The sequence below is a fragment of the Ahaetulla prasina genome, chromosome 3 (genome assembly GCF_028640845.1).
Source record: "Ahaetulla prasina isolate Xishuangbanna chromosome 3, ASM2864084v1, whole genome shotgun sequence".
In the NCBI taxonomy this organism is placed as follows: Eukaryota; Metazoa; Chordata; class Lepidosauria; order Squamata; family Colubridae; genus Ahaetulla; species Ahaetulla prasina.
Window position 1 is genome coordinate 97,727,628 of NC_080541.1, and position 144,179 is coordinate 97,871,806.

A 144,179-nucleotide genomic window follows, 5' to 3' on the forward strand; every position below is an offset into this window, starting at 1 on the left:
ATAAGCCTTTAAAATTCAGGAGCTGTAGCACTGGATCTATTCTTGCCCATATACTAAATTTCCGGATTCCTCTCTTTTCTTTTAACCATTTTTAAAATGACACTTTACGATCCTGAAATAGAAGCTTTTCAAGTAAGGGAAACTGAATGTTGTACCCAAGGTTTGTCCTAGCCTACAGTCTGATTTGTGCAAACCCTAGAGAATGGTTGTGTTGGCTTCAAATAATGCACTAAACCTCAAAACTGCAGTTACGACAGTGATTGATGGCAGCGGAGTTTGGAGCATGTGTACCATGCTTGGCAGATATAACCCAGAAGAATAGAAATTAAATTAAAATAAACATTTGTATTTTAGCTTAAGCATAAGCACCATTTTATTAACCATCCTGAAACAGCTTTTCTGTCTAGAGATTTTGAAAATGAAAAAGGAAACCTTAACACACACAAAGTCCAATTTTAGTGCGGTGCTTAAAATATTTATTATAACAATTCAATCAATAAACTAAAATGTCAGGTTGACAAGCACCTGGAGGTACATTTGCCACACGTAGAGGCTGGTTTATTATTTAGAAGGTTTTCAACATGTCTAGTTTTAATAACTGACGTTTGAAGACATTTATTCTACTTGGAGGCAAAAAAAATTTTTATAGCAGCTTCACATTCACTATTACAAAGAGTCTTTGTCAAAAGGCATTGCAATCTTCTTTAGAATTCATACTCTTTTTGTAACGCTTCTCCAAGAGATGTGCTGGATATCAGCATCTCCATTCCCTAGCCACTGAAACATGGTGGGAAATCGATATTAGACTGAAGGTGACCTCAACCAACTCAAACTAAATGCCTGTTCTTGAAGCATGCGCAGAAACTAAGGCCCATGTTTAGAAATGGCTTTAACATAGTCCATAGCAATAGCACTTAGACTTATATACCTCTTCATAGTGCTTTACAGCACACTCTAAGCGGTTTACAGTCAGCATATTGCCCCCAACAATCTGGATCCTCATTTTACTGACTTGGAAGGATGGGAGGCTGAATCCACCTTGAACAATGAGGATCAAACTCCTGGCAGTGCGCTGAATTAGCCTGCAATACTGCATTCTAACCATGGCACCACCACAACTCCATAATGTTCTTACTATTAAAAATGGTGGCCAAATGTGTGTCTCTGCTTAACTTCATGAATAATTCCTTAGCGATTCTCAGATTGGTAGGCTAGACGATAGTTGGTCAATTGGTGGATCAGGATTTTGTACAAATTCAGACCATTCAACCAGTATGGATAGTTTATAATTCTGTGTACAGCACAAACATAGGAAGTTGGGGTAATTCAATAAGCCATGAAATAACCATGGCTCAGACTATTATGCAGTCATGGCCATTCCACATTTATTAATCCTGCCCTTATTTTTATTAGTGACTCAAGGTGGCCAATACACCGTATATACTCCCTCTTCCTTTCCCCCCACATGAACAGCCCTGTGAGATGAGCTGGGCTGAGATAAAATGACTGGTCCATGGTCATTTTGATCACTTGACCACGGGGATGCCAACTGGCTTTCAGGCCTAAGGTAGGACTAGAACTCACAATGTCCTAGTTTCTAGGCCTCCACCTGAACAGCTGCTCCAAACTACAGATAGTCCTTGACGTACAACAGTTCATTTAGTGACCATCTGAAGTTACACTGGCACTGAAAAATGGGACTCATGACCGTTTTTCACACGTATGACCGTTGCGGCACCCCTATGGTCAAGTGATCAAAATTCAAAAGCTTAGCAACTGACTCATGACTGTTGTACTGTCCTGGGGTCATATGACCACCTTTAGCGACCTTCTGACAAGCAAAATCTTAACAACTGTGTTTAACAACTGCAGTGATTCACTTAATAGCTGTGGCAAGGTCATAAAATGGAGCAAAACTCATTGAACCACAGAAATTCTGGGCTCAATTGTGGTCGTAAGGTGAGAACTACCTGTACTTTAAGACTAATTTCTAACAACTATGTTGTGCTCTGGTATAGGAGTGGCACATTTTTCTAAAGATTACTCTGCTCCGTGCATCATTTACACTGTGCTATGTGTAGAGATAGCCTCGGCCCCTTTAGGAAGACAGTGAAGACTCTTTTTTCTCTTTCTTTTCTATGATCTGTTAAGGAGGGGTAATATTTTTATGTGTTTTTTTAAGCTATGCAATACAGGTAGTCCTCAATTTACAACAGTTTGTTTAGTGACGGTTCAAAGTTACAACAGCACTGAAAAAAGTCACTTATGACAATTTTTCATGCTTACAATTTTTGTAGCATTCCCATGATCATGTGATCAAAATTCAGATGTTTGGCAACTGGTTCATACTTATCACCATTACTGTTTTCCAAGGTCATATGATCACCTTTTGCAAACTTTTGACAAGCAAAATCAACGGGGAAACTAGATTTATTTAACAACTGTGTTACTAACTTATCAACCACACTGAGTCACTTAACAACTGTGACAAGTCATAAAATGGGGTAAAACCCATTTAACAAATGTCTCACTTAACAACAGAAATTTTGGGCTCAAATGTGGCTGTAAGTCGAAGACTGCCTGTATTTTTACTGTATTAACTCTATTAATACTTGTTTTATTAGTGCAGTTTGGAGATTATTGTGAACCACTTTTGATTTGGTCCAATACAATTTATATACTAAATAAATAAAACATCTAGCTAAACATTAAATCATATCTGCAGGGAACCCGTCTTGCGAATGTTTCCCATATTTAAGTTCAATAGTCATAATGCAGAAAAATGGAAACATTTTGGGTGTGCATAAACAAATAAATATAATACTGCACATATATTCACATATGGTACAGATATGGTATAATTTATGTAAAATGGATTATATTAACAAAATAAATTCTTAACAAAGACTCTGTTGAACAGATCTGAAAGTTTTTATTTCACTGGAGGTATTTTGCATTATCTGTTATTAATCACAAAACCATTTCAATTGACCACACTTTCAATAAGAGATTGGATTGATCACTCAGGACCCTCTGGGCTTTTTGCCATTCACTATTATAACAAATAGTCTCCTCCACCTATTTTTCTTGTTTTTTGGGTTGGCACTGACAGGTGGGGTAATATTTTAGCTCTGAAGTTTCAGAGGCTGATCCTAAACTGAACCTGTTCACCACTTTGTCTTATTCTTATTTCCTTGTGTGCTGGACTCAGTATTGATTTGCAAAGATAATGTGGTGGAAAGTAGTACAGAAGTGGTCCCAATGGTTTGTGGCTTGGCGTTCTGGCAGGGGGGAGAGTGGGCCGCTTGAACAACCACCCAGATGCACGAGTGTGGCTTATCTTGTATGAGTGGTGGGCTGGCGCACAGGCAGCCCCCCCACTGGTGCAAGTTGTGCAAGTTTGAGATTATTGTGAACCACTTTTGATTTGGTCCAATACAATTTATATACTAAATAAATAAAACATCTAGCTAAACATTAAATCATATCTGCAGGAACCCGTCTTGCGAATGTTTCCCATATTTAAGTTCAATAGTCATAATGCAGAAAAATGGAAACATTTTGGGTGTGCATAAACAAATAAATATAATACTGCACATATATTCACATATGGTACAGATATGGTATAATTTATGTAAAATGGATTATATTAACAAAATAAATTCTTAACAAAGACTCTGTTGAACAGATCTGAAAGTTTTTATTTCACTGGAGGTATTTTGCATTATCTGTTATTAATCACAAAACCATTTCAATTGACCACACTTTCAATAAGAGATTGGATTGATCACTCAGGACCCTCTGGGCTTTTTGCCATTCACTATTATAACAAATAGTCTCCTCCACCTATTTTTCTTGTTTTTTGGGTTGGCACTGACAGGTGGGGTAATATTTTAGCTCTGAAGTTTCAGAGGCTGATCCTAAACTGAACCTGTTCACCACTTTGTCTTATTCTTATTTCCTTGTGTGCTGGACTCAGTATTGATTTGCAAAGATAATGTGGTGGAAAGTAGTACAGAAGTGGTCCCAATGGTTTGTGGCTTGGCGTTCTGGCAGGGGGGAGAGTGGGCCGCTTGAACAACAACCCAGATGCACGAGTGTGGCTTATCTTGTATGAGTGGTGGGCTGGCGCACAGGCAGCCCCCCCACTGGTGCAAGTTGTGCAAGTTGAGCTGCATGTGCATATGTGTTCACCCACTGCTCATGCAAGTAAAGCTGTGCATGTGTGTGTGTGTGCGTGCCAACCCGCCACTCATGCAAGTCAAGTTGTGTGTCTGTATGCGCACCAGCTTGCTACACGCATGGCCTGGTTCCACCTCTCCTCCCCGGCCAAGCTTGCACACGTTGAGCTGTGTGTGCTGGCCATTGCTTATGCAAGTCAAGCTGTGCATGTGTGCGCAGTGGCCCGCCATTCACTTGGCCCAGGTGTTGGGGACCCCTGTAGTATAGACTTGCAGGAGGGAGGGGGTCTTTCCCAAAGAGCAGAGGCAGCTCAATGTGGAATCTTTGATCTATAGGAAGCAAGTAACAGTTTTGCAGATTGGCACTTTAATCTAGCAAATTCTTTTCTATAGGTGAGCTGCAATAATAATAAAAAACCTTGATCTGGTTTCTTGCGCTTGACGGTTACAATAATTTACCAAAAATAATATATATCTTTAGTTTTAAATTTCACCACACAAACAGGCTCTGTTTTGCATCTTTTTTTCTTTTTACTGAGCTTTGGGAAAAAAAGACATTGCAACCTAAAATAAATTACATATAATGTTATAAATATATATATATATATATATATATATATATATATATATATATATATATATATATATATATATATATATATATATATATATATATATATATATATATATATATATATATATAATTTATACACATTCAGTATGTATATACACACATATATTGATATAGGATTGACATATTATCTTTAAAGATGTCTTCTGATCAAAACTATCCACTTCCAAAATCTAGAAAACAGCTTTGTGCAAAATTAAATAAAATCATTTCACTGTTGTAAAGCTTATAGAAAAATATAATTTATCCAAAGAAACCTTGAAATGTTTCAGTATGTTTTGTCTTGTGTTAAGAATGTCATGTGAAGTTACCAAATTAATCATGCGCACTGAGGGTCCCACTTAGCTCCCTTCATAGTGCACAGCTGCATGACAAGAACAGGAAGTTCCCGAGCAAATAGGGGGTATCACTTTCACTTTCCACATCAATAGCTGGAAGCTGGTGTTGTCCCATGTTAAAGCTGCGCTTGGACTGCAATAACCCATGTTAGCTATGTAACAGGCAATCCATAAAAGCCGATGGCCTGGCCAAAGACAAGCTCTGTAGCGCATTCAAGTCACCAAAGCGTAAGTAGTCCGGTCAGGTTAATGAGTGACAAATGAAAACACTGATTCCACTGACAGAGACCCTCTTCCACAGCACTGCAAGATTTCTGTTTGGACCATTGTCCCAATGTAGACTTTGATTTACTTAACACCATTCCATTTTGGCAAGTTCCTCCTAAAGTAATATAGTCCTATCCAAAGTTTTCTAAAGGAAAAAGATATATTATTATATTTGTTGTACAAGTTAGCACATACAGCAGTTTGTACAAATAGCCTTATTTTTCCCCTACCCCACAAGAGATTACTACTTTGGTTTAAATATTGGTGTGTGTCTGGCCACCTTTCTTTTCAGAGAGACCCCTATTAACAAATGCTTGTCCCTCATCTTAACTACAGTATCCTGCATAGCATCAAATATGAGAACAACACTATCAAATATAAAGTTTTAGATAGGACACCAATATTGTAATAAAGCTTCTGATTTAAAGGTCCACAATTGTTTTTAGAAAACAGTTACAAGGTTAGTGTAATACAGATGGTTCACAGTTGACTACCAAAGGGAAAACTCTCTTTTGTATCATAGATAACAATTAATCTTAAACAGAAGTGTTACCCTGTATTTAGTTTTATTCTGTATTTATCAAAGTCTCTAAGATATTTCGTCTCTCGCTCTTTTTTGACTTAGGATCTTGTTTGGTAGTCTTAGCAGTATACAATATATTACACTGAATAATACGAAAGCCAATCTCAGGGCTCCACCATGATGCAGATCAAAGGAGTCAGGAAGGTCATGTTTCAGCAAGCAAAATAAAGCTAATGTTCCCCCCTCCCCACAAACCCCAGTTGTATTTTTATATTTCATTAACAATAATAAAAAGAAATGGGGCAGGTATTAGAAGATGATGCAGGATGGCAACACAATCCATGATTCAACAGAGAGACTTTGGTTGACCAAAGAAAGATAAGGTCCCAAAAACATAAGTTTCCTCTACTGAATAGCCGCCATGTCTTTTGCTATTGCATGAAATGAGAAAAAAGAATCAGTGGAAGGGGAAGAAGAAAAATAGAGACTGTTCCTTTAAGTTCCTCATCCATGCCAGCATACTTGGTATGCTATGAATTCATTATCTGAAACCTTCAGAAGCAAGGCCTCATTATTAAAAGTAAAGTGTGGGAGAAGAAGTAAACTTCCAGTTTTCCCTGCAGAGTTTTCCATTTATTATTCATTGTCTTCTCTCATTTCTACGATGTCCGTCATTTCTTCTGTTGGAGGCATGTCAGTCATTGCTGAGTCTTCACCTTCTGTTGCAGTCTCATTATCATTCCTCTTCTTTTTCTAGGTGGGAAAAAAAACCAAACAGTTTTGTAGAAGATGACCTGCAGGCAGGTTGCTTGCTTATCTTCCTGCCTTCCTGTGTTCCAGCCATTCGTAGATCTCTGGATGGCTTAGATAAACACACATGTAACGCATAAAATTATAAAGTGCTAAAAGTAAATGCCAAATCATTAAACTCTAAAGAGATTTAATCTCCTTCCTATTTAAGAGGAAGTCAGCCTCATCTGCAAGGGCAATTTATTCCACAATGATTGCCCTGCTTTAGATGAAGCAGAATTTAGTTGCTAAAGTTGGACATATTGGCGGTGAGTTCTGCACAAAGCATGGTCTTGAGGAGGGAAAGGCAGACTTTACAGGGGATCCTCCAGGTAACTTGGCCATGTACACCTTTATACTAAAGTGAGCAACCTCAACTGGGTTTGGAAAGCAAATGTCAACCTGTGTAGATTTTCCAACACAGGGGTGAAATGGTATCACCTAGAAAAGAGGTCCCCAATTCCCAAATTGCTACCAGTTTGTGGCCTGTTGGGAACTGGGCCGCACAAGTGACAGGCAAGTAGGCAAAGCTTCATTTGTGCATGCGCGGTAACTAGGTTATGCACATGCAACCATCTTCCCTGCTGCCATAATAATAATGAAACTAATAAGAGAGGCTAATAGAGAAGATAAGAAGAATACTAATAATACTACAGTTCATACACCATGGGTAAATATACTAAGACATAAGACAGTACTATGGGAATTAAGTGTTTAGCAGAGGGATGGCGTGAGGGAAAAAACTGTCCCTGTGTCTAGTTGTTTTGGCCTGCAATGGCCTGTAGTGGCATCCCAAGGAAAGGAGCTGAAACAGTTGATGTCCAGGATGCGAGGGCAGAATGTGGCAGCTTGAGTAACAATGAGTATATCTTAAAACACCCATATTATATCCTCACTGTGAGTTTCACGGGCATCCAGTATGCTTATGGATACAATTCAAGGCAAAGATTAGTCACATCTAATGCCCTTCATGTGGTCAGGAAATTTGAGGAATTGCCTTCCTCCAACTGTTTCTACTACCCATGTCATCAGGATTGGCAGGAGGAACATGATCTGGGGCTTTGCCTGTTAAGGAATATCATCTAGCAGAACTCTGCAAGTGTTATAGCACCTGCCCATTGGAACACCACACCACCCAGGATTAAGATGGCCGTGACCCTGCTGGTCTTTCATAAAGCTTTTAAGACCAGCCTGCTTTCCCCGGCATGGGGATCAGGATTGAGTCTTTGAAGATGGTTCATTCATTGCTGTTTTGTTTATCCTCAATTGCCATTTTCTCTGTCTGTGTGTCTGTCTTTATTTGTAATCTGCCCAGAATCATTGACTGAGATGGTTGGCTATAGAAAACAATGAATGAATGAATGTCATTCTTGTTTTTATTGAAGTTTGTAACTATGTTAGATGAGTGGACATATGAACTTAATAAGTTAAATAAGGAAAATTGATTTTGAATTAAAAAAAACTCCAAAGCAGATCTCCTATTGTAGAATTGGCACAGAAAAAACTTTTGAAATTATTCCAGGCTTCCACAAACTGGGCTCCCTTCCGAATGGCTATTACTGAGAATTCTCAAAGGTGAAGTCCACTCATCTGAAGGGCACCATCAAATTACTTTTAAAGCCACAGGTAAGTTTGGATTCAGCATCTGATAGACCACATCCTTCTATACCATTAATCATTGCCAATCTCCAAAAATAAATAAAAAAATGAATTTATAATCAAGGGCATCTCATCTTCTAAGGGAGGGAGGTTTTCAACTGCTGCACTCATTTATGGGATGCTTTTCTCGATGGAGACATATCTGAAAGGTTATAAGTTATCTCTTTATTAGAATCAGATGAGCAAAGCTTCTCAAGGACTCAAGTAAGAATAAAATAGAAGCTGTGCTTTACTGTACACAGCAATAAATTCAGTAACATGCCTATAACAAACATACTTCAATTCAAAAGACCATTTCTGGTCTTCAGAAATCATAACCATTACTGTAGGCTGAAGGTACAAGCAGATAAACAAGAGGTCTGTTTCTTGAGAGAATGTTTTACCTGTTTTTGATAGACGTAACAAGCTGCTATTGCAACCATAGTTGATTCTCCTACAAAGCCAGCAAGAAGTGATCCTACACCTAGAGTAGCTCCATGGACCCTAAGAATATCAGAAAGAGATACATTCTATTTTCTCATACTTAATCACTGTAGTTCAACAATGATGATTACTAGAATGATTAAAGTTTGGTTACATTAATACTTTAAATAATGTTCTTTCTGTATAATGTTACAGACTAAAACAATTGCCTTGATATCAGTCCCCAAAATTTTCCCTGGTCCAGTCATTGACTGTAATGTTAAAGTTTGATTACTACCAGCACAATAACATGCAGAAAGATTGTCTTGGTTATGAGGGGAAAAAATGCAGGACTGGGGAAACCATATCTTCATGATGGAAGAGAGGCTCCAAGTGGGAAGGTCCTCCTAAAGAGAAGGGGGTCAAAATGATGACTGGTAATATAGATAATGTAAGGGATGGGGATGTTACAGGAAAGAATAAGCTCTTAGAAAAAAACCCAAGAATTTCAAATATTGAAACAAAAACGGCATGGCCAAAGAATGTGTATATACAACACAGGACTAGGTAGCCAAAAAAGATCATGTGCTAGTCTCATAAGCAACAATATAGAAGTGCTCTACACAGGTAACATCCCATTTTGTTTGCAAGTCCAAACAAGTATATGTATGTGATGTGCTGTAAACTAATCTTCTTCCAATTTCTGGGACCTCCTAGGTTGAAGTTGCAGACAGATCTGTTCATATCATTGAAAGTTTGTAACTCAAAAATTCAGAAATAGACTAATGTCTGATTAGTTATTCCTCTCAGATGCCATGAGTGAAAATGAGCAGTGGGTACTACTCTGTATGTATGCCTGATTCTTAGCCTGCTACACAACCTAATCACAAAACCTAGGCTTTAGAGACATCTTCCAACATCTTGCAATAATAGTTTTCCTGGCAGAAAGAAAGAGAACTATGCACACTCTTAACATTCTGAAATGTGTATATGGTCTCTTCCATGCAGGAAGATCCCTGCCCCTCCATCATATCACTACTGTACCTAGGTTGTGATTTCCATTTGAAAATTGAACATATATATTCTAAAAATCAGAGTCCCAAAGTCATCATCTAATAATCAATCATTTTAGTGTGGTCAAAATACAGCAAAGTCAAACATTCGGGAAATAATGCACAGAAATGAGTTTCTTTATCAAAGCTTTTTGCAGATAAATAATGTATATATCAGCCAAAATTAAATGGGGGGGATAACTGAGGCAAGCAACAGTTTCAATCAACTTTTAGGAACACTTCATCAACTCTAAACGTCACTTGAAAGTAATTCTATATCCAAACCAAGTCTGTTTGGCATGCATCTAGACTGAACTAATTCCAATTCTTTGCAATTCTTTGGAATGTTCCTTACGGCTTTACAAAGCTCCATCCCCATTAAAAATATTGGCTCTGTCCAGTGGTGGGATTCAGCCAGTTTGCACCACTTTGGGAGAACCGGTTGTTAACTTTCTGAGTAGTTTGGCAAACTGGTTGCTGGAAGAAATCATTAGGGCAGAGAACCGGTTGTTAAATTACTTGAATCCCACCACTGGTTCTGTCCCAGTAGAAATGCAGAGCAGTCTTTCCATTAATGAAAGAAATAGAGAAAAACATAAAGGTGGCCCATGCTCACAAAAAGTTTGTCTGCCCTAGCAAACAGCTGAAGCAAACCCCGATTTAAATTATCACCACATATACAAAGCATTTAATATAGAAAGCTATCACTATGGGTAATGATTGTTGGGCAGAGTTTCCCCATAAATCTTTTCTGAAATGATAGCATTCTTCCAGTGGTGGGTTTTCAAATATTTTTACTACTGGTTCTGTGGGTGTTGCTTGGTGGGTATGGCATGGCTTGGAGGGTGTGGCTTGGTGGACATGGCAGGGGAAGGATACTATAAAATCTCCATCCCCACCCCATTCCATGGGAAGGTTACTGCAAAATCCCCATGTCCTCCAGATCAGCTGGGACTCGGGAGGCAGAGAATACATGGGGGCGGGGCCAGTCAGAATTTTTACTACCAGTTCTCCAAACTACTCAAAATTTCCACTACTGGTTCTCCAGAACTAGTCAGAAGCTGCTGAAACCCATCTCTGCATTCTTCCCTCTCTTTATGTCCTTCCTTTTAACCAATAAGCAATTCCATGTGCAGTTGAACTGTGACCCAGCCAAGTAGCAATTGGATGTGGATGGAGAATATTGTGGTTTAATGCAATGGAGAGTATGACTTTGTGTTACAGACATCATGGCATCATTGACAAAAATACAAAAGGCTAATAGTATAACTTACCCTAAATAAGGCAGCACAATCAAACTGGTGATGAGAACAATGATGCGCAGTACTGAGCTAGGAGCCAGGACAAAAGTCTTTTTCAAGGTCATCAACCATCCTGTCAAATGTGCTCTTACTGTGACTAAAGAAGAAGATCACAGAAAGAACGATTACTGGTAGCAAAACCTCAGATACACGTTCAACTTCTAAAAGACAATTCTGGTTCCCACCAAGAAAAAAAAAACCAGATTGCCTTTCTTTCTCAGGTATCACATGAAGGTATGAGCATAAGAAAATGAGCATTATTCATGATTAAAGAAGCTGCAAACACATAAATACATAGCTGGAGTTACAATACACTACCAGTAGCAAAATCAGATTTCTCCTGTTGCTTAAAAAATAGGATTTGCCAATAAAAAAAAATCCTTTGGCTAATATACTACTAAACTAAGATCCTTGTGATATAGTTTGTTGCCCTCTCAAAATAGCACATTTCTACTAAAGGTTTGATCCACCTTCTTCAACCTAAAAGATGAGGCATTAACACAACTGACTCCAGACTTGGTCCTGCTCAGACTGGGTAATGTGAAAGGAGCCTGCCCGAAAATTGCATTGCTTTTGGCAACTGGGAGTCCCTTGAGCAATGGAATTGTCACCGGCAAATTCTTTCAATCCAGACACACCCTTCGGTTAACTTTGCAGCAGTGGTGACATCCAAATTTTTTTACTGCCGGTTCTGTGGGCATGGCTTGGTGGGCATGGCAGGGAAAGGATACTGCAAAATCTCCATTCCCCCCCTCTCTGGGGCAGCCAGAGGTGGTATTTGTTGGTTCTCCAAGCTACTCAAAATTTCCACTACTGGTTCTCCGAACTGTTCAAAATCTCCGCTACCAATTCTCCAGAACCTGTCAGAACCTGCTGGATTTCACCCCTGCTTTGCAGGTGCTTCTGACATGACTATAGACTTGCTCAAACTGAGAACGTTTATTTTAGCTGGAATTAATCTGTATTGCCTCATAGTTTACATTTTAATTTAAAGTAGTTGGAATTATCCTGTATACACAGCATTCAACCATGGGCAGTTCCATTATTTGGTGTTTTATTCTGCTATGATTCCCATTCTGTGTTCACACCCAGATTAAAATGCTAGTTTTAATCTTGGATGTGAACGCAGAATGGGAGTCATGGTAGAATACTAGCTTTAGTCTTCAAAATCTTAACCAGTAGTCAATAGCTGAAGTCCCTTCCAGAGGTTCTGTACAGTAAGTGTCCTCCCAAGTACAACCAAACAGCTGGGAAACCAGGAAAATATTTTCTTGGTGAGCTACTTGTGAAACATTGTCTTCAGAGATATGCCTTGTTATGGTGTGTTTTTTATATTCCAGGTGAAGACTTTTCTTAACTTTACTTTAGTTTAAACTGTGATTTTAAAATGTGGGCTCTCAATATATTTGAAAATCTTGGTATGCTTATTTTTGCTTTATTTTTGTTCCCTTCTGAGTAAACATATTTTTATTTGATCATTATTTGCCTTTAATGTTAAGTATGGTCAAATCAGTAATGCCCTGGACTAGAAGGCAGGAGTTGAGTTTTAGTCTTGCCTTATGCATAAAAGCCATCTGGGTGACTGTCTCTAGCCTAGGAACATGATATTGACAAGACACTTCTGCAAAGGTTGCCAAGAAAACTGGAAGAATTTGTGTCCGTAGTAATAACTTCCTCTAAATCTAAAATCCCTGTGAATAGTAAATTAAATATTGTGTTAAGAGTTATAGACGAGCCTTGTTTAGATGTGTGGCTTTTGTGTGTGTACAGAGCTTTTCTTTACCCCGAATCGACCGACACATTCTCTAACTGGAAGCTCTGAACAAGTCATAAAGGTTGATTGTTCTAACTGGGAGCTTTTATTTCTACAAGTGTTGCTTTTTGGTGGATTGTTATGCAAGCTTTGGGTTAATGTAAATATTGTTTTCTACGTACCTGGAACGGGAAAGAAGGAGAAGATGCGAAGAGGAATGACACAGAGCTCTGCAAAAGCAAAATCAACTCCAATGATGTCGATCAAGATCTTCTCAGATACATTAGGCGTCCAAAACATTACAAAGCAGAGCTGGAAGAGTCAGAAAATAATAGTTCACGATTAGATATTGTCTCTTAATTAGCTAAATGTGCCATTGGTTTTTAAAATATAGAACTTCAGCTTTCAAAGCACCTCCAATTTACAGTATGTTTAGTGACTGCTAGGATCACTGGAGGTTACCAGTCACTAGATTTATAAGCCTATTGTTTTATTTAAAACAAAATTAATATTTTATTTAAAATAATATTCTTGCTTCATATTGCCAATATTTCTACCTACATGAAAAATTCCAGGTTTAACTTCCCTTTCCAGATTCCCAAAACAACTCCATTTTGCCTATTGACCTAAACTTCCCTGTTAAAATGTAGTGAAAATATACTTTTAAAGCCAGATTAACATTTCCTTATTATATTTCTGACTTAATATGTTGCTAATGTTCTTTTATTTTAATGTCTTCAGTCATTCATTTTCAAGCACAAATGAGAGATTTGCACATTTAATAAAAAATAAAAGACTTCTAGAAGTCTTAAAATGAAGTCTTCCAAGACATTGCACAACCCTTCTAAATATGTTTTTAAATTTACATAAGTATAACCAAACATACATTTATAATAATATATGAATCTTTCTAAAATATTGTGTACTTTATACATTTCTTGCAACCGTTTACTTATTGGTTTTAATTTTTAGGCTACCCATCACTACCTAAATCTGTAACAGTCAGAATCTAGTAACCATTTAAAACATTAAAAACGTCAAATTATAAATTCTCATACTAAGATAGGATTAACTTTTTTTTTAGAAAGAACTATTTTCCTCATGTTTGCGGTTTATGTTACTTCACTTTTTAAGCTTAACTTAAAACTTTAAAACTGTAACTTGGTAACTAAAACAGTTTTATAAATTAAGAACTAAAATACGATTAAGAAATTGCCTTTCTCTTTTGGAAGTTAAGTATATTTCCTTTTCTAACTGAACATGAAAATGAATCTAGTTTTCAATGACTGAAAATGAAGAAACTGTTCAACTTAGATAGCAAACTGTGGGTTACTCATCATCCCTCGTATGGTATTTTTTCATTTTTTCCATAATCTCCTTAAATCCTTTCTCCATGATGTCCTTTGTGCTTTGGAAAATCAACACTACCTCCTTCAAAGTTCCACTCATTTCTTCCCTATGAAGCATCTTATTTTGTTTTTAAAAAAATCCCACTATTGTCCAGTAGTCTAAAAACCATTTATTCAGACCTAAAATTGCCGTTCAAGATGTACATTAATCACAGTTCTTTGTATCCCAAAGGTAATCAATCAGTTCCATTTAAATAGTCCCAGAAGTTATCAAAAACTTCTTTATGTCACCTTTACAGGTTCAATCTTCTAGCATAACATTCAGGGATCACTTTAATTAAAAAAACTTCTTTGTTCTCATATTTGAGTCTCCAGTAGTCATGGGGTAGTTAGATATAACCCAGTAAATATTTTCACAATCCTTCATGTAAGTATTCCCAGTAGGTGACAGTCTCAACTTAAATTTCAGTGTTACTACTAGTCTGTCTAATTTTAGTTATTTTGATTGTAATTTTAATTGTAATTCAATTATAGAAGCAGGATAAGTTTTTAAAGTAAATAATTCCAGCATTTTAAAATGCCTTCCCATTACCATGTCTTCCCAGTTTAAGAGTCCAATTTTCTATATTTTTAAAGATTTATTTTTTCCCTCTCTGAATCTTTTCCTCCCGGTCTGGTATTTTTCTCAGAGTGCTTAATCGCTGCTTTAATGAATAATTCTGGGCAAGTAGTTCTAAATTATTCCTTGAGGTTAGGTTTTACGTGAAAAGGAATCCTCTCTCCCAGTTCCATTCACTGTTCACCTACTTCACTCCAGCATTAATCTTAGTTGTTCCTCAATTGTCCCAGCTTCGTGGCAGCCATCTTTAGGCTGCCTCTTCTCCTCACTGTGGCTGAGAGGGGAAAAAAAAACCCTGGGTCAGACAGGAGAGTTGCAACTCTCCATGACCTCACAGGGAGCCTCTCTTCACTTCTACAAACTCCTACAGGGTGGCTTTGGCTCCTTTCGGAGCCCACCAATGGGGAAAACTTGGCACAGGAGCGCAGAGACCCGGTCCTCATGTCCGATCTTGCCGCAATGTCAACTGGAAGCCTGAGTTCTTTGATTTTAAGGATTTATTGCAGATCACAAATTCAGAGATTTGTTTTAAGGATCTGACTAATTCGCATCTGAGCCACTGTATTGAGAAAATATTTGGAGAGACTTTTACCCCAAACCAATCAGAAAATATTTTAACATAGAATATATATAGTGTATCATTTCATTTCATTAGGCTACAGCTCTTCTCATGTGAAGAAATGTACGTGGCAGAGTTCACACACCTACTTCAATATAGCATGTATTAATTCTTTCAGCATAAAAAGATAAACAAGTGCTAAGAAATGAACAAGTAACTTAAAAAAAAAAAAGCACCCACATCTTGCACAAAGAACACAACATATACAACCAGGACTGCTTCAACTTGATGAGAGAGGCCTAAGCACAAAGCAAACTGTTCAGCATACAAAATTTGTTATGTCAACTTGTACACATCTATCTCATAAATCAATCCACCGTCCAACAAATATTCTCTCATTACCTAATGCAGTTTGTTCCATCTGTTTCTCTCTACGAAGAAAAAAAACAGAGGCTTCTGTCTGATCATATCAAGTCAGCCTATTCTCCTGTCTACCTCAGTAGCTTCTGTTCAACAGTTCTCTAAAGCTTCAGTCTTTTCCAACTATCTGCAAACGTTTGGGACCTCATAGTACTTGCACTATGGTGAAAATATTGTACGTTTCAAAAGGGAAGTGACTACTGCTGCAGCTTACACAGCTTACAGGAAAAGCTCTTCAAAAAATAGAAAAGGATCTTGCTTATGCTTCTCTGAAGTTGATGAGATTGACTGAAGGACACCTCCTCTCCTGGCTACTTAGAGACTCCATGACATATGTCACTGCCTAATTAGTTTTCTTTCCAGACAAAAATTTGATCTTTAGTCCAATAAGAAGGGAAAGAAGCTCACTGGTGAAACTGTATTACTTCCCATGTCTTTAAACTGGATATCCTGGCCTTTGATCATATGAGCAAAAACCAGATGCTTGGCAATTGGTTCATACCTATGACCATTGCTGTGTCCCAAGGTCATCTTTTACAACCTTCTGACAAGCAAATCAATGAGCAAGCAAGATTCATTTAATAATCAAGCTACTAACTTATCAGCGGCAGTTATTCACTTAACAACTGTGTCAAGGGAGGTTGTAGAATGGGGAAAAACTCACTTAACAATGGAAATTTTAGGCTCAATTGTGGTTGTGAGTCGAGGACTCCTAACCCTAACCCTAACCCTGTACATTTAGAATTTATTTTGAAATTTTACTTTTCAAGATACAACTGCTACCCGAGTGGCTTACAAATGTCATTTACATTTTAAAAATAGAGAAAAATCTGATTTCCTTCCTCCAAAATTATGTGTCCCGGGGAGAAGAAAAGGTAGAGTCCACTTAGTCCTAGAACAAGGCTCTGGGTTAGTCTCTGTCTATCTTTCTCCTTCTTTTCTGCAATGCTTTTGGCAATTGCTCTGTGCAAACAGTATTAAGAAGCAAGCCACAAGAAGGAAAACAGTATGATCAAAATAAAAAAAAAATCCTCCTTTTCTTCTCAACATTAGGTATGGGGTCAGAACAGAACATTTTTATTGGAAGAGTCAGTTTGATCTAACAGAATAACAAAGCTGGAAGGGATCTTAGAGGTCTTCTAGTCCAACCATCTCCTGTTCAAGCAGGAAATTCTATACAAGACCCTAGATTGAGCAGGAAAGCCTAGAGGACACCTTGGAAATTCAGGGGCAGGGGGGAGGGAAGAGTCACATTCTGTGCACGGGGCTCTGTTGTAACTTTGAATGGTTGCTAAGCGACCAGTCATAAGTTGAGGACTAGTTGTAGAGAGAGAAGAATGTGTCCAAAAATGGGCGGCGGGGGGGGGGGGAAATGGGGAAGTAATGTGCTAAACAATCTTTTTTTCTTAAAAGTGCTGTTGAAAAGAAAAGTGTTAAAATTTCTTTTTGTTTTAAAAAAATGTTTAATAAAAATATCTTTTTTTTAAAAAAAAGTACACCTGAAAGATGCTGAGAACTATCCAAGCTGTTTGATTATTAGTCCAAAATGGATTAAAAACCTGTTTGACTAGAATTTAGGCGCTGTATGTTTATATAAGGGTAAAAACCAGACCTCTCTTAGTCTAATAACATAAAGTACTTTGCTGTTAATATATTGAAGGTAGCATTTTATTTAGTTCACCAAACTTCCCAAGATAGCTCAGGATTCCACACATATTGATAAAGAAGAACATTTATAGCTCTGGGATGGAATGAGGGGTCCTTGATGCTCTAAAGGAGGACAAAATGACTAAAACACCTCCCCGAAACACCTCCTCATTAGCAATTAACACCCAGGTAACATCGATTAATCAAGAAACTGCCAAACAAGCTAATAATAAACAGCTCACTAGAATATAAATTGAGAGCAAATCCTACTCCCTTACTAGCACTGATGATATTACCTAGTTTGGGTAATGAAATGTCTGCAACGAAAACACCAAAGACCCGTCATTCCACATACTGTTCAGGATTTATTTATCAAATTTATATAGCTGCCCATCTCATAAAAGTGATTCTGGGTGGTGTGCAGTAAAACCGACAATTAAAACAGTCTTAAATAAAAATTAGGAAGCATTAATCAGTAATAATATTTAGTAGAAGTCAACGCATTTGTATGTGACTTATTCAAGGTTTTCTTACACAAGCATTTTAATTTATAAACATAAAAGACTTCAAGCAGATAATGAACAGCTGGGAGACTCAAGGATAAATGAAGGACCTGTCTAATTAAGAAGATTAATGAGATTTTTGATTAAGAATAAGCACTAACTCACAATGAACATCTATTTTTAGAAGCCAATCCCCAATATTGCTGAAAAGGAAAGAGAAGGTAATGAAAAGATTAGTGATGGAGTTCAACTGATAACTTTTTCATAAAAGGTTTGAGGGTAATGTTGTGCCCTCTTGTGCTATAATATAACAATGATAGACTCTAAAAAAGCAAGTATTTATTAGCAGGAATACCACATAATTATGACGTTCCTTTTCATTTTTTTTTAATTTACTCAAGAGGGATGCATTGCAATTCCTGTATGGAAGATTTCAGAGATATTTAATATTTAAGTTCATCTGAATTCTTTAAAGTTAAATTAGTGAGACATAAAAATGTGCAAATTATATTCCAAGACGGTTACAGGTCTCTTTTATTCAGATTCTGTTTGCTTTTGTCTGATATTTGTTTCTTTTCTCAGTAAAATTGCCTTGTGACTTATTTGAAGGAGAAAAGACAAACTCAGAAGTATTTTAACACCAAATTCCTAATGTCTACACCTATAATTTAAAAATAATATTCTAAGGAACAACATCCTAAGAAAGCACCTGCTTTGCAAACAAGGACAGTTCCTAGAAACTCCAAGTCAGGATGAAAAAAATCCTCATGTTTTGCTAATCAATAATAAACTCCCCTCTCACTACTCTTTTATTTACTTTTCATTTTTGCATTTTATATTACTTTATAACCTAATAAAAATGTGTTATGGTGAAAAATAATAAACTCAAATAGCTTGACTTTGAATAAACCTCTTGATTTTTAGGTCTTTCTAATATACGGAAAAGGATAAATGATTCATTTTGTAACCAGTTCTTTGAAATCTGAATGCTGAATGTGGCAACCAAAAGAGAATCTAGCAGTCTGAAAACATAGAATAGCACAAACAATATTTCAGAACATCACTTTCACCATATTCAATAATTGAGTTTGCTAGAAATAAAGAGAAAAGTAAACATTCTAAAACTGATTTTTATTCTTCATATGTGAGGCTTCATCTATTTAAAGAGAAAATTGTATCTGAAATCTAATGCAATTGGATTAAAAAAAAGTATTTTCAACAATTTTGTTATATCTTGTATATATTTACTGTGTTTTGCTTTCTCAAATATACTAAACAGATCAAATTCGTAATCTCAGTGGCAGCATTCTTTTCTGCAGACTGTCTAAAATGAAGAACCACAACAGTCGTGGCCAAATGTAGGGAGTGCAATCAAACAAATATTTGTTGCTGACCTATTCAGTAACCAGAAGAGGACAGATCACATGTGGTACTTATGCTCCAAAATGTAGTGTTTACAGCCAATGGAGACACTGACAGTGGTTCTGGAAAAATGGTTATAGAATTTCCAGCCAGGAAGACTATCAGCCAGTCTCCAAGAATTCTTCTAGTAGTAGTTCTGGAAGATTAGGATAAAATATTGCATGGCTAACAGAGGTGGAGGAGGGGGTAGATAACCCTGCCATATCTCGGTAAAGAATGTGGAAGGAGAGTGGTTAAAATAGGATTTATTTTAAAAGCAGTAATAAGACAGTTGATACCTTACCGTTAAAGAGAGAGCCATGCAGACAAAAGTGAACTTTTTGATGTGGGTTCCTGTGACAGTACTGCTGGAATTCACCATTTTATTGCTGGGATTGTTCTAAGGTGAAAGGGAGAAAAACCAGTGCCATTAGCCTTAGTAGAGCAATGGCTTAGTAGATTTGCCCCTTAGTTCAGGGGCAAATCAACTGATTTTGCCAACCTAATCTCTACTTATGCATTCCTTTAGATGAATTTAATGCTGAGTAGATCTGAACTGAGAAACTTTAGAAAGTAAATTCTTTACTGGCTAGAATACAATGAAAGAGTGTCCAAGAAAATAGATTTTGCTTCTGGAAGTAACGCCATAGTTTTACTACCCATACTGCAGCTCTTGCATGACGAAGAAGCAAAATTGGCTATAATTTTGCTTATTGCAGATCGCAGCCACAAACTTGTGAAGCTGCTTTCTATAGACCCACATCATTTCTTTCTAATCAGAATCAAAACGAACCGCATCCCACAGGCTTACTGAAGTACATTTGCAGTATTTCATAATTAGGATCCTACATGTAGACAGGCCTCTGATTCTGAGCTGAAACTCTTCCATTCAATAAATTAAAGCTTTTCACATAGCCACAGAACAGTAGCTTCGAACATCTTGCAGTGTAAGTAATAACACTGATTTAGTGGGACTTATTCTATAGATTGGTTAACGCCACTGAGTGCAACTTCTAAATCGAACACATATAAGAAATGGGAGATTGTTTTTCTATGCCAGTCAGTGCTGTATGAATTGGTTAAGGATCATTAACCTTCTCTGTTTGTCCATCTTCTGTCCAATTCCCTACACTTTAATGGGAATTTATCCAAACCCAGCCCTGCAGATTGATGCAGCAAGATGCTATTTAAGATGCTGAACACACAACATAGCAAGCTCTTATTTATTTATTATGGTAGGGGTATCCGCCTTTTTATAATGTACCTACTGAATTTTCAGGCAAAATTTTCCAGATTCCTAGAAATCTATTAATTCCAATCTGATCCATATAACAGGAATTGTTTTCATAGAGAAACATTCTTTCATCTCTCCCCGATGATCTAAATCACTGTATCCTGATTTATCCTATCTCTAATTATCAATAAAAGTATCCTACAGAAACTGAACACCTGAACATCTGGTTTTTATTCACTCTTATGATTTGTACACATACTAAGTGACTTGATGTTCTGTTCTGCACAAAGAAATTCCAGATATCACTATACAAATATTTAAAAAAAACAACCTATCTTTCTCTCCCTGAATTCACCCTCGTATCTAGCTAGACAGATGGAGCTTCTGAAACAGAAGGAAGTGTTCATCCTAGAACAGCTGAAGCAGTGATGTCATTCTTAAAGGGAGCTATGGATAAAAGGAAGCTGAGGAACACGCACATACTTTTAGCGTGCATGTGTATACCCATCTTTGTGCATCATTTTGTTAGTTTATTAGTTGTGAGTCAGAGACTCAAGGGGAAAAAACCCTCAATAGTTCTCTTCAGGGTACAGTGTAAGAGAAAGTTTCCTGCGCAACATAGATTGCTGAGGCTCTTTTTATGTTCTATTGTATCTTTGTGCTCCATCCTTTGTTGACACGTAGGGACACCACAGAGAAACAATTACCTTACAATTCCTTAAGCAAACAAAGGATTAACCTTTTGGCATGGAGGTCATTGTTCCAATCACTTCATAAGGAATAAAAGAGGTGGAGCTGTCGAGCAGGACGGAGCGAGATCGATGCATATGTGACAGTATCAGGAAAAGCAATTTTCTAGTTTGCTCTCCTTTTTCTCTTTTTTTTTGCAAATTCACTCCTCACAAAGCCTATTTCTTACAGAGTATTCTTGGCAAAACTGCATTTGAAAGGAAAACTAAGGATTTGCTTTCATCACAGAAAACAAGCTCACCTTGTCAAAAGCAGGGTAAACCGCTCGGATCTCTGTCAGCCAGCCATATGGCATGTGTCCCACTGGATACGTAGCTGTCAAAATTGCAACTGCCTAAAGTGCGAAGGAAAGACAGCAGCAGATTACAGATCAAATCTTCAGAGGCAACTTGCTTTTTACCTAATATTCAAAACTTCTATCACTGTTAGCTCAGCAGTATTTTAAGACTGTCAAGCGTGCACCTGTTTCATGACGACAGTAGATGCAAACAACTGGCACTAAGCAAATGAATACCTGGATTCACATATTATATTAAGTCATAATATTACTTTAATGTTGACTTAATATCTGTGAATCCCATAATTATGGTTTGTAAAACTGTGATTTATGGCTTAGTACACTATGGCTTATTTAATAAAAAGCAGTTAAAGCAGACCACAACACCGTATAGTGTATGAACTCAGTTTATGATCTGCAGCTGCAGAAAAATTCTAAGTTGCAACAATTCTAAATCAACTGCAACTGCTTCAAAATATATATACTCACATCCAGCAGACTTTTTTGATTTAATGACCATTTTCTAGTGAAATGTGGCAAAATTGTTAATGGAGAATTATTGTTCAGAATTGTGGTGAAAATAAACCAAACTATAATTTATGGAGTGTTCTGTTTCTACAACAGTTTAGTTATTTGTGATACGCTAGCATATGATTAACTGAAAATGGCAACAGGAACATCTGAACTTCTCACAACTATCCTGGAACATGAGAGAACATAAAACTGAAACTCATTACTAAACTTAATTTTAATTAAATCTAATTATTTTCCCTTAAGCCCCTCTTGATAGTTTATTGGAACATGGCTTCCAAACATGAATAAATGGGGCACATTCAGCTCATTCCATGCATTTGATCCAGATATCTGCCTGCTTTTGACATCTTTTTGTGGTGCTATTCCAATGCAATGCAAGACTCCCCCCCCCCACAATTCTGTAATCTTGTATTTTCATGGAATTTCTCAAAACACATACCACAAAAACATGCTAATCTCCATCTGTACAATGAAAGATCCAGCCGAGTGAACTGTATTAAACACTGAGAATGTTGTACTCAGTAATGAAATGATATTCAGTGATTGGAAAATATTTATATATCTTACCTAACTACTTGAGACTGTCTATGGAATTATGTTTTGGAAAACAGGACTAGAAACACAAGCAAATATGGCTGCATTGTAGATTATATCTAAACTACATCAATCTAGAAATGTTAGTAGTAAAGGAGCATGCACACAATTACTAGGATTGTATCAAGATTCTTTAAAGAAAATGGACAGGCCTTTTGGTTTAAGTGTCAAGAACCAATATCTTGTGTGGTCAGAAACTTGAATAGGTTTTTCTTAATCATATTTGAACTGTTTTGAAAAACGTTCTCTATTGTCCATTCCAGAGTGGAAGTTCAAAATCTTATTCTTCCATTTCAAATTCACTGGGCAAATTTTATCTCAAGTCTATTAATCTCTTCAATTTTGTTCTAAAGGAAATCACTTAAAAAAACAATAACAATATAATTTTATGGCTTAGAAATAATTTCTAAGGTAGGGTTGCCAATTAAACTATTCTATGCAAAGTAAGCAGCACACTTCTCTAGGAAGCAGATTCATTCATTGAGTGCAAATAAATTTTGTGACACACAGCATGGTTATTTAAGCAATTACAGTGTTGCGTTTGAAAAAGGGAAATAGATTTCACAGAATTGCAAAGAATGGTTTAGCCCATCAAATTGAACTCTCTGCTCAGTACAGGAATCTAAGTAAAAAAATCTCTGATAGCTGTCAACTCTGCTTGAATACAGCCAGTGAAGAGAAGTCCATCACCTCCCTGGCTAAACCAGTGCACACTCAACTCGCTTTTTGCCATTATGAAATGGGAGCTTTTTCTGATATTCAGTCATAATTTGTGGGACCTAAATGTACTCTGAATTAATAGATCATTTTATTTTTTCCAAATATTTGAAAGGTGTTTTGCATGCAAGAAAGAAGAAGTAATATCTGAACCAACAACATGTGTCTCATAGTCTAACTGTGGTTACAAATTCAGAAGCATTAAAACTGAATTGGGCCCAAAACACCCGGTAAGTAGATCCAGCAGCATTCATAAGCTGAAATTTGCAGTACACTCTGCTTGTGTGCCAGGATTTTCCAAACTGTTAGTGCTACCAGTGCTTTCTCTTTTAGCAATGATGTTTTCAGAAACAGAAAGCAACAGAACACATGAACAATAGACACCAATGAAGTCAGTTATCAGCTGACAAGATGAGACACATTTCAACAAGAGAAAGTTGAAAGGCATTCTTTGCCTTCACAACGGAAAATATGTCCAAATGGGTGGTTTAAAATATTAATTACACAACTTGTGCTCAGTAAAAGTTAATTGTTCAATTAAGTACATGCTGAATATCTCAATTCTATATATTTCACTTCTTTACATTACTTTGATATACAAGTATATTAGGTAAAACCTCAAAGGGTCCTTGAATGGCTCAGACTGCTAAGACAGTCTGTTATAAACAGCAGCTGCTTGCAATTACTGCAAGTTCAAGTCCCACCAGGCCCAAGGTTGACTCAGCCTTCCATCCTTTATAAGGTAGGTAAAATGAGGACCCAGATTGTTGGGGGCAATAAGTTGACTTTGTATATAATATACAAATGGATGAAGACTATTGCTTGACATAGTGTAAGCCGCCCTGAGTCTTTGGAGAAGGGCGGGATATAAATGCAAATAAAAAAAAAAGGTCTTCATTTCCATGAAACAGAATTATGTTAAATATCATGCTAGAATAAAGGTTGTACCTTTATACTGATCCTATAAATGTGAGTGACTTCATAGTGGGGCAGAATTTTAAGCATCTGATCAGGTACCCGTATTTGCAATTGTGGCAAATATCTGTAGCTCGGGTATAGGATAAGAGTGAAGGTTTGTGGGTTGGTTTCAGAATGTTTCATTAGAAGATTAGGTAATGTCTTCAGTAAGGTTTAGGGCGGGGGATATCAGTGTTCTGTTTATAAAGGCTTCAGGTATGGGTGTGTCAAGTGATGGTCTTGTGATGGGTCAGGTGTGAGTCATCCATGAGGGTCTTGTGATGGGGAGGTTACATCAGGTGAGGGTCATTAGAAGGTAAACTGCTGATGGGGGCGGCAGTTCCACTCATAGGAAACAGGCTCAGAATTTGGCAGCTAAGGAAACAAGGTTGATTCAGAGCATTGTATAATTTCTTGTTAGTCGGTATAACTAGCAGAGTCACATACTGGATTTAATTCTTCACTGGAAATATAAGCATTGTACTTCTTCCCCCAGTGTGTGATATATACAGATTTGTCTTGTGAAAGCTCATTACCATTAGAGGAAAAGTACATTTTACTTAATTGAGTACATTTTACATACAAAGACCAGAAGCCATCTGGTTAAATATGTTCAAGCTGTCATTAATTTGTACAGCAGACGTGATTACAACTATTAGTCTTCTCTTAGATGGTGTTCCTTAATCTGCAGAATATGTGTTGCAACACTGAGCGATCTGGTTCTTTAAAAGCAGTTATTCTCTACAGGTAGTTGTCAAATTACAACAGCAATGGAGAGTGGGATTGCTGTCACTAAACGATATGGCCATAAAGCACGATGTCACAAGACTGCATTTTTAGAAACGGCAATCTTTGTGGTCCCCGCTGCTGTTGTTAAATGAGCACCTCCTTACAATTTCATGCCCATTTCCAACAATCAAAAGTGGGAGGCAAATAGCAAATTGTAAGTCCCAGGTGTCTCAAAAGCAGGCCAGTAGGCAGGTAAATGGCTGCTGTTGGGTGGGAAAGGGAGGGGCTGTGCAGATAGTTGGGGTGGCGTAGGGTGAGTGTGGCAGGGCTTGGGGTGGCTGCTGCAGGGTGGAGGATATATGCACAAGTAGTTAGGGGGGTATGTGAGTGGCTAGGATGGTGCCACACAAGTTCAGTGCTGCTCAGAGAATGTGTGGGTGGCATGGGGAGGCACAACATGAGTGTAGTGTGGCTTGGGATGGCTGCTGCCAGGTGGGAAAGGATGTGTGAATGGCCAGGGAAGGTGTTTATGGTCAATGAATAGAATAGAATAACAAGAGTTGGAAGGGACCTTGGAGGTCTTCTAGTCCAACCCCCTGCCCAGGCAGGAAACCCTACACCACTTCAGACAAATGGTTAGCTAAACTCTTCTTAAAAACTTCCAGTGTTGGAGGCAAGTTGTTCCACTGATTAATTGTTCTGTCAGGAAATTTCTCCTTAGTTCTAGGTTGCTTCTCTCCTTGATTAGTTTCCACCCGTTGCTTCTTGTCCTACCCTCAGGTGCTTTGGAGAATAGTTTGACTCCCTCTTCTTTGTGGCAGCCCCTGAGATATCAGAACACTGCTATCATGTCACCCCTAGTCCTTCTTTTCATAAGGTGAATGACATGTGACGTGAGTGCAGAGGGGCTGGGGGAGGATGCATGAGAGGGGTAGACTTATATGACCAACTTGCAACCTTCCCTTCCAGGTTCCTATTAATTTTGCTTGTGGAAAGCCAGCAGGGAAAGTAACAAATTGTGATCGCAGGACCACTGGATGCTTACAACTGTTGTAAGTGCAAGCCTATTTTCAAGCACCCAGATTGCAATTGCAATCATGTAACTATAGGGTTGACTGGAACTTCAAGGACTGGTCATAACCACCACTTATTCAGCACCACTGTAACATTGAACAGTTGCTGAATAAATGGTCATTAACCAAGAACTACCTGTACTACAATTTAGATGAAAACTTCAAAGATTGGAATTAGGAATATTACAGGATGCCCTGCCTGAAAAGCCTTGGACATGACCCCCACAGCTCCCTGAAACCTGGTAACCAATTGCAATTTTTAATGACAAAAGGAGAACATTATTATTGTATTTTCTAAAAAATGTAACAAAATGTGTGTTTCAGCAGTCCCAAAGGTTGCCTTTTTTTCAAAAGGCAACTGAACTTCCTTTGTTTTTCTTTGAACTGAAGAAGCTTCTTGGATGAGAAGTGAAACATCTCCAAGGAAAAACAAAGGAAGTCCAGTTCCCTTTTGAAAAAGCACCTTTGGGACAAACATGACCTGGATGACTGAGAATCTCCATAAACATCCATTTCATAAATTTAAATAATTTTACATTTCAATATATTTATATATAAATTTATTTAATTTACATTGAATACATGTAAATTACTGTATTCACTTCTAAGGAAGAAGATTCTTAATTTAATATCTATTCTGAAAAAGGAAGAATAGGCAGAAAAAGTGCAGCTCCTATACTGCAACAAGTCAAGGTACTGAAATTATTTGGGAAAATACATAAAGTTTCTTTCACGTATACACAATAAATCCATTGTTGTTTTTTAATCTCCATCTATTTCTTTGGTCACAAACTTTTGGGAAAATAGCCCACCTGCAAAGATCAAGTGTAACCTTCAATTTGAAAAAAAAAATGATGTGCATCCCTCTTCATTAAGTGAAAAGGAAGTCAACTGAATTTTTCCTGAGTCAAAATTACCCAGAAAATCTAGAGAGAGCAAAAAAGAAGACTTGATGACAATTTTGATTGGAAAGTCTTTCAGGGATCCTAGCAATATCAAAAATGAGAAAAGCAAGTCAAGCCATGGTGGCTAGGAACTGCAGGAAATAAATCCAATACAGCTCAGAGCCAGTAGCATGGGTAAGTTACCAATAGAAAGTTAATATATCTTCAACAGCTTGATGTGATGAATTTTTACAGGACTGGGAGGAAACATAGTTCTTTTGTGAAGAACAGATCTAAGTTCTCTGCATAAACATAGATCTGCTATTAGGAACAAATATTAGAAAATTAAAGCAAATTGGACTCATACCTCTGTGGCTGCCGAACTGCCACCAAGATCGCGGGATACAAAGAGGTTCACAATGGGTCTACTGATTCTCTGAGTAGCCAAAATCAATGCCAAAGGCCACCAGAAACTTAGCATCTTTTTTATTGTGGCATCTCCCTGCAGATAAAATGAGAAAAGTCAGTGTTGTTAAATCACAAAGCCAGAGCACAGCCATTAGAGAGCTAAAGAAATTATTTTACAAATGCTCAGACTGTTTCAAAAAAGAGATGAGAAATAGTATTAAAAAGCTCCTAAGCGTATAAATAAAAAAGGAACTACAGATTCTTAAAAATATTGCCTATGGAAATACAGGAATATAAATGAACTAGGGCAATCCAACCATATTTAAGAATTTGCTAAAATTATTGTACTTTAGCTACAATTATGCAATGTGATATTTTAAAAAACAGTTCTTCTCATACATTTTTCTGCAAAGAAGAATCTTGGAAGATATATTTTCATTGCCTCACTATTGGTTCTGTATTTCTTTTAGTTCTATTCTTATTTCCTTGGCTTGATGCTGATTTATCTATGATGCTTATTTATTTCATATGGCTGGACTAGCCTGATTTTTATCTTTAAATTTTAATTGAATTTGATGGGTTTTTAAAGTTTTATAATTTTATGGGGGAGTATGTTATTTTAACATCTGGGCAAATTTAAATTAGTTTTTTAAGGGATGTTTTTAACTATTGTTGTGTATCTGTATTTTATCTGCCTGTTCACCGCCCTGAGTCCTTCGGGAGGGCGGTATACAAATTAAAATAATATTATTATTATTATTATTATTATTATTATTATTATTATTATTATTATTATTATTATTATTATTATTATTATTATTATTATTATTTGTTTCTTAGTGTCGACACAAATAAGAATGAGAGAAAAACTATCGGAAACAGGACCACAAGAAATACTTTGGTTTTAGAGCTATTTAGGAGAAGAAGCAACATTGAACGATCAAGTGGTATTGTATACACTAAGCCTGACATAGGCTGCTGAAACTAAAAAAGAATAAGTTACAGTACATTGAAGCCAGTATATTTTATTGCCTAGCTATGAGTATGTAACTGTATTAGTCTTGTACTCAACAAAAAACCACAGGCATCTTTATAGGAACTTTCCAAAATACCATTGCTCTCTTAGTATTATTATATATTTTTTACACTGGATTATTTTTCTCACTACATTTTTCAAACCTATCAAATAACAAAATACCAATTAATTTTAAGGAACATCTTTTAAAAAGCATCCTTTAGTAGCTAGCAGGAAATACTAGAAAGAGTTTTCTCTTTTTAAAAAAATCAACATTATACAACGATCTCTGTAGTATAATATTTTTAAAAAAAAATCTAAAGCACAATTACCAAAGTTTGAACTATAATTCTATAATACAAATGGATGTATTGGATGGAATTATATAGGTAACATATTAATGTATCCAAACTTACTCCCATCTCTGGCCCGCTATGGTCAGGAATAATATCATGAATGTTTCTGTAGTAACCCAGGCATAACGTGGTACATCGGACGAGTGCTCCCATGTACAAAGACAGAATTGGGATGAGGAGCGGCTCTCGGCATTCCAAGTGACTGTGTAGTAAAATAGCCACAAAAACCACCTATCCAGGAAAAAAAAAGAGGACGAAGACTAGTTAGGACCAGCTAAAACAATCAGAAGGCTAAGTCACTTGGGGCATCATTTTCCAAACATGAGATATGTCTTCATTATTGTTCAGAAATATATCCTCCAAAATTGCTAAATGCAGATGGTATATATTGGTTTTTCACCTTTACAAGAAATAACAAAGAATAAATCTTAATGACTGATTTCTATTACATGCATTGAGAAATTTTAATTAAAGAAGATATGATCAACTTTTTCATCAAGAAGCTGTAGGCATAGACGCACTTAGAGAAATGAATTTGAAATTACAGGTAATGGTGCTGAAAAAAATAGCAAAAAGAATGATTTTTGGGCTTACAACTGTTGCAGCATCCCCACAATTATGTGATCAAAATTCAAGTGCTTGACAACTGGAATATATTTATGACAATTGTAGTGTCCCGGGATTATGTGATCACCATTTGTGACCTTTCAATGGCTTCTGCCAAGCAAAGTCAATGTGGGAGGCTGGGTTTGCTTAATGACTGTGTGATTCACTCAACTGCAGTGATTTGTTTAACAACAATGGGGAAAAAAAAGATTGTTAAATTGGGGACACAACTAACTTAACAACTGCCTTGCTTAGCAAAGAAGATTCGGGCCCCAACTGTAGACATAAGTGAAGGATTACCTACATTTTAAATAATTGATGTTTTTTTAAAAAATACCTGACCATATGTGGTGGAAAAAAATATGGTGCTGGTGAAATAAGAATAACCAATAATTGGAGGTGGGGCAAGAGGGTCATCACGGAAACAGTTGCACTGATGTAGATCTCATCGACTTCATTGCATCAATTTATAATGTTATACTTAAGGATACTTGAAAAAACATAATGTGAGATAAATGGCAAGAGCAGCAAAGTTTTAAATAACAATGTAATTTGATTGAAAGTTTAGCTCAACAATCTTTTCAACATTTCTGCAAGACAGGTTATAGCAATATTGCTGATGAATGGCTGAACCGAGAGAGTTCTGCTTAATTAAATGAATTAACGATATACTGCAATATACAATATACTGATATTTAAAAGGCATATTGGGTTTTATATGATCCGTAGAGAAACCAGAATACATGCAGTACATTATGCAACAGAGCACATATTTTTATACAAAGAGTTAGTTTAAACCCGAATTTTTGGTTCATTTTGTAATAGTCTGCTTTTCTGTGTGAGTCAAGATAATTCTGATTATTTTGTCCCTATTTCACAAAATTTTCAGGGAAGTAAAAATACAACATATTATACAAATAATCATAACACAGATGAAAACTGGAGTTAATTGTTTCCCCAATAGTTTTAGCAACTGTGTTTAAAAGCTAAAGAATGGAATTAGAATAATCAATGTCCCTTTCCTTTCCATCTGATGGCATACTCTTTATATTTAGTATAATTATTTTAATTGCAAAGAACAGCTCTTCAAATAAATATAACCAATAAAGTAAGTTTGGATTATTCTCTTGGGAAAACTTTACAATTCACAGCTAATGCATGTGAATCTTGATACATTCCGCATATCTCCAAAGAAAGAAAGAAAAATAACATCCATGTTGGCTAATTAGTGAATTACTGAATTAATGTCTTTAATGAGAGTGATTACAATTTAGTGGAATATTTAAGCAAATATACTCCAGTCTGTTACATTGCTATCCACTTAGTTTTATATATTGTTTAGTATGCATTGAAAGCATTAACTGAGCTGAAAGATCATGCTAAGATCTTTCTTAACTTGTTAAGAAAACCTGTTAAATTGGAGTGTTGGGCAAAGAAACAAAAATGAAGCGCACTAAAGATCAATTGTGAAAACAGAGATTTTGAGGTAATCATATTCAGGATGTGGTAACTTGTAGGTTTTTGCCGCAAAACTGTGGTGTGATTGAAAACTAACAGAGAAAATCTCTCTGGGTTGCCTTTCCGATCCAAAAATTATTGTGTGATTAGTCTGAGAGAATAGTGGGGGGGGGGAATTAAAGGTTGAATTATAATATTAGTTTAAATACAGTCAAAAGTATATTTAACAGCCTCCATTTTAGCACCATCTAACAGTTAGATGAGTCATTAATGGCTATTATGACACAAACAAAAAAGAGCTAGGCAACAACACTGTAATTATAACATTATAGTATAATAGCACATGCTGATGATAAACATAGAGATCAATAATATGTATATTTGTGTATGTATGTATGAATGTGTGTGGGTGTGTAGCTAGTATTCGATAGATGTAGCAACATCAGGAAGAAGGATTATGAGAAACTGGAGAAGTATCAAGTCCCGGAGGAGGAACTGGAGAAGTAAAGGCCAAAATGGTCCCATTCATGATAGGAGCACTCCGGTCTGTGACTCCTAAGCTGTGAAAGTGGCTCCAATAAATCTCAGGAAGACATTTGAACTCTCTGCCCAGAAGAGTGCAGTGCAAGGAACAGCTGAGATCCTATGCAGAACCTTTGAACCTCAGGCCTCCGTAGAGGACCTGAGAATGAGGAAGACACAAACCACTCTTAAGGGTGAGAAGTGATTTTGTTTCAACATTAGCTTCTTATTGCCAATGTTCAGGAACTGTCAGCCCAGAATCTTCAGTATCAATTCATGCATGTTCAAACATATAAATTAACAAAGACTTTTTCAAACATGGAAATGGCATTCATTTAACTGGACACTTTCTAAAGCAGAACTAGTTGTAAGTTGAACAAATTCTTACCTGAGCAATGACATCTGAAATGGAGGCACATCCAACCAGAAAGCTGTATTTATGTTTCAGAAGAATGCCTGCATGTGTCCAAGCCTGACAAAAAGGAAGAAAAATAGATCATCAACTGGGATGATTTTTACTTCTGGGAATACCAGTAAAATGAATACAGATTGCGCAACCACAACATTTGGTGGAATGGTCCTGGAACAACAACTAAAAGCCATCACTTCTTTCTCTGCTCACGAAGGTATGAATCTTATTCTATTGTGCATGAAGACGGGAAAATGTTTTCTCGCAGGTTAACATTGTTTAGCCTTGAACTCCAGGTGTTTGATTACAATTTCTATCCTTCTTAGCAAGGTCATTAGTCAGGAATTACAAAGGTTACACACCATCATTATTTGGGAAAGATTATGACAGTTTCCACAAGCATACAAATAAGTCAATTGCAAAATGAACTATGGATATAGGCATATTTTAAACATTAGTATCAAGTTAAGTATAATTATTTGATAATTATTTGGGACATAAGCTAACTCTTTAAACTGACTGGGAGAGTGGACATTTGCTGAATTACAGTCAAGGAATGTGACCAGAGTAACTGAAGAGAGTTAACTTCTGAAAATTACAATAAGCCCTCAACTGACTGGACTGTGAATGTAAACAATGCCTGTTAAAGCAAAATATCCATTAAAATCAGACAGAATTTTACATATGCAGACACCTACAGTGAACAGACAGATTTTGACCACAGTATCTGAAGCCCACTCAAGTAAGGTCCATTAAAACAAGGGTTTATGTAATAATTACTTGTGAAATAAATGAGAGATAGTGAGACAGTTATCTTTGTTAAAAAAAAAAAGGCCTTTATGGAAGTCTTTGAAGAAGCTGAGCTTGTACTAAAAAAGAAGAGAGAACAAATTTAATTTCATGGAACAAACTATAGAAGCTAAATAAACCAAAGCTGTAAAAAAAACAAAACCCCACTATCTATATTAAAAGATCTCCAAGAACAAGGACAGCAATCTCTTTCGCAGACTCACCATGGCATCCATGAAAGGAAAAGCTGCAAGATAAAGGAAGGCCTTGCGTGTTTTACTTCCCACAGAATCGTCAACATGATGCAACTTGTTAATGATGTAGTATCCCAGATCACTGTATGCTGCAAAATAATAATAACAGTAGTAATGGGAATGCTACTGAGTAACAATAATAAGTAGCAGTAGCAACAGTTCAGTATTTTAAGACAAAGACAAAACCTAAAAACAGGAGTACTTTTTAACCGGAGATACTGATAGTTTCTATGGACAAAATCTCATTGCTTAATAGGTCGCCAAAGTCTATTATAACAGATTTCCCCCCCCCCCCAAAAAAAATAAGGGAGCACCAGTTTTTCTTCAAAGAATTGCAAATGATTGAAGGAAAATGAGAGTTGTTGAATGAAGTAGTTTTATGCTCCTTTCTTTGGTACAATCGTGTATTATACTATAAAGGCTCTTGATTAAAAGTAGATAAAATATTATTTATTTATTTATTTTATTTATTTATTTAATTTTGTCATAACAATATACACAAGCATAACACAAAAGATTATATAATATATAAACATATATATGAGGAGAAAACAAGGTAGTATAAGCATATATATATGTGTGTGTGTGTGTGTGTGTGTGTGTGTATATATGTGTATATATATATATATGTTTCTTCATATATATATATATATATGAAGAAACAATAGGACAGGAATGGTAGGCACGTTTGTGCTCTTATGCACGCCCCTTAGAGTCCTCTTAGGAATGTGGTGAGGTCAACAGTGGATAGATTTTGAATAAAGCTTTTGGGGTTATGAGAAGAGACCACAGAGTCAGGTAATGCATTCCAAGCATAGATAATTCTGTTACAGAAATCGTGTTTTCTGCAATCTAAACTGGAGCGGTTGACATTTAAATCTGAAGTTTAAATCTGTTGGTAGCTCTTGTGTTATTGTAGTTGAAACTGAAGTAGTTATTGGCAGGAAGGACATTACAGCGGATGATTCTATGAGCTAAACCAGGTCCTGTCGAAGGTGACAAAGTTCCAAGTTTTCTAGACCCAGGATATCAAGTCTGGTGGAATAAGGTACTTTATTGGATACGGAGGAGAACTCTTCTCGTAAAATACCTTTGGACACGCTCAGCTGTATTGATATCAGATATATAGTATGGGTTCCAGACAGGCGAGCAGTAATCAAGAATTGGCCTAGCAAATGTTTTATATGCTCTAGTCAGTAGCATGGTGTTTTTGAAAAAGAAGCTACGTAGAATTAAGTTAACAACTCTTAGAGCCTTTTTTGCTATATAATTGCAGTGGGCTTTGGCACTTAGATCGTTAGATATAAAAACTCCAAGGTCTTTGACAGGGTGGGGGTCATCTGTGAGGTAATGTCCATCATGCATGTACTTAATGATTGGGTTCTTTCTTCCAATATGTAAGACTGAGCATTTGCTGGTTGAGATTTGTAGTTGCCAAATTTTAGACCAAGTGGTTAGATGATCAAGGTCTTTTTGAATTGTAGATGTATTGTCAGTGGTGTTAAAAAGTTTGACATCATCAGCAAAGAGAACACAGTTACTTGAGATATGATCACAAAGATCATTTATGTATATTATAAAGAGAGTTGGTTCAAGAACGCTACCTTGAGGAACACCTCTCTTATCACAAGCAATTATTTAGAAACACTATACTAATGATACATAAGCATTTTATTTAAGCCAATTCCTTTAAAATACACTATCTGCTATCAGATAAATCAAAATAAACCTATTTTGGTTCCTAGAAGATTTATTTACTCATGATAAGATAAAGGGTACTTTTATTACTCTTCTTTTGTATCACTTCTGTGTCTTGTTTTGTCATCAATTCTGCCTCAGAATGAGTCATCACTGTAACTGTCCATAACTGTTCATTCTTCACTCCTAATTCAGGATGCTAGTCAGCTGAGCAGAAGAATCACTGTGATGTGATTCTTCACTTATTTTTACTCAGCTCATTCAGTCTTCTCCCTGTCTCCTCTCATCCATCTTGTCTACAAGAGTTGCTGAAAGATGGTATTGTCCTATCTTAGTTCCCTAATTGTTCTCCTGGGAGCTGGGGAAAATATCTTATGGTATCAAAACAGGATTGAAATATATCCATAAGATTTAGTGAATGGGTCCCATATCTCTGACCTGTTGGGAACTGGGCCATACAAGGGTGGGCAAGTGTGTGAAGCTTCATTTGCTCGGGATCTAGACTGTACATGTGAAACCATCCCCCACCACCACTGCCACCACTGCTGCTGATCCATGGAGCCAGAAAGGTTGGGGACTGCTGATTTAGTGGATAAGCTTTATAACTGTAGTTTTTCAAAAAGCTGTTATACTCTAAGTCAGTGGTACCCAAACCTTTTGACACCAGGGACTGGTTTTGTGGAAGACATTTTTCCACAAACTTGGGGGGGGGGAAGAGGGAGGGAGGGAGGGATGATTTCAGTTTTGCTCACTAGCCCACCACTCACCTCCAGCTATGCAGCTATTCCTAATAGGCCACAGACCAGTACTGGGGTTGGGGACTCCTGCTTTAAGCTATTACTGTTCTTAAATGCATTTTGTTATTCTATTAAGAAACATACTTATAAAACCTAAAGGGATTCAGGGGTATGTCAGAAAACTACATTGAATCCAGCGGATCAATTTTCTCCACTTTCAATATTTAAAATATTAGTTGCTTTCAAAGATCTTTCAAGGAACTGAGTACTGAATTTATCTATACTGATAATTATCCCCAAATGATTCTGATTACATTCTTTTACCAACTCTTGGCATTTACAGTTTTGAAAAACCATGATCTCATATTAGCATGATGAAAGCTACCACATCAAAAGTGGTACACCACCTCAATGCTTTATCAGTTAATCTTATCACACTAGTATAATTTGAGGAAATACATGACATAGTTAAAAGCATTATCACTCATATAGAACAGATGCTCAATGTTATCTTTTATGTTTAATTGTTGATGCTTTAGTTAGGGTTTTTTTTATTTCTTAAACCTGTAAGTGACCTTGAGGTTTTGCCTTGCCTTAATAATGGTCTAAAATGGTTTCAGATGAATAAATGCTACTGTAAAATGTGTGCAAAAAAGAGAGAACAGCACTTCATTCTTTCCTCTGTGACACTTAGCAATATCCAATGTTGGATACCGGAGCCACTTCATTTCAATTGTTTATGCATTCTATCTGAATCTCTTCTGACTTCCCTCTACCCATATATAAACTATTATTACAAAATGAAGATTACAATAGACTGTGGAGATAGAAAAAACCATTGCTGCAAGAATTTTAGTTAGTGCTTACTCTATGTCAAAATATCATTAAGTTTTTCAATACTTCTACTTCAATCTTGTTTAAATAACCGGTCAGAAATAAGGAATAGGAACAAACTTGGAACCCAAATAAGATGTATTTTGTTATTGGTGACAACATGAGGATGCCTTCTACTAAGAGACCTAGTTTTGATCAAAATTTGGAGAGTAAGGGAGGGAAGTTCTAGTTCTGGCAAAATTATAATGGACAAATGCCTAAGGAAACTGGATAAACAAAAAGAATTTATGTGTCAGCCAATCATTTGAGCAGATCTGCTATTTCAATAAAAACTCTGAAGCAAACTTACCTATCAAGGTATGAAACACTGCAGCTATAGCACCAGCTACAACCATACACAAAACTGCTTTGGTTCTGTCTCTCTTACTGTTGACAAAAACCAGACCCACATTTTTGAAATCACTCATCGGTCCTGTGAAAAACTTCATGAGGGAGTATGCCAAGCCATAGCTGGCCAGCATTTCCACAGCATCTTCCTTAACAGCTGCAATACCTCTATTCAAGGCCTAAACAGACACAAGAAAATAGAAAGGAAGAGACATTAACACATGCAAAATATTACTAAACATGATTACTAATTTTTAATCAAAGAAAGTAAAAAAGACCCATACATTATTTTATATAGCTCAGAAAAGGGACTGTTTCCACATAATATTTTTGTGCATTTCTATTTCTTTATTCATAAGATGTAAAAATGAGCCCAAATATAACTATCTTCCATTTGTAATCCTCCTGTTTTCTTACTACAGAAGTCAGCAATATGGAGTCCATAGGTAGCATAGCACCTGTTGCTCCAAAAAAATACAACCATAAAATTCAGTCACATGAATATGGCAAAATCACACATAGAACCTCATGAAATTTCAGTTCTCACATGAGATCTTAGAAGCTTTACTTTGGCAAATAGATCGAATACATTACATGATAGCACCCAAGGCATGATAGCACTGTTAATTGAAATTATAAACCATGCATTAAAGAGGAAATAACACAATAAATGATACATATGCTTTATGAACTATGAACCTAGAAGTATCCTTGTATATTGTACCCTATCCTGATGCTATGCTTGGTTGCACTGTTTTAATTTCTGAAATTAAACAGTTATATATGTAGACAATGAGAGATATGACTTTGATGCAAATACAGATAGTCCTCAACTTAACATAACATAACATAACATCAGAGTTGGAAGGGACCTTGGAGGCCTTCTAGTCCAACCCCCTGCCCAGGCAGGAAACCCTACACCATCTCAGTCAGATGGTTATCCAACATTTTCTTAAAAATTTCCAGCGTGGGAGCATTCACAACTTCTGAAGGCAAGTCGTTCCACTTATTAATTGTTCTAACTGTCAGAAAATTTCTCCTTAGTTCTAAGTTGCTTCTTTCTTTGATCAGTTTCCACCCATTGCTTCTTGTTCTTCCCTCAGGTGCTTTGGTGAACAGCCCGACTCCCTCTTCTTTGTGGCAGCCCCTGAGATATTGGAACACAGCTATCATGTCTCCCCTAGTCCTTCTTTTTGTTAAACTAGACATACCCAGTTCCTGCAACCGTTCTTCATATGTTTTATCCTCCAGTCCCCTAATCATCTTTGTTGCTCTTCTCTGCACTCTTTCTAGAGTCTCAACATCTTTTTTACATCGTGGCGACCAAAACTGGATGCAATATTCCAAGTGTGGCCTTACCAAGGCATTATAAACACTTCATGTGATCTTGATTCTATCCCTCTGTTTATGCAGCCCAGTCACAACAGTTCATTTAGTAACTGTTCAAAGATACAACACTGAAAAAGCGACATGATCATTTTTCATATTATATGACATTGCAGCATCCTCTTGGTCATGTGATCAAAATTCGGATGCTTGGAACTGGTTTATATTTATGACGATTGCAGTATCCCAGGGTCATGTGATCACCTTTTGCGACTTTCGAACAAGCAAAGAAAATGGGATATCCAAATTCACTTGACAACCATGTTACTAATTTAACAACTGCAACGATTCACTTAACAACTGCAGCAAGAAAGGTTGTAAAATGGGGCAAAACTCACTTAAAAATGCCTCACTTAGCAACAGAAATTTTAGGCTCAATTGTGGTCATAAGACTACCTGTCCTGACAGTCTTGGTTCGGACTACCTGTATGCAAGAAACTTACATAGACAAAGGAAGCTGATGGATTCTTTAACCTTGAAAAACAAGGTAACATTTGGAAACGCACTTCAGGTAAGCTAAACACCTCCCTGAATCAGTGGGGTATAAGGAGAGGAGGTACAGCACAATCAGACTTGCAGAAAATGTTAATATAGCCTATCTCTAGAAAGTGTTCAGCTAATTTGATTTTCCCTTCTCCCAAAGAAGAAAAGAAAATATATCTCAATGTACAAAGTAAGAAAAACTAACCTATTCATAGAAATAGGTTAAATTTTTCCTACTCTAAAATGTTCATGAAAAAATGAATGTACACCAACTAAACTTTATATATTAAGCATATATATTAAGCAAACTTCTTTTGCGTGCCAGTTCCCGAGTTTCAATAGTAAAAATACATTAATATTGCTTTATTTCATTATATGCACTACATGATGTTAATAAACAAAATACAAACCATTCAGTATCCTTTTATTCACAAGTGCACTATTTGTTTCCACCCACATACAACCATTTTTTCCTGGCTTGCTTGCTTTAAAACCAAACCATTGGGTTCACCGAGGAGCATTTATCTCCCTTCCATTTTCTATTTGTGTGCTGAATTTCTGGTTGTCTGACTTTTAAGATAAAAAGATTTAAAGACCATTTCACTGTTCCATATTCTAAAATTCTCTTGATGTTCCTTTATACATCTGTATATACTGTACCTACATTTGAGTAGTACAGTCTTTTCCATCCTTCTATAAATATGATTCAGTGTCAAAGTGCATAGAAAGAAAGTGAATTTATTACTAGCAAGCTGGCAGCCTGACACTATTCATCTGACATAATATTCTTGCTCTCTGATTGCCCAGATAAAAGAATGATTTAAGAACAGGATTTAGAGCATCAAAGCACACAGAGAAAATGACTAACTCTTCACATAGTATTTTGCCAACAGCTGCAGAAGAGTCATACTGTAGCGTGGTAGAGAGGTGGGGAACCTATGATGCAATGGAAGAAAATAACAAGTGTTAATTTGGCTATGACTCGACAATGACCGCAGAAGCCTTCATGTAGAAAGTGTTCCTTTCACCTTTGGCTGCCCTGAGCTTAAAAACATTAGTTTGAAAGAGCAAACCTTTAGCAAGAATGTATTTCCAAGTGAAAGGAAGACTGTTACTTGATGATTTTCCGGGGCATTTAGGGATGAAAAGTGCTTAAAGGGGGAAGGTGGGAGTAAATTATGAGGTATAGAATTCTCCTCCCCAACTTAAGGTACATTAAGCGACACAAATTTGTATAATTCAATTTGCTTCAGAAAGTTTGAGTCATATAGAATAAGCTCTTTTTCAATTCAGCACAAAATTAAACCTTCTGAAACTCCTTGCTACAAAAATTGGTTGTAAGTTTAAACAGCTATGTAAATTCATGGCAGCTATAGATTTTAGAAGGTAAATTAACCACAGCAGCTAAATAGAACCTCTATGTTCACAAACAGCAATTATTAAATACTAGAATATAAAGCATGCCAATAGAGAGGACATTTGTACATATAAACATTAGAAACTGAGCAGGATATATTTTTAATACCTGATTCATGAAGCATAAATAAAAAATAGGAATTTTTATATTTGATTTATAACAGTTATAAAATGATTGGCCACGAGTCACATTGTAGAGCTATATGACACCCTGACCTTGTGTGGCTGTGTACTTCTTGTAGGTTTTTGCTAATCATTCATCATGAGATAATGTCTCAGCTCAATTTTTCCAAAAGGAATAGTTCATTGGAGAAATTATGGAAGGTCTGACACTGTAATGATGCCATGCAAAAGTTGGTTTTCCAGTGGGTGGCTACTAAAATAAACCTAACCTGAATGTTGGTTGCTGAGTTTAATTAACTACCTCCAGACAAACCAAATGTTTTGACTGACCAGTTCAGCATTTCCTTTTTTAAAGCCAAAGAGAAAGAGCTAATAAATAAAAAATGTCAAATGTTCACTAGTATAGTCTCTCGAAAATCAGTTTTTCCCCAAACACTGGAAAGATGGGTTAGTTCCTCAACCTCATCCAGATTAAACTTGGACGATTCCTGTCATTCCATATAATATAGCTGTTCAGATCCTTGTCTAAACGTTTATTTATGTGCCCAAAATGAACCTATCTTTGGGAAAAGATTATTCCTCTTTGAACAAATTTTGGAATCTTACAAAGAACACAGACTTCATGAAAATAATTCTTATGATTAATAGACATTTTACTCAAATAAAGATATTGCAAGATAATTTAGATCCCCCCAATAATATTACTTCAATCACAGGGTATACAACAAAAATAACAAATATTTATGAAAATCAAAACAACACCTGAGGAAATCTTAGTAATTCTTACTCTTTACTACACATGGATAAAGTATTCTTGCAATGAGGAAACTGACTTTTACTAATTTACAGTGATATATATATACCGGTAGCTTAATATAATTAGAACCAATTATACTATTGGGGAAAAATAAAGTATCAATGTTTTGTTTTTTATTTCCTTCCAAACTAATTAGATAGATAGCTGTCATCCTTATCAGTCCTAAGACTAATTTAAAATTGTAATGGATTGGCATCTACAATAACATTTTATGACTTCCAGTACATAAGATACGCCCATCAGCAATATAGGATCTCATCTTGCTCCTTGGCTGTTAAAAGCAATCAGATAAAATCTTTATCTAACCACTATCCGTAAACAAGTCAAAGTAGATTGCTGTAATCCTTCCCTAATGTGTGGGAGTGAACCTTAATTTAAAAATAGTATCTCAAGGCAATAAGCATCCACCTTAACAATGCAGGATCAGGAAATCAATAATAATGGCCCTTGAAGGAGAGCCACCCCAGAAGTTAGTATGTGTTAGTGTACAAAAGGCAATACTTGGTTTGCTACTGCCAATCAGACATGATGGAAAGATGGGTAGTTGATGGGAATCAAAACCTTAATTTTATGCAGCCTCAGAGAGAGAGGAAAATTGCTTATAAGCCACAATGCTTTATTTTGCTGAGCCAAGAACAGCTCTCAATATGAAATGTTCATATCTGTTGATAACGAGAATATTAAGGTAAGAAGCTGAGAATACAAGGTGGGCCTGGGAAAGACTATAACAGCGGTCTAGAAAGATGGAACAATTGCTGCCAAAATAACAGAAAAACATTATTATACAGGTAATGATGGTGTTTCCCAAGGAAAATAATTCCCAAGGAAAATAATTTGTATATGTCTCGGTGTGAAATGTTTTATAAAGTTTAAAAAAATGCAAATAAATATAGAAAAAAATTAAAGGAAGAAAGATAAAGAAAAAAGTGTTCAAATAACGGGGTGGGAAGAAAAACAACTTAAAAAGCAATTTCCCATCTTCTTTAGAAAATTTGTAGACATACTTGATATTGTTTTTTGCCTTGAAAATCACATTATGTAGTTCCCTTCTTCCCAGGTACAGCTCATTTTAATTGCTAAATCCAGAAATCACAATTTTTATCCATTTTCAGCAAAAAAACAAAACGAATTGAAAGACAAAAAGGAAATTGAACTATCCGACAAATTGAAAGACAAAAAAGAACAAGTATAAAGTGGAAAGAGGGGCAAATAACTAAGGCAGAATATCAGCAAATAGCCCGAGCCTGTAAAGATGAAGTGAGGAAAGCTAAGGCTCACAATGAACAAAGGCTTGCAACAAAAGTAAAAAATAACAAAAAAAGCTTCTTCCACCATGTTAAAAACAAGAAAAAAGTCAAAGAAACAATTGGCCCATTGCTGGGAGAAAGTGGCAAGAAGATGACAAGCAACAGGAAGAAAGCAGATCTACTTAACTCATATTTTGTATCTGTCTTTACACAAAAGGAAAAAACAATCCAACTTATCAAAAACAGCAGCACAAAAAACAGATTAGGAACACAAGTTAAAATAGGGAAGAAAATGGTAAGTGAACACCTAGATGAGTTCAAATCACCAGGACCAGATGGATTACACCCCAAGTTTCTGAAGGAACTGGCAGATGAGATCTCAGAACCACTGAACTATATCTTTCAAAGATCCTGGAGCACAGGGGAACTGCCAGAGGACTGGAAAAGAGCTGATGTAGTTCCCATCTTCAAAAAAAAAAAGGAAAAAAAGCAGATCCAGGAAACTACAGACCTATCAGCCTGACCTTAATACCAGGGAAGATTCTGAAAAAGATAATCAAGCAATGAATCACTGAACACCTAGAAGCAAACAAAGTAATAACAAAAAGCCAACATGGGTTTGTCAAAAACAGATCATGCCTGACTAATCTTATTGCATTCTTTGACAAAGTGACAAAATTAGTGGACCAGAGGAATGCTGTCAATATAATTTACTTGGACTTCAGTAAAGCATTTGATAAAGTAGATTATAACCTACTACTAGATAAAGTAGAAAAATGTGGGTTAGACAGCACCACCACCAGATGGATTCCTAACTGGCTGACCAACCGCACTCAATGTGTAGTCCTCAATGGAACTACATCCTCATGGAGGGAAGTATGCAGTGGAGTACCCCAAGGCTCTGTTTTAGGCCCAGTACTCTTCAACATCTTCATCAATGACTTGGACAAGGGGATAGATGGGGAACTCATCAAATTTGCAGATGACATCAAGCTGGCAGGAATAGCCAACACCCCAGAAGATAGGCTCAAGATACAGAAGGATCTTGACAGACTTGAACATTGGGCACTATCTAACAAAATGAAATTCAACAGTGAAAAAAGTAAGGTTCTACATTTAGGTAAGAAAAAAAATGCACAGGTACCGTATATGTGGTACCTTGCTCAGTAGTAACTGTAAGAGGGATCTTAAAGTCCTAGTGGACAACCATTTAGATATGAGCCAGCAGTGTGCAGCAGCTGCCAAAAAAGCCAACACAGTTCTGGGCTGCATAAACAGAGGGATAGAATCAAGATCACGTGAAGTGTTAGTGCCACTTTATAATGTCTTGGTAAGGCCACACTTGGAATACTGCATTCAGTTTTGGTCGCCACGATGTAAAAAAGATGCTGAGACTCTAGAAAGAGTGCAGAGAAGAGCAGCAAAGATGATTAGGGGACTGGAGGCTAAAACATATGAAGAACGGTTACAGGAACTGGGTATGTCTAGTTTAATAAAAAGGACTAGGGATACATGATAGCAGTGTTCCAATATCTCAGGGGTTGCCACAAAGAAGAGGGAGTCAAACTATTCTCCAAAGCACCTGAGGGTAGAACAAGAAGCAATGGGTGGAAACTAATCAAGGAAAGAAGCAACTTAGAACTAAGAAGAAATTTCCTTACAGAACAATTAATCAGTGGAACAACTTGCCTGCAGAAGTTGTGAATGCTCCAACACTGGAAAAATTTAAGAAAATGTTGGATAACCATTTGTCTGAAATGGTGTAGGATTTCCTGCCTGGACAGGGGGTTGGACTAGAAGGCCTCCAAGGTCCCTTCCAACTCTGATATTATTATTATATTATTAAAACATAGAGAGCTTCCAGTTTTTCACAAAAGTTGTTGTTGTTCCTTGTCTAACAAAAAGTCATTTTTAAAATATATTTCATAACTTTTTACAGGTAATCCTTGATTTACAATCCCAATTGAGCCCAAAGTTTCTGTTGCTAAGTGAAACATTCGTTAAATGATTTTTGCCCCATTTTACGAACTTCCTTGCCATAGTTGTTAAGTGAATCACTGCAATTATTAAGTAACACGATTGTTAAGTGGATCTTGCTTCCCTATTGACTTGATCACTAAACATGATCACATGACCCCATGACCAGGCAACTATCGTAAATGTGAGTCAGTTGCCAAGTGTCTGAATTTTGATCATGTAACCATAGGGATGCTGCAATGGTCGTAAGTGTGAAAAACGGTCATAAGTTACTTTTTTCAATGCCGTTGTAACTTTGAACTATCACTAAATGAATTGTTGTAAATCAAGGATTACCTTTAAATAATAGGTATTTCAAATTATATTCAGCATAAGTTATATCAAATGCATATAAATTTTATTGAATACATTTATTATATAAGCATTTATTTTAAAAATAAAAATAATTTTAACATAAACGGCGGACCCCAGATTAGGTATTGCAAAATCATTTGATGACATAGGTCATTGTCTGGGAAGTGTACCAGACAGGCAACCAGCCAGTCAGGGAGAGTTTGCTGCCAGGAAGAATCAAGGTGGCAAACATCTTTGTCCTGATTGCCAAAAATAACATATGATCCCAATGCAATGAGTAAGTCTTTTCAACTCAAGTAGCTTAATGAAGAAGCCCCACTGACTGTTTATTTGAGAAAGGCTGCTGCTGAGATAGATATCCTATGTATCTGCTGAGAAATCTCAAATGGAAGAATCTTAATCCCTCACAATGGAAAACTTTAAAAAATGTCAAAAGTCCATGAGGGGTTGAGGAACTGTAGTACAACATTTTCAGACTGCTGTGCATTGTAGTTATAATTTGCCAAACTCCTTGCTTTGGACCGTGTACAAATCTATATAAATATATAAGAATATTTGTCCATTTAGTATAAAATATTGGTCTACTTGTGCAGCAATGTAGCCTGGTCAGTTGAGGCTTCCCCAGGTTGCCGGAAGAGCTACTTCCCACAGTCTGCTATGTGATCCTAACACTTAATTGCAGATGTAGGAACTGAACCAAGTGAAACAATTCAAGATTACGTTTTGTGCTGCCCTAAAACAGACTTGCTACAGTGGTATTTGATGTCCCCAGTAGTATTCTCTGATTCGTGACAGAATGTAAACAAGACATTTCTTTTTCCTGAAAAACCAAGACATTCAAGGACCTTCAAGAAAGCACATCACAGTGAACATGGAAGGGTTATCAGTGAACTAGTTTGGTTTAAAACCAAAATAAAAAGTATAGAAGAATACTGAATCTCAGAGGATAGGGGTGATGCCTTCCTGAATTTTGTCTTCAAGGTGTTATCCCAGGATACACACCAGATTATTCAACATTCTGTACCAGCTGTTACTCACCATGGTTAAAAGGAAACTCAATATTTAAAACAACTTCTGTTATTTATTTATTTAACTAATTTCCATGGCTGTCTATCTTAGCCAATGACGTTAGGCACTTACAATTCAAAAAACATGTTACAGTTAAAAATATTATAAACATTTTAAAACAGTAAAAACAGTAAAACCAATAAGTACTCTATAAAACATCCACATTAAATATACAAGAGACTTAGTCAGATAGCAATACAGCCACGAAATAAGGCCCTTGACACCTTCAGCCTCCCATGCTTGTGAACACAGCCAGGTTTTTAGGGCCTTGCGAAAGGCTACCAGGGTTGGGGGTCATTGTGATCTCTAAAGGGTTCCATAGAGCAGAGGCCACTGTGGAAAATGCTCACCTTCTGGTCCCCACCAGCCAACATTTTTTGGTTGACAAGATCTACAACATGATCATTCTGCTTGACTTGTTTGAACAGGTAGGGACTCTTTAAAAAAGGCGACCTTTTTATAGTTATAAGTATTATTTGCTGCATTTGTTTGTATACTATTGCTGTTGCACACGCTATGGAGTAAAGCCTTTTTAGAATTCCTGACTATACATTCTGCAAATAAATAATTAGTTGCTAGAGAGACAATTGCTCTCAAGATGCACTCAGTTTCTCAGAAGTAGATGGAACAGTAATGTTCAGGAAGGAAAATTCCAGATGATGTCTTCAAGCTGAAAAACTATCATATGCACCCATATAGAACTGTAGCCAATTTTAGCTCTGAATGTCTAATTCACAAACCACTTTGAAGTTTTCACACTTGTCCTTTGCTCCACACTTTCAAAGTGTGGTATCTTTGGCCATATTGACTAGGAATTCTGGACGATGCGGTCACAACAACAATCAGAGAGCATCAGTTGGTGAAGTCTGTGCTATTGTGAAGAAACAAGAGGTAATGGTTTCATTTCACAAGGAGTGAATGCTTCATTTCACAAGGTGAATATTACCACCTCATACACTGTCACTGCTATCTTTGGAACTGTAGAGAAAACTCTTGCTTGAACTATGTATACCACCATAACTTTTATTTTGGTTTAAAAAAACAAGACAAAACCTAGACTATATTTGAAAACTCTGGCAGCTTTTGCTAGTCCAGTATGACATCACATCCTGTATTTCTAAAGCCATTTTTATCTGACATGATCATTTTTCTGTATATTTTTTCTAGTAGATGTCTCAGGGTCATTAAAGTTCCAGACCATTACTGAACTCATAAGAACTTTTCCTACTGAGGACATTACACCCACAGACTAGGCTGTGGTTATTATGAAAGATCAACATATTAAATAAAGTCTCAAGTAGATTCAACATGTACCTTACAACTCTGTTACTTGATGCATGTCATCAGGATTATCAACCAGAATTCCAAGAAGGAGAATGCCTACACCCCTTCCTTAATGGTGAATCTGTCAGTTCTCATTTAAATATTTATTATATCATTTATTAATGTAATACAAAATATAAAGAAAACAAACAATATACAAGGTTACAGAAAATCAAAAAAAAAGAAAGATAAAGGAAGAAATGAAAACAGTATACATACATATTCTACACAACACATTAAAGACTGGGGTAATTTCTTTATAATCATCCATTTCTAATCTACATCAATAAAGTAATTCAATTGTTGATAACATCACTTCTGCAGATCACTGAGTAGTTGTGTGTGTGTGTGTGAGAGAGAGAGAGAGAGAGAGAGAGGGAGAGAGAGATGTTGATAACATCACTTCTGCAGATCACTGAGTAGTTGTGTGTGTGTGTGTGTGTGTGTGAGAGAGAGAGAGAGAGAGAGAGGGAGGGAGAGAGAGAGAGGGAGAGGGAGAGGGAGAATCATTCCAATGCTGAAAAAAAGTCTTGGCTAAAGCATATAGTACATAGAATTCACTTTCTTTGTTGAGAAGTCACTTTCCCTGCAGTAAGAACAGAATTCAAAGGGATATGATTATCTTGTTAATACTTGTAATAATCTCCTTTTATGTACACTGAGAGCATAATAATCTCCTTTTAAAACTTAATCACAGGACATGTTCAAACATGTACAGTATATGTGATACCTTCCTCAATAGTAGTAACTATGAGAGAGATCTTGGAGTCCTAGTGGACAACCATTTAAATATGAGTCAGCAGTGTGCAGCAGCTGCCAAAAAAGCCAACACAGTTCTAGGCTGCATAAACAGAAGGATAGAATCAAGATTACGAGAACTGTTAATACCCCGTTATAAAGCTCTGGTAAGGCCACACTCAGAATACTGCATTCAGTTTTGGTAAATGTAAAGAAGATGTCGAGACTCTAGAAAGAGTGCAGAGAAGAGCAACAAAGATGATTAGGGGACTGGAGGCTAAAACATATGAATAATGATTTCAGGAACTCGGTATGTCTAGTTTAATGAAAAGAAGGTCAAGATAGCAGTGTTCCAATATCTCAGGGGTTGCCACGAAGAAGAGGGAGTCAAGCACCTGAGGGTAGAACAAGAAGCAATGGGTGGAAACTAATCAAGGAGAGAAGCAACTTAGAACTAAGAAGAAATTTCCTGACAGAGCAATCAATCAGTGGAACAACTTGCCTCCAAAAGTTGTGAATGCGCCAACACTGGAAGTTTTTAAGAAGATGTTGGATAACCGTTTGTATGAAGTGATGTAGGGTTACCTGCCTAAGCAGGGTATTGAACTAGAAGACCTCATGGGTCCCTTCCAACTATGTTATTCTATTCTATGTATTTAAATGAAGCATTAATTTCATTTCCTCCCCAATAACATCATGATCTACTCAAGCTTCTCTGTACAAATACAACTGAATTCAGTAACTCACAGCTAAGCTTCATATCCACCCAATGTTTTGAATGATTCAGTAAAGAAAAGGAATTAGGAGCTAAGTGAAAGTTAATAAATGACACTTGAGTTGTGAAGACCTGATGAATTAATATGATTCATCCAATGGTCTGTATTTGGTACAAATAATCAATTATTTCTGATTGTGGCTTTGTGTAATCAGCAAAACTTCATTTGGGCAAAGCAGATTTTGCAGAACTCAGACCTCCAATCTCAAAAGGTCCGAGCCTAGAGTAACTCTAGGGAAAGGAAACAGATCAAAACATCAACAACAGTTTGTTCCCCATTTTATGAACAGCAGATATTTTCTGCTATTTGAAACAGCCTGTGTGTCTCATGTCCTTTCCCCCACCCCCTTGCTCAATCGTGTCTGATTCTCAGGGACTGCCTGGACAAGTCCTTGCAGTTTTTTGGGCAAGGTTTTTCAGAAATGATTTGCCATTGCCTCCTTCCTAGGACTGAGAAAAAGTGACTAGCATAAAATCACCCAGTTGGCTTTGTGCCTAAGGCAGGACTAGAACTCATAGTCTCCCAGTTTTAGCCTGATTCCTTAACTACAAAACTGCTCTCTCTCTCTCTCTCCCTCTCTTTTTTTTTCTCTCTCTCTCTCTCTATGTTCTATATCTCCACAGGGAGGAAATTATTGCACCGTAGCTAAGAAAACAGCCAAATCTCATTTCAAAATCCTACACAGAACAGTCCTCCAGATATCATATTCTGATGTATCGGTTATCTTGAAAGAGGAAACCGATGCTTGCAACATACCAGCTTAATCTCTTCTAGCAATCTAATTCCATATATCAAACAGGAAATTAAACCTCTTTTTAAATATTTTGTATTGCTGAAGGATATAACATGACTGGAATGACAACTGTCACTACTATCATCTTTGCATTTAATGATAACTATGGCTGCAATGGAAATTAATCTATTCAGTTTTGTATTACTGTGACCTGCATGTAGTCCAAGCTGTGGGCTTTGTGAGGACTACACTACTCTTTCCCCACAGCACTCACTGAGGAAGGGTCTTTTTTTTAACCTTTGTAGAAGGAAGAATGTGAGCAAAGAATCACAAAACAACATGGTGAATCTGATTATAGAAAGGAAGGGATAGTTCTCCAAAGGATTTTTAAGAGGATATCTATTTGAACATTCATCAAAGCTTCATACTTTCCTATTTAAATTGGCTTAGTATTGGGAAGGACTCTATGGTGAATTTAATTGTTCCTGCAATACATGAATAGAAAAGGCCATCTTTCTTCTTAATTACAGTATTTCTATTTTAATTTGCCATCTGATAAGCATCATTAACTTCTCCATCGAAAAGCACATGTTATAACACAAAGTCATTTTAACAACTATAAACATAGTAGGCTGTCTTTTATGCCCACTTGTCTGTCTACTGTTTTGCCAGTTTGCACTGAAGACAGTAAAGGATACTGTGGGAATGTTCATCTCTTTAAAGACAGTTGCAATAAGCTTTCATCTCAAACAACTACTAAAATCTCTTCACAATGAACTATCTATCACAGTTAAAGTCAACTAACTGCTCATGGTTGATTTCAAGAAAGCTAGGCAAGAGCAGTCCTACTTATTACTTTGATAGGAGACTTCTTGGAAAACCCAGGTCTGTCAAGGAGACTGAGATGTCCAAAAATGTTCTGGAAGAAGGCAATAATAAACTATTTCCATATTGTTGCCAATAAAGTATATTGTTGTTTATTAAAGTTACTAAGAGTTGAGCTGAAGTACTGTATATTATCATTCATTTCATAAGTTTATCTTCCTTCTTTCAACTTAACCAACCAGCATCAAGCTTCATTGGCTGATGCCCTGAAAGCAGAACATAGCTTTAAGATCAGTATAGCAAGCAGCAAATATCAATTTTATAGTTTTCAAAAAGCAATTGACAGCCTCTTTCATAATTTAATAATGTGGCTTGCCAACGGGAAGAATACAAATGTACCTTTTACATTAATGTGAAGCCTTTATAGTTTAACCTAAACATCTTGAATGACCTGTGCATCAAAGTCTTTGATGTCAAACACCAAAATGTATTTTGTATCATTTTTTACTCACTGCTGAATTCATCAAGACAAGCAAAATCCAGTAATTGCTTGCTAGAAAAAAATCAGTGTAATAAAAGGATAGCATATTGTTTTTAGAGCCTTTTAATCTGGCCATGGCTAGTGAAGAGAAGGACTAGGGGAGACATGATAGCAGTGTTCCAATATTTGAGGGGCTGTCACAGAGATGAAGGGGTCAACCTGTTTTCCAAAGCACCTGAAGGCCAGATAAGGAATAATGGATGGAAATTGATCAAGGAGAGATTCCTCCTAGAAATAAGGAGGAATTTTCTGACAGTAAGAACAATCAACCAATGGAACAAGTTGCCTTCAGAAGTTGTAGGAGCTTCATCACTGAAAGCTTTCAAGAAGAGATTGAACTGCCATCTGTCAGAAATGGTGTAGGGTCTTCTGCTGGGGGGGCGGGGCGGGGGAGGTTGGGCAAGATTACCTACAAGGTCCCTTCCAACTATTAATCTGTTAATAGACAATTATATATCAGCATTATTGATGAAAAGCCTCATTTAAACATGGCACAAAGGCATTTTATAATTACAATTAAACTGGAAACTATATTCTTCCCTCCTCCTCCACATAGGGACTTTAAAAGTTCAACGGCGACCTTGGCCAAAAAGTCTGTTGTTAGGTTCATGATGTGGTTTTTGTGTGGTTTTAGCTTATTTTATTGTGTGATTCCAGCTACTGCTGTTTATAGACATGATTTATGATTACATGTAATGTGAAACTATCATAGTTTATTCAATAAACTATACTTAAAAGCAACAGTTCAACATAATGTGTAACCTCAGATTTTTTTATGATGTAATTTTGATTATAACTCAAATATTACTGTTTTTTAAAATACAGTTAATTTGTATAGCTCTGTATAAAATAATGTTTATATATAACATTACATAATTAGCCATCTATAACATTTGCAATCAAGATTTTTTTTTCTGAACAGATATAAACAGATATTCTGTTTTTCTGGCAGAGTAATGCTTCAGAATAGTGCCACAGTACAATTTTCTCCTCTGATTCTAGTAATAAAGAATATGAATACTTTTTCTATGCCATCCTCAAATGCCCTTTCTCCCTAACAGGATGGAATGTTTTAGAAATTGAAGGGATTTAAGCTAAGCCTCACATTGTGGACACAAAGTTTTCATCTAGATAGCAATATGGATCATAAGTATTTATATAATCTTTCTTTTAATATACTTTAACCATTATAATTCACTCTACAAAACATTTATTATAGTCAGTGCTGCTTAATTTGTAGGATTTTTTAAAATGATATTCCTTTAAACTTCTTCTCTAATTGGTGGGTTTGGATCTTCTATAGTTGCCTTTCAAAAGGAAAACAGCATCTGACATGTTATTGAATGGCAGCGGAGTCTGCTTCAGACTAGCTCCACTTGTAATCTCCAAAAGGCAGGCAGACTCCCAGCCATGCATAGCAAAGTCAATAAACCATCTATCTCCTTGTGCAGGGCAGCAAAAACAAGAATGCTGTTTAGCCTCTGGTCCTCCTGCAAGGAGAATGGATTCAATTAAAGCAGTAATAAGAGCTGGACAGCCCGAGTAGACAAATCATATTGGAGGAGATTGTCCTACAGGGTTGCTAAGAGTTGACAGTGATCTGATGGCACATTATCTATCAATGCTCTTTTAAAATAGAATAAAATTACAAGCAGGTACATTCATTTTATCTGGAATGTTAAAAAAGTTTTTATGTTACTTGGAAAGGGTAATACAGTTAGCCCTCAATTTATGAAGATAATTGAGCCCAAAATTTCTGTTGCTAAGTGAGACATTTATTAAGTGAATTTTGCTCCATTTTATGGCCTTTCTTGCCACATTTGTTAATGAATCACTGCAGGTGTTAAGTTACTATCACGGCTGTTAAGTGAATCTGGCTTCCCCATTGACTTTGCTTTGTCCGAAGGTCACAAAAGGGGATCACATAACCCTGGGATTCTGCAACTGTTATAAATATGAATCAGTTGCCAAGCATCTGAGTTTTGATTACATGACCATGGAGATGCTTCAGTGGTCGTAAGTGTGAAAAACGGTCATAAGTCATTTTTTCCATGCCATTGTAAGTCAAGGACTACCCGTACAACTTTCCTTTCTCTCCTTCAACTCATCTGCTGCCCAAATTAGGTAGTGCAGTTTTCTTTCTGTATGCATATTGTTCTCAAAAGGCTCACAAAGGTTGGCTGAAAATTGATGCATTCTAAATATTCCAGTCTGGCATAAAACTAATCCTTCACATTTGATATTTATTACTAGAAGGTGGGATTTATTTCATAGGTGATTCAGGTATCCCTATTATGACCAAGAATCTCTAATGGTTGAGATTAGAGGATGGGTGGGGGGGAAACATATTCAACTTGCCTGCTTGTAACCTAGAGGTTTTCCCTTTATTTTTAGATTGGCTGTGGGCTGTTTTTTCTGCCTTTTGTTCTGTGATATGCCAATAATTTTAATTGGTATGAAAGGAAGACTGATTAAACAAAACTAGGGAAAGAGAGAAATGGCACGAGACTCTCAGCTACCTCTAATTCAACCACAAATTTATATGAGAGGAGTTGTTTTGAATATTTACAATCCCACTACGTTTGTGTGACAATTAAAATTGAGAAGTTATGTGGAATGTACCAGGTGAGTAATTGCCCAATTAGCCATTACAATCTCCCTTCATATTAGACACTAGTTCAAGGTTCCTCTCCTTCTTTATGCACTTTCTCACAAGATAAATATGGCAGAGGACAGTAAAAGAAAATGGATACAGAAAATAGCCAACACAGAGCATTCTGAATAGGGTTCTGAATGCTGGGAACTCAAGTCCCCCACTAGGTAGCTGTGGAAGTCATTCAGGTCATTCTGGATCAATTTTCTGTTGTCAGAATTAAGCCTCTGGTGGATGGATCATAATTTGCTTGATTCAACTTTAAAAACTGCAACTACAATTTAAGAGTAGCAATATCTAATTTCACCATAGCAACATAGTGACAGTTGGGTTTAGTTGTTAACCTGCTGTCTTAAAAACCAGGAGACTTGTGAATTCTAGTCCCTTAGGCATGAAATCCAGCTGGGTGACCTTGGGCCAGCCACTTTCTAAGCCCAATTTACATCACAGGGTTGTTGTGGGAAACCAGGAGGAGAAAGGAACATTGGACATGTTTACTGCTTTGAGTTATTTATAAAAAAAAGTAATAAAGGCAAGATATAAATATCTATCTATAGATTTAGCTATGGAATGGATATCCTTCCTGCAATAGAAATGGCCAGTGAATTCATAGTCTTAAACACTTTTTAAATCCAACTTGGCCAAGTCCCTTTTTTTTTTGTTTTCCATGAAAGTTACTCCATGTAAAGTACTACCATCTGCTGTCCTCTGATCCATCTGCTTCCACAGTAAGCCAACCCACCACATGATAACTACCAAACCACTGCACAGCAAGCAAGTATAACTGCCTGACTTCATCTTTAAAAGTCACTGAATACAGCTCAGGATTTGTAGAAATGCTTTTGTATGACAAGGCCCTAAAATGTGGTAGGCTGCTTATGTGCAACTGTCTGACACACAGAGCTAATGCCCACGGTTCAATGCTAAAGTACATGGTTTGTATCCAGAAAAAAATGTCAATTCAGTCCATGGCAATTATGTTAAGAGGACCTGGGTTACAAAAGAGATCTCTACCTAAGCCTTCAACAGCTCCTGCAGGTCAATAACATACAGTGCGAAATAAGCTGGTTTACTGTTTTAATTTCATATGTGGCCATTTTATAAACACCACAATGTGCAAGCCCTTTTTTATTGGTTAAAAATTGCCCTACCAGTGGCTGCATACTATTAGTAATGGCTTCACAGTGATTATTCAATATGTTTATAGACCACTATCAAGCAAACACTATTTCAACCCCCCTTAATTGTCTGTCTGAAGGAAGCTGATGCACCAAAGTAAAAAATCCAAAAATAATGGCTTGTGGAAGCAAGGCAGATGGCACCTGTTAATTACCATGTTGTTAAAGCAGCATCTTAAAAGAATGTCTTGCAATAAATTCTTGCTCCCTTCAAATCATTTTTGAATAAGCACAAATACAAACTTTAATAAATTTCAATTTAGTTTTACATGTAGGATAACAAATATCATTGTGGGAGTCAATGGAGACACGTTCTGAACAATAAATAGAATGTAAAGTAAAATATAATCCTACGTAAAATGAGATTGTGTATAATATAGCATGAACATATTCATGCTTTTCTAATGCCTCCAAGTCAGTTTTGATGTCTAGTGAGTGCTTAATATTATTTCTGCTCCATCAACCAGGACTATATTTTACTCTCATAGCATGCAATCACATGGATTAAAAAGTTGATGTGAAGAACAGTGCAATTTAAGTATGTATAGGAACAAATTGGGGATTTATTAGTGAAATGACTTCTGGGTAATGCTGTGTGAGACAACGAATATGAGATGATGTTTCACGAGATGTACTGCTACCTGCCTCCGAGAAGTTTGAAAAATTTCTTCTGGTTGTCATGGGATGGGATTTTTTTTTAACATAATAACAGAGTTGGAAGGGACCTTAGAGGTCTTCTAGTCCAACCCCCTGCCCAGGCAGGAAACTCTACACCATTTCAGACAAATGGCTATCCAACATTTTCTTAAAAATTTCCAGTGTTGGAGCATTCACAACAATCAGGCGAGTAGTTCCACTTATTGATTGTTCTAACTGTCAGGAAATTTCTCCTTAGTTCTAAGTTGCTTCTCTCCTTGATTAGTTTCCACCAATTGCTTCTTGTTCTACCACAATCAGGCGAGTAGTTCCACTTATTGATTGTTCTAACTGTCAGGAAATCTCTCCTTAGTTCTAAGTTGCTTCTCTCCTTGATTAGTTTTCACCAATTGCTTCTTGTTCTACCCTCAGGTGCTTTGGAGAATAGTTTGACTCTCACTTCTTTGTGGCAACCCCTGAGATATTGGAACACTGTTATCATGTCTCCCCTAGTCCTTCTTTTCATTAAACTAGACATACATTTAAGTGGGCATGGGATTCATATTTGGTGTATTTTATTTGTTGTGGTTTCTGGGAAAACACATTTCTACTTGTTACAATGTGCTGTGGGTGGACATCAGTCATATAAACGGATGTACAATGCCACCACTACAAACATGAGTGTAATTGGATGGAGAGAAGAGAGAAGAAATGACTAAGTTGGACTTACTTAGGCAGATTCAGATGGATATAAGGTATGCAAGTTTCTAGGTGCTAAGAAGATCATGAAAAGAATTCAACCTAGGAGAAAATCAACCAATTTCCATGATATGATCTTGAGCATCTAGTCACTATTTTCAAGAATACCAGGAATTGCTTGGAAAAGCTGAACCTCATTGATAGAGAAATAAAGGAACTTTGATGTGAATTTAAAAAAATGTTGAGTATGATAGTGAAAAAAGATTGCCAAAGCTGAAGAAACAAAAAAGTGGATGTCAGGGGGAAAAAACCTATGGCAATTACCAAGAAGAAAAGGTAACCAAAGCCAAGAAAGATAAAAATCTCTGAAAGGAACTTAAGAATGAGTTTCACACAGCAGTTGAGGGATAGGAAGCAAGATTGCAATGACATCTGTAAAGAGATTAAAGACATGGAACAATGGGGAAAGTCTTTCAAAAGACTTTCTGAATTCAAAAGGTGGTTTCAGTATCAACTTGGTATGTTAAAGGATGCTGTATTAACTATATTAAATATTAACTGATTACAAGATCAAGTGAACAAAGACATAAACAGCATACTGAAATAGCATACAATAGAGAACTGTATTGGAAGACTTCCAGGTGAGGAACGGCAAACTGAACACGCCTCTACAAAAGTGGAGCCAAATACTGCGGCAAAGAACAAAGAACCTCTTTGGAATGTTTCTGGACAAAGAGAGGATGGGAGATCACGCACATGCGTTCCCGATGGATGGTCCTTGCAAGGAGAATGCAAGACAGTGGTCTCCTGCAGGTTTGAGCATTGGGAGGTGACAGGAATTTCCACCTAGCTCACAACTGCAGTCTGCGCCAGGGGTGGTATTCACTTACCTTCACTACTGATTCACAAATGTGAGTGTGCATGCTCACTTCTGCGCATGCGCCACCTCCACGTGTGCTACCTCCATGTGCGCCACCTCCACGCATGTACAGAGCCTTCTGCACATGCACAGAGCATCAGAAATGGGATATGATGACATCCAGGTGGGTGGGCAGAGCCTCCCGCAGCCACCACCGGTTCTCCCAAACTGGATAGAACCGGCTGAATACCACCACCGGTCTGTACCCTTTAAAGCAGCGGTCACCAACTGGTGGTCCGTGGACCATGGGTAGTCCACGAGAAAATTTTGGTGGTCCACAGAAAAATTATTTGCATTTTTTATATTGCACTAAATCAGGGGTCCTCAAACTACGGCCCCTGGGACAGATACATGCAATGAATGTTTGTTTTGCCGCAGAGAGTCTCCCCCTTCGGGGTCTTTTTGTGTGGGTTGGAGGGGGACAGAAATTCCGACTGGGTGTATGCTTCGGCCTCCTGGTGCGGAGCTTTGGATGCAGGCCGGAGGGAAGTTCTGCTGGTGGCGAAGAGCTGGAGGACCTTGTTCCAGTGGGACAGCATCATGGCCTGGAGTCCACAGAGCCTCCAGGCGCCTGTACCTGGCCTTGCACTCCCGCAGGTCTTCCCTTTGCTTGGAAAGCCTATGCTCATAATCCTCAGTGAGTTGCTTTTACTTAGCCTTCTTCTCAGTCAGATCCAATTTGAACTGAGCTATTTTGCCAATTCTTTCTCATGGTGGCTGCTTAGCTCCAGCAACTGCTTCCTGTTGGGGCCCTAAGGAGCCCAGGTGGGGAGGCGAGGAGTGGCTGGGAGGGGAGAGGTGCGTAGAGGCTGGCAAGGTGCCCCTCGATGTGAGTGACATAGAGTTGGCCACATGACCACCTAGCCACACTCACCTAGCCGGTCATTAGGCAGATCATATTAGTGGTCTGCAGGATTTAAAATTATGAATTTAGTGGTCCCTGAGATCCAAAAGGTTGGTGACCCCTGCTTTAAAGGATACTAAGTTCACTAAACTCACTTGCTGGCCTCTTTTGGAAATTGCTCATTAATTACTTCTAAGCTCTTAGAGACCTTCAGAACAGAATTATGAAAACACCTAAATGAATAAATCATAATCTTAGGAATTTAAAGTATCTGAAATAAATAGCAAAAAACTAAGTAAGATTTGTACCCTAGAATGTTATTTACAGAGTAAAGGTCCAGATAAATTTAGAATATTGAACCTGAAGATTTTGGGAATCAAGATATTGGAATTATTATAGTTTCCTGTTAGAAATAGATCCCGTTTCAATTTTTGCAAGGCATAAAAAAGATAAGTAATTCCATTAAAATTAAACATTTCAGGTTTCTAGAAAAAACAAGAAACCACCAATACACTCTACAGAAAGGCAGCCTTCTTCTTTTCTACTCTCTCCCCTCTTTCTTTCACAGCAATTTGAAGAAAGAATGATGTTTGTTATGATACTTGCCTTTCTGCTCCAAGAGGTCACTTATCGCTGCTGGAGCAGTTTTGTTTTCGCCCCGCCCACACTGACTGCTCTCCCCCAGAAAAAACTCTACTGTTTACCTCTTTTCACCACTAACTGTTCCCATAAAATAGCAGGGGCAAGGAGTATAGCATGTGGCAGCTTTCCAAGCTTAATCATTCTTTTTGTTAAAGCAACCGTTTCCGAGTCTTCTTTTTATAGATGTTTATCTGCCTAGTTTTCCCCACAATATGGTTATGCCTTCCTCCTCTCTCTTGGTTTGGGAGCTCTTAACGCCTACATAGCAAGCAGCTGGCAGTGTGGTAGCTTTTTGGATGAAGCCCCTTATGAAAGGAAAAATTTAATTATACATCCTCCTGTTCCCTTTAATATAGCAGAAATTATGTTTACTATCCAATTACTACTATACAGTCCTCTCATTTTCTCTCCTCCCCTCCCCTCTCTAGGTAAGTTATGACTACTTGTCTGTTGAAACTTTCAGTCATATAATTAAATTTCTGAATGCTGTTTAAGCTAACAATTGTATAATAAATGAAACTCTTAATATTCTAAATAAAAACAAATAAACCTTATTTCCTATTTCGACATGGAATATATTACTGATACCAGCAGTAAGCATGCATGTGGCTAGGTAGTATGTTATCTTAACTTTATTTCAAAGCTTCATAATATGCCTGTTTTACTGCTTTAGAAGCTTCCGTGCAAAAAAACTGATTTACATAGATTTCATCTTATAAATTAGGACGCTTCTATCTCAATTAATAACTCTAAACAGGAGGAGGAGGAAAATCGATTTTTTATCATTAATCTGAGCTAATTAATGAGGAATTAGAAAAGGTATTTCCACCCTGCTTAAAATAAGAAGCCATTCACCCTTGCTGAAAGATGTTGGCCCACATCTGCTTCTAATCTTTTTGTGTGCAGGATGACAGTGCATAGTTTCTGAAGGAAACAGGCTATTAGGACAAATTTTAATTGTGGTTCAGTATCAATCTGTTTGTTACAGAGTCATACTGAATTCATTTGATTGGTGGAGAGGGGAAGGAAGTCCCTGTTAATTGAATCTACCATGTAATCATCCTAAATTATCCGGATAGGGAGTATTTGGAAAGCATAGTGGCATAGCATTTATTTATTTATTTATTTTTAATCCTGCTGTTACTTTATAACTAAATCAAGGTGGTAAATGTACGAAATATTCCTTCCTCCTATTTTCCTTACAACAACAATCCTGTGAGGTGGAGTGGGCTGAGAGTATGTGACTGGCCTAAAGTCACCCAGCTGGCTTTCATGTCTAAGTGGGACTAGAATTCATACTGTCTTAGTTTCTAAGCCAGCACCTTAACCACTACACCAAACTGACTCTCCTTTCTCTCACATCTCTTTTGGAGGTGTGTATTTGTGCTTCAAATCAGTGTTGGTTTCTGGAGACTGCCTGGACTTGAGATGCTTCCTCCCAAACTCTTTTGCGTAATGCTAAAAGATTCTTATTTGACGGTACAAATATTGTTCTGAGATTCCCCTCAGGGACACATTTTCCAGCATCTGTATAAAACTACTGAAAGATATTAGGATGTCATCTGCAAACAAATAACAAGCACTCATAAGTAAGACATGCATCTACTTGTTCCCATTTTCTAAACCTATGTACTTTCTGAAGCTTCTCTAGCTTCCTCAATTTTTAGAGATAAGATGGGGATTTGGGATTTTTTTTCCTCTTAGTTTTTGCTGGTCTCATTTAGATGATTTAGTAATTGGTTCTCAGCCTTCTTAACTTCAGGATGCTAATGACGCTGCTCTGAATGCTGAACAAGACTATTATGGGCAATACTTACACATGGGTAATGAATTCCAAGTTATAAGTCATACATAAAAACAATGCAGTTTTAATTTTCTCCTCTCTAGGGACATAAAGGGGCCAAATCAGATAAAAATGGGATACGGTGAGCACAGAAAGAGGAACAGCTATATTTCCAGCTTCACAATCTCTCTTTCACATAATGTGCTGTCACTGAGTGACTGCTTTTTATATCATTACATTATCAGAGCAAAGGGGAATGATCAGAGCCTGAAGGATTATATATCCCTAGGCTTCTAAAAAATGATACACTGGTAAGCAAGTATTATTATTCCTGCTCACAAATGATTTATAGTCACATTAGGCATAATTGAAGCTCCACTTAGAGGGAACAATTGCTAGCAGAATAGTTTTCAATGTGGCCAGCTGAATGAGTTTGTTGTTCTGTGTTTTGATATACCTAACAGAATAGTTCAGGCCTCTCAAAGCTTCTCTAAGGAGATTTTAGAGAGTATCTTCAAATGTAGGAAATTAAATCTTGACTGCTAAGCAATTTCAGAAAAGCAGCCTTCAAAACAAGCCATTCTTCTTATCTGAAATTCACTACGCAAATGCAACCTTCTACAAGGAACAAACATATTCAAAAGCTGCCAAATAAATAAAATTAAATAAATAGCTAAATACAATAAATCCTTTTTATGGCTACTGAACAAGAATACATAACATCTATCAGAACTCCTAAGTGCCGTGTAGAAACTCCATACTGCTAGGTTTCTCAAATCACTCTATAAGGCAGGTCAGCATGACTATTCCAACGTGGAAGACAACATTCTGAAAGAAGATGATTGCTTTCACAAAGTCATTTCATATATTTATAGCAATATCTGATTGAGAGTTTTCCTGAGTTCTTCTCAAAACTATATTATACTTGTTCTCATATTCTACTGTAATATTTTAATGAGAGGCAAGGACCACCATTGAGAAGGAAGGGAATGTGTGAGATTGTCTTGAGTTTTCAAGACAATGACAAATGGGTTAAAATTATCTTTTTTAAAAATATAACAATTCTATTCTCAGTAAAAATAGCCATAACTGGACACATGTTGAATATGTAAAAACATTTTTGAAATGCACTAAATTATAGCTTGTGTATGTTTAATATGATATTATTATAGACTGTGATACTATTGAAATACTACAATAGAAATTTATTTTTTCATCAATGCCCTCTATATGCAAATATACTGCTTCCTTTTTTCCTGTTTAATGATGGCTTAAGACCAAGCAGGTCTAGGAAAACGTCCTAGTTTTTATTGTTAAATGTAGTTTAAAAGCAGGTGTTCAGAAACTGCCCTTTGTTAGTTTTGGATACAGTTACACCAGTCTCATTAAAGCCATAATTCTAAAGAATACCGTATCCCTTGACCATGAGCTCTTTTTTAGATTCTTTCCTTGTCACAAAGTCAGTTCACCTGAAACTATGGATGCTAAACTGAATAGACCACAGTTTCTTGCCCACTATTATACTTTTATTATTTCTTCTTTCAAACTACAGGAAATCCCAAGAGATAGTTGCCTAGCAAGCTTGCATATTTTGCTAGAGACCTATTCAGTTGACATATCCACGTGTAAATCCTCCAAAATCAGAAAGGAACTAAACCTTGCATTCCAAATAAAATTGTCCTGTGACTTCAGTCATTCCTATGTAAAGCAGGACTGTCTGCAATAGGAAGTGTTTACATTTATGCTCAAGAATTCAGATTTGGAAACTTTCATACCCAAATCTAAAAAAGGCTTTTAGTTATAAGCCATGAAACAGGGATGTTTTTTTTTATTTCTTTTTGTCACAACAGTATACACAAACAATTGTCACAGATAAAACAACACATCTTGAAGAAATATATATATATATATATATATGTATGTATGTATGTAAAAAAAATATGCATCAACTATATTAATTTGATATAATGAAGGGAACAATAGGACAGGAACGGTAGGCACTTTTGTGCTCTTATGCACGCATTCTGGATTGAATGTTGTTGACATTCAATCCAGAAATTTAAAAAAGACCATCAAAATCCATTCTTTTGTTGTTGTTGTTGTTAAAAATAATGCAGCATAAATAACTTTGTATGATTAATCCTTTGTCAATAATATACTGAGAACCAATTGCACAACTTTTGCAAATTCAGTGGCACAAAAAATTCTAGAGGCCTTTAGGATGGGCACGAATATAACACTGCTGTTGCACAAGCAGCAATGGTTACCAGTTTGCCTCCAATTACAATTCAAGCTCCTCATTATTAACTTTAAATCCCTTTATGGCATGGGTCCATGGTACCTGCTGAGCTGTCTCACTCCAATGGAACTAGCCTCCCTGTAGTGGAAAGAGGCCTACTCTGGACACGGTTGGCTAAAGCAGCCGTCACCAACTGATGGTCCATGGACCACTGGTGGTCCGTGAGAAAATTTTGGTGGTCCGCAGAAAAATTATTTGCATTTTTTATGTTGCACTAAATCAGGGGTCCTCAAACTACAGCCCCCGGACTGGATACATGCGATGAATGCTTATGTTGCTGCAGAGAGTCAGGATCTTTTTTTGTGGGTTGGAAGGGGGGAGAAATTCTGACTTGGGGTCTGCTTTGTGGGGCTTTGGGTGAAGGCTGGGGGAAAGCACCACTGATGGCAAAGAACCAGAGGGCCTAGTTCCAGTGGGACTGCATTATGGCCTGGAACTGGCTGACCATCTCAGTCTGCTGAGCCTCCAGGCACTGGTACCTGGCCTTGCACTCCTGCAGGTCTTCCCTCTGCTTGGAAAGCCTATGCTTGTGGTCTTCAGTGAGGTGCCTCCTTCTCGGTCAGATTCAATTTGAACTGACCCAGCTGTTTTGCCAATTCTTTCTCATGGTGGCTGCTTAGCTCTAACAACTGCTTCCTGTTGGGACCCTAAGGAGCCCGGGTGGGTAGGAGAGGAGTGGGTGGGAGGGTGAATAGAGGCTGGCGAGGTGCCCCTTGACGTGAGTGACATTGAGTTGGCCATGCCCACCCAGTCACATGACCACCTAGCCATGCCCACCCAGCCAGTAATTAGGCAAATCATATTAGTGGTCTGCGGAACTTAAAATTATGAATTTAGTGGTCCCTGAGGTCCGAAAGGTTGGTGACTCCTGGGCTAAAGAATTCTGGCTAGTGGGGGTCAAGGAGAAGATTCTTTTTTGTGTGTGGTCCCTGCCTTATGGAACATTCTACCACCGGAGGCGAGAACTGCTCCTACCCTTTTGGTATTCTCAAAGGGTATCAAATGTGGTTTTGCCAGTTTGGCTTGGAGCCCTAAGCTCACTGAAGTGGTTGACAAGATAAGGACAGGATATTTCTGTAATATTATTTTTGATATTTCTATTAATAATCAATTGGAACCAATATAATACCTTACCTGTAGAATTAACTTCTCATAGGATCCTGTCTTGATTTCTTCCATGCTGAAATTTTGTCTTTCTCTCATGTTTTTGAAACATTAAACAATTTATACTGATTATCCTAATTTACCTTAATTTTAGTGCATGTGTTTTTATATACATTTTTAGCTGTTCTTATGAAATTAAGTCATCATGATTGATAGTTGCTATTGCAAGATCTCATTAGTTCCATAGTTAAATCGGAGTAAATGTTCAAATACAAAACTTACAACAGACACTTTTCTCTAAAATATGAATACTTACAAATAAATGGCCCAGAAATAAAAGTTAATTTTAAAAACTCAGTATTTTCTTCCTTCTTTACCATGGGAGATGCTTGAACTTCTGTTTAAATAGGATTCTAAACAAAAACTTTGGCATCTTATATTCTTGAATGCAAATAGATGAGAAAGGGCATCTTTCTTTGAATGATATGAAGGTTTACAAAATAATTTTGGAGATGGCAACTATGGTTGTACTTTGGCAGTAATCCTTAAAATGCCTGTTGCTAAAATGAAAGGGAATGTATGTTTCTTCTTAAATTATGCTTGAAGAAACATGAGAAAAATTAATCTAATTTGTTTATGGCCGGCAGTATAGAAAACCTCCATTTTCCAATACTTGTGTTTAGCTGCCTGACAGTAAAATAAGCCACTCTTTTAAAGACTGAAGGAGTGGAACATCAAACCAAAAAAACAAGATCCATCATTTTGTCTGGATTTGTGAGTAATCATCACCGAAAGCAGCTTTTCCACAAAGGACACTCTCTTGGTTTGTGTGGCCAGGATGTTTTGCCACCAGTATGAAGGTGGAGTTAAGAATTTGTTCTGAGGCTTTTGTGGTTCATTAATGTGTTTTCTAATTTTAAATTTTTTTACAGGGCAGAACACTTCAGTTCCTCTACATGCAGGCAGGCACTTGTATTTTTCTGTTGTTTATGCCAGCTTAACCCAGACGGAAAGAGTGCCTCCTTGCAAGAGTCTTCAACTGACTTCAATTAGCATGAAATTATGAAGTAAAAGTAGTTTTGGCTTTGCTTCTTGTACAAATGTGTGTCAGAGAGAGGCATTACCACTTTAGTGAAAGTGATGCAGTTGTAGGTGGTTTCTCTTTTTTCATTTGATTGCTTCTTTTTTTAATTATATACACAATTAGATTGACCCAGACTCAAAAGAACCACAAAACCACTGGACGCTGGATTGGTAGTCTTTATATCTCCCTAAAGTTGGAGCAGATATTTCATTTTGGGGGGAAAAGCAAGAAATAAGTGAATTATGAAACTTACAATCCATATGTGACAGCTTTGTATTTTCTGTCTCTCTCTCTCTCTCTCCTTCCTTCCTTCCTTCCTTCTTTCCTTCCTTCCCTTCAATTATCTAACACTGAATCTCATTATTGTGGAGTATACCATTCTCAATTCTATGCTGTCTTCAGGATCCATGCAGTGAAAATGAAGAAATTTCACTTGCTAGTTGAGGTCTAGCATTAAATGTCTGATGTAATGATGGATTTGTCCTTAAATAATCATAGCAGGATTAGAACCATTTCTCATTGGAAGGATTTATTTGACACCAAACCTGTTTTTGCAATAGAACTATAAAACCTGAGGAGTTCATTAGGAAGAGATTGCAATTTATCTATTCTGATCTTTCTGTTCATATAGTAGAAGTTGGCTGGTTTTTCAAGGGAACAGGAATCCATGATTATGAAGGGAGACTTTGTCCATGGCAGCAACATGCTTTGTTCATCAGCAGAAATTGTGCAAGTTGTGCATTTGTCTCACTCTTTCTCTGTTGAGGTCTTGTTGCAGGTAGGTACTTCTTGTTTGGAGGAATTCTCACAGTAATTAGTGTTTGTCATAAATTCTTGAGCTTCCTCTTCCAACTTTTCTTATCTCTTCATTTTGTACCTTTCCTTATGAAGGCATTAAGCCCTTTAACGCTCTGTTTCTTCATCTCTTCTCTCCTTGCTGCATCCCAACAGCATCTAATGTCATCTTGTGACCACGACATCTTTCCATGTGGCACAATTGTGCCCACAATATTTTATTTATTTATTACCACAAAGTTGTACATTGCTATTCTAATCTCAGAACAGTTCAGAATCTCCTGCCGGCTTCTCCATTGTGATGTAGGAAGCTGCAACTTCCAACAGAGGCCGTTTAAAAATAGAATTGTGTGATCTCCTGAGGGCTAGAGCAGGACCAGTCTACCTGATTTCTGGCAGCCAAAGGAGAGGCTGGTCTACACGCAGTTTAAGAAGCAGTTGATGAATGAAACAGAGTAGGCAAGGACTAAGGTATAGTGGTTAATGCATTTGACACTAGAGAGTTCCAGTTTCTGTGTGCAGTCACGGCAGCTCACTTGTGACTTTCAGTCCCCCCCTTCCTCACAGAGTTGTTGTAAAGAAATATAGGCAAATGGAGTCCTATGTACAAGCTTGACTTCCTGAACGGGATGTGGATTCATGTATATGTTTGCATGCCAGAGAAGGAGAATGTAAAGCAACAAAAATATCCAGGCCTTTCTTCGTGCATCTTAAAAGTTATTGCTTCTTTAAGAGCCACATGATGTATCAGTCACTTGCTGTTAGGTAGGGGAGGGAGCAAAGGCTTGAAGAGTGGCAGGAAAACTATCATGGAATGGACCATAGTAGCAGCCCGATCGCAGCAGCAGCTTGAAGCTGCCACAACTTTTCCAAACTTCATTTTTCCGGGAGTCATTGGTCCCGGATTATGGACACATTTTGTAGCTTAGCCCATTTGAGATACCTGGGTTCAAAAATTGTTGCCTTATGATGCAACGTTTTGCCCAATTAATGGTAAAGACATATAACACTGCCGGTTTTACAAAGGCAAAATGTACTAGTGAGAGAATACAGAAAAATTATGAACAACTCACTCCTACTGTGCATGCTGACCTTCCTCATTTATCAGTTGGAAGACTCAAATCCAGGATGCCCCCACTGGCACTCACACAACATTTGCCCAACAAATTTGCTCAGTCTTACATATTGGAAAAAAGAACCCAAACACTAAGTACAAGCTTAATGGACATTATCTTACAGATGACCCCACCCTGTTAAAGATCTTGGAGTTTTCATATCAAATGATCTAAGTACCAAAGCCCACTGCAACTATATAGCAAAAAAGGCTCTAAGAGTTGTAAACCTAATTCTGCGTAGCTTCTTTTCCAAAAACTCTACACTACTAACTAGAGCATTCAAAACATTTGCCAGACCCATTCTTGAATACAGCTCATCTGTCTGGAACCCATACCACATCTCTGACATTAATACAATTGAACGAGTCCAAAAATATTTTACAAGAAGAGTTCTCCACTCCTCTGTAAACAACAAAATACTTTATTCCACCAGAATAGATTCAAACTTAATGTCAACCGCTTCAATCTTGATTGCAGAAAATATGACTTCAGTAACAGAGTTGTTAATGCTTGGAATACACCACCTGACTCTGTGGTCTCCTCTCCAACTCCTAAAAGTTTTAACCAAAAACCATCTACCATTAACCTCACCCCATTCCTAAGAGGACTATAAGGGGCGTGCATAAGTGCACAAAAGTGCCTACCTTTCCTGTCCTATTGTTTCCTTTCAATATATGTTCCTGTATATAATGTTGTGACAAAATTAAATTAAATTTTTTTAAAAAAACCTTTAACCTCGATTCCCAGTGGAAAGCCAAATGGATCGGTGAACATCCAGAGATAGGAAGACATATAAATGACCCCACAAAAAAGGTTCCAGGCTTTGAACTACCATGTCAGCAAAGGACAATCCTGAATAGGATTCGCACCTTATCTGGCATCTGCCAGGACTGTCTGTATAAATGGGGCATAGTATCCTCCCCTCAGTGTGACTAGAGGGTCCCATGTCAAACTGTACATCACATCGTGACTGGCTGTAAATTGAAGGCATATGCTGGTCCAGTTATCTGTTTTTTTAAAAATATAAACGATGCTACGCTTTAATGGTTAGATGGCCTAGACCAGTCATGGCCAACCAGTTCTGGACTGAGTGCCCAAAGTGTGTGTCTGCACTCGAACCCCAAAAATTCAATGCACGCATGGCCCCTGCACATGTGCCCCCCCATGAATGCGTGCATAGCCTCCCACAGCAGAGACCCAAAGACCAGCTGGCCAGTGGGAGGCAGCGGAGCTGAACTGGGGTGACGGCTCACGTGCCATCAGAGAGGGTGCTGCGTACCATCTCTGGCACGCGTGCCACAGATTCGCCATCACAGGCCTAGACGCTGGTATTTGACACTGGTAGATTTTTTTAACATTTATATTATATTATGTTTTACTGATCTAGGTGAAATGTTAATATCTATTGCTAGTCCATGCCATATGCTAAATAAATTGTAATGAAACAAGAGTTTTAATAGCATATAGATATAACATTTTATACCCAGCAAGGAAAGGTTTGATATATAAATATAAATTTATTTTACATATAAAGACATTACTCACTACAGTTGCCTGTAAAAATTAAATAAAAAGTAAAATTGGAAGGAGATTCACATATGATGGCAAGAAATGGCATCTGAATAACCACCAAAGATTAGGCTTTCCTCTGAACTCAGATGATGTTTCTTCCAACTCCTCCACAAAAGTATTTTATTCACACACATGCCAGACTGATTCATAAACTCCAACTGCATTTCTATAGATCACCAGTTGGGTCAGATGTTTTGCATTATGTAACAATAATTTTGATAATATTAGCAGCACATTTCACTCAGTGTACACAATAGAATTGTGCAATCCATGCACATGCCTTAAAAATAGTTAATTGAGCTGAGTCTACCCTATTCTTTTACATATTATGTTTAGGGGGCCGCAAATATATATTTATGTGATTCTTCTAGATTTGCTTAACACATATTCTATGAAAAAACTTAATATTGTTTTCTTTTAAGTCTATCCTCCTCTAGCCTGGCTTCAAACTTTGCTATTACCCAAACAGTAGAATATTAGAAATCAATCTTTAAGGGATGAGGAGATTTATGCCAGGGAATCCAGACCAAAACCAGGATCCTATTCCTTGAGTTACTATAAATCTCTGAGACACCAGGCTAGAAAAGAGGGGATCCCGAGTTCTAATCCTGCCTTAGAAAGCCAACTGGGTAACCTTGGGCCAATTGTTCTGTCTTCCAGGCCAACCAACGTCACAGGATTATTGTGGGGAAAATAGGAGGTGTGTTGGATATGTTTGCCATCTTGAGTAATTTGTAAAAAATAATAAAGGATACAAATACATACGTACAAAAATAAAGAAAAAAGAAGAAAATAAAAAGTGTGGGATGCCCATATATTTTTAAGATTTAACAGGAAGAAGAGAAAAAGCTATCCTTAATGCTCTACGATTAATTTGGAAACACTACTGGAGGTAATATGTGTATTAAATGAGACATTAGATAATGTGATAGAAACGAATTCTATGTTAGGTATCAGGCTGACAGCACTCTAATTAGAATTTCACTAAGTTTCATTAGTTCATCAAATGTTTGTTTTCAACAGTTAAAATGTGTATAAAAACAGATGTTAATGATCACATAGAAACTAATAATGAAGACCAAAAATAAATTATTAGTTGTCACTGAACTGGTGACTGCAATTATGGGAATTAGCATACATCAGTATCTATAAGAAATTTATTAGGCAAGTTCTCTTGATCTGGTCTTTTGATATTTACTTTCTGACTTACAGATTTCTGCAATAATCTATCCTGCTCTTCTGTAGCAACACAGTTTTTCTTAAATGTAAAAAGAGGGGGGGGGGAAATTATCTATCAATCTTTGGACAAAAAATACACTAAATAAATTTTATGTCCCACAGAATTCTACATGCTGTATTGCGAGCCTATGAATTGGAAATATTTTAAGCCATTTTAAATGGCTTATCAGGTTAGTAAATATGAATTTCTCTTAGCATGAATCCTTTAGTATGTAACATCTGCATTATGCTTCAAGTCTATAGCAATGCTGCATTACACAACAGGGTAAATTTGCCATCTGCTGCTTCTTCCTGTTCAGTATCACTATAGCAACAAGAAGTCTGAAGGAGATGAATATATTAAGGCTGTATAGTGATATGGATTTGAGGACAGAAAGGAAGTTTTATATGTGGGGGGCAATTTATGGCACACTTGTTGGCAACCTATTTAAGTAACTAAGTCTTTTCATGAGATCACATGGCAAAGTCATATGATTTAAGAGGTGTCAACAGATGTGATATTTGTGTGCTCCAAATCATTGTACCCATTTTGAATTGCTGCATAGCCTTAGAAAAATGTTAGTTAACTGATAAGATAAAAAATAAGATAACCGATAAAAGTTATTTTTCAATATTTTAAAAAAATGTTCTTAGGGAGAATAGACTAAAAATTATTAAAATTATTCCAATAAGAAGCCTAATCTACATTGGTTAGTTTTCAGTACACTGAGTTTAGATCTTCAAACCATTTGCTCTTTCGCTAATAAAATCAGCTTTGGCGCTATCGATTTTGAGGATTATTAATTTACAAGAGAACCACTTCTATATTTCTAATTAAGGATATTTTTTTACACATACAGGAGTTAGCTTTTCCGGTTTACTACTTCCCCCTCTCTATAGTATGTACAGTTCATAAGTCAGCGTAACAAAGACATTGAAAATTCCAGTTTGCAAGATAATAAGTAAATGAAGCAATAGAAGAGTTGGCCTTTTATCATATACACTCCAACTTCAACCAAAGATTTTCACTGAACCTTAAAGCACAATGTGAACTTGCATTTTTATTAATAGTGTAAGCAAACCCAACTCTCTGTTTGAAAGCACAATAGAAGAGAGTTTTACATGATCTTTCCAGGTGAAAATGGCCCTGAGCTACTTCACTAAGCTTTATATGGAATTGCATGCTGCAAGTATCTTTTCTTTAAAACCAGTTAAGAACACAAGAAACATTCAGAAGTAATTAAGATATCTTGAAGATTCAAGGATCTGTTTACAAAGATAGCTCGGGCAACTAATCCTAAACCTAAAGATAGTTCCTTTAAGGTTCTTAACCCTATCAACAGATCTCTAAAAAGAATTCCATTTTCTCTATTTCTTTTGACAGCTCCAATATTTGAAACTTCCAAACTTCTGGTGAAAAAAAATCAAACCATGAAATCATTGATCAAAATTTGCGTATAGGCATGCTGAGACTGTTTTATGTAAGGAATGTGAAAACTGACGCTTGTGCAAAACAATCTTCTTCTTCTATAGTTTGCACAACACACTTAGCCAAAACGTGGCTGATAATAAAATAGCAGGGTGCCAGTGCGTGTGTGCTCTTATCTCACCCAAGAGCTTATTCTGGAAGGATGATAACATATTGAAGCAGAAGTTCTGTCTACAATGTGTTTAGGACACATGTCAGTATTGCAAAGCCTCAGGATTTGGTCAAGGAAGACGTCACACAATGATGAAAGTTTTAGTGTAGCTCTAACATAGTTTAACCACCTTTCCTCAACAGAACTCCTGCAAAGAGGAGAAAAAAAATCTAGCTCCACCCAAGAGTTTATTAAATAATATAAATAATATAAATATATTAACCAGGAATCAAAAGGTTGCTTACCCTGCTTAGCAGGTTGTTTGAACCTAAGACTCTGGCCAGGGAAAGAATCCAAGAACATATTTTGGTTCAGAGAATCATATGCAATGATTCTGAGTAGCAAAAATATGAGAAGGGAAAAGTATTGCACGGTTTGAAGAGATGTAACATTTTATCTTATTTCACCTACTAATAATTACAGCATGAAGTGGATGAATTTTATAATATTCCTCCAAATAAAAGATAAGCCAGGGCCTCTCCATACTGTACACTGAAAAGAAGAACTGTGCAGTATAATGAAGCTGCAGAGCAGAATTAAAACAAAGCAAGAATAGATGGAGCTAAGCCTACACAAGGGCAAAAATAACTTTCTCTATCACTGATTATAATCACTTCTCCCACACAATAGACTTGCTGAAAACGCATAAAGACAGAGGCTTAGTCTGATTTTCATAAAAAGACACATTATCTTGTATACGTTCACTTGTGTTTCCTATATACTAAACCGCTCATGTTTGAAGTGACCTAGAAGACAGTTTCATTCCTGCACAGTTAATAAAGTCAAAAGCAATCCTGTGGTTACTCAGTAAAACCCTTATATACTGAAAGATCTTGTCTAGCTTTCTCCCTCAACATGTTTATGAATCTTTTCACAAAAGCAGACTCTGTCTGCATGTAAAGAAGTACAGCCTAGATCGCAACTCAATCAAAAATATAATGTAATCAGATATAGGAGAATCACTAAATGACATCACCAGTGGACATAATTTTATATTTATTTATTCATTCACTTATATAATGCCTTTTATTATTTTTATAAATCTCAAAATGTCATACATACCCAATACTCCTTCCTTCTCCTATTTTCCCCACAACAACCACCCTGTAAGGAAAAATCACCCATCTGTCTTTCATGCCTAAGGCAGGACTAGAACTAACAAGTCTCCAGGTTTCTAGTATGGTGCCTTAACCACTAGACCAAACTTGCTTTCCATTACTTGTTTCTTTGTTTAAATTAATATCTTCTTTGGAGAAGAGTATCCAGATGACATCAGTCCTGTAAAATATACTGTGGATAATTTCTAGTTTAGCTTGAACCTAGCTCACTCCCAGTCATTCCCCATATTCAGATCAGACCAAACATCCATGACATTCAGTTTAGCTAGCCAAAAAGATAGCTTGTTTGTTTTGTTGTTTGCCCTAAGCACTGCTTTAATGTTCAGTAAATAATTAATTGGCAAAATGGATAAAAGCTAGGAAACAGCAACAAGGGAGAGAAGCAGACCTTGGAGTAGAGGTTAGCATGTCTCTACAAGATTTTCTGCTTGTTTTGTTTTTTCCCCCCTTCTGAATAGGTGCAATTTATCTCTTCTTTTTATTATCTTATATTTTTAAATATAGACTACCACAAGTCATTTAGAGTTGAGTGATCTCTAATTCAGATAAATAAAATAAACGGGAGGCAATCATTCGCATTATCTATGTATCTAGCTACATTGATAAAAGGGACACAAAACTTTCCCGAACACTGGAAGCAATAGTGTGGATAACTAGCATGGATGGTCCCAAAGCTGTGCCATTTGACTATTCCAGCTTTAATTTTTTTTATTACATAATGGCTGCAGGAGAAACTTGGAAAATAGGATGTCTGATATCCCTCCTCTATTCTGTGCTGCCAAGGAAACAATTTGGTGAATTGTGATGATATGTCCCAACAAATAGGCGCAACTGCTTGTTCCTGGTTGTGTTTCATTTCACACACATTTCTCTTTTTATAAGGCTCAATTTCATATATATGCAGTGCTACCCCAACCTGTCTTGTAAAGTTGCTTAAATATCAACTTGAAGCTTTATGACTGGATGGTAACGTAAATATTTGTTACTTTCCGCTGAAGTCATTGTCACAGTCTATGTATGATATGCCATATGCTAAATAAACTAACGGATCAGCTGACGATTTAATAGTCATGTTGTTTGTATTTCTGATATTTTGCTTTAACTGTGAAAACTTTCTACTGTCTAACTCTCCCACTCCCATACAATTCAGTTTTTATTTATATTAACCTTTGAGCTAATTTTTGAATTGTTCCTTACTTATGATAACTTGCATCTGCTTCATCTACACATGCAAACTTCCCGTTTTTCCTGGCAATCATTTTGCTGCCTCTTAGAAGGATAGAATAAGATAACATACTGTAAAATACATAGTCCTATCTTGATTCATGATTTAATTCTAGAGTTGACATTTATATTGACAGTAAGTATATATCATGAAGTTTGCAGCATGAAGTCATGGGTGTATACTGATTTGTAGGTCTCAGATGTGTACTGAATATACATTCTCTATCTCCTAAAAATCAAGACAATAATCTTTAAGGATATGCCATTAGTGATACCAAGTGTATTGTAATAATGTCCACATATGACTTTATTTATTTGCAGTTTTCCATAGAAGAAAACATTCAAATATCAAAAGTACTTTTTCAGTAGTAAAGACTGAGAGATGAAGAAAATCTCCACTTTTCCAGCAAAAGGGTTCTTACAGAGCTAGAATTAAATATATAACCCTCACAGTAGGTCAAAGCACCCCAATCACAAAATATCCCAATTTATTTCCAGATGCTTGATCTAGCAATACAGCTGAACCAGCACTGTCAGCTGGTGACTGAATAGCCTGGCTACTTATTAGGACTTAAGACATCCTAATCAAAGAATACTTTTCTTTTCATGCTTCCAAATCTAGAATAACATTTTTGAGACTGACAGTAACACTGACTTCCAAAATCTCTGGCTTGAAAATGGGACAAAATAATAGTATTTGAAGCATAAAGAAGGAGGCACTATTTGAAAAGTTTCCAAATTTTGGAAATGCTATGTCCAAACAGGTCAGAACATGAAAGAAAAAGGACAGGATATTGAGTCTAAGGATGAACTCAGCAAATTGAAAGTTGGTTCAAAACCGTGTTCCAAAAAAGGAACAAGCTAAGAAAGATATATGCACATTCAGGAATGAGCAATGCTGCTTCAGAAAACTTGTAAATCTGAAATTATCAGAGAATGAAAGTTTAATAAAACATGTGTCAGTATATCTTTATTCAGAAGACATTAAAACAGAACAGTCTGAACTTTTTTGATTATTTCATCAAGGATGTCAGCTTTGGAGGCCATTGTTAAGTTTGGAGAAGAACACTATAAATATATAATGGAGTTAAATCAAAATTCATGATGAAATTTCTCCTGTGAATAGGCATCCCAGCATAATTTAAAAGATGCAACTGAAAAGAATTCTCAAAACTAGACAAAAGAGAGAAATGCAGGTTGTCTTTAATAGAAAGAGACATATTTATAGAGAATGGTTTTACAAGGGAAGGAAGTGGGGGGAAATGCTTTGTAATGTTCACAGTCATTCAAAGCATACAGATAGTCTTTATTTAATGACCCTAATTTGGATTGGCAACAACATTAAGCGAAGCAGTCACTAAATAAAACCACAACTTTGCTTACACTCTTACATCAGCATTCCTTTGCTTTACAAAAGTGACCAGTAACCTTTTCATCATTATCTTTAATTAAATGAGGTAATTGCTAAACAAGGACAACTTACATTTGCATCTATCTCTTAAATGGTGAGAAGGAAGTAACTGAGAAATACAAACTTTTTAATACAGAAAACAATTCAAGAGTAAAATAGAGAGTAAAGTCTGATAACAGGGGAGAATATTGGAAATGGACATCATAGTGCAAACTAGCCTAGTTTAATTATTGGCACCCGCTTCCATTTAGGAGGAATAGAAAGGGATGATGATGATGATGATGATGATGATGATGATGATGATGATGATGATGATGATGCACAGTGAGAAGTGACCACTGAAAATGAGTCTGAGGTATCTGAAATAGTTTGAGATTCAGAAGGTGCTCAAACACCATCAGATCCTGAATTAGAATTAAGATCTCCTAAATTTAATAAGTGAGTCTCTCTTGAGAGCATGAGCTGCAAAGGATGAACAAAGGATAAGTTTAATACCAATTCACGGAAAAAGGTCCAATGACTGCCAGCAGCTAAGGCACAGAGGTGGAAGGAAGTTGCATGGGAGGAAAAATAGCATCTTTGTACAAAAAATAAAATATAGATTCAAACAGGCTGCAATGCAGTTTTCAAAACAAAGTGTAGTGTTCATTGAAATGTGCAATGCATAAAGCTTGTTTAGTAGCAAAGGGCCCCACATAAAAATATGGCAAGAATTCTGTAGCTTTTGCACCCGTAATTTTACAAATGAACATCAGACTTCTACTACATGTCAGAGTGTTCAGAAAATTGCATGTAAAGCATGTAGCTATTAAGACAACCTTTCTGCATGGTGACCAGAAAAAAGGAGACTTACATGTGCTATCCACTAGGTTTTGAAGAACATGGGAAAGAAAAAACTGGTTTGTAGATAACAAGAATCCTTATGTATGCTAATGTGTGCAGTAAAGCATGGTCTGGTAAACTAATTCAAATTAGAAAACATGGGCTAAGAACTGATCCATTGATGACTGAAAATGAATGAGACAGAAATATTATATACGTAACTAAACCAGTGATACTTCTATTCAAAGAGTAGACAGAATTTCAACATGATATAATTCCAATTCTGCATTTAAATAAGAAAATATATTGTGGACATGTTTTTCTGGTCAATGTGATAGATATCCATCAATAAGTAAAAGAAGTCATGCAATAATTTATTGCCAAAGCTAGTATAGATATATAGTATAGATATATGCTAGTATAGATATATAGTATAGATATAGACCAGCTGGTATATACAATTAGCTCATTTTAAGACCAAAGTTAAGAAGATCAACACAATAGATGACACCAAGCTGGCAGGAATAGCCAACACTCCAGAAGATAGGCTCAAGATACAGAAGGATCTTGACAGACTTGAACATTGGGCGCTATCTAACAAAATGAAATTCAACAGTGAAAAAAGTAAGGTTCTACATTTAGGCAGAAAAAAACAAAATACACAGGTACCCTCAGCCGTCTCACCCGCGTCACCGCAATTTTGGTCCAGACCATCCCGAAGCTGAACGATTTTATCGTATAGATAACCGTTAAACTCCTCAGCACGTCCCTGCAACGGGTCATCCCGCTCCCCCTGGTGTAGGAGGGAGCGAGTCACCCGAAACAGGGCGGCTGGGCGGTTATCTGCCGATGCAATGAGGGAGGAGGCGTAGCTACGCCTCGCTTCCCTCAGTGCCACTAGGTAAGCCCTAGTATAGGACTTCACTAGTGTCCGATCAGCTTCCGAACGGCTAGACCTCCAGGAACTCTCTAGGCGTCTTCTCCGGCGCTTCATCCCTCTCAGCTCCTCGGAGAACCAAGGAGCCGGTTGGGACCTGCGCCGGGTCAGAGGCCGCAAAGGCACGACACGGTCTAAGGCCCCCGCCGCAGCCCGTTCCCAGGCCGCAACAAGTTCCTCAGCCGAGCCGCGAGCCACATATGAAGAACGGTTGCAGGAACTGGGTATGTCTAGTTTAATAAAAAGAAGGCCTAGGGGAGACATGATAGCAGTGTTCCAATATCTCAGGGTTGCCACAAAGAAGAGGGAGTTGGGCTGTTCTCCAAAGCACCTGAGGGTAGAATAAGAAGCAATGGGTGGAAACTGATCAAGGAAAGAAGCAACTTGGAACTAAGGAGAAATTTCCTGACAGTTAAAACAATTAATAAGTGGAACGACTTGCCTGCAGAAGTTGTGACTGCTCCAACACTGGAAATTTTAAAGAAAATGTTGGATAACCATCTGTCTGAGATGGTGTAGGGTTTCCTGCCTGGGCAGGGGGTTGGACTAGAAGGCCTCCAAGGTCCCTTCCAACTCTTGTTGTTGTTGTTGTTGTTGTTGTTGTTGTTGTTGTTGTTATATTCTGTTATGTGTACTTAAACTTCCAGCTATTTATTCCACATAAAGAACAGTATTGCTTTGTGTTCAAGGCCTTCTGTATGCTGTGTATTTAATTATATCACGTGGCACAAGACAGTTGCAGAAACTGCATCATTCTGACATTAAGACCTTACCTATCTCCAGAACAGTTGTTTAAACACAATTGTAAAATTCAATTTTATTCTATGGGTTTCTAATCTATGCCAAAGGTTAAGGGACAACTTCTATCTCTCTGGTTCCTTGATTCTTTGCAAACTTAGTGCTTCCTGTATTGTTAGGATGCTAATGTAGATTTTTCTCCATGACTCTTTGGTCTCATTATTTTGAAGGCATTGAAGAAAATAACAATAGGGTCAGCTCAGCATATTCCAGCAGTGGAATATGATTATCTTGAAACTCAAAAAAAAAAGTGGTGTTAAACCACTGGTTTAACGGTTAAACCATCAAACCTCAAAAATACACTTTTCCCAAAAGATTTCCACAATTTTGACCACTACTGTAGAGTACATATAAAGCAAGATGATCAAAAAATATTTAAAAGAGATCCAGTACTTTTTTAATATCTATGCATATTTTAAGGTATTCTTTATAATGTTATATATATATACCTTCACTTCTAAGCAGTGCAAAGGCTCAAGAATCTCAAGAATGCTAATTTATCTAGGGTTAGTTTCTTTGAGAGGAATTAATATTGTGTATCTATGGCTTAAGGGGGTGAAGAAATATTTTTGTTATATATGCATATTCAGACAAAGTGAGCAGGCAAAAATTCTAAATACCAATTGTCCAATTCAGTTATTTTCTCTGTTTTATTTACAGGGCAACTCAGAACCACTGAATTTCCTGCAAAAATCAGCCTCAACCTTATTTTCAGATCCAGTTTTAACCCAAATTAACTTTCCTGCTGCACTCATATTATGTCGCCTTCGATTAATCAGAAGTAGAAATTATGCCTATCCATCACTGGACCAATTTTGTTTCTACTCATATGTAGAATGTTACATTTACAGAGTGTTACATTTTAGTAATTGGATTTTGGGAGCCCTATTCAAAACAACCGTACAATCAACACTTAAGAAGTTGAAAAGAATTCCTGTATTATCATCCTGATTAATTCTCCAGCCTATAATGATAGGCTATGTTCTAGTATCAGCGCCAAAACACTAAAATTAAAAAAATGATTTGTAATCTCTTGGGTCAAGTTACTGGGATTTCATTTCTGACATACCTGGATTGCAGGCATTCTGAATGCCCAAAGGGCATGAATTATGTGGGCAATTTCATCAGTTTCATAAACTCATTTTAAGACACAGAAACCAGGCTTTTGTTTAAAAAAATGTGGCAATCAATATTATAGTGAAACCAATATGAGCTTTTTCCTACTGAACCTCTCTACAAAGAATCTGACAAAGAAACATATAATAAACAGAAGATGAAGAAAATACCATGGTTTTTCAGAAGTGCTTTTTCAACGCTGTTGGAGGCAGGTTATAGGCATTGATTTTACTGCAAAGGGCCTGATGTCAAGATGGAAAAAGCAGTAAGACGATAGAGGGGTCAACTAAACCCACCATGTAAGAGTTACCAGCTCTGGGATGCAAAAAATTGGCATTATATAGCTTGGGGCCATATAATTTCCAACATGTAAGTCATCAACTGACATGACAAATATACAGTTCCTATTGGAAGAAGAGGTTGTCCATAACTCCCTGACTGAACTAATAATTCAAAATTTAACAATTATGGCCCTTTCTTACTGGCCATGTAAAATTCAGTTAGCTGAGCAGAGTTTATTTTATATAGTACGTTATTAAAGGATTCTGAACAGATAGCAACAGGGGGATTTTTAAATGTTGCATGTATTTCAGGTACATATTTTCTCTATTCTTTAGTTATAATAATATATTCTCTTAAACAATGGGAGATAGGGCTGATCTGGATTTTTCCAGCCCAATGAAGTCTGTATCTTTTATTACTTAAAGTACTGGAATTCTGTAGAAAGGAAGAATGGAAGCAAAGGTATCATGGCTACTGCAATGACTACCTGCATATAAAATAATAACAGAGTTGGAAGGAACCTTGGAGGTCTTCTATCTAGTCTAACCCCTACTGAAGCAGGAGACCCTATACCAGTGATGGCTAACTTTTTCTGCACCTAATGCCAAAACTGGAATGCATGCACATGCATTGCACATGTACACACCAGAACCCGGAAGAGAGCAGCTGGCCAGTGCGCATTTGTGCGGTGGCCAGCTGCTCTCTCAGGTTCATGCGTGTGTGTGATGGAACCCGGAAGAGCAGCTGGTGATGGCTCGTGTGCCCACAGAGAGGGTTCTGAGTGCCACCTCTGGCACGCGTGCCATAGGTTCGCCATCACGGCCCTATACCATTTCAGAAAAATGATTTTCCAATCTCTTTTTAAAGACTTCCAGTGATGGAGTACCCACAACTTCTGAAGGCAAGTCATTCCACTGATTAATTTTTCTGTCAGGAAACTTTTCCTTAGTTCTAGGTTGCTTCTCTCCTTGATTAGTTTCCATCCATTGCTTCTTGTCCTGCCTTCAGGTGCTTTGGGGGAATAGGTTGACACCACCATCCCGTACTTCACATCCAGAAAGGAATGGGAAAAGGAATGATTGGGTTAGAAAATAAAAAGAGAAAACCATTATCACATTAAGCATTTCTGATAACAAAAACAACCAAGGTTGCTCTTGAGGGGGAAGAGGCTATGGTGGTGCCAGAACCTCTACAAAACATTTGTTCAGGGCCCTCAACCATGACAACACCGTGGTACAAAACTAGCTTAAATATACTACCTGGGTATATTTATTTTTGCTTGGATGTACCTTACATAAGAATATAGAATTACAAATGGAAGGCATCCTTCAGATCCACCCATAAAATGCCCTTAATAAGCCTGCACAACTGGTAATCAGATTTTGCGTAAAAGAGCATTTGAAGGGAACTCTACTACTAAAAAAGCTAATAGAACTCAAATCCTTTCCCTCCAGCCTCATTTATTCTTATGTAAGATGCTAATTCATTGTTCATTTAATTTTCACAGAAGAATATACACAGCACTGGAAGGGACCACCTACCTAAGCTATAATATTGAAAATAATAAATGTAATATGAATGCAGTCAGATAAAATCTTAAACCATACCCATGAAGATAATGGATGCATTTATCATCCATCTAAATAGCCAAAAGTATATGGCTAAGACAGTCTAATTCCAGCAAGATATGACTTGTGTATTGCTTTTGCATCACATTACAAAACATGCGGATAAAAAAAGGATTGGGTTCTATATTGTGTAAAATCCAAATGTGAGGTTTCCTTTTTATTTTATCTTGTTGCAATAATCCTAAAATTTTATGCCTGGTTCAGAAATACTTGTACAGATGCATAAGAAGAAAAATCCCCCTTATAAATTCTATATTAAAGCTATTACCACTGTGATCACTTCAATCTTCTATGCCTTGCACAAAGATCAGTGAAATTTAGAGATATTATCTCTATAGACATTAGTACCTTTCTCCCATTCATTAACTTTTTAGTTCTTCCTACAGCTTGTCACAAGCATTTTATGATACTGAATCTCTTGCTATTATGCTTACCTGTAGTGCAATGTACTTGCTTTAGACTAAACCAAAACTGTAACATTAAAGAATAAAGATTGTCAACTCCAGACTGAAATACAATGGATGGTCTCCATGAGCCATATCAGTGTTTGAAAAGATTTACTAGCATCTCCTTAGAACACATGCCAAGTTTTCCCAAATAGGAATCATGCAGTAGATTCAGCTTGATTGCATCCTATGGAGTTTGGGGAAACCTGGACTCTTGACATTATTCCCCTTCCTTCTAGCACAACCATGAACAGAAAAACAGACGTCCCTTCTTTGATTTTAAATGTACTGCATTTTAGTGTGTCAGCTAAATTATATTTAATTCAAACCATGTGGAGAAACTAGCTTCCTTCAGTAAACCTTAGTTAAGATTCATCATTTTGGAAAACAATTTTGAACTCCTTGAATCTGCTCCACAAAGGAGAGTATGTGCATCTAACAAGGTTTGTCTAGAGTTGTCTTAAGTTCACTCATCCGCAGGAAACTACATGATATCTAAGGCTATCACTTATAGTTTCATATTTCATTTGTATTCTTTGAGTTTTTTCAAATTACTATTCCTAGCAGTCCTTTCATTACTAACAATATTCACTCTACCAACTCTATAATTAATCATAGGAAACTCTCCTATTTTCAAGATAACAGTTATTTTCTCTTATAGCTCCATACGCAAAGAATCCCTCAGAAGAATATGCTGATACAATAGCTACAATGACTCTTCTTCCAAATCTCTACTCAATATACACTAATGAAGATCCTGTTGAAATATTACTGCCAACTCCTTCTAGTAGCACTAGTTAATGTCTCTCTTTTGTGTAATTACTAAAAATGACAACCACTGCCCTATTTCATGGGAGGGATAATTTGGTGACCAAGGACATGGAATGGGAATTTGAAAAGGCAAGAGTCACTGGGGCATAAAGAGGATATAAAGTATGTGGAGTTATGATGTTGGCATTTGCACAATAAAGATCTCTGATTGTTTCTAGAGGAAGGCTTCTTTTTAGTAGTTCACTAAAGTTATTTTAGACCTATATTACTAGTACTCATGAGTTTATTTGTTCAACTGATAACATGTGTGCTGTGATATAACATGAGTGACTCTGGACAGCACACAGAGTCCAAAATAACCAAAAAACCCACAACATATCAAAAACAACAACATAAAACCATTTTTTTAAAAAAACAAGTGAAGTGAATTCAACACAAAACATATAACGGCTAGTCAGCAGTTTACAAACAATACAGCCATCTTGCAGAATCCTGACTCACTTGATATTTCTGGCACTGTAGAAAGATTAGCTATCATACCAGAAGCCACATTATATGTTAATCATGCATGTGACTGAGATTCTGCTTTATTGTTGGAGATCCAGTTTCCCTAAATTCCCAAATTCCCTAAAACTTCTATTAGAACCTAACTTGAACATCTGTAGCCTATTGTCTACAATCCATCTTCAATCTCAGGTGACTCTCTTGCACCAACCCTGCAACATCTTGCTTGATGGAGATATCTAGAGGGCATAAAGGCCTGGACCATTTTTGTGACCTTTAAGTTAACCCAATACAAAATACTGTCTTGGAGCAGAAGCATCCCTGCAGTGTAGCCATCATCAAATGGCTGCCCTCCAAATGATTTGGAATATAATTTCTATCATTCCATGATTATCTCTGGCTGCCTGAAATTATAGCCATAAATATAGAGAGGATCACTTTGAGAAATATTGCTAGAAAACTGCTGTAAATATGTATAATCTGTGGCTCATCTGCCTATTTTAATTTGGAGAGAATTTGCTCATAGAGACTTAGATCCAATTATTTGCACTTTTTTTCTTTTCTAGATTTTTGTTTTTACTTTTTGGCTGTTGGCCACCCAAGGTTGTTTGCACATGAGACCAAGACCACATAAAGCAAGCAAGCAAATAATCTTTTTTATCTGCTATGGCTGGCAAATAAAAAGCAAAAACAAGCCCCAAATGATACTTGTCCAGTGTTGCCACAGTATAAGAACATGTGCATAAAAATAGTCTTCAGATCAGAAAATATTTTGCATATTGGGGCTTCTCTAGTTCTTTGGAGATTTTCAGATATTATTGGTGGGTTCCCATCAATAGTCACAAAGTAAGCACTGTTCTTAGATGGCTCTGTGCAGCACACCTTTTAAAATATTTCAACTTTCCTGTGCCAGAAAACTTTCGAAGTAGAAGCAGGATAAGGAATTTATTATGCTCCAGCTGAGGTTAAATATACTAGAATGAGTAGCACAGTTGTTTATAGTTACAGTGAACTGAGTTTAATTGATCAGGGTTTTATAGACAACAAACTCAACCTTGATTCTTGTAGGTTCACATATATAGGCAGTTTTCCCAAATTACCTAAGATTTCCAACCTAGATTACAGTCCCGATACTTTCATTTAGCCTCCCAACAAGTACTAACTAGTCCTGCTTAGCCTCCAGATCTAGAAAAGGTTAGATACCATATATATTGGGACTAAGCTGAGAATGGATACCACTTGATAAAAAGCATCCACAAAGAGACCTAAAACAAGATGGATTGATGACATCACCATGTATTGCAGGCCCAACTGGCAAAAGAAAACTCAAGACCATATTAGTTGGAAGAGGCTTTCATCCTGCATTGGATAGACATGGCTAAAACGATGAGTGATATTGATGAAGCTGAGAATTTTAGGAGCCAAAATGCACCCCAAAAAATCAAGTTTTTTATCTACAAATAAACATGGTCATACTTTTTAAAAGTATCCGTATTTCATGTATATAGTCATGTAGAAGCCTATCCATGGATAAGTTTGCCCTTGCATTTTTAACCAAATACTAAGAAAAAATGTGGATTGGCTTGTCAGTAGTATTTTGGCTAAATTTCAAGGGTTGGCTTATCTACAGATTGGCTTATGCATAAGTATATACAGTAAGTCTTGCCACCTTCCAAAATTAATAACCAACATATGAAATCTCTGTTGACTCATTTGACTATGGGCATTGATACAAATGTATTTATGTAAAAGATTTAAGTGTTTGCATCTCTTACACAGCAGAACAGTGGGCAGCTAACAGTTAAATACACAAGAACCTGTCACAAGAAGACAACTCAGCAGTCTACACAAAATCACCACAAGGGCTCCTAAATACTTGAGCTCTTGTGTTAACTTTCCTTTTATTACAAAGCCTCATAATGCTCCTCATATGTAGCAAATATTTAATTACATGTTCATCCATGCAGCTGCTGTAGGTTTGAAAGTAGCATTATGTTGCATGTCTGTCTGTCCTTCTGTCTGATTGATCTAGAAGAAACTGCTCCTATTCCTTTTGTGGTTCTGCATGATCAGGCATATCCTATGAACTTTCACTGCATACTGCATTCCATATAAGAAAGGAATGTTGCTCTTACCTGAACATTCGTTCTATGTACGCTGCATGAGAGTCCAAGCAATGGGTGTTAACTTTGTCAGATTGGCCAGAGACTGAGTTGGAATTTGTTTAGCCATTCCTCCTCCTTCCTGTTTAGCTCCAGTTTGTTAATGATGGTCTGGATCTGGAGAAGATGTAACCTGTAATGAAAAAACACTCTCTCTCCTGGACCCTGGATCCCCTACGCAAATAGGTAAGGGTTGGACTCTCATGCAGCGCACATAGAACAAACGTTCAGGTAAGAGCAATATTACTTTGACTGTGCGCTGCTTAGAGAGCCCAAACAATGAGATATGCCAAGCTAAGTAGCCCTAGGGTGGGGAGCAGAAACGTCCAGGGAAGAACCTGTTGTAAGATCCTTCTCTCAAAAGCCACCTTGGCTGAAGCAAACATGTCAAGCTTAGAGTTTCTGATGAAGGGAGAAGGCAAGGGCCAAGTGGCTGTCCTGCAGATTTCTAGTATAGAAGCTTGAGTGGCCCAAGCCACCATCATGGCTGCACTTCTTGTAGAATGGCTGTAATGCATCCAGTTGTGGTCAGGCCTGATGATCATAAGCCACAGAAATACAGGCCTTGAGCCAGCGACCGATGGTGGATGGAGTCACCTTCGTGCCCAGGGACCTGGGCTGAAAAAGAGACGAATAATGTCTCTGTCTTCCTGAATGGTGCCGTCCTGGAGATGTATGTACACAGAACTCTGCGAACATCTAGGAAGTGCCACCGTCATTCCCTGGGATGTTTGGGGTTTGGACAAAAAACTGGTAAGATGACTTCCTGGGCCCGGTGAAACCAGGAGTTGATTTTTGGAATGAACATCGGGTCCAGGCGAAGGATAACTCTATTAGGAGAGATGATACACAAATCCTTTCTCACACAGAGAGCTACCAGTTCAAAAATTTGCCGACCAGATGCGATAGCAATGAAAAAGGCGACCTTAAAGGTCAGAAGTCTGAGACTGGTGGAACTCAACGGTTCAAACAGAGAGGACGTGAGTGCCTGTAATACAAGTGACAGATCCCAAGAAGGGTATCTGTGAACAGGTGGAGGTCGTAGATTGAAAGCCACTTTTAGGAAGCTACGAATCCTCAGGTTGAGTGAGGGTTGAAGCTCCTTCCCAGGACAAAATGGTTGCTAAGGCAGCTACTTGTCTGCGGAGGGTATTTGTGGCTAATCCTGAATCTAGCCCCTCTTGAAGGAAGTCTAATATCTGAGGGATGGAAGCCGATGTTGGGGCTCGTCCCTTTCTGGTGCAGCAGCAGCAAAAGGAGTTCCACGTGGCATCCTATATGCGGGTTGTCGATGAACATCTAGAAGCTAGGATGGTAAAGATGACCTTTCTAGAAAATCAGTCCTTCTTCACGATCTCCCTTTCAAGTGCCAGACTGCCAGTTAAAACCATTGAAGTTCCGGGTGTAGAACGTCCCCCTGGCTGAGGGAGATCCTGTCTGGAGGGATCCTCCAGGGACAGGATATTGATAGGTTCATGAGATCCATGAAACAGGAAGGAGGAGGAGTGGCTAAACAAATTCCAACTCGGTCTCTGGCCAATCAGACAAAGTTAACTCCTATTGCTTGGACTCTCTAAGCAGCGCATAGGAGAAGCTTTTGTTCTGAAAATGTGATGACTAGGGTACTGTTTTTTTAAGCAGTGTTTGAGCTGCTTGATTTAAGGAATTCTTTCAAGCTGACAGCATTTTTTCCCCTCCTTCCTTTCCCATGGTTTTAGAAAAAGATTTTCCCATTCAGCCATGGACATAGTACCTTTCCCTCTCATCTCCCCAAGGCAAAGATAGGCTATTAAGAAGAGTAATTGGACTACCTTATATGATACTGTGTTCTTGCTCTTGTTAAATATACGGAATGATTTAGAAAAGACAATTGTATAAAGAAATATTTCAATGGAAATATCTGGGCAGTACAAAGATGTTCTAGGCATTGTGTAGAATCAGATTCACTTCATTTACTCTTGGAATTACTCTCAAAAAGTGTTGGTCTACCAACACTTGGTGCAATGAATGGAAAATTTTAAGATCAATCAACAATTACACATATTGGTTAATGCCACACTAATCTCTTAATTTACTAAATCCATCATAATATTTTCACTCACTTTTGGGACTTCTGATGAGGATTCATGGTAAGTCAGTCATCCCCGAAGGAGCAAATATGACATTGTGTTGAGATTCCAGACAGTGGTTTCTGGGTGGCCAAGTCTTTCCGGAAAAAGGAGAGATCATATGATTGCCCATTTGTTCCCTGGACAGCTGTTCCTCAGGAGTAAATTACAGGAGCTGAGGTTTCTACACTTAGCTTGTGGGTTAAGCGGCTGGGAGTTGAAGGAATCCATTAAGCTCACACTTGTAATCTTATGGGCATAAAATTCTACTGAGTCTCATTTCTTAATCACTTTTGGCAATTGCTTTTTAAGAACTTATCAACTATTAGGAACTTTTGGACTGACAGGTTTTACAATATGCATTGAGTGAGGTTCCTTGAATTCTTAGTGAAAGGAGTTTTAAAGATAAGTTTAAGACATAAAAATTATTTTCATAAATATACAGAAAATGGGAAGTTAGAATATTGATTTTCTAAATGAATAATGTTTGAAATAAGATTTTGAAATTAATAAGAATCCTACCCATGGGGAAATGCTGCTGTTTTGAATAGTTATGGTAAAAGACAACATTATAAGATGAGAATTTGAATACTGGACACTAGAGGGAACCAGAAGGGAGATTATAATTAAAGAAGAAGACATAAATTTGATTAACTAGAATGAAGAAAATCTTTTAATCTTAAAAGTCTCTGTCATTATAAATAGACTGTGTTCAAATGTCAAGAGAAAATAATAAGTTTTACTGGGTAAGAATGAGAGAGATCCAAAGTGGTTTTAAAAATGACAGTCTATGAACAATCTGGGAAAAGCTCAATTAGATGTTAAGATATGGGACAAAAGGATCATTTACTGTACTTTAAGAGAAAGTGACAAGTTGTTAAAATTATTTGCACTTGTGACAAAGGAGGTAGTAATTTCTTTATACATTTTTCTTTGCTATATTCTTTTTTTTTCCTTTTTAATCTGCACTAAACAAAGTACAGTAAAACTTTATTTTTAGCCCACTGAAGATTCTGTAATTAACATGAAACAAGCCTCATCTTTTGGTATTAAAAAGCCATTCACCAAGGCCTAGATAAATATGTAAACCTTAATTTTCCTTAGCTATGGCCTTCATACCTCTGCAAGGTAGCATAAATCTCAGCCTGAAGTCTTTTATCTATATTTATAAATAAAAAAACCAGCATCTGCAGTGAACAAGCCATAATTTATACTAGTGAGGATGTGGAAGTCCTAATTACATTTGGGAAGCTCCGACTAAATTAATTTTTTCCATAGTTCTACTTTGACTTCTTAAACTGGAGCCAACATATACTATAATTATATTGTAACTTTTTTTTTTAAAGTACTGTGTCCTCACCAAAGCTAACAAGCAATTACATTAATTTGATTAACCTCTATTTAAAGCATCAGTTCATAATGTAGAAACTTGCATAAGTCACATAGGAACTTGTGAAATATTTAATGTCTGCATAAGAGCTTTAGGTGAAAGAGGTTGTAAATAAAGCCAATTCTTCTCTAAACAGAGTAGAATCATATCAATAACTTAAGGCATGATAATTAGCCTTAAGAATTAGAACGGCTTTATCTGAGATCATCCCTTGAAACGGTGTTTATGGGGAAACAGCTAATGTAAGCAACTACAAAATTATTACTATTGTTTAAAATGTTTGTTATCTTGCTGTCTTTCATTGAAAATTGAAATGAAAAATCCAATCCTTTGGAAAGATGTTCATTATACAAATGTAGCTAAGTGAATAAGAGAGGCAGAAACAATTTCCTGCTAACAATGAATGTGGTTGGCTTTGTGAAGTACTAATATTAGGCAATCATGCTATGTTTTAGGATTTAGATGTTTTGAAAAAAGAAGCTTGATGGAGCTGTCCAGCTTGATCCATATGCCTCAAATATGAGAATAAAAACACATAGAGGACTGGGAACACACAGCTTTCTAGCAAAAACAGCCTTCCTGCATCTGATGTTCTCCAATAGGACTGCACAAGAAAACAGTAAGAGACCTCTTTCATGCTGCCATTTATGTGTTAGTTTTAAAAAACATATTATATGGGCCTTCGTAAAGATTTCCAACAGATAAAAATATTATAAGAGAAGACATGATAAGACTTTTCAAAAAGAATGGTAAAAAGAATGAAAATAAACATGTATTTCCCAGCAAAACAGAAATGTTGGCACAAGGTGAAAGGTAGTGTCAGCACTGAGAAATAACATTGATAGCCAGACCGTCAAATACAAAAACAAATTTTCTACAAAAAAATGCTGTTTACATTCTACAATTTTACCACACATTACCAATTTTCAACAATCTCTAAAAACAAACCCACGTAACAGTGTACTTCACCGTCAATTTTAGATGTTACTAGATAGAAATATAACAGAAGATTACCCCAGGATTTCTCAAATCCATAATCCAGAAACCAGTCTGCCCAGTTTAAGCAGTTTTATGACTGAGAGGATCTGCTTTGTAAGACATTGGAAAGAATTCCCAAAGCCAAACTCCCCCCCCATACCTCATTTAACAACTTTCTCTAATAGCAGACCATGGTTGTGATACAAAACATAATGCATATCTACATTATGTCTTAAAACATTGGTGGGTAAATATATTGGCACTGCTGCTTTTTAGGTCCACTCACCTGTGCTCATCATTTCCTTAAATTAAAAAAAAGAGCCATGTGGCACAGTGCAGTATTGCAAGCTGACTCTGCCGCTGCCAGCAGTTAAATTCTGACCAGCTCAAGGTTGACTCAGCCTTCCATCCTTCTGAGGTCGGTAAAATAAGGACCCAGATTGTTGGGGGAAATATGCTGAATCTATAAAATGCTTAGAGAGGGCTGTAAAACACTATGAAGCTGTATATAAGTGCTATTGCTACTGGTACAGTAAAAGTAAAGGTAAAGATTCCCCTCGCACATATGTGTTAGTCGTTCCTGATCCTAGGGGGCAGTGCTCATCTCCATTTCAAAGCCGAAGAGCCAGTGCTGTCTGAAGGTGTCTCCATGGTCATGTGGCTGGCATGACTAAATGCCAAAGGCGCATAGAACGCTGTTACCTTCCCACCAAAGGTGGTCCCTATTTTTCTACTTGCATTTCTTATGTGTTTTCGAACTGCTAGGTTGGCAGAAGCTGTGACAAGTAACGGGAGCTCTCCCCATTACACAGCACTAGGGATTCGAACAGCTAAACTGTCGACCTTTCAATCGACAAGCTCAGTGTCTTAGCCACTGAGCCACCACGTCTCTGGTACAGTATATAAGTGCTATTGCTATACTGATAATTGCTTCAGGTTCTAGCCATTTAGGTTAGCTGGCCTTATCAAAATTAAACTGTAGGAGGACATAGGGTATATTATTCTACTATTATTATGTTTGCTGAGACTACCAAGCACAAAAAAGGCTGGAGATTAAAATAGCTGCCTCTGCTTTAATTTAAAGGCAATGGGTTATCCCACTTCCTTTCTCAAACTTTATCAGGGTTTCCAACTATTCCTCCAATTGTAGTATATCAACTTCCAAGGCAAGCCCACACTTAAACCAGTTTTGGCTCTTTGAGCTGTCAAAGATCTTCACTAAAGCATTTCAGCAACTGCATTTTTTAATTATCTTGAGACCAAGAAAGAGGAAAAGAGAAGGTATTGGGTTACCTCAAAATATCTTGCCTGAGGCCTCTTCAAGGCCTGTGTCTATTTCATCTTTTGTTTTCAGCTAATACAAGTAAGGCAGTTGTGAAACAGATTAAGTTCAAGGCTCCTTTTTGAAATTCATGATTATCACTATAGGTGGCTTTGGTTGCTCAGAACCCTTTTATCAACTCACATTGATATAGCAGTGAACATGAGCAGTGACCATGAGCAGTGAACTCATGTGAACAAAGATAGCCTTGTGACAGCCATTCACACTCTACTAAACTCTCATTTGACTCAGAGCACTGTATCATACAGAATGTCTTTGAAAACAATTCAAAAATATTATTAATCCAAAATAAGACAGCTGGGCTGTTAACTGAGCTAAGCCAAGTTCAATCCTATAATGCTAAACCTTGAAAATGCACTCATTGCCTATTCTTGATGACATTCAAAATTTTCCCTTAAGTTCTGGAAGTAGGTTACCAGATAGAACATGTGCTCCTTATGTTTAGCTTCCTAGAAGTCATGGTTCTGAATGACTTCAGTTTTTCTGCAGGTGCCTCTGGCCAACGATATGGGACAGAGCATCTTTTAACCTTCTTTCTCTATGGAAGATGTGGAAATATATTTTTAACTACTGAGCAGCCTAGGAGTTGTTTTGTTTTGTTTTGGGTTTCTATTTAGTTTATTAAAAGAATTTTGGATTTGGGCAATTTTAAAAATAATGAACAAAATAATGAAAAAAGGGAGAGGCTGTGCACTCATTATTCTTTCCCCCCTCCTTTTCTTGATTATTGCCCCCTTTTTAAAATTTTCACCCATAATTCCGGAGAAAAATACATTGCAATATAGCACTTACATTCTGGGAATCTTGTATATACTGATCCCTTTCAATGAGTTATAATTGCCCAACACATACAATATAACTTGCAAGAGACATGTAGTGATCTCATTTCAGAAGAATCTTCAAAACTAGATCCTTTTTGCCATTTGGGGGAAAATCTGATAATCTTTTCAGCCTGTACAACCTTTCCTTTATTATCATTTTTAAGACTAGGTTACAATGCTGGAATTGAGCCTAACCAATGGGACCATTCACAGTATCTCTCAAACTCTTTAAAGAAAACAAGACAGCAGATGTAGAAAAGTCGTTATGCTTTAGTGGACAGAAAGAAAAGACCAAAAATATGAGGAAAGCTTTCAAACTCAAAGGTTATAAATAATATCAATGTAGTTATAATTTTCTCATTTAAAGACACATTTATCAGAACTTGAGTAAAGAGGCCTTATGTGTAGCAACACAGAGTATTGTGCAAGAAAAATTTCCATGGATTGCATATTTCAAGCAGCTTAAAAGCAAATGGGACATGCAACTCTTTGGAGGTGATATATGACTGTTATTTTGTTTTATATTCATGTACTAGTAAGTATGTAGAACCACTAAAATAACCTTCACTTCTGGAATAATTTAAAAACATAATAAATTATTATTAACATCATTATTGAATTACTTTCATTGAACACCAAAAGGAGAAAGAAAAATAAACAATGCACGAAATTATCAAAGAGCACTTAAAATATAGGACATATATTTACAGAAACAGTATATAAGTTCTACAGAAGCATTTTAATGAATGGTAGTCATATTTCATTATAATAAATCTATGAATTTAAGTTCATAAGTGGAAATAATGTCAATGCTGTAAACTGGAGCCATATAATTACCTTTCTACTACTGAAGAATAACTCTTTTAGCTATAAGTAGGACACAGAATTATTTGCCCAGGTGCAAATTCCTTAAAAATAGCTATATATTTAAAAGAATATGATCATCTGAAAATAATAAATCTTGTCTCAAAGTTGAGATAATATATGAAATAATGTATTTACAAATGCAACACATATTTGACTCTATACAGTCATTTTACATTTGGCATTCCTCATTACATGCATAAAACATCACTGATCCCACAAGCTGCACTGTCTGTCAGTAGCCTTCCGGGTACAAATCAAGGTCTGGTTGTCACCTATAAAGGCCTTCATGGCAAAGGGCCAAGCTACTTGTGCAACCAGACTTAATAGAGAGGGCATGCTCTGGGTTATCTATTAAGCAATGTTATTTTATTTATTTATTTGTTTGTTTGTTTGTTTGTTCATTTGTTCATCCATCCATCCATCCAGGTTCTGTAGCTGCCCATCTCAATCAATCACTCTGTGATGTATACAATGAAAAATAATATATGCTACAATTAAAACAACAAACATTTTTTTAAAATGAAAATTTTTAGTTTTTAAAAATCCAAAATAAATATACATAGCAGCCAAGATAGTTAGCCAGTAACAATAAAGCCAAGAAACGGGACCCTTAATACATTCAGAACCCCAGGATCGGGATCACAGCCAAGATTTTAGAAAAGTTTACGAAAGGCTAACAGGGATGGGGCCATTCTAACACCTAAAGATGTTTTTTGCCTTTGCAGAGCCGGGGTGGGTGTGGGCTGTCTGGGCTGTATCCAACCCAGAGGGTGCCAATTTGACAGGCCTGCTCTGAGGGGAGGATATTCCACAGAGATTCACACACCGCTCCAATCTTGATTGCAGAAAATATGACTTCTGTAACAGAGTTGTTAATGCTTGGAATACACTACCTGACTCTGTGGTCTCTTCTCAAAGTCCCCAAAGCTTCAACCAAAAACTGTCTACTATTGACCTCACCCCTTTCCTAAGAGGTCTATAAGGGGCGTGCATAAGAGCACAAACGTGCCTACCGTTCCTGTCCTACTGTTGCTTCAAGCTTGTGCCTATGTATGATGTTATGACAAATAAATAAATAAATAAAAAGTATGGGGTACTGCAGAAATGGTCCATCTTCTAGTCCCTATCAGCTCACACTTTTTAATTGATGGGTTCTGCAGCATGCCCAGAAACTCCCGGAGTCATGCCTTCTTCAGTGGTAGTGCCTACCCTATGGAACAGCATCCCCTCGGAGACTTGAATGGCACCTGTTAGCCTTTTGCAACTCATTAACAGATGGTGCTGATCCCCCAAGACATTTGGATCGGATGGTAGATGAGTTCTAGCTTGGTAATGTTACTGAGTTTGGTAATGAAACATCTGGAAGAAAACAACCAAGCTCAGAGAATACCAAGGACTCCACAATCCTGAACTACAAATATACTCTTCTATTGTGTGGAATTCCATATAAAATATATTCTAGAAAACATTTTAAAGAGTACTAGCCTTCCCCTAAACCGAAAGGTAAAATCTAAAGGCTGACTGTTGTTTATCAAGCTCTAAAGAGATGATCTTCTATGTATATTTAAAGCGATTATCAACAAAATATCACAAACAATAAGAGTTAAGTTAATAATTATTAACAATAATTAGTTAATTAATCATTATAAATACAAAGCGGAACGGAAAAGAGTTAATCAACATGGTACTCTATAGATTTGTTAGTTTTGGACTTCCTGGGAAGAGAATTGAGTATTGCACTGCAGTATATTTGGAATGTACCAAGTTGGAAAAAGCTGCTTTAAAAATATTTACAAGGGGTAAATACTAATAAGGTTTAAAAATGGATTTGATAGTTATATACTTCGGTTTCTAATGCTGGAATGCAAATCTTGGGAGGCCATGTAAAATAGAGAAGGAAGACAGCCAGAATCATTACACCTAACAATTCCCTTAGAATAAAAGCAAGCCAGTACATCTTGTACCTTCTGAACTTCAAATGCTATCCACCACTCTGTACTTGTGAAATATTTGACAACCGTTCTATTCCTGGAAATCCTTATAAGCAATAAAACCACAGTGCTTATCTAGTCTCTGCTGCATCTGTAATGGCTGGGTTTAAGATGAGTAAGTCCCTAACTGTGCAGGACTGATATAATAGGTCATTCATAGAATTACACATTAAAAATTTAGTTGTTCAGACAGTGTAATAATTCTACAAAGCCCCAAAGTTATATTAAACTTTGGGGCAAAGGTATGGTATATTAAAATTTAACATATTCCTTGTTCTCCCACTCCCACACATCTTCCCCATTCAATTCTGGTATATCTACATTTTGTCTTCTTTTCATCATTAAAGCTGCACCAGCCCTACATTTCAGGTGAGATTTCTCTACCTAATTTAAGCCACTAGAAGTGTTTGCTGCTTCAATATAACCCAGAATTTGCTCACATTCTACTTTTACTGTTGCTCCAGCTGGCATACTTTCAGGGAGTTTGAAACAGAGTTGACCTCTAGGCCCTTGGTTCAGTAACTGAAAGAAAGGTCAAAGGGCAACAGTTCCATAGCTGTAGCAGAAAACTACTTAGGTTAAATATGACAAGAAAAATAAAGGCCATCTTAGTAGGAAGCTCCACATTTGGAGAACTTCAGAGGCAGGGAAAGAGTACAGCCAGCCATAATTACAAAAGCAAAAGCTGTGCGGTCTGTCCAGTGCCTTTCCCAATCAATACACCGCTGACAATTATGGAGAATGCAATCAATCATGTGAGACAAAGGAAGAAACCTAGATATCAGAAAGAGGCATAACAGTACTCTATGCTCTTTAAGGCTAGCCAAGATTTTGTGCTAATGGAGGCAAAGCAGCAATGCCATCCTTCTCCCAGTCAAGGAAGACAATGCCCCCAAAGCCAAGACATCAATCTGAAAAAACCTCTCCCCAGGTCTGATAGTAAAAATCCAGTACAAATAAATTAAATAACAAATGATTTGTTGCCTTTCCATGCTATTTAGAATCTGCTGCCTAAGGAAGCCTGCTTGGTTTTGTGTCATGTTAGACCCTCATGCCTGAAACAACATGATTTTGATATATTTCAGCTGGTCTTGTCTGCTCTCTTCGGTTGCAAACTAGCAAGGATGATCAGCTGTGAAGAAATGATGGGTAAAATGACCCTGGCTCCCAGATTACTACTAGTGGAAAAAGAGCTGTGGGAAGCAGCATCCAAGTGATGGTGGATGAACATTAAACACATCTCTTGTCTAATCCACAGTCTTTCTTTTCAGAGCAGTAACAGGAAGGAGCGGCTTAAAAGGAATTATGTATTACAAACATTTGGAATATGCAAACAAAAAATATCTTTAAAATGCTCCATGATCTTAACTAAAACAGAGCCAACAGGTTTGTTTGCAGAGTGCTACACTGTTGGCAGTTTTCACTGCAACAGACTAAAGTAGCAATCCCCTCTGGAAATAATGCTGACAAGTAAAAACTATGAGAGAGAAATATAGAGTTCTAACCTATGACACACACAAGCCTTTTGAAAATCAGACAGCAAAAATACAAATGAAATATGGCTAAGACAAAAGAAATCATTATTTATAAAACACGCTATTTTATGCAACTCTCTGCCATGAACTATATACATGGCTGCATTTAGATTATATTCAAGAGAGACTTCAGGCATTGATTTAGAAGAGGTCTATTAATGGGTTAATGATCACCATACTGGACTTCACCTTTTGCCATCCACGTTTTAAATTGAGAGGGTCTTTAACTGTGGTAGAAAAGCTGCAGATTCCAAAGAGATAAATGTGCTGTGTAAGGAGAAGAAATGGTTGAGACAAAGAAATCTTTGTGGATGTTCACCAGTTAGCAGTAACAGCTCCCGGATACATAGGAATGACACATTACCATTTTGCAAACTGCAGCCCCCATTTAATAGAAATTCCTTTTTTCCAGTAGCAAGAGAAGAAAAAGAAAGCAGCAATGGCATCAGGAGAGAGGTCAATTTGCCCCTATCAGCTGTACCCTATCCTGGTAAAAACCTCTACCAGTGATATGCCCAAAGAAGTGACAATGGTTTAGTATGGACTATGTTCACTAGAGAGGAAGGGACTTCTGAGAAGGCATCTCCTTTCCCTTGCAGTTGCCTGGAGGATATCAGCAAAAAAATCATCAGTATTCTGGTATGATTTCTGATGCAGTTCAACTGCAAAATAATTATTAGTCTTGTAAGCTACTCTGTGAACCCACATGGCTATCTAGAGATCAAGGTGTTAATATCCTGCTGAAATATTCTTGTAGAAATCTAATTATTTCATTAAAAAGTAAACCATTAAATAGTATAATTCAGCAAAGCATTGTTCATAAGCCAAATCAACATCGTTCTCTTGTATCTACCGTAAGATAACATATAAGCAACTGTTGCCAGAACAGTATCTTTAGAGCATTTCTCATGTAAACATCTTAAAGGCATAAAGGAATATTTTTTAAAGAAAAATCCCAAATGAATATGCTAATGAGATTATGGCAACTCCAAAAGAAATAATAGGGAAATGTGCTAACAACTCACTAAAACTTTTACTGTAATTGTTCTCAACTTTAACCAAGCATCAAAATCACAGGTGAGCCCTACTGAAAAGAATATAAATTTGCAAAAAAATGTGCAGATACTACTTAAATTTCCCCTGCAAGTTCTTCCCCTCTCTGTTCCCATGGAGTTGAACAAGCACAGCATTGAATTAAAATGTTGGGTAACACAATGTTCAAGTAATCTCAGCTCTTCAGTATACCTGCAACACATCTGACTGTGTTCTTATTTAATTGGAAAGTCTTTCCATTTGTGGAAGGCTCAGGTAAATGGTGTTTGCTGCTGTTGTCATTGTTTTAACAGTTTCTTCCTCTGATTCCAGCTCCCAACTAATTCCTCAAGCTCCAGAACAAATTTCAATAGATGAGTAGAAAAGTCTCTAACTTGATCAAATTTTGTGAATGAAAAAATAACATTAGATATTACTTTTTCTGGAATACTGGAAATTTTCATAAATGCTAATTGAATTGGAAGGATTAGATTGATAAACTAACAATCAAAAGGAAATTAAAATTTTCAGCATTGCATCTGTTAAACATTTTGCAAAAAAATGAGTCCTCCTAATCTTCAATTCTTCCCTGAAAACCCTGATATAAAAGGGCCTTGACTTTGGCCTACAGTATAGTTTATATCACTAAAGAAATCAGTTATGCATCCAATGCTTTCTTCTAAGTTAGACTTCTACTACTATTGGTGTAAATGCTCATCTATCACAAGACCAAATAACTTGAAACTTCCAAAGAAATACCAATGCCAACTGATACTAACAGGGGCAAATTAATAATAATAGAGCTTCCTGTATGTCAAAAAGCCCAGATACTAAAAACTCCTGCTAATTCAGGTACAGGATACATCATTGAAATAGTTCTGGAATACACATAAAAAGAACAACATAGATTGGACAAATGTTCTGGCATTTGTCCAATCTATGGCATTTAGAAGAAACCTACTGTCACAAGAAGGTGATTTTATTTATCTTTGATGGTTTAAAGAATTTGTATAATCCTTAAGTACAAAAGCAGTCTGCAATAACGCACATAAACACCCAATGTTCCAGCATTCACTTGCATAATTAAAGCTAGGCTTTTATTTACTTATGTCACAAATGGACCCAGGTTAGGTAGAAGAAGCAGGTATCCAAAAGGAAGTTGGGACAGGCTTAGAAGAAAGAGCTTTCAAAACTGACAGAAAAAAAGGGGCTGCGCTAAAGGTTTATGATTGAACAAAATGTCTACAAGGAAACCGCAATGTTTCTCCTAAAAAAGAATGACTGTAGCCAAACTAGAGAAATGGCTCATTTCCTAATATCCACAGCAGTTTGGATCAATCAATGTAACAAAGCAATCTCTTTTTCTATCCAAGGCCTAATGCCATGTGTATCAATTGCACCCCTTTACTTTTAGAAGACTCAATAATAAAATGTACCATTACTATTTAGCAAGTTCAAGCATAGCAAATCAAATGTAATCCAGAGACTAGTTGCACATTAACACAGAAAGGTTTCATATTTCTATTTTAGGGGAGACAAAATCTTGAAACTCCTGCAATGAGAATATATCAGTTTTATTATCATATTCATGCTAGGCTTTGCACTTCAGTTTAGGGGCTTCTTGTAACAATGCACTAAGAAGCCTCTTTGCTCTATGCTCCTGGTCCAGGCTGGATATGAGCCTCCTCCTGGGATGCAACTCACAGGCTTCTTGCAGCTCCAGAGCCATGATACGCCAGAAAGCCCAGAGGGGCAGTGCTTTTTAAAATTTATTAATCAAATTTATAAAACACAGAACATCAGAGTTGGAAGGAACTTTAGAGGTCTTCCAGTCCAACTCCATGCCCATTTGTCTGAAATGTCTGAAAATTGCTTGAAAATATAGCAGCCCATCTCACCATTGTTGGGCAGTATACAACAATCAGATAAAATTGTATTCTTTCTCCAGCTCACCCATAAACGCTTGGTGGGCGTGGCTTGGTGGGTGTGGCAGGGGAAGGATACTGCAAAATCTCCATTCTCTCCCCAATCCAGGGGAAGGTTATTGCAAAATCCCCATTTTCTCCTGATCAGCTGGGACTTGGGAGGCAAAGAATAGATGGGGGTGGGGCCAGTCAGAATTTTTACTACCAGTTCTCTGAACTACTCAAAATTTCCGCTACCTGTTCTCCAGAACTGGTCAGAACCTGCTGAAACCCACCTAAGCACTACATCCTCTTTCTTCGGCCTCCCTGAGCTCATGCTGTTGTGCATAACACCCTCCCCCAACTTGCACAGCCTATGCCAGTCCTCCTTGTGGCTCCTCCATGTCCCTTACCTGGTATCCCCTCTGCTTTCTGCTTAATGACTCACACATCTGGAGTTACAATGTTAACTGAGACTGCCATGATTGCCCTCACTAAGCAACACAGTCACATGACATCACATTTTACGACCTCATTACTTAGTGATGGAAACTCCAGTCTCAATTGTGGTCATAATTTGAGGACTACCTGTAGTACAAAAGACATCAGCTAAATTCATTATTAGTCAGTGACTGATTCCCGCTTTGAGCTAAGCCATGGCTTACTGAATAAATCACACTTGTATGAATTCACAAGGCTAGTTTGTTTATTAAATGGATTCACATGTTGCTATATTATAAAATTATTCTAACTTTACAAATTATTTAAATGCTGTGACATATATGATTTGCAAGCTACAATGACAGTTTAAACAATACACTAAGTAAAAACCTTTGGGAGTTGTATATACATGTTTGTATAACTTAATATACTCAGCATTATATTATGCATGGCTATATTTAGCAAGTTCTTGCAGTTAATTGAGTCTATTGTGAATATCTCATCCTATTCATGGTGGCTCCCACATGGATGTCCAGGGGCAGGGGAGAGGCAAATGATTAAATGTGTGTTTATGATGCAAACCCTGCTCTACTTGCATCACAATACTGTACACAAGTATGAAAGGGTTGGACTTTATATTGTGACACATAACCCATATTTCAGCATTTTGATGAATTAGTGTGGATGCCTGTGGATTCCCATTTCCAAATGGCCACGTCATAGACATTTCCGAATGTCTTCCGGTTTTGACCACTTTTCACCAAACCAGTCTATCCCAGTATAGTCTCTGCAACAAACTCTGCAATAACTCCAAAAGCCCAAACCCCCAAAATTCAAGAGGTAATAAGTAAGTACAGACATTTATATCTGTAACTGAGTTCTGTCTTCCCTGTTCTTCTATTTGACTTGACATTATTTTTATATCTAAGATATTTTATTTTATTATTGTAAATAAAAGAATTTGTCATCAAAACTTCCTCCACATAAAAGACTGCATAGTTGCACAGCTTTAGGGTGGGCACAAACTTTGTTAACTTCTGCAATACTAGACCCTAGGCAAGAAAATCCAAATTGCAATGCTTCCTATTTTTTTCCTCCAAAGCCTGGATAGCAGGCAGAAGTCTTTGATAAGAAGGTTAAGAAGTCAGCATTTGGACAAAGTACAACATGTCAGTGAGTTCAATTGCTTGGGAGCAGCCTATTATAAAAATCCTTAAATAGGAATCTGGCAGGCTTTGTACCTAGCTTGGCTATGTCTAAAGGGCTTCAGATTCTGGAATTATTACTTGGGACTTTGTTATTGGTGGAAGACTCACAACATGACTCAGCAAGGTTAGTTACTTTATTGCAGTATTGGGAAAAAAAGCTATATACTGTACAGCAGACCATGTCTACTGCAGTGGCCAGCAATCATAGTTACCGTATATATAGGTATACAATTTAGGATTTCAGTTTTAGGCTTCCCAACTTTCTAAGACTAAGTCAACAGATATTTTGCATCTCTCTTCATGTTCCTGGAAGGCACTAAACGTGTTGATGTAAGAGTTGACCTGAGTTTCGGAACTGTCTCACAAAATTCTTCTTTATCAGGTCCCATGGAAAGAGAGATCCACCAGGAAAAAAAAATAGATTATTACTCCACCCCATTATTTTCTGGTTTCTCTCCACACAAAAGCTGTAATCATACAAAATTTACTCCAGGGACATAGGTATATATTGTTAATTGCTATTGTGTACTAATGAAATTATCAAGCAGAAAAGTAATAATTGTAAATGTAATACAAGCTTTATGCAATGAACAAGATAAAATAAATAAAATGGAATTTAACTTAATTCAGTATCTGGTGGGAAGATGACATGAAAAGAAGAAGGTAAGATAACTACTCCTCATTTTTGCACTTTTTAATAATTTGGTCATTAGGCGCAACATCACATGATTGCCATTTGCAACCTCCTTCTGGTTTCACCATATTGACTTTGCTTGCCAAAAGTCGGCTGCAAATGGCAATTGCATGACCATGGGACACTGCAATTGTCATAATTGTGAGTTGATTGCCAAGTGCCCAAATCACAATCACATAACCATGGGGATCCTGCAATGGCCGCAACTTTGAGAACAGGCCATAATCTCCTTGTTCAACAGCATAACTTCAAATGTCACTAAATGAATCACTATTAATCAAGGACTATCCTTTTTTTAAATACTTCCCAGCACATGATTTCATATGGACATTTGAAGAACTAGACCTTTAATCAGGTTAGACAGAAACTGACTGAAATTTAAACTGACAGTTTAAATTTACATTAAAATTTTATTAGCTAGGAACTTCAAGAGAGATTTGGGAATCATATACTTCCCAAACATTAAAATCAGCCAAATGGAAGTAATTTTTTAATTATTAAGTTCCAAGAAAAAAGAAAGTTATTTTTTTTAAAAAGAAGTTTGCTTATTTGTATGCATGTGATTGAAACTCCAAAGTAGAAGAAACCACATATAAAAGATGTTTATTGAGATCATTCCCCTTCCATTTCAGTTTAAAATTAAGATTTTTTTTTATTTTGGATGTTACAGTTTACAATTCCAAAGATATTTATTATCAATTATTACAAATCAGACACTGAACTCTTAAACAACTATGTCATAACCAGAACTAGACCAGACCAGCAAGTGGATGGATCTTCCTCAAGAGTTCCTCAATGAATTTCTGTTTCTAATCCAAATCAAACATGAAAGCTATACTCCCATCCACAAGAATCAGTGAACTAACAGGCAAACTCCTGAGTAGCTATGTATAGGGTTACACTACGAACAAATACAGAAGTGGAGTAGCTACTACTCTGAAAGATTTAACTAAGGAACATTATTGTGTATACTGTAGTGTATTATATTCTGTATGGGATAGAGGATATAGGGGAAAGCATAAGCATTAGTAGCTTCCAAATTAGGACAACAAGATCCATTTGGGAGCTACATATAAGAAGAGCTGCCAAAACAGGTCTATCCCATTTAGTGTTTGCCAGTAAATATTCAGAATTTCCTGAAGCCTCCAGAGAATGTATACTCTACTTATGTTGCCCTTTCCAATTTAGCTACAATACACATAAGTAAAAACAATGTAATTATCCAGCAGACTATCAAACTTCAAATATTTTTAATATCAAGCACTTGACATTTATCTTAAACCAAGATATACTGATATGCAAAAATAAGCACAGTTTCATGAATGAAGCAGCAAGTAAACTTAGGTAATTACCCGAGTATAACTAACAGCAATGTACCAGAGAACTTTTGGCTCTTTAAATATTGCTGAACTACTACTAAGAGAACTTCAACCAGCACAGCAAGTGATGAGCAACACTAAGACCTGTTGTTGAAAATGCAGGTTCTCTGTCCTTGGTGTAAGTAATCCAACGTTCTGATTAATTGAGCTGACAACGTGAATCCATTTGTTACATTTATATTTTATCAGTGGCTAAGTAGTAAAATATACATTTAAAATCAGAGATGTGTTAAGCACAGTTCATCTTCGAAAGGAGATGCCCTAGTTGGATACAAATACTGAGAGAATGCAATTTGCTCTCCTTTTATTACACAGACAATATTTAAAGGTTGGCACTCAATGCAGGAGTTCAGAAGCAGACAAGCCTGTCCAAAGTCACAAACCTTGACTGCAGCATGCCAGTACTTGCTAGTCCTCAAACAAACTGATCGATTAAATCTACTAAGTCTTAGTTTGCCAATAGAAACTAACAGGTGTGGCCAATCTTAAAGCAACAGCACACTTCCCACGATCTCTTAGCAAGGCAGGCCTTGCTCCTAAGATAGATCTCTGTACAGTTTTTAGCTCCCATCTCCAAACACATCCCTTCCAAATGCCATTTAATGGCATCTTCAGTCACTCAAGGGCAAATTAATTGAAGCAGCAGGAATTGGAGCCGGTTTACTTTCCTATCACATGTTATCAGCAGTGGCAAGGATGCAGCACTACTCAGCTTTCTACTCTATGAGTGGTGGGGAGACAAATATGATCCATGTGTGAACATTTAAGAAATTCCAGTATCTTTAATGACAACTAATTCTCTCAAAGAACTGAGGAAGGGGTATGTGTGAAGAAATCAATAACCTAGGCTGTGAATATCTCTATATTGTTTGGGGTGGGTGGGGGGGGGTAAGCTCTTTTCAACTATTACAATCAGGGTTTACTTCCAAGGAAACAAAAGATGAGCTGTTGGGGGGGGAGGTTAACAAAACCTTGAGCAACTCCCATAAATTAATCAAGGCTTGGGCCTAATAGTCCCTGCCAGAGGAATACCCCACAAGCCAGAGAGGTCATCAAGCTCAGGCGTTCCAATAAATGAATACAGCTGCAATCGTTTAATCGAATTGCAGGCAACTTCATCTCCCTGCATGCTGCAAGCAGCTTTTCGGCTTGGCCTGGCATTACATAATATTGCTTCCAAATACACAACAGTACTTGAACCTTGGGAGCCTCCCCTAAAGATAATATAACGAACTGCATGCAATCGGGGTTTTAACCTAGCCGTGATAATTCCACCACTACTACCACCCACTGCGCGGTCTGCTATTTCTTCTTATTTTCTCTCCCGCAGCTTTTTTTTTTTTTTGCGAGGTGGGGGGGCGTTTTTCAATAATCAATCTCAGGGGTCCTCCAACCCCCCTCCCCCGGCTCGTCCTCCGCTCCTAGGAAGGACAGACCGGCTTGGTCTCCTGACACTCAAAACTAACTAGCCGGCGTTTTTGGTGATGGTGTTTTTTTTTTGCCAGCCGGCCGCGAATCTGGTTCTCCAGGAAAAAGGAGCTTGGTTGTTGCGTTTTGTCATCACTCGGCGTTAGGCAGCACTAAAAATAGACTGGCACGAAGCACCGCTTCTTTGGCAACCTTGCAACTCGCGGTAGTTTCTCCTCCTAAAGATGTTAATCGCAGATCCCCAATTTAAAACAACAACAACAACAAAAAGGAGGAGAAATTGCTGGGCTGAACACCGTTTTTTCTTTTCTTTTTTCTTTTTTTTTTTTACCTGTTCCCCGAAGTCGATGGCGATATTGGTGATGCCCAAAGGGACCAAGAAGCGAATGAGGGGCCAATAGTTGGTGAGCGCCGGAAATTTCACCATAGTCCCAGCTGCGCAGCGACCCCAAACACATCTGCCGGAGCGGGGAAGCTACCAGGTGGGAAAGCAGGAGAGAGAGAGAGAGAGAAAAAGACGACGAAGGGCGGAAGAAGCGGATGCTTCTTTAAAAAGGAGGCTGCCGGCTTTCCCCAGTAAGGCGGCGAGGCATCAGTGATCAGCAGCGGCTCCACTCGCGTCTGCCTCCTTTTCTGGTCTGGTGCGCGGAGCGGTTGCGTTGCTCCCTTTAGCAAGAAATCCCAAACACCAAGTCCATCCCTGTCGCCACCGCCGCTCCTGCCCTCCTCCCACACAATAATCTGCCGCTGGTGGAAAAAAAAGGAGGAGGAGGGACGCCGGCGGCACCATTACCTCCGCCGCCAGAAATATCTCCGGGCGTTTTTTCCATTATCAGAATCCCAAGGAGGGGAAAGAAAAAAAAAACACCATCTCCACCCCACCCACTTGAGCGAGCTCGGAGTGCCCCGCCTCAGCCCGAGGTGGGCGAGTCGGCCGCCGGAAAGTGATGGGAGCCGGAGGGGGGTGGCAGCGGCGGGAAACCGCCACACATCCCCCGACGTGGAGATCACACAGGATCTGCGCTGCACTTCCCTCCGCCGCCTCTTCTTTCCGGGGCTGTGAGGGCAGAAAGAGGTTGGGAGAACGGGGCCGGCTTGGCCGCTAGCGGAGGGAGAAAGCCGGCTAGGAAAAGGCCGTGCCGCCCCGCTCTTCTTTCTTTCCAAAAAAAATTAAAAAAAATATCGCCTCCTTTTCCCAGCCGCTTTCCCTTGGCGCGTTAAGCACGTGGCCTGCTTTACCCAGGCTCGTCTCTGTGAGGTGGGGTTTTTTTTTTCCCTCCCTCCTCTTCCTTCGCGTCTTTCCCCCGAGAAAGCAGGAGCCGGTGGAAGGGGAAAGAGAAATGCTCTGTCGCTGCTGCTGCTGCTCTTCCTAACGCCGCGGCCTGAGCACAGCACCAGTCGAGTTGCAGGCAGGCTGCCCGCCCGCAGCAGCAGCAGCAGCAGCAGCAGCAGCAGCAGCAGCGAGGTGCTTAGGCCGAAAACTCTCAAGGGCGTGAAAGGGACGCGCTGCGCTGGATCCAGCCCAGAACGCGGCGTTTGCGGGAGGCCGCGCTTTGGGGGAAGCTAGAAGGCGATTCTTTTCTGGGTTTGGGGACCCCATCTGACCCTTAACAGTGTAGGAAGCCCCCCTCCCTAGATTAGAATATTCTTTATTCTTAATATTAAAAGAGGCAGGATAGAATGTTTCCCCGAAGGAGAAATAGAGAAAACATGCTCTTAAAGGCAGAAAGCAACCCATTCTTAATAGCCTCCAGCAGAAGCCTGAAGTCTAATTTAGAGATGGATATTTTGTACCCATTAAGAAAGGCTGGGCCAATCTATTCATAAATAAAATACCTTCAGCTCCAGTTGATGGGATTAAGAAGGACAGGACATAATTTTAGCACATAATAGGATTAACCCACCCACCCCCTTGGAATAGAAAAAGAGACAAGGCTCCCAACAGTGCACAAACCTCCTAGGAGCGTCTCAGAACCCTATAAAAATCCATGTACTCATCAAACCAATTTGTAAGCTTTCCCAGAACTGCATGCTGTTGTTAGTTCTGCTAATCAATAAACTTTTTTTCTTAAGCAACCTCCATTTTATTCCTGCCTTGGAATTGGATCTGATTTTTCTTCCTACAGCAGGTCTACCTTCCTAGGAACCAATACTGTATATCTGTGCCTTTCCCAATTTGGCAGCTTGTCAAATTGCTGTACCCCTTATCCCCAGCCAGTGGAGTCACAGGGCTGAGGAAATGATTGGGAGGGGGAGCAGAAAGCTGGTTTAAAAAGTGAAAAGCAGTAAGCCAAATCTCACAGCAGATAGATTGCTGTGTAATAGGTTCTTCAAATGATGCTGTTAAGATGCATGTTATAAATGTTTTGCTTTACGGAACAAAAAAAAGGTGGGAAAGCATTGGAATAGTTCTGTAGTAAGAAAATGTGCAGCTTCAGGGAATTTGAAATGCTTTTGCAATTGACATAAATTATTATGGTGCTTTTTCTTAAAATGTAAAGAACAATATGAAGTGGGAGTGGAAGTTTTACAGTAAACTGATTCATATTGCCAGATACTGGAAGAATAGAATAGAATAGAATAGAATTTTATTGGCCAAGTGTGATTGGACACACAAGGAATTTGTCTTGGTGCATATGCTCTCAGTGTACATAAAAGAAAAGATACGTTCATCAAGGTACAACATTTACAACACAATTGATGATCAATATAGCAATATAAATCATAAGGATTGCCAGCAACAAGTTATAGTCATACAGTCATAAGTGGAAAGAGATTGGTGATGGGAACTATGAAACGATTAATAGTAGTGCAGATTCAGTAAATAGTCTGACAGTGTTGAGGGAATTATTTGTTTAGCAGAGTGATGGCCTTCGGGAAAAAACTGTTCTTGTGTCTAGTTGTTCTGGTGTGCAGTGCTCTATAGCGTCGTTTTGAGGGTAGGAGTTGAAACAGTTTATGTCCAGGATGCGAGGGATCTGCAAATATTTTCACGGCCCTCTTCTTGATTCGTGCAGTATACAGGTCCTCAATGGAAGGCAAGTTGGTAGCAATTATTTTTTCTGCAGTTCTAATTATCCTCTGAAGTCTGTGTTTTTCTTGTTGGGTTGCAGAACCAAACCAGACAGTTATAGAGGTGCAAATGACAGACTCAATAATTCCTCTGTAGAATTGGATCAGCAGCTCCTTGGGCAGTTTGAGCTTACTGAGTTGGCGCAGAAAGAACATTCTTTGTTGTCCTTTTTTAATGATGTTTTGATGTTAGCTGTCCATTTGAGATCTTGCGATATGATAGAACCCAGAAATTTGAAGGTTTCTACTGTTGATACTGTGTTGTCAAGTATTGTGAGAGGTGGAAGTATGGAAGGGTTTTTCCTAAAGTCTACCACCATTTCTACGGTTTTGAGTGTGTTCAGTTCCAGATTGTTTTGGTTGCACCACAAGGCTAGTCGTTCGACCTCTCGTCTATATGCGGATTCGTCATTGTCTCGAATGAGACCAATCACTGTTGTGTCATCTGCGAACTTCAGTAGCTTAACAAATGGATCATTGGAGATGCAGTCATTGGTATACAGAGAGAAGAGAAGTGGAGAGAGCACACAGCCTTGGGGGGCCCCTGTGCTAATTGTACAGGTATTTGATGTGATCTTGCTTAGCTTCACCTGCTGCTTCCTGTTTGTTAGGAAGCTTGTGATCCACTTACAAGTCTGTTCCGGTACCTGTAGCTGGTTTAGCTTAGTTAGAAGAATGTCTGGAATGATGGTATTGAATGCTGAACTAAAGTCTACAAAAAGGACCCTTGCATAGGTCTTTGGAGACTCAAGATGTTGTAGGATGTAGTGCAGAGCCATATTAACAGCATCATCTGTTGATCTGTTTGCTCGGTATGCAAATTGCAAGGGGTCTAACAGCGGACGTGGGCAGATGAGAAGATCCCTCCAAATGAAGTGAATATTTTTCTATGAACCAGACATTGCAAACAAAGAGCATTTGTTTGGTATCATTTTACCTGCAACATCTTTCTCCCCGACCTGGATTTCATCATAACACTTTTGAGAAAGTGGTAGGACTGCATATGATCCTAGATGCAAAATCTATCATTCCAAGCAAGAATATAGTAAGGAAGATCTAAGAACCAAATCTAGAATATAGTAGTTTATAATGCCCATACCTTGTGTAACCACAGCTAACAGTGCAATACTGTACATATCTACTCAGATCTAAGTTGGATTGAATTCAATGGGACCTTTTCCGAAATAAGTGTATACCAGATTGCAATTGAAGGATATGACTCATACATACTGGGATAATAGAATGAAATTTACTTGGACTTAGCATACCAAATAAGAAAGCTCCAGGATAAATAGTAAATGTATAGGCTTATTTGATAAATCAAGCAGTTGACAGATTGTAAAAATTGTACCCAGTGTAATCAAATTGTAATCAAGTTGACTTTGTATATAATATACAAATGGATGAAGACTATTGCTTGACATAGTGTAAGCCGCCCTGAGTCTTCGGAGAAGGGCGGGATATAAATGCAAATAATAATAATAAAAAATTAATGCAGGAGTTTAAATACCAAATTAGTACTTGGTTGATAAGAGAGAATATCAGGAAATACAAGAACTGAAGGCTAGAATGGGACGCAAAGAAAGATGGAATGGGACAACTTCCCTCAGCCAACTCAACCAGAGTCAATGCCATGGCCAACTTACTGCAGAACAACTTGCTGCAGGAAAATTCAACAATTCAATTTAATTATTTAAAATAATGTAAATATTATTTTAAAAATGTAACTTTAGTCATTCACATTTTATTTTATCCATATTTTGGTATCTTTTAATAATTCTATTCAACTATTTATTCAATATTAGTGTAACTCTTGTCCCTTGGTGAGTTAGTCATGGTGAGTTGCCCAATGGCTAGTTGGCTGCTATGAGTTGTAGACCCACAGACAGAGCAGCCTTTCTACATGTGTAATCCAGGGGAAAGACATGGCTGCTTTAATGGATTGTTGGCAGGTGCTCCTATTCCGAAGGATTGCACACCCCTAATGATCAACCCCTAATGATCAACCATTTGATGGATCGTTGCCAAAGAAACATGGCAGTAGCTTCCTGTACTTATAGACCAATACAGAGACTGCTAAGTATAAATGAAGCGATACAGAATTGCTAGAATTACATTTGTAAACATTTATTTATTAACTTTGTTCTCATGTTAGGAACATCCAGATGTTTGTTACTATCTAAACCTGCAACAAGCCAACTATTTTGGCTTCCTAACATGTTTGCAAAAATATAATCAATACATTCATTCTTTGTAGTTTTTAGGCAAAATTTTACAAGAATAATGTATTGTCCCTAAGCATAGGATTCTTTTGAAAACCCTTAGCTGCAAGAAAATAGGGCTCCTATTTCTTTGGTTGGGCTGTCCCAAGCAACTTTGCTACAAAAGTGGCAGGGAAATCTATAATAGTTTGTTATATATGCCCATACAACAAAAATCTAGAATATTCCAGTCAAATTGTTTTGGCTCTTCAAACCGAAAATCCCAGAGACTTGTTCTGGACTGTAGAAATATAATAATAATGAATTAGCTACAATTAGTTTGGGCCTGCTCGCACTATCCAAAGTAAGGTACCTAAGGTAGTTGCCTCGTTTTCCCTTTGACCTCCTCCCAGCTTTTTTCAATTTATTTTTCTTCCCCTGGGAATGTTTTCAAATTGGATTAAGACCAGCTGTATGTAGGAATGTGAGTATGTGTAAGCATAAACATCTAATTGGAATAGGAACATTTGTAAAAAAAAAATGGACACAACTTGGTTTATGAATAACACTTACCTGCCAGTTCTCTGTAACTGCTCACATATAAATTCTTACTAATTCAGCAAACATGATTTAGAGAACTCTTAAACAAATATGCACTGGACAGCCCAGGTAAGCAAAGAAAAAAAGCTTTTTTTCATGGTTTTTTCAGATTAGTTCCTTTACTAAGATAATTGTGGCTGCCCATGAGTTTAACATGCAGAGTGAATGGGATCTTTTATTTTCACAATGAAAAGGTGATGACGTGATGAATTTATCTGTGCAGAGCTCAAAGACAAGGACAGTTGCAAAACCAAAATATAACTGATATTTGCATTGGAGTGCTGTTATTAGCCAATGTTCCAGACTTTGTTTGTTATAATATTGATAAGGTGGTTTTATTATAATCCTCCTATATTCAAAGTTAAAAGTCTTATCTAAGGAATGAATATACTGGATTACTTTTTAAAAGCCACTTTAAACCCAAAGGAATGTTCATTTTCTAACAGAGATTTTTTTTCCCCTTTAGGTTTGACTTCTAATTTTGAAATAAGATAGTATAGACATAATTGCCATTGAGCCATAGAAAATAAATTCCAATTAAATAAGCGGACCAAATTAAATACAAGTAAATTAAAGCTGCAGTTTTATGTTTGCTTGCAGGGAAGTAAAACACGTTGAACACAGACTTCACAAAAATACATAGGATTTCACTATAAAGGTTATTTGTTTTTATGAACTAGTTAATAACTAATTTTCTTATGACTAGAGACAATGCATTTAATTCATTTGGAATATGTGAGAACTCTGTTTTGCACCCAACTGGGGTGTCTTCATCTATTCATATCTCAGATGTAGTTTATTAAGACATACATAAACATTTATTCAAGAATTTTCAAGACTAAAATCTACATTGGCAGCCCAGTGAATATCACTGGAAAAAATTCCTAGTGGGATACTATGAAAGAATAAAAAGAATGGGGAAAAAGTTACATATTCTGATTTGTAAACCATATTTATTGTCAAGTAGGAACCCAGTGAGTGGCAGCTTATTCAGTAAATTACTCTTAAACAAACCAGTGGCTCAATCTGGTTCTTCCTTGTTATTCATGAACTCTGGGAATTAAGGGCAGAGGTAGAGAAGCTGCACTAAATGAACGGTTAAAATGTAGGCTATCTGGTATTGGACGTTCTTTTGCATGATTAAGATGTGAGATGGCTTTGTCAAGCAGGGTGGAAACAACTAATTATAATTGTTAATAAGAATAATCTCTTATTCTTTCTGCTTTCTGCTTATGGAATTTTCCTTGTCCTAAAAAGATTACTCAACATTTTACAAGAATATTTCTTGCTTTTTCCTTTGATTTAAGTATACAGTGATTTTAGAAAGGAATATTTGTGTGTTAATAGGAAGGTCTAAATAGGTATAAAAATAGCCCTCTATATCCATTTTCTGAATAATTCCTAACTGGTTGGAGTTTAGTTTGTATAGAAGCAACTTCTTTTCAATTGGCTCAGCTTGCACTTCTGGAAGGAACAAGTCCATGGCCTGGGGTTTTTCTGGACTCACAGGCCCTTTTCAAGCAGGAGCTGGAACTTTTGCCTAACTTCAACAGGTCTATCAATTAGTTGCCCATTCTGGACAGGGAAAGCTCTGTCCTTAATCACAGGTTGTAACATGTTTAACATCGGGCAGCCTCTGAAGTCAACCAGAAACTGCAGTACAGTTTGTCGAACAGTATTTGCTGACAGATGTGAATTGTTTCACCAACATAGCCACAGTATAATGGTTACTGTAGTGGCTGTTAACAGGTTTCCAAATCCAATTCAAAATTCCAATTCATTTATGGCTTACCTTCTGGATAGCTTCAGAACTGTTTCTTCCAAAATGAGTCCACCCACCCAGTGCAGATATCAAGAGAGGGGATGTTTGAGATCCCAAACCGACGAGAAGTGAAAGGGTTGGAAACTTGAAGCCAGACTTCTGCTGTGACTCTAACATTGTTAAAACCTTACCTTGAGGAGAGATGGCGTGTACTACAATATATTTGCCTCCTATAAGGCCAGAAAGATAATTTTATTCAAGCAGGTGTTTGGAAATTAAAAATAAGGCTGGGTGGCCGCTTTGTTTTTCATAGATCTTTAGAGGGCTTGATTTTGGAACTGAATCTGTGAAAGGACAGTAATTTATTATATTTTGTGATTAATTATTTTATGATTGTTGCTCTCATGATATCATTAATCACATAGCTAGTATATACCGCATAAATAGTTACAATAAAAACATCTAATACATGTAGTTCTTGACTTACAACAGTTTGTTTACTGACTGTTCAAAGTGACAATGGCACTGAAAAAAGTGACTTATTACTGGTTTTTCACACTTACGATCATTTCAGCATCCTCATGAGAACACAATCAAAATTTGGATGATTGGCAACTGTTTCATATTTATGGTGACTGCTGTGTCCCAGAGTCATGTGATCAACTTTTGTGACCTTCTGTCAAGCAAATTCAATGGGGAAGCCAGATTTACTTAACAACTGTGTCACTAATTTAACAACTGCAGTGATTCACTTAACAGCAGTGGCAAGAAAGATTGTCAAATGGGACAAAATTCACTTAACAAATGTCTCACTTAGCAACAGAAATTTTGGGCTCAGTTGTGGTCGTAAGTTGAGGGCTACCTGTATTGTGAAAATGGGTTTGGTTAGTTTCCCATATTTCCACTGAAATAAAGTGGTGTGAAAGCAGCACTATTTTTATCTATTTTTATCTTAAATAATACCTTTTTATGAGGAAAAGATAAGAAATTCTTTAAAACGTGCCTGCATTGCTTTGATTTTGTAATATTTTAAATTATGCAGTCTTCTTTTAATAGTGGAATCAATACTTTAGGAATCTCAAGTTATTTTGATTTTCAGATAGCACATCCCTATTTTCAACAACTTTCTTTTCCTTTGTTCTCCTCCCTGTGTTAGTATGTACACAAGCACTTATAATGAAGTGTACAAAAAAAATACATATGTTTCCATAAAAATCTTTTGGTCACAAGATGGTTCATGCTACAACCTTTTTTATGCTCAAAAAAATTATTTTTTTTCCAGCTCTGTATTGGGGAAGAGGCACACATCAGCATGAAAATTCCACTAGCTTTCTCCTGTAATAGAAGACTTATCTGCAGGTTTGGTGAACTAACAATCCCTTAATTCCTTAGCCAACATTATCAGTGAAGTAACTGGCTGAAACCTTTAGCTGCAAAACAATGGAAGAATGGAACAACGTACAGGTAGTCCTTGACTTATGACCACAGCTGGAGCCAGAATTTCCATTGTTAAGCAAGGTGGCTGTTAAGCACAGATTTTATGACCTTTTTGCCACCGTTATTAAGTCAATCACTGCAGTTGTTAAGTAAATAGAACAGGCATTATGTGAATCCAGCTTCCCTCTTTGACTTTGCTGGGAAGATCACAAAAGTGTTCACGTGATCTTGAGATGCTATAAGTGTTGTAAACAATTGCCAATTGCCAAGTGCCTGGTTTTTGGTCCTGTGACATGGAGATGCTGCGATAGTTGTAAGGGTGAGGACTGGCCATAAGTCACTTTTTTCCCCCCAGTTGTATGGTAACTTTGAACAATTGCTAAACAAATGGTTATAAGCCAGGACTACCTGTATTTACCCACCTGTAGCTAAATATATACTCTGAAATCCAAAATGTTCACCTAATTATAGTGTAGAGATGGCGAAGCTATGATACATGTGTCAAAGCTGGCATGCCATGATATTTTGGGTGGTATACCAATATTCATCATTCATCAAGGTTCACCATCATTGCTATAATGTTAAAAGAGGAGTGTTGCTTTTGTGTTATTTAGCTAATGACACCACCAGATTTGAGGACATAATGCTTTTGCTGCTGCTGCTGCTGCTGCTATCACTATCCCTCCATCTACTGCACGGTCCTAACTTAAAAACAATTTTGCATATATTACTTTCTTTGTGATGCACTGATTCATAAGAGAATAAATTGGGGGGGGGGAGGGCTGGTGTCCTTTTTTCTAAGAATCCCATTCCTACATCCACCCTTCTTATTTGGTAGGCAGGCAGGTAGCAGCAGTAGGGCAACTCCCAAAATGTTCTAAACCTTAATACATCTTGCTTTCCTCATTAAACTTCTCACAGAACTCTAGCATCTAGGACATGAAGATGGATGGCATTTTTCTCTACATCAATACTATTGTGTTTTGTTTGGATTATTTTTTTTTAAGATGTTGTGCATCTGTGTGTAGTTTGATGTGCTAGACCTACTGATCTAGCAGTCAGTGCACCTCATGTCTGTTTGGTGACTCTGGAAAACAAGACACAGGATTAACTAGGTCATTAGTGTAATCCAGCAGGGCTAGTTTTACATTACTCCTGTCGAATGTGACTGGATACACACATTGCACTGGATTCAGACTTCATTCATTCATTCATTCATTCATTCATTCATTCATTCATTCTATATACTACCCTTCTCACTCAGCAAAGTGTCTGCTAAAGGATCACATTTTGGATTTGCTTAACCCAAACAAAACAAATTGTATGACATTGCTTGGGGGAAGAGAAAAGATAGGGGTTTAGACAATTTAATATCAATTCTGTTTCTAAATTCCAAATTTTCAGTTTTCAGAGCGCTCCCGCTATTTTAGAAGCATCAGTTTCAGTTACAAATGTTTTCTCTTTGCCATTTGCATTAATTTTTAATACTTTTCTTGAGGAATTTCAAGGGAAGCATGTAGAAGTATGTTATGAATAATGTAAACGCTTATTAAACAATGTTTTTAAATTATACCTGCTAGCCCAAAATTAACTTCACCTCACGTTTGGACAGAACATTTCAAGGGTTGAAAAGGACGCTTCAGGGAGAATTGCAAAATTTATTGCATGTTTTGTACACCCATAGATACCCATAAAGAATTGTTGGACCAGGAAACTGGATGCAAAATAACTGTGTCAATTCTTTTTGGTTTGCAGGAACCATTGCTTCTTGATTTGCTAAAACAACTGGTTCTCTCTCTGATGCCAGAATTAGTGTATATGGTATTGTCTTTCTAAGCCAAGGCTGTGTTTCAAGGTAATTGTGCAGATTATGGAAGACCACAGAAACTCAGCCCTGTAAACAAAGTGATTTATATTGTTAGAGTCAATATGAATTGACTGGGACACACTAAGACTCAAATTAATATGGGCGGAATCCAGCGTTTAATTACCTAAGTCAAACTGTCTTCTAAAACTTGCTTGACTTGCGAAATTTACAAAAGAATTTGGGGCATTCCTCATGCACAACAAATTGTTTTACTTCATCTTCTGCAAGCTACCACTCTAATGTTTGATAATCCATTTCTAATGTGAGGGGGGGAAAGCTCTACTGTATAGCAAGAAACTGCTGCCTGGAGAGATCAAATCAGTGATTTTGACTCACTGTATCTAATTAATGTAAGAGTACCTAATTAACTCTTGAGATTTATGCTAGATTTACCAATCTGACGCAGAAAAGCAGCATCTTAAAAGAAGTGATAGGTATCTAGAGTCATTAAAGTAGTCCAGTGTTTATGTGAAAATTCTGCAAAAAACAAGGGATTTCTCTCATATCAGCTGAAGTAAAGAGTCAGCATTGGACTTTAACTTATCAGCAGGGCAATTTTAGAGAATGTACTTTATCATACATTTCCTTAAGAAAAATGCAAATGTAATCTGGTATGGAAAGTACTTAAAAATCACCTCATTTTGCACTCTTTGTTCTTTGAGTTATCAGCATATAGCAAAATTTATTTGCCCTTTACCTCCATCATGTGCCTGTGTAGATGTTACAATAATTACAGGCATAGTAGCCAAAAGGCCCTGCTGCTCTGTGCTATTTCTTTCACCTTCTTTATATTATTATTATGAACGCATCACATAAAATGTGTCCAAAACATGGTAACTTGAGCTTGGTCATTTGTACCTCAAGCAGAAATTTTGGATTAATTTATTTTAAGATACATCACTTTAAAACTAAAGGTAAATGTTTCTCTGTCCAGTTATTCCTAACTTTGGGAGGTGGTATTCATCTCTGTTTCTTAGCCGAGGGAAACTGTGTTGTCCGAGGACAATTTCCATGGTCATGTGGCCAGCATGACTATACGCTGATGTGCACAGAATGCTGTTACCTTCCCACCAAAATGGTATCTATTTATCTACTTGCATTTGCATGCTTTCAAATTTCTAGGTGGGCAGAAACTGGGGCAAGTAAAGGGTGTTCAACCCCTTGTGTGGTGCTTGGGTCCCAAACCCAGACTGTCAGCTTTCCAACTGACATACTCAACATCCTTAATTGCTGAGCCATTGTGCCCCAAACATATTTTTTTCTTGGCTACCATGGTATTTTCAAGAATCTTCTCCAATACCAGAATTCAAAAGCATCAATACTCTTTCTGTTCTCTTCTTCAGGCTCCAACTTTGGCTTCCCTAGAGTGTTGCTTCTTCAGAGTCCAACTCTGACTTCCATAATTCACAGGAACAAAGTAGTGTCTGCGTTATTCTGATCTTTGCAGCTATTGACATGTCATGATACCTGAACATCTTTTCCAAAGCCTTATCTTTATGGATAGACTGCTGGTTCCTTTGCTGTTCGTAGCCAATCTTAAAAGGAAGAAACTACCCACTGCTTCAATATCTTCATTGTCAATTCTACAGCTGTCTGCTGTACTTTTGGTTATTAGTTCATCTTTATATTTAATCTTAGTCCAATCTTTTCACTGTCATTCTTGATTTTCCTTACTACAGCTTCCAAATCATTTGCATTTTCAGCTCTCAGATTAATGTCATAATCTTAGTGCAAGGTATTGATGTTTCTGCGTCCAATTTTAAAACCATCCTCAACTTTTTACAATCCAGCTTCCTCAATATGTATTCAGCAGGCAGATTAAATAAATAGAGATTATGACCTCCTTTGCCAACTAGGAGCCAGTCTGTTTGCCATGTTCTTTCCATATAGTGACTTCCTGAACTGTGTATAAGTTTCACATGAGGATAATGAGATATTGTGGGCTCCCCATTTTCCTAAGAACATTTCACAGCTTGACATGAAGATCTTTTGATGATCAATGAAGAATATTCTGCCTTTTTAGTATGCTTTGGCTTTCTTAGTTACCCAAGGTGCATCAGCAATGATGTCTCTTCTTCCTTGGCCTTTTCTAAAGCCAGCTTGAACATCTGGCATTTCCCTTTCTATATAGTTTTAATCTGCACCAAATGATCCTAAGCATTATTTTCCTAGGGTATGAAATTAAGGATATTGTATTATAGTTTAAAAACTCTGTTAAGTCTTCTTTCTTTCGTATTAGTATGTAAACACATGTTTCCCAATCTGTTGGCTAATATGTCATTCTCCAGATTTTCTGCATAGTTTGATTAAGAGCTTTACTAATTATTCTGTTATTTACAATATTTCTCTAAATGTTAAGAATTTTATCAACATGTTCTAAATAGAGCTGCCTTTGGAGACAATGCTGAATTAGTAGCTGTAAGAAATGCAGTGGTAAGATCACTGGCAAAGTAACCCACTGATAGAAAGTCATATTCAAGAGCTGTTGAAAGCTCCCTCCCCTCATGAGTTTTGCAAGGCCTGGCTAAGATGGCAAGCCTTCTCTGTACAGTAATAATTCCCACCTTGTGGAGCATTTTCCTTCCAGAAGTCTATGTAGCCTCCATTCTTTGCAATTCCATCAACAAGCTATTTTTTTTTTTAATTTCACTGTACCTTTGGTCCCACTGCTAACTGACTGTGAGAGCCTTTTTGGAGTTTTATTTGTGATTTATTCTTTTTTATGAGTATTCTTTGTTTATGATATTCATTTGGGTCACTATTATTATTATGTTCTGTTTGTCATATACCACAAAAGTACTTTGGACTGGGACAGATTACAAATCCAATAAAATCCATCCAATAAATCCATCCATCCATCTATCCTGTTTGTAGATTCTTAAATAAATCCCCTATGCCAGAATAATTCAAAACATTATTTGGAGCAAAGTGCTCCAAGAAGCCCAAAGCATGCCAGTAACACATCAGCAGTAGAGAGGCTCTGCTTGAGACTCCTTTTTATATTCCTACTGCCCTAGTTTCTTCCCCAGTTCCGGATATTCCTCTTTCCCCCACTCAGATTTTCCAATCTTGAAAAACTATGGCTATTGAAGTTGGTTAGAAATATTGGCAGGAAATCAGTCATCAGCTCCAATTTGGACCAGCTCTGATAATTCATCCAAAGGTAATACAAAGATAATCCTGATCCCAATCATGATGTAACATATGGGGGAAAAATATGATATTACATAATGTAATATTGCAATCACTAATTTGGGGAAAGGTGTCAACCTACAATAATTAGCTCAAAAATGCTAGGTTTAATAAAAAGATGTAAATACTTCAACAATTACACCAATGAAAACTTGTTTAAATGGATTTCCACTAATGAACCTTGGGTATAATGGACCTAATTTCCATGTGAACAACCGCCAAAAGTAACAGACAACTCCATTGCATTCAAAGTAGCTTGGGCAAGACAGTTTTGTTTCAGTTAGCTTATTTCAATTTTAATTGCATCCATGGTGATTTACTTCATTCATGCAATGATATTATTATACAATACTATGCAATGATGCAAATGATGTGAATCACCACTATGAGGTACTTTCATATTTAATGGACATTTGGGAGAAATTGACATATTATGTTCTCCATGGTATTTTAATATCAGTTTTTACAGTACTTTTCCTATTTTAGCCATTTCACCCTGACTTTCTTTAATTTCCTATGCAGCGTACAGCCACATGTCCTTTTTAGAGAAGTGCTGAGGTAATCGTAATTGAAATCTTCTACTTCATTCACTGTGGTCCGTGTTTAGCAGAGCATGTATGTGTGAATAGTACCTCAAATATCTAGGAATAAAGGTGGAAGATCCTAAAAAACAAATTTACTCCAGAAGTTACACTCTCCAAGAGAAAGCCTGAATCTCTGAGCTTGCTCTCCTCCTGGTGGGGGAAAATGAAAAGGAAGAAAATGTTTTATTCTTCCTATAGGAATCAGTCTGAAGAGGCAAGCCTAAACTTCTAATCAAGAAAAAGCAGAAAAGAAGAGACAAAGAACAAGCACAGAACTCCCTCTTTATTCTTTTGTCTCCGCTTTTGATGCCCTTACTGGTCAACTGAATAAAAAAAATACCAAAAAAATGGCATTTTTTGGGGTGGCAAGCTACCTGAGAAATTTTGAGAATTGAAGTCCGTACGTCTTAAACTTGCTAATTTCTTTTTTAAAATACTGGCATAGCCAATGAAAAAGGATTAGACTTTAAAACAAGGATGCTTAATATAAATCACAATTCACATATGGCAGGGAGAATGAGAAAATAATGTATATTCCTCTTACTTTAATTTTTAAAATAAGAACAGGATTCTGAAGAATCCAAACTTAAAATTACATGTGAATTAGAGAAAAAAAATGGAAGGGTAGTGAGATAAAAGGTAAGAAAAGTATGGCCTTAGTCTCCCTCCTTTTTTATTTAGGCAAGAGTGGGCAATATTTAACTGTCCAGATGTTACAGAATTACAGTTTTTAGCAGATGCAATCAGCATACTGCAAGTGAAGTTCAGCCTTTGAAAGATAACATTCCCCAAGTCTAGAAGGCCACCCCCCCAAATATATGTGAATAAGTCAAACACATATTTAAGACACACAAGGTTGCCCAGTATGTATAATTTAGCACTAATTGTACAAACAAAAAAGGTGCCAGATTGGCTGGTGTTTGTTAGTGGTTAAAGGCTGGGTACGTTTCCCCCTCAGACATCAGTGTAGGAGGTAGACTGTCTGGTTGCATATTCCTGTTTTCTTTCTCTACTTTACTATATAGAGATTATGATGTGTCCATAAAAAACAAAGCAAAATGACATCAGCAAAGCACAAATCTTTTAAGTCCAAAATAGCTCTGGAATAATGCTTTTTAGAATGTATTTGACTTTTATTAGTAAACAATAGCATAAGGAAGGCAGATTACTTCTTAGACCACTGCTAATCTGACAATCTTTTTAAATAAATTATTCATAAGTATTTTCTGATTTTATTAATTGGGTTCTGCATAAGCAATTCAGCTGAATTTGACAGCTGAATTTGACAGCTGTTGAGGGCTGTTAAAATGGTCATCACAATATGAACCAAAAATGTATATTTGTTCATTTAAAATAGTAATACTGTCTATTCTCATTTGTGGCTCCATACAAGTTAAAATGTCTATGCAATAAACTTCAATTAGCACACTGTTAAAAATTAGCAGCATGGCTATTCTAAAAATAAATTTCTATAAAAGGCCTGAAAAAAAGTACACTATTGAATAATAAATTATTTATTCCAATTTCCTAATATATTCCCAGGGAAAGGCCAGCCCTGCCCAGAAGAAGGAAAAGAAGTATGGTAAGTGATTATAGTAAATAGATCTATGGAATGACGTGTAATGTATCTTCATAAGACTTAAAAGGTGGGGACCACTGCACAGAAGTAAGTAGTCCTGGAAGTAGTTTAGAAGAAATCTGCATAATGATCTTGAACTGGAGTCAGGAACCAACAAATTATCAGTGTTTCTACTTAGCATTTGTGCTCCTTCATTGTAGGTTGCTTGCAGTTTCTGGATCACCTTTAAAGGCTATGCCATTGAAAACACAATGGAACCATCCGGTCTTAGATTCTTTTTATATATGAATGTACGAATGGCAGGTTTTCTTTCTCTAAGAATAGGACAACCGATTTGTCAGCCAAAGCTGATGTGAATCCCATCGCCACCACCATCATTCATAAAATGTGCTGTCCAAAATAAATGATTCTACATCTAAGAGAACCTTCCTGAGCTACAAATCAATTCTTAAGCGAAGGGCAACTACGTTAGATCTTAAAGTTTCTTCCCCTCTCCCACATCACTAACAACTCCATCTTGTTCAAATACAGCTTCATCTTATTCTCTCATTGAGTTTATACATTCCAAAAACATGTGGTAGTTCTCAGGACATTCACCCCTTCTCATATGTTTTGTATCATGAGAGATATATAATTTTGTTGGGAAGGTCTTTGGATAAAGTCCAAGAAGCTGAACATATATAATAGAGAATTTTGGGATAGATTCACACAATATGCCTTGCAAAAATGTGATGCCAAGGTTGTAGTTTGTGTGTAAGGACATTTCTACACTAGTAAGGTATAGAATCATCTTGCATCACCCAGATAATATAAAATCTGTCAACAAAGGAGAATATTTATAGCTCAAGTTTGACATGAGGGGTTCTTAGTGCTCTCTGAGCTTGGTTGTTTTCTTGCAGACATTCCATTACCCAAACTAGACAACATGTTCAGTGACCGATGATGTTAACTAGTTTAGGTAATGAAGATCTGAAAGAAAACAACCAGGCTCAGAGTGTCCCAAGACCCCTCATAAAATCTTTCATTATTGTAATTACATTTGTAGAAGAATGTTGGATGACTCAAGAAAAGTAAGTAGCTAATTGGAAAGTGGCTCAATGTCTGTTAGCTGTTGAATGTCACATATATAGTCACAAATAGGGAAATGTCAGTCCCAAACTGAATTGTGCATTGTGGACAATACAGATTTTATATTGCGTGGAGGAATTTATCCAGTAGTATTGCATTTAGGCATTTTTGGTGAAAATGGCTTGGAATACAAAACCTTTTGGCAGCCACCATCCTCTCTGGTTGTTTTTATTTCATTTATGCCAGGAGAATAAGATGTTGTGGCTGTCTAGACTGCAGATGACTGGCATACAATGTGCTTCCCAGGAAGTGAGTAGACAGATGTGGTTCAGTGTAGTTCCTGTTAACCGGTTGAAGTAGCTACATTTTCCAGAAGAGTCACAGTTTGGTAACTGTCTATTCTAGTAGTATTTTTATAATATCAGTTTAAGTGAATTTATAATCCAGGAAATTCCATTGTTCTGTTTCAATCTCAGTTAAGATTACCAATAAATTTTAGAAGAAACTTATTTGGATAGTAGGGCCCCATCATTTGGAGTGGGGGGGGGAGAGAAGGGGACATAACACATTCAGGAATACCTGACACTTTCATGCAGTAGAGAGCATCCTTACATCTATGGGATTTAAGTTATTTTAATAGCTGACTTTGTCAGATGGAGTCATGTGCAAAAAGATACTGAATTTTAATTCCAATTTTGTTTGTTGGAAGTTCAAGAATGGAACTTTGGTCATAATCCTTCTGCTTTCTTTTGTTTTTTTCACACTTTGAATATGAATTATTGTAGGAGAGAGGCCAATTTGGTTTCTATCTGAGGCACATCTCTTTGATAATACATAGCCTGATAATGAGTGTTCTTGTATGCCAATAAAGTTCTATTTTCTAGCCACATAAGGATCTATAGGAGCCTATGTCCTTTTAGCAACATCTGTAGGGAAGCTGATTTGTAAATGCATGAATAGATCTCTCCCCTTTTGTATGGATAAACCTGAACTTTTCCAACTGCAAGAGGTCTTTTTGTGATTTGATTGAAGCAAATGGCAATCTTAAGCAATACTTCTGGTGCTGATATAGAAAACTGTGCTATTTTATTGTCATTAGGAATAAATGGGTTTAAAATGAAACATTATTTGATGCATTGAAATTTTTAACATAATGTTCACACCAAACTGATTATTGAAGTAACTCATTTTCTGAATTGGCTCAATAAAAAAAAAACCATAAATTGACCAAATGGGCTGAATTCACAGGGGCTTTTCAGCCACAGAAAAAGTTAATTAAAGTTAAAACGAGCAAATTTACCATGTTGGGTGAATGTAACCATTAGGTTTGTAATTGCCCTACTTAAGGCACATGTAATCACAGAAAATGTTTAGGAAACCTATTCTTTCCAGTGGTGCTCACTATCTAAAGTATGTAATAACATTGCCATAAAACCACTATCAAGGAACCCCTGTTCTTCATTTCCCATATATTGTTAAAACTCCTTCTGTTACAGTGGTCCTTAAGGACCTAAGAAGTTCTTGTAGGGGCAATGACAAAACCCTGAACATCCTATCTGCCTCCATAAAGCTGCCTTTTCCTGCCTATAGAAAAAAGACAATATGGCTCACTACACTTATTTGGCATGGTTTGTTGGGTGAACTAGGCAAACAGCAGAAACAATGGTTTATTAAGCCCTGATGGATTTTTGTGGTGGTTCAAAATAGACAAGGTCAGAATCTAAAAAGATTCCAAGGACATCAAGGGTCAAGAGCCAGAGGTGAGTACATATTCTCAGATACAGGCAAAACGTTAAATCCCAAAAGCAAATACTATAGAGGATAGAAGTGAAAACCAGGCATGGAGAAGCTGGAGACATCAAAAGAATGTTGGATGGACAAAGGCAGCTGTATGAGAGAAATCAAGTAGAAGATAATAATGCAAGGTAGCAACCTGAGAATAGAGTTTGATAGAGGCTAGAATTGCCCTTTGTGTTCAGCTGATGTCTTCAAAGATATAGCTACTATCTTCTTTCCCCTAGAGATAGAGAAGCAAACATTAAGGACCCAGTTTGAATCAGAATCTTGGTGTGAGGAGTGGAGTGAGGAGAGAAAAGCAAGGAGCTTTAACCTTTTGTATCGGCTAAGGCTCTAAATTGGATTGAGATCCTTGTTTTATCAGACTGCAGAGTTTTAGCCCCTTCTACATAACTGTTTCAGGATCACAATCTGCCAATTCCTTCAATTTATATTTGAATAAAGAATGCAAATCCTTGCTATGCCTTTCAGGTCACGTAAACTTGGATTCTAAGGGTACTTATAACTAAAGGACTGTTAGCAACTACTAATCAAAATGTGTAGCGTCTTTCCTCCCACTTTGTTGGACTTTTAAGAAGTATTAATTTGAATAAATGAGAAGAGAAAAATGAAAAGCACAATTGGTTTACAAATGGACAATGGCAATGTCTGAACTCTCGAAGAAAACAGTGCAAGTGCATATTATAAGTCTTATCAAGAAACAACTAAACTCTGTATTGGGTAAGAAGGTGGGGATGGAGGAAATAGTTGAGCTTGACTACTTAAACTTAGTTTGAAGTTCCTTCCCTTTTATAGCTGAACATCAGCATCGCAGGTCATAAGGCATATGAAGGTGCCTTATGGTGAAATCCAGCAGGTTCTGGCAGGTTCAGGAGAACCGGTAGCAGAAATTTTGAGTAGTTTGGAAAACTGGTAGTGGAAATTTTGAGTAGTTTGGAGAACTAGTAGCCAAAATTTTGAGTAGTTCGGAGAACCAGCAAATACCACCTCTGGCTGGTCCCAGAGAGGGTGGGAATGGAGATTTTGCAATATCCTTCCCCAAGAGTGGGGAGGGAATGGGGATTTTGCAGTATCCTTCCCTTCCCACGCCCACCAAGCCATGCCCACCAAGCCACACCACACCCAACAAGCCACGCCCACAAAACCGGTAATTAAAAAAATTGGATTTCACCACTGATATAAACATATCTCAGACAAATCATTACAGTTCATTTCAGCTCTTCATTTTGTTTTTCTTAATAGAAAAGCTATCTCTGTTTATTCCTTTTTGGTGATCATTACATTCAGTTATTCCCCTAAAGTTGTCTGCTGCTTCAGGTCATGCAGTACACTGTTTCAGTCAGGTTGAAAGAGTTCAACTCTTCAACCTATATTTTTAATTTACCCTCAATTGGCTTGCTTTCCTTCCTCTTGTGGATATATGTGTCTTTTCATTTGGTGAAAAGGAAAAACAAATAATAAAAAAAGGACAGAACTTGGACTACATTTACACCCAGTGTGGTTTTTGTTAACTGCAGTGGTACTATCCAAGGTCACATAAACTTGGATGGAATTCATGACCTACATACATAGGACTTTATTAACTATCAATATTTTAAATGTAGACCAAAACATACAGATATCCCCAGGAAAGAGTCTCTAAGCCATACACCTTTCTCCTGGAAAACCTCGTACACATGCATGCACATGTATTTGGGTCTCTTTTCCATGTGGCTGCCTGTATCCAAAAGTTAAGGTTTCTTGAAGCCCGTCCAATAGATGCTTTGCTCATCATTAACAAAGAGGTGAGTTTCAGTGATGGAGAGAAAAAGGCAAATAGGTATATTTCAGGTAAAATATTTCTCTTAGTTTAAATCTCTAGGATTCTTAAATAACTCAAATAGTTACATTGGGTAACCATCAGTTCCTGATCAGTAAAGGCAGGCAAGTTGAGCAGCAGGAGGCAAGACCATCAGGACTCATAATCAGAGATGGTTTTCCATAGTGGGGGTTGTTTCCTTTCCCCTTAACTCTTCAGTTAATGGAGGCAGCATCTCACTTTGTGCTTAATTCCAGGTGCTTCTGGACTGACATCACCATGCATCTTTGGAGGAGCTAGTTTGGTAATCTTTTACCCTCAACATGCCCAGCCAAAAGATAAGTGCAGGGAGTTCTTGCAAAGGAGAGGGGCACTGTCCTTTAAGGCAGGGGTCTCCAACCTTGCCAACTTTATGACTTTTGGACTTCAATTCCCAGAATTCCTCAGCCAGCATGCTGGCTGAGGAATTCTGGCAGTTGAAGTCCACAAGTCGTAATGTTGACAAGGTTGGAGACCCCTGCTTTAAGGGGAGCCTGAGCATGGATCCAATCGGTTTCTGGTTATGGGTTATGATGATAGATGTCAGACTGCCATCCTTTTTTGCTTTTAGAAACATTCTCATTTAGAAATAAATTAACAACTGGCTTGCATGAATCCCACTGACCTAGCTAGATTCCTGAGTTTGATAGGCTAATGTGAGATTCACCTTTTATTGCTCATCTAAAGCCTGGTGAGCTCAACTGAGCCTCAAAAAGGGAAGAGCTAGTCCTCCTATACCATTCACTCCCCTTTGCATTAAAGACCAGTGAACAAGAATCTTATCATATAAAAACAAACAAACAGAAAGGTACATTAATAATAAATTTTATTTTATTTTATTTATTTTATTTGTCACAACAGTATATATAAGCATAAGCATGAAAGTAACTATATAATATATAAGCATATATATATGAACATAAGTATGTGATAACTACATATGAGCATAAGTATGTGGTAACTCTGTTGCTGACAATCTTTATGATTTATGTTGATATATTGACCATCATTTGTGTTGTAAATGTTGTACCTTGATGAAGATATCTTTTCTTTTATGTACACTGAGAGCATATGCACCAAGACAAATTCCTTGTGTGTCCAATCACATTTGGCCAATAAAAAATTCTATTCTATTCTATTCTATATTAATTGGATATAATGAAAGGAAACAATAGGACAGGAACGGTAGGCACGTTTGTGCTCTTATGCACGCCCCTTATAGACCTCTTAGGAATGGGGTGAGGTCAATAGTAGAGAGTTTTTGGTTAAAGCTTTGAGGATTTTGAGAAGAGACCACAGAGTCAGGTAGTGTGTTCCAAGCACTAATAACTCTGTTACAGAAGTCATATTTTCTGCAATCAAGATTGAAACAGTTAACATTTAAATCTATTGTTTGCTCTTGTATTGTTATGATTATATATAATCTGTATGAAAGGTGAGAAGCTATAGGGCTGTTTCTTTTTGCTGGCTTATTTTCTTGTTCTTTGAAAGGACTTTGTGTATAAAGGAAAGAAGTCAATTTTCAAGTGTCAATCTGACTTTAAAGTAGGCACTAACCAAGCTATGAGAGCCAGTTTGGTGAGGTGGTTAAGGTGCAGGCCTAGAAACCAGGAAACTGTCAGTTCTAGTTCCACCTTAGGCATGAAAGGCAGCTAACTGACCTTGGGCCAGTCATTCTCACTCAGCCAAATTTACTGTACGTCATAGGATTGCTGCTGTGAGGAAAATAGGATGAGGAAGGAGTATTAAATATGTTCACTTCCTTGAGTTATTTATAAAACTAATAAAGGCAGAATTAAAAAAAATCTAATAAAAAATACCAAACAACTACAGGGACTTATCCAGGCAGACTCTGAGAATCAAACACAATTGAAGGGAAAGAAAAAAAATCAAGGTATACAACTTGCAGTCTGCTTTGATTCTTATTATGCTATTATTTACACACTATTTTTGGTGACTGCAATAATCAATTTTCTGGATTCACACAATACTTTGAATCATAAACTAACCATCCAGACTTGGTTTCAACAATATCTTAAATCAGGGGTCTCCAACCTTGGTCCCTTTAAGACTTGTGGACTTCAGCTCCCAGAGTTCCTCAGCCAGCTTTGCTGGCTGAGGGACTCTGGGAGTTGAAGTCCACAAGTCTTAAAGGGACCAAGGTTGGAGACCCCTGTCTTAAATCACACATACCCCTCTCATACACACAACTAACCAAGCTAAGCCTATTGAAGCAGTACAACTACTAGGTCTTTAACTGACCAAGCTAAATGTGTTGTGTGAATGGAACCCTTGCCTCCCATGGGGTCATAGATGACCAAACTAATTCTGGCTAAAGCAATAAATATTGGAAGAGTGACAGGAGAAGAAGTTGGATTAGGTCTTCCACATCTAATCAAATGTGATGTTTTTTTAATTAAATGAAAGAAAGCAACCATTTTAATGCACTATAACATCCTTAATGCAAATTCCTACTGTTTCAGTAGGAAAAATATAGAAGCCTAAGAGCGGTTGTAACTTTTGAAACACTTGACATTGGCCATTGATGATATCCCCCTTCAACATCCATTCATTCATTCACACACAAATATATCCTCTTTCTGTGCAGTTTCTTTGTGGCATAGTTATATGTACATCGAAGGGAAAATAAATCCTTGCTGTTTTCCAGTTCTTGAGAGTCTAAGCATCAATTATTAATCTACAGTTTGATTCACTGTTGGTAGCTCTCTAGGGAACATAAAACTGGCATGCTCAATTGCAATGATCATATATTTTTATTACTTAGCACTTTCATACCACATTATTTGTTGAGATTGCTTCCTGTTGTTTTATACAGGAGTAGATGGAGAGATAGAAAAAAAGTTGTTGTTGTTTTCCTGGATATACCCTGCCTTTCTAATTCAGAGTTTCTTGAAAAACATGGAGAAGAAGCACATTCAGTTCATTTCCTTTTTGAATCCCATAAAGCAAAGATTGCTTCACCATGAACCAGACAGTATCCACACATACCAGAATGTAAATATACTTAAAGTGAGCCATCCTAACCACTGCAAATGGTTGGGTGCATTATACCAGATAAGTTATCAATCAGTGGCACAGTAGATGAGTGCCAAGCCTTATAAGGATTCTTACATGTCTGGCCCTTCTTGTCCACAATAGTACATTTCTGAAGCATCCTTTATTCTTGCAAGCCAGGCCAGAAAGAATCAAATCCCAAAGCACAACAACAGAGAGGAAATGTGTGGGCATGTGGGTAAAGTGAAAGACCCACAAATGCCATAACTCTCTTCCGATCATTGTCAAATGACAAGGGTATGCATCACTATGAAATTATCCAGAGGGAAAGCTCAAAAACCTTTCAATTTCTGTTTTAAGGTGGTTTCAGCCTAATTGGTATATTCTATATAGCTAATGTATCAGACTAAACAAGGGAGGAAAAAATAGAGGCACAGTTACACATGTGTTGATCTTTTCTTTCTAGCAACTTCCTACTTGGAAAATATGACTTATTTTTATTTTATCTGCCATATAGTTTCATTAGTGAACTTACCTTTGTTCAGAAGTAATGAAAATCACTCTTTGTGGCCATGAGGTTATATGTTAATGTAAAACCATGGTGCTGGATGCTTTAAAAAGTCTAACCATTTATTCTTGAGGTTAAAGTTGTGACGTGTTTTCTCTCTTAGGTTACTCCATTAAGGAATACTTTATATAGTAAACCTAGCATTGGGATGTGACCACATCATCATCTCCACCCATATAATCCATTTCCTTCAACATTACGTGGAAGCAGACATGTCGTGGTAGTCCTTTGTATATTGATGGTAATATAAGAATAATCTTTTAATCAGTTTTGGCAATGTCATTCTAAAATGTGAGCAAAGAACATTTTACACATCTCCAAAAGATTCCTTGTATGTTGAACCATAATCTCTAGTTGGGTATTGTGTTTGAGGTTTTGGTGATATATTCCAGTGGTGAAATCCAATTTTTTTTACTACTGGTTCTGTGGGCATGGCAGGAGAAGGACACTGCAAAATCTTCATTCCCTCCCCACTCCTGGGGGAAGGATATTGCAAAATCTCCATTCCCACCCCACTCTGGGGCCAGCCAGAGGTGGTATTTGCTGGTTCTCCGAACTGCTCAAAATTTCCGCTACCACTTCTCCAGAACTGTCAGAACCTGCTGGATTTCACCCCTGATATATTCCCAACTGAGGTTAATAAATGGGGACCTCTTAAATGTCACTGTTGTCTCTCTTATGTATGATAATTGCATCTCCAATTAAAAGGGAAATATACATTGTAAGGAATTGCGTAATCAGAGAGTGGACATACTGCCTTTCAGATGTGTTTTGCTCAATTCTGACATTGTTATTCACAATGAAAAACCTTTTCACATTTTTAATTTATTTATTTGTCAAAAATGTATTAATTTATATAAGCATGAATTGGATACATAAAATAGATAGAAATAGAGGAAAAATTAGGACAGGGACAGTAGGCACACTGGCGCTCTTATGCATGCCCCTTACAGACCTCTTAGGAATGGGGTGAGGTCAACAGTAGATAGTCTTAGGTTAAAATTTTGGGGGTTTTGGGATAAAACCACAGAGTCAGGTAGTGCATTCCAGGCATTGACCACTCTGTTGCTGAAGTCATATTTTCTGCAATCGAGTTCAGAGCGGTTCACTTTAAGTTTTTATCTATTGTGTGCTATTGTGTGATTGAAGCTGAAGTAGTCATTGATAGGTAGGACATTGTAGCAGATAATTTTATGAGCTACGCTTAGGTCATACCGAAGACGGTGTAGTTCTAAGTTTTCTAGGCTCAGAATTTAAAGTCTGGTGGCATAAGGTATTTTGTTGCGAGCAGAGGAGTGGAGGACTCTTCTTGTGAATTATTTCTGGACACGTTCGATTGTATTAATGTCCAATATGCAGTGCAGCTTCCAGACAGATGAGGTGTATTCAAGAATTGGTCTAGCAAATGTATATTACTGGAGAAGAAGCTACTTATGGATATCCAAAAAAGACTGAAATGTACAATCGGATTATAGGCATTTTCAGGATTATGGTGGTAATCTCAGAAGACCTGCTAACATTTCTAACATTTTTGTTTTTGGAGAAATTTTTGTTCTTGGAGAAAACATCAAGATCACCTTCATGAGCTACTCAAGCTTATGAAAGTCAATTTAGAGCTCATTTTTTATGAGTGGAAAGAAAGTTTTATCAGTGGAAAGAAGTTACTTCTTCAGAACCATTATATCTATATAGCACCAGCTAATACTATGGTTTTGTTTGGTATATTATCATCTTCATCTAGGTTAAGCAATGAATTGGTGGAATGGAAACCCATCAAGGGAATGGAAACCAGTCTGCTTTGCATTTTGCAAATATATTTTCAGTTGTATACATAATTCTTTCAATTACATAAACTACCTTAATTATTATAGATATTGTTCAGTTTTTGTTGAAAATAGCAATAGATTTGAAAGGCCTGCTTATTAGAATATTACTCTTCCTAGTTACCAAAATTAGCCAGGATTGGATAATCAATTTTGACCTTAAATATTACAAATGATAAATTTTAAGAGTTAATACCTATCATCTTGAAGGAAATATTGTTCAACATTTATTAAAGATACATAATTTGCTCCTATTATTTAGATAAACATCAGTTCTTGAACAAGGTATGCAACGCCTACTCAACTCCATATTTTCCTGTACAGCACTGTATATTTTGTTCCAGTTTGGTTTCTCACATATTTTTATAAGAGAAAGATTTTTGGTTGTAATACGTAACAGTTCCTCTAGATATCTCAGCAGCTAACAAGATGGGATTTGAAAGCATGATGGCTATAGTCTTTCTTAAAGAAAAGATGAAAAGGTTGCACAAGGAGATCTTTGTATAACTTTATGTATGTTAATTGTGTCAAAATCCTTTCTTGATCCCATTTCCTTTTACATCTATATGCATCTATGAGAAACAACTATGCAAAGCTTTGGGAAGAAGTAGAATGACTTAGAAAATGAGCAAATCCAAGCACTCTATTTTTTTATTAATTTTATTTTTGTTTTATCGCCGAAGGTAAAATACAAAAGAGAAAAACAGGAAAGAAAAAAACAGATTAAAAAACATCAAACACTAACAACAAAGAGAAAAAATGTGTACAAACATTAAATATAAAAAAAATCCACCCATTCTCCTTCCCTTATGTATGGGTCTTCAAATAATTATAAACTTTCCCATCCTTATTTAACAAAACTGCTATATTAGATAAATATCCCAGATGTGAAAATCTATTTGTCAAATAGTCAAATTGACTCAACATCTCTTCACAATATACATGTAAAAAAAAGTCAACAGGTTACTCCAAACATAAGCACCCTATTTTAATATGACAAAAGTGAACCAGTCTGGTGCCATAGCAGTCAATTCTAGGAAGCCTGGAACTAAATGGCCATTAGTTCCAGCCTTGCTTAGGAAAGGACTTTCCTGTCAAATCTGATGTAATCATTCTATTTTATATGTATATATAAATTATAAATTTTATATGTATATATAACTGTTTGGTTTGGCTCTGCAACCAAACAAGACAGACATAGACTTCAGAAGATAATTAGAACTGCAGAAAAAGTAATTGCTACCGACCTGCCTTCCATTGAGGACCTGTATACTGCACAAGTCAAAAAGAGGGCTATGAAAATATCTACAAACCCCTCACATCCTGGACATAAATTGTTTCAACTTCTACCCTCAAAACGATGCTATAGGGCTCTGCACACCAGAACAAGAAGACACAAGGACAGTTTTTTCCTGAATGCCTTCACTCTGCTAAACAACTAATTCCCACAACACTGTCAAATTAACTACTAAGACTGCATTACTATTCTTCTTCTCATCCTTACTAATACCTATCTCTTCCCTCTTATGGCTATATCCATGTTGCTTGTAACTTTACAACTTATATCGTTTTTATTGTTTTCTAGTATGATTTGATTGCTTATTAGTATCCTATGACTATCACTAAGTGTTGCATCTTATGATTTTTGACGAATATATTTTATTTTTTCTTTATGTACACCGAGAGCATATGCACCAAAGACAAATTCCTTGTGTGTCTAATCACACTTGGCCAATAAAGAATTCTATTCTATTCCATTTTATTCCATTTATATGTTTTAATTATGCCAAAAGAAAAAGACATTCTGGAGCTGAATAATATCATTACAATGCAGATCATATCTGTTAAAATTCTATCGCTCTTAGTTATAATATCAAGATTAACAGAAACAAGATTGCAGACCTGGGAATTTTCAAGTGGCAAGTGGGCATTCTTATGTATGGATTATATGAACAGATGTAATTCTGGGAACCTACTAAAATAGAGTTTTAGTGAGAACTGCTTGTGCAAAAACTAGGTAAGACAATTCTCACTTTTTCCATCTGTTCACTGTAACTGCTGCAGCAACCATGAAATCCAAGTATATTATAGAAGCACAATAGCTACAGAAGGGAAGAAGGTGGTTGTGTGAAAACAACATTTGAAGGACTAAATTACCAGTAAGTGCTAATTTATAGACTCTGGTGTGTACTGTACATATGGATAATTAGCAACTTTGCAAGCTTAGATGGAAAAATAGGCTTTGATCCTAAGCAAGGACAGAAACAAACACAGCATGTCTGAATGCAGCAATATAAAGTGCCTGAGTATTCAGTTAATAAAGCTTGATAGAAGTAGAAGACTGAGACAAGTAGTTGCTTTGCAAGAGTTAGCCCTAGAACGCTACAGGCGAAACTTTATTAGCACAGAGTAATAATATCCATCCATTGGGAGAAATACTGTGCAGATCCTAGGAGATTCTTGTTCCAGCCTGAGTAACGGGAAATAATGAGTAATTAATTAAAATATGCTACCAAAACAACATAGAAGATAAAGTCCTGCCTAGCATCCCTTAAATGGAGGAATCATTTGAGTTCAGATGATACTTGGTGAAAAAGTATGCAGATTAAGGGTTAAAGTTAGGAATAGAAATTGGATGTGGCCTTTAAAAGAGTGTCTTGGCAAAGGATTGCAAGTAGAACAGAAACTGGTCCACTCAACAAGCACACATCTGTCTTACTTCTCAAGCAAAGACAATAAGAAAGTTGACTTTGTTGATAAGTAACCTTAGAGTTAGCTGCCAAAGATTTTGGGCATAATGACTATCAGAATGATAGAAGAAATCCAAGATACTATTGGCATGGGGATGAAGCATATATTTTATGTAGTCTTCTGAGATACATTCACGGTTCCTATATTGCCTAGATCAGGGCTGTCAAACGCCCGGCCCATGGGCCAGATACATCATGTGCTGGCCATGTCTGTTTAGCGAAGGGGGGGAGAAAGTCCCTATATGTCATGTGATGCCACCATGACAACGTGAGTTTGGCACCGCTGGCCTAGACAATCAGAAAATGTTTTAATTTCTATAACAAAAAATAATATTCAGAATTTATTGGATTCTGTTGTTTTTATTGAAAAGGGCTGTCAAAAGCAGCATTTTGTTGGAGAAACAGCAATGCTTCTTGAAAACATGTTTTTACAGCATCTTAACAACTAGCACATATGTGTGAGGGGAACCTTTACCTTATTAAACTTACGAAAAATGTTTTCAAAGAAAGTACAGAATTATATAAATGTGACCAAAGCTAAAATTTTCAGATGATAACGTTCTCTTGAACTGTATACCTAATACTTGGAATTTGACAATCATACAATGTAAGTCAATTCTCTGTGCCTTTACTATGATCAAAAGATTGATATTGCAGCATTGGAAAGATAAATATATGTCCCCTTTTACTAAATGGACCTGATTGCCCTTCCACCTATCAGTAGATTGCCTAATAGACTTTATATAGACAAATGTAATGAAATATGGAACTTGTTTTTACAAAATACAGTAGGTTAAAATAATAGTTATATAAATGAATTCAAAATATATTCTTGTGGTTAGTTGCAAAGTCGTGTCCGACCCATCACGACCTCATGGACACAATGGGTTGGACATGACTTCGCAACTAACAACAACAATATATTTGTTAATATAATTCAAAATATATACATACTTGAATAATTGTGTTATATAACTATATACAGACTTGTAACTACTGCTAAAATGATAGGTCTCTTCTTTGTTTTCTCTTTTTAAAAAAAAGCACTTTATATGGTTTTTCTCTTCTTTTCTCTGACGATGTACACGTATTTATATTTGTTTTTTTTTTCTTTTCAGTAATTTTTAAAAGTGTAGTCTTTTGAGTGTCAAGAGAATGAAAATATGGTGGGAAATTATTGTAAGAAATGAGGCTGCAAAGGTGTTCTTTTTCTGTCAAAAATGTATTGCCAAGAAAAAACTAAATTGTGAAACTGTTCAGGTCTAGTTAATAAATTCAAGCTCAGTCTCAAAGGAGGGGATCCTATGACATCAGGAGTCTGCACTAAATCGCATGAGCCTTGTAGACTAAGGCTAAAAGCTATAGTTGCTTGGTTACAAAAGAGCCAACAAAACGCAAGGGAACAGAGTCCAGTGTATTATGGGGAAAAATAATAGAGTCACATAATATATTTCAGTAATGGAAAAACACATCTCATTTTGAGAGATTATTGTTATGTATATTACCACCTTTGCCATAGTATTTCAGGCACTGATATTGTCTTTGGCTGCAAACAAGTTGATGGGTGGTATGTCCAGTAAGAGAAGGGTAAATGAGTTTATTGTGGTCATTAACCAGCACAAAGGACATCAAAATGTAAATATCTGAAGCTGAATCAACAATATCAAAGAAGGGGTGTAATGCTGTTATACCATAAAGTAGGCGTTCATGCAAGGACTCCTGAATTCTGAATTGATTTGCAGGATTTTCTTTAAGTTTGCCAAATGCTCCATGACAAATGTGATCCGGTGGGAGGGAGAACTGTTCCATATTTACAGTATAAGGTGCAGATGCTTTGTGGGATCATGTTCTGTTCATAAAGAAAATAGTCTGTATCACATAGTTCCTGAGAATGATTTCATATGTAAGAGATCCCTGGACAAGATGGGAGATGGTGGTGAAGAAAGTAAATGGGCAGCCCCAAGGGATTTTCTTGTAATCCATTCACCAAGCCAAGGAATGCCATCCTAAGCTTGGAGAATGAAGATTTCTGTGAGACCCACTGAGGTATCTCAATTGCATGATCTTCATATTAAATCCAGCAAGAGAGTGATTGAAATTGCTGCCATGTGACCAAAAGACTTCTGAACTTTAGCATGATGTGAATTGATTTGATATTGAATTGACCCAAAGATGGTATATATTAGAGTTTGCAGCGATCGAACCAGCACACAAAAACAAGGTCAACCTTACATGCGCAAGATGGCGGTTTCGTGAAACTGAGCGGAGGCTGGTGGTCCGTTCCTGGCGAAGTTGGGTTAACGAAGGGGCTTTTGACAACATGGCCCCTGCACCTTGCTGATGAACACCTCGTCGTCCCGACGAGGGTTGTTTTGCCCTCGAGAACGGTCGGGTCGGCAGAAACGGAGGCATGGAAGAGACAGACAGCTGACAGCGGTTCCTGGGCGTGACTTCCAAGCGCGGCGGGCCTGATTAGGGAGGTTGTTAGCCGCTGCCGGCTTTCCCGGCATTTCTTTGCTTGCGGCTGGCAGTTTCATGTGGCGACGGTCAGAGGCGGCGAGGATTGTCCTTAACGAGGCGGTTGTCATTAACAAGAGTCTGGATCCGAGGGAGGTCGCTGTCCCACAGATAGCTGGTTGTGAAACCCTCTTAGTGAGGTGGTGCCAGGGGGTGCAGGTGGGCTTGCTGATTACGTATCTGGCTCCTTGCTACGTGACGGCAGCCCTGCCCGAGCTGCTGGAGATGATAGCCGGGACGGTGGTTGAGACCCCCAGACTTATGGTCATGGGGGATTTCAACTTGCCGTCGGCGGGCGATTCATCAATGGCAGCTCGAGAGTTCATGGCTTCCATGACGGCCTTGGACCTGACCCAGGTAGTTGATGTCCCCACCCACGTCGGGGGTAACACGCTGGACTTGATTTTCGTCTCGAGACAGTGGCTAAATGATCTGGAATTAGGGGAATTAATATCTCAACCCCTGTCATGGTCAGATCATTTACTACTTCAGCTAGACTTTTGAACCGCTACACCTCACCGCAGGGAGACGGAACCGGTTCAATGGTTCCGTCCCAGGCGCCTGATGGACCCTGAGAGGTTTCTGACGGAGCTTGGGCCATTTCCGAGGGATTTAGCCCACGGCTCGGCTGAGGAACTGGCGGCCGCCTGGGAGGAGGCGGCGGCCGGCGCCTTGGACCGCGTCGTGCCTTTGCAGCTTCTGACCCGGCGTCGAACTCGACCAGCTCCTTGGTATAATGAGGAGCTGAGAGAGATGAAGCGCCGGAAAAGAAGCCTAGAGAGCGCTTGGAGGTCCAGCCACTCCGAACCCGACCGAACACTAGTGAGGTCATATATTCAGACCTATCTAGTGGCGATCAGGGCGGCGAAACATAACTATTTCTCCGCACTCATTGCATCGGCAGATAATCGCCCAGCCACCCTGTTTAGGGTGACCCGCTCCCTGCTTATGCAGGAAGCTCGGGAGGACCCCTTGCAGGGTTGTGCTGAGGATTTTGTACAGTATCTGTCCGATAAAATTGCTCAGATTCGTGACGGCTTGGACACTGATTGGATAGATCCAGGCGAGATGGCGGAGACGAGTCTTGAGAATGTTATCTGGGCTGAGTTCGATCCTGTGACTCCTGATGACATGGACAGGTTGTTGGGTAGGTTGAATCCCACCACATGTTTGTTGGACCCGTGTCCCTCCTGGATGGTACTGGCCACACGGGAGGTCACACGAGGCTGGCTCCTGGGAGTTACCAACGCTTCCTTGTTCGAGGGTGTTTTCCCCGCTGCCTTGAAAGAGGCGGTGGTGAGGCCCCTCCTCAAGAAGCCCTCCCTGGACCCGGCTGTTTTAGCTAACTATCATCCAGTCTCCAACCTTCGCTTTTTGGCGAAGGTTGTTGAGAGTGTGATGGCATATCAGCTTCCTCAACACCTGGAGGAAACTGTCTATCTGGACCCGTTCCAGTCCGGTTTCAGACCCGGATACAGCACCGAGACGGCTTTGGTCGCATTGGTGGATGACCTCTGGAGAGCCCGGGACAAGGGTTGTTCCTCTGTCCTGGTTCTATTAGATCTCTCGGCGGTTTTTGATACCATCGACCATGGTATCCTGCTGCGGCGGTTGGAGGGATTGGGGGTGGGAGGCACCGTTTATCGGTGATTCTCCTCCTATCTCTCTGACCATTGCAGACGGTGTTGGAAGGGGGGCAGAGGTCGGCCCCAAGGCACCTCACTTGTGGGGTGCCTCAGGGGTCTGTTCTCTCGCCTCTCCTGTTCAACATCTATATGAAGCCGCTGGGTGAGGTTATCCGTGGTTTCGGGGTGGAGTATCATCTGTACGCTGATGATACTCAGCTGTACATTTCCACCCCGAACCACCCCAACGAAGCCGTTGAGGTGATGGGCCGGTGTCTTGAGGCCGTGCGGGTCTGGATGGGGAGGAACAGGCTCCGACTCAACCCTTCCAAAACAGAGTGGCTGTGGGTTCCGGCGTCCCGGTACAGTCAGCTTACACCATCGCTGACTGTGGGGGGAGAAGTACTGACCCCCAGGGAAGGAGTGCACAACTTAGGCGTTCTCCTGGACGATCGGCTGTCCTTAGAGAATCATTTGACAGCCGTCGCCAGGGGAGCATTTTATCAGGTTCACCTGATTCGCCAGTTGCGCCCCTTCCTTGACCAGGATGCCTTACACATGGTCACTCATGCCCTCGTCACTTCCTGCCTGGACTATTGCAATGCTCTCTACATGGGGCTCCCCTTGAAGAGCACCAGGAGGCTTCAGCTAGTCCAGAATGCGGCCGCGCAGGTGATAGAGGGAGCACCGCATTGCTCTCACATAACACCCATCCTGCGCGGCCTACACTGGCTGCCGGTAGCCTTCCGGGTGCAATTCAAGGTCTTGGTCACTATCTTTAAAGCGCTCCATGGCTTAGGACCGGGATATTTACGAGACCGCCTTCTGCCGCCGATTGCCTCCCAATGACCTGTGCGCTCCCACAGAGCAGGCCTCCTCAGGGTGCCGTCGACCAAACAATGTAGGTTGGTGACCCCCAGGGGGAGGGCCTTCTCTGTGGCTGCACCGACCCTGTGGAACGAGCTTCCTCCGGGTTTACGACAACTCCCTGACCTCCGGACCTTCAGACGTGAACTGAAGACCTTATTATTTCAGCGAGCTGGACTAGCCTAAGAATAAATTATTTTAGTTAAATTTTAATTGGTTTTTAATCGGTTTTTACCGTTTTAGTGATTGGCTATTATAATATTTAGTTTTAATTGGGTTTTATATTGCTTATTTATTATATTGTTTTATTTTAATATGCCTGTGAACCGCCCTGAGTCCTACGGGAGATGGTGCGGTATAAAAGTATGATTAATAAAATAAATAAATAAATAAATAAATAAATAAATAAATAAATAAATAAATAAATAAATAAATACACAAGTAAATAATTCAGCAGGATTCATTTATAGAAGAAACTTCTTTATATACAATAATATAAAATATGATGCATATATACAATACCCATGCAGCTCTTGCAATGTGGTAGCAAGTACAAGGACAAGAAGTAGAAGCAGAAGGAAGGATCAGAACTAGAAGAACTCTCATATACAGACCAGTTAAGCTAAGCCACACCCAGGCTCTGAGCCATCTCACATGGCTCACAACAGATCCTGTTTCTTAGTCACCAAACAGTTCCCAGTGGCTGACTTTTTATGGCTATCCCAGCTCATAATTTCTTATACACTGACAGAATAAGGTAGGGAAACCTAATGCTTAGAAGTAATGCTTCATTGAACAGAAAACAGAAAAGTCAAGATGAAGTCAATGGACTGAGAAGGTCAGATTCTTTGGGATTGACATAAAGTCTAAGAAATAGAATATTGTCTATATATTAAAGTAATGGTTACAAGTAAGCAGAACAGTAAGAAACAATCAGTATATGGATATTCAGTGGTGGGATTCCGCTGGTTCGGGCCGGTTTGGGAGAACCAGTAGTTAAATTGCTGGCTGGCCCCTCCCTGCCCCTTCCAGGAGTACCCATGTGTCCCATTTTGGCTCCCAGGTAAGTAAAGAGAGGCCTCTTAGGCCCAAAATGGGGCACAGGGGGTGGCTCCCCCCATTGCCCCTTTTCTCTCCCAGGAGGCTGCAGGGAGGCTTACCCAAAACGGGGCACGGGGGAGTGCAGCACGACCCCACCCCGCATCCTGTTTCTGCTCTTGGGGGGTGCAGGAGGCTGAGTGCTGCCTGTCACACCCCTGGCCACGCCCATCATGGCCACGCCCACCCAGCTGGTCATTAGGGCAGAGAACCGGTTGTTAAATTATTTGAATCTCACCACTGGATATGCTGTATATGAATACCCAGCAATCAGAGGTATGTGTTTGGTTAACTCTACTGCCTTAAGAGGCCAAATGGGAAAAAATACTACAGGAATTGATTGTACTTTGGGTGAAATGGCAATCTGAAAGCCAGGTTGGACTAGTGGTTAAGGCACCATGCTAGAAACCAGAAGATCATGAGTTCTAGTCCCATTTTAGGCATGAAAACAGGCTAGATACTTGGGTCAGTCATTCATTCTCAGTACAACCCACTTCACAATGTTGTTGCTGTGGGGAAAATAGGAGGAGGAAGGACTCTTAGGTATGTTTGTCCCTTTAAAATATTTCTAAAAATAATAACGGCAGAATGCAAATAAAATATGAAAGTAAGTGTCCTTAAATCCAGTTAAGCAAACTAATTTGTTCACTGGAAAGAGCTGGTAAGTACTCTGGAAAACACAACCATCCAGTATTTAATATATAAAAGCCCTGGAGTTTAAATATTGGATTCCAGAAATGTAATATAAGACAGAGCACATTTTTTGGTCTATGAAGTACAAGTTCTTGTGCACGTTCTATAGGTGCTTTGATAGATTTTTCTCTCAAATATCTGTTGCTTCTTTGAACAATATTGAAAGAAGTTTGATATCCGTTGAAAATTTAGATTTAGCTGATATATCATTCAGAATAAGTAGCATATTTATAGAATGAGGCTTAGCAGCTGTAAGTCTCTGGATCAAACTAGAAAGCTAATACTCTCTACGTTGGTAATTAATTCTTTTGTTGAAAGAAATCAGGCCTAAATACTCAAGAAGCTATGATATAAATTACCATGAAGAGATGGAGCAGACTGCCAATGCTGCTTTTGATATGTTAGTGAAAACAGATCTGAGGGAAAAGGTGAAATCTAACTTGTTATTACTATCAAAAATCCCCATCTCTAAAAGATTTCTATTAAGGACCGTATGCAAATAAATAATCCTTACAAAATGAAATACAAAGATCATGAAGCACAAAGTTGATTTTTATGTATTAGTAGACAAATTTGGGAAGAAAAACTGAAAACTGGAAAATTTAAAAGTTTGCAATTTGGTTATTTGGAACTTGTGTTTAGATGTCAAGTTTTGGAGTAGCTTAAGATGATCCAACAATATTTCTTTTCTACCTTGTTAATCTTATATCTAAAACTTGTTGAGCAGAAGTCTCAGTTTTTATACTCTAGGGCAGTGCTGAAAAGCAATTGGTAGCCCTGACAGAGTTTCTAAGCTATTTAGGACTGATGATGAAAGGAGATCCCCCTCCCCCATTTTCAGCTGGGATGCATCTCAGAAAAAGCAATATTGTAATTTTCAATAGGATTTTTCCCCAGAGTGAAAAGTATATCATGCTGTAGAATTAAAATATATTTTAGCTAAATAATGATAATTTATTCACAGGATTAAATATATACCTTTAATTCTATAATTGGTTTAAAGTTTGGTTTGAGATACTCACAGTTTATTTACTTCCAATTGGACAATTCAATACATTTGCTCTAAAAGCTACAGAAGTATATCCATAGGAGTAATCTATTATTTATGAGTGATACTGGCTGTATTTAGTTTGTGAATATGATCATTTTTAAAAAGAAATAATCCTTTGAAACAATGTGCTTCATGAAGCCCTACTGAATAAGTCCAAGGTGAGTAAGGGCACCAGGATTGCAGGAGGAATAAAATATAGAAAGGAAACAAAATAATCAACTAAATACAAGTTGTTTAAATTTCTGTCTCGGACACTGTGCCCTGTTGCGATGACATTGCCAGAAATGTAGCCACATCCTGATGATGACTAGTGAAGAAGTGTTCAATTTGTGTTTTACAGTAACCAAATAAATCTTATTTTAAGTTATTCTGGCTTGGTCATAGATCAGAAATCCCTATGGTTTCTCCCCCCCACCATCTTCTAAACCTCAGTAACAAACTTAAAGACTGTCAACACTTTCATAGATTTGGCAGAAAAAGAGCGGCTAGTCAAAAGATACGGTAAAAGTTTGGCTTTAACATGAACAACTTTATAGATCCGGAAATGTTACGCATTTGTCTTGGGTTCTGTTTGTAATGATGCCAACTATTCAGAACTATAACATGTTATTCTGTGCAGTATCAGAAAAGAAAAGTCATCCCCACACACTCTTTCACCCTTGGTTTTTTTAAAATACAAACAGCAAATCTCTCTTTGGTAGGGCACTGCTAGTTTTCAGCAGTTTTTTAACCTTATTCAGATTTTAATTATCAGCAAGGGAGAGAATTTTGTTGAATATGTATTTAAGACTACATGAACTCCCCCCTCCCTTTCTTCAGTTCTTGAACATTGACAGGCTCGATTCCTCTTTGTGACAACATTTTTGAAGGCTTAACTCCTCGATTTACAACATTTCATTTAGTGACTATTCAAAGTTAGAACATTATTGAAAAAAGGGATTTATGACCTTTTTTCACACAATTGTGGCATCATCCCCATGGTCATGTGCTCAAAATTCAGTTGCTTGGCATAGTTGCAATGCCTCAGGATCATGTGATTCCCTTTTGCGACCTTCTGACAAGCAAGGTCAATGGGGAAACCAGATTCACTTAACAACCGTGTCACTAACCTAACAACTGCAATGATTCACTAAACAACTGTGGGAAAGGTCTTAAGATGGGTCAAAATTCACTTAACATTTGTCTTGCTTAGCAACAAAAGTTTTGGGTTCAAATGAAATCATAAGTCAAGGACTCCCAGTACCATAGCTCTTTGACTCAATTTTTATCCCAATAAGATTATTAAAAAATTTCATTAGAGATAAATTGTGTGTGCCAGACTCTGATTTCCAGAAAGACTAAAGTATAAACCCCAGGCAGAAGATTGTTTATCCTAGCTGGCTTTTTCATTAATATTTTTCCTATTTTGCACAGAAATTTGTTTTTGTTGGCTGATTACTATGATGCCATCTGTGGTTCTGGAGGGCAAGTATAACAACAAGTTCACTACCTTTTAGAGTTAATTTATTACATTTTGCTGTGTTGGCCCACGTATCAAACTACACCATTCTATAACTACACCATTCTGGTCCTCCCAGTTAACCTCTTGTACTGGCAAGATGATAAAAATATATTCATGTTTTCTGTTAGAAGACTCTCTCTTGGAATAAGTAGGGAGGTGCTAAATTTTGTTCAATAGCCATTGCTTGAAGGAGTTCATCTTATACATGCATATTTCTTAAAGGACTTCTTTCAATTTCACTTTTCATTAAAAAAAATTATTAAGAAGCCTCTCACATAAGTAGACATAGAAAGCAAGGAATGGAAGAATTTTGTCTTCAGTTTCTGTGTTTCACAAAAATATCAGCAACAACCACAAATGGAATGAAAAAGATGGGAATTTGCATATCTCTAGCAAACCACACCCACCCGACCCATCCACCCATCCAAAACAGATTTCTTAGTCTTTCTTCAACATCTCAGTTCTCCAATAGAAGTATGCTGTTCGGCCTCAATAGGCAGGAGGAAGGAAGAAGGCCAACCACAATGGGGCATTGAAGTGGGGGAGGCTGCAGGGTGATGCATGCAAGAAAGCCAATTAGATAGAAGACACAATGGGATGTGTGCATATAAGAAGGTTGTATGAATGTGAAGGGAATGCATGTGTTCCAGTGGTTTTATCTTCATGCACCAGCAGCCTTGTCCATTACAGTTTTCATGAATCACTGACACTGCCTTCCATCTGATAAGTTTAATTCTATCTATTTACTTACCTGGAAGAAAATATAATTGAATTTAGCGAGTCTTAGAATGAAAGTGCATAGGACTGCAACAACATCACTTCCGTTTCCACTTAGCCTATTTGAGAGAATAGAGAGAAATTGAGAGAAATTGTACATTTCCAAGTACAATAGATGTAAAAGATACTTTGCTCTCTTTTTTTGCCTGCTTTGGACTGTAGGTTATTGTGCTCAATTTACGGCCCAAAGTGCAGCACATTGTAGTGATGGAACATTGCCTCCAGAGATGCTTAAAAGTAGGCCATGGCTCTATTCATAGAAAATGTTAATCATGGCTCTTTTTTGCCTCACCCTGGAATCTGAGAGTGAAGGATACAAAAAAATGTGCCTTAGAAGCAAGAGATTTTTTTAAAAAAAAAGTTCAAGGGGGAATATTTGCAAGAAGAATTGTCAAATTGTCAGAGGAAAATATTAAATCTCTACCTGCCCAATAATATAAGAGGACATGAAACAGAGAAGTTTCATTTTGATTGTAAAGTAAAAGTATGGGTATCTAGTTTCAATTCTCCTTTGAGAATATGTGCAGAAGTCGGAGGTTCTCAGTTCAAAGCCTATTCAATTAGTTACTAATCTGATCCAGCGTCGATCTCAACCAGCTCCTTGGTTCTCCGAGGAGCTGAGGGAGATGAAACGCCGGAGAAGATGCCTAGAGAGTGTCTGGAGATCCAGCCGTTCTGAGGCTGACCGGACACTAGTTAGGTCCTATAGTAGGACCTACCTAGTGGCATTGAGGGATACGAAACGTTCCTATGTTTCCTCCCTCATTGCGTCGGCAGATAACCGCCCGGCTGCCCTGTTTCGGGTGACCCGTTCTCTCCTTCAACAGGAGGGGTGGGAGGACCCCCTACAAGGGCATGCTGAGGAGTTTAACGGTTATCTATACGATAAAATCGTTCAGATTCGGGACGGATTGGATAAAAATTGGGTAGATCCAGGCGAGAGTTCCGAGACCCGTCTTGTTGAGGTGGTTTGGGATAACTTTGACCATGTGACTCCCGAGGACATGGACAGGTTGCTGGGTAGGTTGCCACCACATGTTTACTGGATCCGTGCCCCTCCTGGTTGGTGCTGGCCACGCAGGCGGTGACACGAGGCTGGCTCTGGGGGATTACAAATGCTTCTTTGCGGGAGGGGGTCTTTCCTGCTGCCTTGAAAGAGGCAGTGGTGAGACCTCTCCTCAAGAAGCCTTCCCTGGACCCAGCTGTTTTAGGAAATTACCGTCCAGTCTCCAACCTTCGCTTTACGGCGAAGGTTGTAGAGAGTGCGGTGGCATGTCAGCTACCCCAGTACCTGGATGAAACTGTCTATCTAGACCCATTCCAGGCCGGCTTTCGGCCCAGATACAGTACGGAGACGGCTTTGGTCGCATTGGTGGATGATCTCTGGAGGGCCAGGGATAAGGGTTATTCCTCTGCCCTGGTCCTATTAGACCTCTCAGCGGCTTTTGATACCATCGACCATGGTATCCTGCTGCGCCGGTTGGAGGGGTTGGGAGTGGGAGGCACCGTTTACCGGTGGTTCTCCTCCTACCTCTCTGACTGGACGCAGACGGTGTTGACAGGAGGGCAGAGATCGACCCCGAGGTGCCTCATGTGTGGGGTGCCGCAGGGATCGATTCTCTCACCCCTCCTGTTCAACATCTATATGAAGCCGCTAGGTGAGATCATCAGTGGTTTTGAGGTGAGATACCAACTGTACGCTGATGACACACAGCTGTACTTTTCCACCCCAGGCCACCCCAGCGAAGCCGTCGAAGTGCTGTCCCGGTGTTTGGAAGCCGTACAGGTCTGGATGGGGAGGAACAGGCTCAAACTTAATCCCTCCAAGATGGAGTGGCTGTGGATGCCGGCACCCCGGTACAGTCAGCTGCAGATGCGGCTGTCTGTTAGGGGCGAGTCACTGGCCCCGATGGAGAGGGTGCGCAACTTGGGCGTGCTCCTGGATGGGCGGTTGTCC

The 144,179-nt window shown here is 37.7% G+C and overlaps 1 protein-coding gene across 1 annotated transcript; it reads right to left on the reverse strand.

Moving 5' to 3' along the window:
- Positions 1–6,179: 6,179 nt before the first annotated feature.
- On the reverse strand, positions 6,180–104,324 carry ANKH (ANKH inorganic pyrophosphate transport regulator). Its single transcript, XM_058178792.1, has 12 exons — positions 103,273–104,324; positions 36,579–36,795; positions 32,931–33,049; positions 31,897–31,980; positions 28,983–29,153; positions 27,511–27,645; positions 21,620–21,712; positions 19,699–19,794; positions 13,079–13,208; positions 11,117–11,240; positions 8,772–8,871; positions 6,180–6,693 (listed from the first exon to the last, which is right to left on the reverse strand). Exons 1-12 carry the CDS (start codon positions 103,366–103,368, stop codon positions 6,577–6,579), a joined length of 1,482 nt encoding a protein of 493 aa, XP_058034775.1. The 5' UTR covers positions 103,369–104,324; the 3' UTR covers positions 6,180–6,576.
- Between the last annotated feature and the right edge of the window lie 39,855 nt (positions 104,325–144,179).

Coding starts and splice junctions, on each gene's coding strand:
- ANKH (XM_058178792.1), bottom strand. CDS start 103,368: ATGGTGAAATTTCCGGCGCTCACCAACTATTGGCCCCTCATTCGCTTC. Junction 33,050..36,578: donor AGTGTTTCATACCTTGATAG/GTAAGTTTGCTT, acceptor ATTATTTTGCAG/CATACAGTGATCTGGGATAC. Junction 27,646..28,982: donor ATAGCGGGCCAGAGATGGGA/GTAAGTTTGGAT, acceptor TTTTATCTGCAG/GGAGATGCCACAATAAAAAA.